At 45.8% G+C, this 136,956-nt stretch overlaps 3 protein-coding genes across 6 annotated transcripts; all 3 read right to left on the bottom strand.

The window, feature by feature from the left end:
- Positions 1 to 13,501: 13,501 nt before the first annotated feature.
- LOC141174262 (5-hydroxytryptamine receptor 3A-like) lies at positions 13,502 to 28,652 on the bottom strand. Of its 2 annotated transcripts, none has more exons than XM_073659103.1 (9): positions 28,348 to 28,652; positions 24,039 to 24,199; positions 22,303 to 22,347; positions 20,315 to 20,424; positions 19,649 to 19,815; positions 16,473 to 16,630; positions 16,120 to 16,327; positions 14,567 to 14,773; positions 13,502 to 14,169 (listed from the first exon to the last, which is right to left on the bottom strand). In XM_073659103.1, the coding sequence occupies exons 1-9, from the start codon at positions 28,427 to 28,429 to the stop codon at positions 13,895 to 13,897; spliced, it is 1,413 nt and encodes a 470-aa protein (XP_073515204.1). In that variant the 5' UTR covers positions 28,430 to 28,652; the 3' UTR covers positions 13,502 to 13,894. The 2 variants fall into 2 exon arrangements, with proteins under 2 accessions (XP_073515204.1, XP_073515205.1); XM_073659104.1 differs by lacking the exon at positions 28,348 to 28,652 and adding an exon at positions 26,400 to 26,538.
- Positions 28,653 to 39,659: 11,007 nt separating this feature from the next.
- On the bottom strand, positions 39,660 to 97,591 carry HSF4 (heat shock transcription factor 4). Its single transcript, XM_073659573.1, has 13 exons — positions 97,469 to 97,591; positions 83,484 to 83,592; positions 82,765 to 82,892; positions 75,607 to 75,731; positions 74,709 to 74,784; positions 69,750 to 69,814; positions 67,624 to 67,723; positions 61,271 to 61,395; positions 42,637 to 42,861; positions 42,126 to 42,231; positions 41,716 to 41,781; positions 40,373 to 40,460; positions 39,660 to 39,790 (listed from the first exon to the last, which is right to left on the bottom strand). The coding sequence occupies exons 1-13, from the start codon at positions 97,589 to 97,591 to the stop codon at positions 39,660 to 39,662; spliced, it is 1,467 nt and encodes a 488-aa protein (XP_073515674.1).
- Positions 97,592 to 120,467: 22,876 nt separating this feature from the next.
- On the bottom strand, positions 120,468 to 127,494 carry FBXL8 (F-box and leucine rich repeat protein 8). 3 transcript variants are annotated; one of them, XM_073659100.1, is made up of 3 exons: positions 127,422 to 127,494; positions 126,166 to 126,339; positions 120,468 to 123,891 (listed from the first exon to the last, which is right to left on the bottom strand). In XM_073659100.1, the coding sequence occupies exons 2-3, from the start codon at positions 126,315 to 126,317 to the stop codon at positions 122,892 to 122,894; spliced, it is 1,152 nt and encodes a 383-aa protein (XP_073515201.1). In that variant the 5' UTR covers positions 126,318 to 126,339; positions 127,422 to 127,494; the 3' UTR covers positions 120,468 to 122,891. The 3 variants fall into 3 exon arrangements, with proteins under 3 accessions (XP_073515201.1, XP_073515202.1, XP_073515203.1); XM_073659101.1 differs by having other exon boundaries at positions 127,407 to 127,448; XM_073659102.1 differs by having other exon boundaries at positions 127,323 to 127,435.
- Between the last annotated feature and the right edge of the window lie 9,462 nt (positions 127,495 to 136,956).

Below are 136,956 nucleotides of genomic sequence, written 5' to 3'. Positions count from 1 at the left end.
GTTTCTGCTTGTGTGAAGTGGATAGAGGAGGTCGACAGGATGGCGTATGTGACGCGCCCCTGGGCCTGTGTCGCGCTGCGTTGCGCACGCGGGAGCTTACCCGGAGCCGGATCTCTTTAGGGTTGTAGTCTCGTGGCGGTGATCCGGTCCGTGCCCAGGGAGTCAGACTAAGTGGCGGTCTATGGCAGTAGATGTTAACTTGATCGACTACGCCACCCGTTGAGTGCGGCTTTGAAGCCGCCGCTGCAGAACAGTCCACTGAGGCCAGGTGTATGAGGATGTGCAGCGTGGTGGTATAACCCCCAACGGGAGGGGTATGGCCCCAGGGCAGCAGGGATAGATGATGGGGGTGATGGTGATACACGAGCGCAACAAAGACAACTCGGAGTCTTGGTGGTGCAGTTCAGGGTCTTTACTCACGGTTACTCGGTTACTGCTCCAGGCCACCGCTGCAGAGGTGGCCGCCTGTGTCGCGCTGTGCTCACCAGGTGAGGGGCTCGGTTAACTCCCAGGTCTTTCTGGAGTGCTTTGCAGGACCCCCTTTATGTCCCCTGTCTCTGGTCTTCAACCCCACTAGTGACCACGCTTATGTCCAGCTGCCTCGGACCTTCTTGGTGGGCAAACGTTGGCCTGCGTTTCCCAGGTCCTATGTGGTGCCTTTCTAGCGGGTGTGGTGAGGGGCTGCTCCACATGTAATGTCGCAGCCTCCGGTTCTTAGTTGAGGGTAGTTTCTCTCCTCCACTAATTTGGGATCCGGTTCCCATCTTCTTGACCTGACCCCCCTACTCAGGTAGCAGCGGGCGTGTGGTGGCTACCAGCCAATCCACACCCCTGGGGTCCCCTCTGTCCTTCCTGGAGCCCAGTCTGCTCCTCTTCCTCCTTCTTCCCTCCTCCAGGCTCAGGCCTCCTGACAGGGCCTGCCTGTGGAGCAGAGCCCATAAAGCAGCTCTGCTCCCTGTCTTCTCCTCTCTCAACTCACTTTCCAAGATGGTGCCTCCCTTTATACTCCTGTACAGAGTACACCCAGGATCTACTTCCCCCTCGCACACACTACCGGGTTCCCTTCTCTAGGTGTTCCCTCCCCCCACTCCAGCCAGGGACATGCTCACTCGTGCCTGCATAACTAATGGGAGCACCGTCGAGCTGTCCCCCGGAAATGTGGTGTAGTGCATGTGGGTGTTAGGGTCCTGAGCCACACTCCATCCTTACCTGGAAGTGAGATATCGCACATCTGGGTGAGATGCAATACCTCTGTAGCAACCGAACCCTCGGGGTGCTACATTCCCCCCTGGCAAAACCCAGCACGTCCGCGGGCTGGAACTGAGCAAAAGACAGGGTATACATTAGAACATGCAAATTTTTCATAAACAACAAGTATAACAGGTATCAACATTCAGTTTCCCTTTATGGGAACGGCTCTCTCTTAAACGGTATAAGTGCATATGTACTGTTCTGGAACTCTTTTTCATAGTAACACATTCTAGCATATAAATTTTTCATATAAAACATTTCTAGCAGCAGTTCCACGAAGAAGTCTCTTTATAACAGGTCACAGTTTATTCTGCAACCAGGTGTCCATTTTCCTAAAACAGGGAGACGTAACCAGGTAGGGGTCTGTCCTGCCCCGAGTCCTTAACAGTCTTTTAGTCCATCCTGGGTTACGCTGCACTAACTGTACAAAGGATTCCCGGTAAATCCACCAAGGACTCCTATACATTACTAGAAACACATAATTATTTACAGGATATGGCCGCTCTCAGTCCTCGGCCAGGTAGGGGTGGCTGTTCTCAGTCCCCAGCCAGTTAAAGGGAAAAGGGGGTGGCTGTTCTCAGTCCCCAGCCAGGTAGGGGGTAAGGGAAACAGTTCTCTTTCTGTCCCAACGGGGACCACACTCTTAGTGGAAACAGTCCCACAACAGTCCTTATACCCGGTCGGGTAACTATTTACATCTCCTCTTTTACCGTTTACGATTAACGGTGTGCTCCACACGCTCCTTTCTCTTTCTCAGGTTCAGACCCGTCCGGGCCCTCTTGGTACTCGGGGTGCGACTTTGGGTCTGGGCGCGGGCTAGTGGTGGCAGTGCCCAGGTCTGGAGGGCTCGGCTGCAGGGCTTGTTGCGGGGTCTGGAGCAGGTCTGCGTCTGCAGCGCCCGGGATCGGCGGCTCCACCGGGTGGCCCGGGAGCAGGCTGACGCTGGCAGCGTCCGGGACAGGGAGACTCCTCTTACCTGCTCCCGCGACCGCTCCTGCGTCACGCGTCTTCTCCTGGTGCTGGTCGGGGCCCGCGACGGCTGGGGCGCTGCCGATGCTGGGCAGCTTAGTCTGCTGCCGGTCCGCCATCTTGCTGTCCGTTCCTGGTGTCCTCCTCCCCCCTGGTGGACCATGGCCTACCTGGCGATGATCCTCTTCCGTAGGCCATGGCTCCGCAGTTGATCATCAGGGTCAAGGACCTTCCGTCGCGCTCCAGTGACGTCGGCGTCTGCTGGGCTCCTTCCAGGACCTTACGCAACGTCCGGACGTGAGGCGGGGCTTCAGTTCTCGCGCGCTTTCGGAGTCCACGCCCCTCTTCTTCCCGCGCGGCGTCCTCAAGATGGCGCCCAATGGCGGGAAAACTCCACAGATGGCGGGAAGAAGGCTGAAGATGGCGGGAATCTTCACGGATGGCGGGAAGAAGGCTGAAGATAGCGCCGGATGGCGGGAAAACTTCACGGATGGTAAGTTTTAAAAGTCTCTTTTTCAGGCACGCAGTACCCGGTGGTTGCGGGCACGAAATCCTGCCGACTACGCCAAAAGTTGACGCGCCCCTGGGCCTGTGTCGCGCTGCGTTGCGCACGCGGGAGCTTACCCGGAGCCGGATCTCTTTAGGGTTGTAGTCTCGTGGCGGTGATCCGGTCCGTGCCCAGGGAGTCAGACTAAGTGGCGGTCTATGGCAGTAGATGTTAACTTGATCGACTACGCCACCCGTTGAGTGCGGCTTTGAAGCCGCCGCTGCAGAACAGTCCACTGAGGCCAGGTGTATGAGGATGTGCAGCGTGGTGGTATAACCCCCAACGGGAGGGGTATGGCCCCAGGGCAGCAGGGATAGATGATGGGGGTGATGGTGATACACGAGCGCAACAAAGACAACTCGGAGTCTTGGTGGTGCAGTTCAGGGTCTTTACTCACGGTTACTCGGTTACTGCTCCAGGCCACCGCTGCAGAGGTGGCCGCCTGTGTCGCGCTGTGCTCACCAGGTGAGGGGCTCGGTTAACTCCCAGGTCTTTCTGGAGTGCTTTGCAGGACCCCCTTTATGTCCCCTGTCTCTGGTCTTCAACCCCACTAGTGACCACGCTTATGTCCAGCTGCCTCGGACCTTCTTGGTGGGCAAACGTTGGCCTGCGTTTCCCAGGTCCTATGTGGTGCCTTTCTAGCGGGTGTGGTGAGGGGCTGCTCCACATGTAATGTCGCAGCCTCCGGTTCTTAGTTGAGGGTAGTTTCTCTCCTCCACTAATTTGGGATCCGGTTCCCATCTTCTTGACCTGACCCCCCTACTCAGGTAGCGGCGGGCGTGTGGTGGCTACCAGCCAGTCCACACCCCTGGGGTCCCCTCTGTCCTTCCTGGAGCCCAGTCTGCTCCTCTTCCTCCTTCTTCCCTCCTCCAGGCTCAGGCCTCCTGACAGGGCCTGCCTGTGGAGCAGAGCCCATAAAGCAGCTCTGCTCCCTGTCTTCTCCTCTCTCAACTCACTTTCCAAGATGGTGCCTCCCTTTATACTCCTGTACAGAGTGCACCCAGGATCTACTTCCCCCTCGCACACACTACCGGGTTCCCTTCTCTAGGTGTTCCCTCCCCCCACTCCAGCCAGGGACATGCTCACTCGTGCCTGCATAACTAATGGGAGCACCGTCGAGCTGTCCCCCGGAAATGTGGTGTAGTGCATGTGGGTGTTAGGGTCCTGAGCCACACTCCATCCTTACCTGGAAGTGAGATATCGCACATCTGGGTGAGATGCAATACCTCTGTAGCAACCGAACCCTCGGGGTGCTACATATGCACAGCTGCAAACCTCTGAAGGACCCTGCATCTTGTTGTTCGGGGGACGTTGGAGGCACCAGCAGCTTCAAAAACTTGTCTGCTGCTATGACAAGGCTTTCTTGCCGCTGCTCTTTTAACCTGACGTAATTGCCTGTAGGAAAGAGTCCTCAATTTGCCCTTATCAGCACGCACACGTGTGTACTGTGAATCAGCTACATACTTCTTGATTGCCAAGACACTTCATCCTGATCATCGCACAATGTTGATTGTAGTCATGCCTTGACCTAAACACTCCACAATTTGTTGCTTCTCAGCAGCCGACACATCCTTTTTCTTTCCCATTTTGGCAGAAAATGTAGGCTGCTTAATAATGTGAGAGAGCCTTCTTAAGTAGTCTTGCCTTTCATTGGACACACCTGCCAAACTAATTAGCACAGGTGTCTGCAATTGCTTACAGTGATATAAAGAGCCCTGACACACATCACCATCAATGAGTTTAACTGACAAACAAACAAATTCTTCCCTTATCACTCCTAAACACTTTTTGCATAATAATTTGGAACGCAGTGTACATGTGCTTTTCCACAAAACACCAGTGGTTCACGTAGTGAATCTTACAGTTCTAACTTGCCAACCGTGGTCTGTATGGAATTGTTCAATAAAGGGCCCAAAATTAAGATAACATAGATGGGAGAGGTCTCTATGAATAGGAATTCCTAAGTATTTGATACCCTGTGAGGGCCAGGCAAAGGGAAAGTTGGACTGGATGGAATCCTATATGGATTTAGGGAGGGAGACATCGAGGGCCTCAGACTTCGCTGCATTGATTTTAAAATTTTACCATGTAACAAAGTGATCTATTTCAGCCATAACAGCAGGGATGGATATATGTGATTGAGTGATATATACTAGGACATCATCAGCAAATAGAGAGCACTTGTACACGGTGCCTCCCACCTCAATCCACCTAATATTGGGGTTATGGCGAATTGATGAGAGCAGGTGCTCCGTCACTAGGATGTATAAGAGAGGGGACAGAGGACATCCCTGCCTTGTCCCATTGGTGATTGTGAAAGGTGATGAAAATGTTCTGACGCACCCCCTGGGCCTTGGGACACCCGGAGCCGGACCCTTTTTGGTGGATGCTGGTGGTTGTAGTCTTCGTGGCGGCGACCCGGTTCCGTGGCTCAGGGCGGTCAAACCAGTGGCGGAACTATTTATGTGGTTTTGATGTTTAAATGTCCGACTACGCCACCCGTGGATTGCGGTCAGAGTGAACCGCCGCTACGGGCAGACCGCTGAGGCTGGTGTTGTGGGTGCAGCAGAGCGTAGCATAACTCCCCACGGGAGGAGTATAGCCTCAGGGCAGTGCATGCGGAGGATGGGGGTGATGGTGCAGGGCAGCAGCAGTAACGACATGGAGTCAGTGATGCAGTCCAGGGCCTTTACTCACAGTTCTTATTATCCAGACCACGTCTGCAGGTAACCGCATGCTCACGTCGTACTGTGCTCACCAGGTGAGGGGCTCAGACAACTCCCAGATAACTTTGGAGCACTTCACAGGACCCCCTTTGTGTGTCCTTTGTCTGGCCTTTCTTACCAACACTTCTGTCCGGCTGCCTCGGGCCTCCTCTTGGTAAACTTGGCGCCAGTTTCCCTGACCCTATGTGGTGCCTTCCTAGCGGGTGTAGCGAGGGGCTGCGCCACATAAAATGTCAGAGCCTCCGGTTTCTAGCTGAGGGTCATTTCCTGCCTCCACTAGTTCGGGGACGGGTCTCCCCCTTTGGCCTGACCCCTCCACGCAGGTGGATTCGGGCGTGCGGTGGCGACTCGCCCATCCGCACCCCTGGGATCCCTTCATTCCTCGTTCCTGGAGCCTTCTCCGCTCCTCTTCCTTCCTTCTCCCTCTTCCAGGCCTGGGCCTCTGTTACTAGGCCCGCCTCCGGAGCAGAGCTCATGCAGAGCCCCTGCTCCCTGCCACTTCTGCTCAGACTTCTCTGCACTGAACTAAGATGGTGCCCACCTTTTATACTCCCTTCTCAATGCACCCAGGAACTGCTTCCTCCCTGCTCCTGCACTACAGGGTTCCCCTTCCTCAGTGTTCCCTCCCCCCACTCCAGCCAGGGACAGGGACTGTCGTGCCCATCTCAGGGGCATATTGGTCGCCCTGCCCCACGGCAATGTGGTGTAATGCATGCAGGTGTCGGGTCCTGATCCACACTCCATCCTTACCTGAGAGTGAGATATCACACCTCTGGGTGAGGTGCAATACGTCTGTAGCAACCGAGCCCTCAGGGTGCTACAGTTCCATTTATCTTCAGCCTAGGTGACGTATTGCGATACAGGGCCGTGATTTTGGCTATAAAAGGGTCCCCTAGACCCCTACCCCAAGCTTTTTAAGAGAATCATATATGGCGTGCCAGGAGACTCTATGGAATGCTTTCTCAGCATCCAACGAGAGTATCTAATTACAAATTTTTAACTGCATCTAGCCCAGGAAATACTTTGTGCCTAGTAGCAGTGTCTGCTAGTCAGCGGATTATCCCGGCTGTTAAGCAAGCTACACCACCTGTAGTTTAGACACTTAATTTTTTCAAAGGAAATGCTTCGGGACCATGGGATACTTAGTGAAGAGCATCAGGATGCACCCCAAGACATAGGGGCTGGGACTGGCAGTAGGATGCCTTGCGGTGGACAGCCGAGCTCGATCCTTATAAAAGCTTTTTAACTGCAGCAGCTTTAGTGGACGCTACTGGAGCTGGAATTACCGCGGCTGCTGGCATGAGACTTGCCCTCCAATAGATCCTTGTAAATGGATTTAAAGTGTATTCATTCAAATTAGAGAGACAATTTAAATTAAAAAGCTTAGAGCTGCCTCCACCACAGGGGGGCTCGCTCGACCCACCAGCGGACAGGCACCAGTATTGGGAGAGGGGGGCTGGCCGTCAGGGTTCACCGCGGCTCTGGCACAAACCCGGCGACACGGAGGTGGGACGGGCAGGAGCGGACTGGCCGTGTCGGCTTCTCACTTTTTGGATTTTAGAAGGGCATGACATGCCTATATCTGTGTCTCCCCCTCCTTTTACTCCTCCACCTCTTTTATTTTCGCATGACTATATGTACTTGTCACTTTTCCATGTGTTAGTTATGTCTTCTGAGCAGTTTGTCAGCTTTTGGACACCTTTGAAGGTGTTTTCTATGTGTTTCTATGTGTTTTTGTTTGCCTGCCATTGGTTTTAACGGTGTTCGAAGGTGTTCGACGAACAGTTCGACGAACAGTTCGGCGAACACACGGGTGTTCGACGAACCGAACCGAACTCGAACACTACGGGGGTGGCTCAACACTACTCTGGAGGTTCCTAGTGCACCTTGGACACATCTGGCTATGGACTTTATTACTGACCTTCCCCCCTCTGAAGGTTTCACGGTCATCTGGGTGGTCGTGGACCGTTTTAGCAAGATGTGTCACTTGGTTCCCTTCATCAAACTGCCTTGCGCTAAGACACTCGCTAAGGCCTTTGTCAAGGAAATTGTCAGACTACATGGTGTTCCTACTGACATTGTTTCTGATAGGGGACCTCAGTTCGTGGCTCGTTTTTAGCGTGCCTTTTGTGACAGGTTGGGAGTTCATTTGTCGTTTTCATCCGGATATCATCCTGAGTCTAATGGCCAGACAGAAAGGAAGAACCAGGATGATGAGCAGTTCTTGCGTTGTTTTGTGGCAGACAATCAAGAGGGGTGGTCTGAGTTTCTGCCACTTGCTGAATTTGCTCTTAACAACCATACATCCTCTTCTGCTGGGTGTTCGCCTTTTTTTTGTTGTTCTGGGAGACATCCGTCTTTTGGGTCATTCTCCAAATTGGTTTCGGCTGTGCCTGAGGAGGAGAGTTTTTCCGGTGATTTGGAGAGAGTTTAGACGGATGTGCGTGGTAATCTTCAGGAGGCTAACAAAAAATCTAAGAGGTACTTTGATAGGAAACGGCAAGAGGTTTTGTTTGCTGTTGGTGACATGGTTTGGTTGTCCTCTAAGAATCTGCGATTGAGGATTCCTTCTAAAAAATTGGGTCCCAAGTTCGTAGGGCCCTTTAAGGTGCTTCAGATAGTTAACCAATCTGCTGTTAGGTTGGAGGTTCCTACGTCCTGGAAGATTAACCCGGTGTTTCATGTTTCTCTGTTGAAAAAAGCTGATGTGTCGGATGGTGACGCCTTTGCCACTGTTCCTCCGGTGGTGGAGGACGGGGAATATGAAATTTCCCGCATCCTAAATTCTAGACGGTATAGAGGGAGTTTGCAGTATCTCGTCGCTTGGAAGGGTTTCGGACCTGAGGATAACTCATGGGTGAGGGCGGATGATGTTTCTGCTTCCAGACTTGTCAGAGCGTTTCACAGGAGGTTTCCTGGTAAGCCTGGGCCTAGGGGATCCGGAGGATCCTCTTAGAAGAGGGGGTACTGTTAGAACTCTCCTGTTAGGTTTTTTTTAGTTTGCTGGTCACATGACCATTTTTGCCTATTTCATCCGGCTCCGCCCTCCTGGCCTTGCTGGACTTCATTATATTTACTACTCTTGAGCTAGCTTGGTGCTCTGTTGCCATTCTCTGTTAGTTTTGCTAGGTCTTCTGACCTCTATACTTTTTGTTGTGTGTTTGTCTTTGACTGCTACTATTTCTGCTAGGAGGTGTCCAACTTATCCCAGTCCCTAGTTCTTGTAGGGATCCCTCCCTCACATCTATAGGTCTTCGTACAGACTAGCCGAGGACTTTAGCGGGTCTGATCGCAGGATCAGGTTCCCCGTTACATCGTAGGGATCTAGTTTAGTTCTATTGTAGGGACAGATCTCCTGTCTTTCCTTAGTCCCTGTAGCAGATCATAACATGTACTAGTTATCTTGACATCTTCAATTTCTTACTTTTCGATTATACTCCCCATCCAGGTGTCCTAAGAGTGTCATCCCATATCTACCAGCTGTGCCAGCTGCCGCCAAATACAGTATTGTAGAAATAATAGTGATATCTCCCCAAAAATAAGAGTGCCGTATACATAGTCACTGCGAAAAGAACTGTGAATAGACACTGGCTGAGAGATAATTCCAATTTCGAGGAAGCAGAAAAAGTCAACGTCAGCAATTGAGCTGTCAATTGAGATTGACAGGTAGCCAACCCAAGTCTTGTTTCATCTAGAATTTATGCTTTTCATATTTGTGTCCAATTACCCTCCACACATTGTAGATTGTAGCAATGACATCACCATTCTATGTAGACAGTTCTCATTTCAAACCAGATGAACCAGCTCATTGACTTACTGCAACACTTGGAAGTTCTCACGGCTGTTCTCACACTTTGCATACTCTTACGGTGACATCTTACATTCCATTCACAATATTGCTTCACAGTTGTACAGAGTCCATTATATATGTAACCTTTCCCATACCTCGGTGTATTGGACATATTTTTTTGTACTTGTCTAATGTGGCGCCCCTGCGGGTTCAGTCACCACAGAGGTACTGCATCTCACCCAGAGGTGTGGTATCTCACTCTCAGGTAAGGAAGAAGTACTGCCCGGGACCCAAACACCTGCATCCAACACTACACTACTCCAGACCAGCAGGAGGGGCAAGATGCGCTGCTCCTCTGCTGAGCCCTGTCCCTGGCTGGAGTGGGGGGAACCAAGAGAGGGGGGACCATGTAGTGGGTGTGGGTGGAGGAAGGAGTTTAGGGGAGCACTTCAGCAGGTGTATAAAAAGGGATTGAACCATCTAGAAGGGGTCCAGTCAGAAGAGGACAGGGAGTGGGAGCAGGAGCTCTGCAGGAGCTCTGCTCAGGAGGAGCAGGCCTAGTAAGAGGCCCAGGAGGTGAGACTGACTGAAGAGAGGAGAGGAGCAGGAAGGAAGGCTCCAGAAGGAAAGAGGGGATCCTAGGGGTACGGGAAGTGCTGGAGGCCACCCGTACGCCCGAATCTACCAGGACATGGAGGGATCAAGCCGCAGAGGGGACCGGCCCCTAACTAGTGAGAATTGCAACGTTCAGCTAGAAACCGGAGGCTTCTGTACTTTTAGGGTGCAGTTGCCACAGCCACAATTACATCACCGAAAAGGTGGCCACGGAGGGTCCAGGGGACTGCAGGTCACCCGACAAGATCCGAGGCTACTGGCTCGGGACACTGATTGTGAGGCGCAGGGCAGGAGGGTGAGAGCCAGCGCAGGAAGACGACTGAGAAAGGCACATAGAAGGGGGTCCCGTTATGTGCTCCTGAATTATCTGAGGGATTACTGAACCCCTTCCTTGGTGAACACAGGACGACGTGGGCGGTTATAATCCGGAAAGTGTAACCTGAGGAACTTAACAACTGTGAGTAAACCCTGAAGACTGCTCCCCACTGTCTCTGTGAATTATTGCTGCGCCATCAACCCCCTGCACCATACTGCACAGCAACATCTACCTCATACAACATCTACACTGCCCTGGAGCTAAGTTCTACCTGTGGAGAGCTAAACCAACTCTGCTGCATTAACAACAGCTCCAGAGGACCTGCTCCGCAGCGGCGGCTCCCTTTAGCCACATACCACAGGTGGCGTCACGAACATTAAACTATAAAAACTATAATCCCCTTTTCTTTAAAACCCCCCTTTTATTGACCGCCCTGGGTCACGGACCGGGTCACCGCCACTGTGACATCCCCCAGCACCGACTGGCCCAGCCACAGAGTACCCCACGGCCCAGGGGGTGCGTCACTTACATCATCACCTGCTCTGTACCTGTCTATTTTGAGGCCTGCTAGCACCTAGCGAGGTGAGATATTAGAGATAGAAACCATCCTGATTGGGTATACCTTGTCGTGGTGGGATAATTTTTAGGCTTTTTTGATTAAAAAATGTTTTTGTACTTGTCTTACATCATCTCCTGCTCTGTACCTGTCTATTTTGAGGCCTGCTTGCACCTAGCGAGGTGAGGTATTAGAGATAGAAACCATCCTGATTGGGTACACCTTGTCGTGGTGGGATAATTTTTAGGCTTTTTTGATTAAAAAATGTTTTTGTACTTGTCTTACATCATCTCCTGCTCTGTACCTGTCTATTGTGAGGCCTGCTGGCACCTAGCGAGGTGAGGTATTAGAGATAGAAACCATCCTGATTGGGTACACCTTGTCGTGGTGGGATAATTTTTAGGCTTTTTTGATTAAAAAATGTTTTTGTACTTGTCTTACATCATCTCCTGCTCTGTACCTGTCTATTTTGAGGCCTGCTGGCACCTAGCGAGGTGAGATATTAGAGATAGGGACCATGCTGATTGGGTACACCTTGTCGCGGTGGGATAATTTTTAGGCTTTTTTTTATTAAAAAATGCTAACTAAGTACCCTATGTTTTTAACATGTGCTACTGTTCATGTACTTCCTGCAGTGTGCCTATGCATTATGTTTATATTCTAGGTTATATTAATAAGACTTACCGACCTAGTGCAATTTTTCAGCATGTATTATGGCAAATCCAAATTATGTGAACCTCCCTTAATAACCTTTATGTCATCTTAGTGAATGGAGTAAAACAATCTGCTGCCCTAAATGGTACAAATTGAACCGAGGAAGGTACCGAAATTATGAGAAATGTCCGTGCCAGTTTATTCAAAATTACCACTACAATCACCGTAAAAACCTTGTAAAGTGAAATCTTCCAGGACTTCTTAAATACTGTAATAAATGTTATACCATGGAAGAATTATCCACTTTCCGCTTATATACATTAAACATTATATACCTTGTTACATAGTAACCATCCTGTTCTTCTCTTTCACCTTATAAAAGATCTACTTTGGTGGAAATGTGGATAATCTTCTATCAGTCATAAACATACTTGCCAACTTTTGTTCGTGCTCATCTTAGAGGAGTGCCACCAAAATGTTTTTGCATAACCATGCTGCCTATTTCAGGCTATGTCCTGCTTCTCGCCCCCGTGAATTTGCATTTCGATACCAGGCTCTTGCTGATGACAGCAATTTTCCAGTGTCATGAGCAATCGTTCCTTTCCGGGACAGCTTGAGAGACTTAATATGTCAGCAGGTTTTTGCTATGTAATCCGACATCAGCTCAATATACGGACAGAGGCCCTCATTCCAGCGATGTGTCGCTTACTGGACTGCTTTCTGTAGTTTGAATAGAATCCCTGTTTTCTGTGCTGACCTGTGTATAACCCCGCCCACATCCCTGATTGGTAGCTTCCTGTGTACATAGTCAACAAGCTGCCAATCAGTAGTGGGGGCGGGGTTACACATATTAGCCTGACTAGGAGACACATCAGACCTAGTCCTGCAGTGATAATCTCCTGCTGATAAAACACTGAATGTTTTGAAACTACAACACACAGCTTAATAAGTGACACATCCCTGGAATCAGGCTCTCTTGCTCTATATTATGCAGCTTTCAGATTAAATGCAAAATCCTGCTGACAGATTCCCTTTTTAGCTTTGCCTAGTCTTTCATGAGTCTGGGAAGCTTCTCCTTTTTCCGTGAACTTCCCGGATTTTTCAGCAGAATTGGCCAATATGGTCATAAAAGTTTCTATACCTGTCAACAAATAAACACAGCTCAAGTGTCAGGGAAGTATTGAGGAATATTGAAAGTGTTCTTCCATATTTCTCTGACCCAGATATTGACCATTCTCCCCCTTCTGCTCAGTACAAAAGCCCCAATTAACACAGTTATGAGGGAGGCCTTACACAAACAAATGCCAGCCATGAAGTGTTACAAGCTAACTAAAATGCAAATGTATTTCCTCTTAACACAGACCTGAGACAGATTGACACCATCTCCCAGGCCAGAGTTTGGAGGAAAGAGGAAATGGCTCGTTAAGTTCAAAGGCACTTACAAACAATTCCGGCCACCAGCCATAGCCAGTTCGACTCCGATATGAAATATGAAATATTGTGAGTTCCATGCATCCGGCAATAACGGGACCCATATTTTTAGAGGTAAAATCAGCGAGGGAATGATTGGGATATTTTTTCTGCTGCTGAAAACTGCTACATAGAGCTGTAGCGCAAAAACACCAGAATAGCAGACTGCAACTATGCGATGTGTGGTCTCTAACTGAAGATAAAATCATAAGTGAAAAAATGGCGTCATTTGCAAGCTTCTGCGATCAACGAGCGATGAGTTATATCGCAGAAGTTAGTGTTTTTAATAAAAATATACAGGCTGGAGACCAGCCCACATGATGTCACCACAAGGGGCGTGTGGGTAAATCTCCCTTTAGGTATAAGAGAACCCATGGACATTAGAGGAGCACTCATTGCCAGGGTGGTATAAGGATTATAAGCAACGGGTCCTGTTCGATAACAGCATAATCAAACTGTGGAGCTCCTCCTCCACCTATATTGAATCGTCTCCGCGATCGTATAGTGTAAGTCTTCTTTTATCCTGTTTATTTTATGTAACTGCTTATGTATTTTTATATCTCCTTTGTAACATCCTTGTATATATTTTTCCTAAACACTGCCTCCCTTTTGGATTAAATATAAAATTTAATAGTTCTGTTTCTTTTGTCCTGTAATCGTTCTCTTCCCCGAAGCCATATACGCTACCAAAACCCAGGTGTCTGGCCAGGCCTGTATTATATTTCAAACTCTGCCGGTGGTGGGAGAGAATAATAATAATTAGGCTATCGTGAAGCTAACAGTGACCGTACGGAGGGTGTAAACACGGATTCCATGCTTGGGAACCCAGAGGTGTGACGCCATACGCTCACTGGTCGCTTACTGATACCTACACAGCGAGTAGTCTGGATAGTGTGCTCGTGACTCCGGACGAAATACGGACAGCGTGACAGCAACGGCGAGATATTGCGTGATCTCCCCGGTGTCGTCCCTGTGTGGTGATCCCGGACATCAAGTTTTTTTAAATAGCCCAAACCAACACCACTATTACTACAATGATAATCACAATTAACAGATAGAGGATGAGAATGAACCTGTCCAAGATAAAAGCTACTAAGTGCCATTCTGACTTTGCCGTCTCTTCTTTTTTGGAGACAATGAGATGTCGGCGGACCATGAGCAGTTCCAATAGTAATCTCTTGAGTAGCTTAATCTCTGGACTGTCCTTGGAGTCCCTCGTTAGTTGTCTATTAGTTTCGGCTTCTGATTCTTGAACTGCTGGAGATTCGTCCATAGCTAGAAACAAAGGAATTCACATCAGGTCACTAACAATTATTCATCACGTTGACTGACAATCACTTGGATTACTGCAGATCCAGCTCCCGGATCAGCAGTGATCACTGGGGCAATTTCGGCCTGGCCATACATTTCACCTGCAGTGTTTCCATAAGGGGCGGACATATCATTGTGCAGCCACATTGGGGCCCAACCCAAGAGGTAAGGGAGTCCATTTCTATCTCCAAGCAGGTGGAATTGTGCATTATGATGAGCTATTGGCTTGCAAAGGGCCCCCATACTGTTCTTGCACAGGGGCCCTCTTCTGTCTGTGTCCTCCAGTGATCCCATGGGTTCACTCTCTCAAAAAAGGAAGGGTTCCTCTCTATTACGCCCAAGAAGAGATATATATCCATACCTTTATTGTTAACTCCATGACTCGTGGAATCTGATAAGTCTTGTTGGGTAGAAATTCGAAGGACAAATGCCAATCGCTTCAGTACCCAAAGCTTCAACCATTTGGGCACCTCCGGTCTGACAGCAGACAGGTACAGCATATAGGATATAAAGATGGAGTCGATGATGCTAACAATCATTATCAGTAGACATACCATACAGAAGACACCTGAATGTGGAAAGCACACAGTCAAGCAACAGACGAAAAATCATTTTTTAACTTCGAATATTGGAATTTTGGGATTTGACAGTAAAATTGCCTTAAATGGGAGATAAACTGCAGTATTGTACGTGACTACTGTGCTTTTATCTGGCCACAGCAGATATCAGTTATGTCTGCCATGCTTGTACAACTATGAAGCCCAGGCCATGGCTGGTTGATCAGTCATTTTATGATACACTGCAGCATTACAGCATTACAGTGTATTGTACTAGTGATGGCAGCTTTAAGTCCACTAAAAGGACTAATAAAAAATTTAAAAGAAGGCTAAACATTAAAAAATAAATGCATAATATATATATTTTTTTTTCTTAGTATATATTTACTGTATATACAGTATATATATAAAAAATATATACTATTTATTTTTTTATACTTTGCATTATATATTGTGACAAAGTCCCTGGCAAATTACTGGAGGGGAGATACGTATCACTGAGGTTGTTAGCTTCAGTGATATGAACCTAGGAAAATACTCCAGCATACTGAGAGCTGAGAGGGGTTAATCAGCCATGTTTATAGTTAGGTTGAGTGAACAGCTGTAGAGTGGATGGGAGGCTGTTCACCATATCCAGGATGGAGAGTCCAGAGGATAACTACACAGCGTTCTGGTCCTTTCAGAGTGGGTGGGCCTGGAGGTGCAAGCTCCATATCTGTGTTTTCATGATAAGGAAAGCTGAACCTTTTGTTGTTTGTTCCTGAGCGGGCGGATTCCCGCAGCAACACTGACTGTGCCATATGTTATGTTTTGTAGTTTTCCTGTTAGGCTAGAAAGGCCATATTTGTTTTGCTAACGCTGCACCGGTTTATGCAGTATCTCTAATAAACCAGTGGAAGATTTAAAGAGACAGCATTCCTGTGTCTATGTCTATGTGCAGCCGAGTGAGCCGATCTACCACAAAAAAAAAAATATATATATATTTTTTATTTAGTTTTTCTTAACATTTTTACATATATATTAAGTTCAAATAAACCCCCTTTTTCCTGGAGTGTAAATACAATCTAAAGAATAAAAAGAAGTACATGTTTGGTTTCGCCATGTGCTTAGCTGTACAAACTACTACTAAATGTCAGCATTACTGTTTTTTGGTGGCTTCACCTCCCCAAAAAAGTGAATAAAAAGAGATCAGAAAGTTGTACTGAGCCCAAAATGGTAATGATAAAAATTGCAGTCTGTAGCACCCTAATACAAATCTATCAACTGAAAAATTAAAAGGTTAACATTAAAATGCAGCGAGAAAACCCCTCTTTAATCGTGGTTGTTCTATATGAGCTATAACCGGCAATGCACATACCTAATATTGGGGGATTATCGGTATTAGGCAGAAAATCGTTTAAAATCAACAGCAGCACAGAGAATCCGAGCACGACTGTTATCTTAAATCCCAGGCGCTCGCCGCCCTCCATTGGGATGAACATACTGGCCACATCTACTAACACAAGCAGGCAAGCAGGGATAATGAGATTGATAACGTACAGAACAGGAGCTCTCCTGATCAGGATCTGCAAATGACATGAAAGAAACAATAGTAAAGTGAAAAAAACTACTTAAAGGAGTTCTCTACTTGTCTAGGGACTTCAGATTGTGACCCCTCTGGGCTTCGAAATTGATGATTTTCACGACTGTAATATATTAGGATTGAGTTACCTGATAAATGACTTTGCTCCAAACCTCTCCCGACTTGGAAACATTGACATGAAAAATGTTGATTTTTTTGAGATCCCATTCTGATTTTGCAAATTCTTGGATTGATAGTAATGTAACGAGCACGTCACTGGAGGATGGGAGCAGCAGAACATCGGACACTGGTGGAACGATTGCACATCATTAGTAGGTCCTACACCAGTCTGATTAGCCCGGATAACATTTTAGTTTGCCTATTAATTGCTAAAAACAGTAAAATCGCCAGTGTTGAAGATCCTGAGCAGTGCACATGCCCTAAACTTTTGACCAGGTGCCCGAGATTTTCAACGAGCGCCACTTTGAACTGTATCGGAGTCAACATGATGCTGATACAGTTGGATCATATGAGGGAGCATGGCTCCCTGCACCACCAATCTTCCTTATGTAAGCCACAAGCTGCCATAGGCTTATGACCTACAAGATGTCAGCGCCCCGGCAAAGGCAGGACAATGATATCACTTCACTGTGCCGCCTTCCTCTGCGTGCAGGTGTTACGATACTGGCGTAGCACTGCTGGAATCCAGCGGCCGAAGGAGCACAAGCAAGAACAGCAAGTGGTAGTAGATGTTCTTAGAGTTATCAGAGTAGAGTTGTAGGAAACAATCCATAGATAGGTAAGAACAGTCTGGGTAAGAACAGGGCCGGCGTCAGCACCCGGCGCACCCGGGCAAATGCCGGGGCCCTGAGCAGGCAGAGGGGCCCACTGGCGGTCGCGCACCCCGCTGGGCTATGGGCGGAGGAGAGCGGTGTCAGCGCCCGCCCTTCTCCGCCGCTTGCTCAGGGCCCCGGCAGCTGGATACTTACCTCTCCCCGTGCCTCCGCAGATCAGCTGTCTTCCTGCTCTGCGCTCCCTGTGACATCTCAGGTCAGAGGGCGCGGTGACGTCTTTACACTGCGCCCTCCCCTGAGCCGTCACAGGGAGCGCAGAGCGGGAAGATACCGGCGTCGCTGGAGTCCAGACCAGAGCAGCGGCAGCAGGTGAGGAGAAGGAAGGTGAGTATTTGATTTTTTTTTTTTAATGTATGGAGGCATGGGGCAGTATAAAGGGGAAGGGGGGGGGGGTGGCATCCTCCATGGAGCATTATAAAGAGAGGGGGGACTGGACATCCTGCATGGGGCATTATAAAGAAAGGGGGGGGGGGTGACATCCTGCATGGGGCATTATAAGGTGGGGAACAGCCTGCATGGGGCATTATAAAGGGGGGGGGCAGCCTGCATAGTGCATTATGTGGGGGGGGGGCAGCCTGCATGGAGCATTATAAGGGGGGGCAGCCTGTATGGGGCATTATGTGGGGGGGTAAGAGCCTGCATGGAGCATTAAAAGGGGGGGGGCTGTATGGGGCATTATGTTGGGGGTAACAGCCTGCATGGAGCATTATAAGGGGGGACAGCCTGTATGGGGCATTATGTGGGGGGTAACAGCCTGCATGCAGCATTATATGGGGGCCAGTATCCTGTATGCAGCGTTATAAGGGGACCGGTATCCTGTATGGAGAGTTATATGGGGGCCAGTATCCTGTATGGAGTTTTATAAGGGGACCAGTATTCTGTATGGAGAGTTATATGGGGGCCAGTATCCTGTATGGAGCGTTATATGGGGGCCAGTATTCTGTATGGAGCCTTATATGCGGGCCAGTATTCCGTATGGAGCCTTATATGGGGGCCAGTATTCCATATGGGGCCTTATATGGGGGCCAGTATTCCGTATGGAGCCTTATATGGGGGCCAGTATTCCGTATGGAGCCTTATATGGGGTCCAGTATTCCGTATGGAGCCTTATATGGGGGCCAGTATTCCATATGGAGCCTTATATGGGGGCCAGTATTCCGTATGGAGCCTTATAAGGGGACCAGTATTCCGTATAGAGCCTTATATGGGGGCCAGTATTCCGTATGAAGCATTATATGGGGGCCAGTATTCCGTATGGAGCCTTATATGGGGGCCAGTATTCTGTGTGGAGCCTTATATGGGGGCCAGTATTCCATATGGGGCCTTATATGGGGGCCAGTATTCCGTATGGAGCCTTATATGGGGGCCAGTATTCCGTATGGAGCCTTATATGGGGGCCAGTATTCCGTATGGAGCCTTATAAGGGGACCAGTATTCCGTATGGAGCCTTATATGGGGGCCAGTATTCCGTATGAAGCATTATATGGGGGCCAGTATTCCGTATGGGGCCTTATATAGGGGCCAGTCTTCTGTGTGGAGCGATTCACCGGTTTCTGAGCTATTGTGGAATTTACAATAGATATCACTCATGTAATGTAAGAAGTGAAATCTTTGCATTGTACTATATATATATATATATATATATATATTTCTCCCCCATATCTCTGCATCATGAATCGTGGTATGTGTTAAAGGGGCCCACTGAGACTCTTTTGCCCGGGGCCCAGAAAAACCTGAAGCCGGCCCTGGGTAAGAATATTCAAGAGCTGGAGACTGAACTAGGCTAACAGCTAGACACAATACTCGAGCAATGAGTGAGTGATCCATGTGGCTTTAAATAGGCCCAAACAGGAAACAAGATGGATTTACACAGGTTCAGAATCTGCCATCTTTGTAAAGGGCAATTGCAGAACACAGCAGCAGCCTCCAATGGTAAGCAGTGTAATTGCAGCACAATTATTAAAGGTAAACAATAACAGCCACTAGTGGTCAAACTGTAGAAGGACAACAGGAGAGAAGAGGACTTGGTCACATGAATTAGGCGAGTATAACCTTTATTTTTGGCGGAGTATGGCACAAAGGTTGCATTATTACTTTTTGAGGGAACAATAAGGGAACATCATTGCTTTTTAAGGAGGCAGTAAGGGAGCATTAATAATTTCTAATGGGAACTTTATTTGTTATAAAGGGCACTCTGGGGACATTGTTTGCTTTAAGGGTGTATTTAAGGGGCATGGCATTATTACTCGTTTAGGAGACCGAGCACATCTGTGAAAAACATGGACAACCCTTTGCTTCCAATAAGCCTTGTGTAATGCTTCCTCGTGGCAGCACTGTATATATTACACTTGACCTGATGGTGAAGTAGAAACTCTACACTATAATAATATTCACGTGTTAATAAATAACAGGTAAAACCGGACGGCCGCTAACCCTCTGTTTCTCCTCACCAGTCCTGTTCTTCTATTTACCTGTATTCATGCTCGTGCCAAATGTTAGATTGCACTTTTGTGTGTCAAAAGGGAACTTGTAGAGGTCAAGGGGACACGTGGTCACCACTTTCAGAGTTTTAGTCCTCCTTATGGTGCCGTTGTAATACAGCTGCATATACAGCACATCGAGAGAGTCATCCTCCGTCCTGTTAAAAGTAAAAAACTACAGTTTTTAAAGGGAAAATAATATTAAAATTATCCTTATTTGGAGAATTTTTGGAGAAGTTTTTCATTTTCTGAAGAGTTTTGTAAGAGTTTTTTTGCAGCTTGTTTGAGTAGACAATGCCTGGTTTGGAGATATTTAGATTTCCTTTAGGATCTGCTTCAAAGAAGCAACATGCACTTTCTTTGTTTCTACCAGACATTTCTCAAAACCTCTTCAGATAAAAAAATGTCCAAATTAATCTTCATTCTTACTATTCTGTGTTTAATGCAATCAGTGTTTTATCAGCAGGAGATTATCACTACAGAACTAGGTGTCTTGTGCCTCCTAGTCTAACCACGCCCCCACGACTGGCAGCTTTCTATCAATATACAATGTACACAGAAAAAGATTGTGTTAGTCATGTGTCGCTTTCCATCCATACTACATCAAGCCGTGGAGTTCACTTCAACAAGAATATACTCCTGTTTTTTTTTACTTACATTTCCGATATGTTGAGGTCAGGGACCCACACGGAGCCCTCCGGTATGAGAATACGGTTTATCCCACAAAAGTCCTCAGGATCCCAGAATATAAACTGATTTTCCCAGATCTGTTAAAAACCCAAGAAGATCAGTAATCAGAAGAGTAATAACCCTAACATTAGTATCAATGACCGATGCGTGCTCGGTTTGATAACTTTGGCTAAAACGTAATTGACTTTTGAAATAAAAATGTAGAAGAGATTGGAAGCCATGAACCTGGCTGACAGATGGAGAACCAAAGGGATGGAATAAGGAAGGCTATGATGAAGGTAGGTCCATTAGCATTGCCATATTGCTGTCACGGGTGTGTCAGGTGTGACAGACAGTCGCTTTGGATCCGGCTGTAGAAGGTCACTGCACTTGGCATTGCAGACACCTTCTTGATCCACTCATCTCTATAGTATACTCATATCCTTTTCCCTTTAGGACCCAGCAGCGACCTTCAACTTCTGCTGCTGATTGACACACCCTTGCTTGGTAGTTAAAAACTCTCAGTTTCTCCAGAGAGTCGCCGTTGATAGTTCTATGTTTCTCTGTCCAGGCTTGGAGTACTAGTAGTCGGCTAATTTCTTCTTTGGTGCCCTTGGAGGACAAGTGGCGTCCCTTTTGTTTGTTTACCTTGTTGTCTTTAGTTACAGTGGGGCCTGACTAGTGCTCACCCCATCCCCTCCCTACCAAGGGGCAAGCTCTAGGGATATTCATCTAGGGATTAGGTTCCTGCTCGGCGGTAGGTGCGGAACCCATATAGGGATGATAGGGTAGTCAGGGTGATATTAGATCTGCCTAGGGGTCTCCACTCGCACTTTCCCTAGTTGTTGGGCTCCCTTCCCCCTCTTCCCGTCATTGTACACTTGTTCCTTCCCTCACCTTGCGTAACAAGAGCCCATGATAGCATCATAGAGTGAATGACGTTCCCCAATTGTCCCAATAAGAGGTGCCAGTGGACTTGGCCTTGTAAAGATTGGCTCATTGCATAATGCTTGATCCCAAAATGTCAATATGGAGACTCTGAAAGATCAGCACCCCGTAGAAGTACAGAGGTCACAAGAGTTGAGAGTAATCTCTGAGGATATCAGTGATACCAGACTTGCAGGACAGTAGCCAAGTCATATAAAGAACACGAGGAGATGTCTGACAATAGGAAAAGGGATTTACTGTGTTTGAAATTAATAAACTAATATTATTACTTTTTCAAAACTTTGTGGTTCATCCTATCTCACAGATGAGTGGTCCCAGGCGTTAGGAACTTCTGCTGAAATGTGGTTTCCTTGTGTGTTGATGGCATGGGATGGCTTTCTGGTTCAGTTCGTTAGCTAAGCCTTTTCCATGTTGGCTGACATTGAGTTCCAGGTGGCTTACCTGATGAACTGAACTAACCAGCCACCCTTCTTCATCATATCATCAATAGACGGGGGGTGGAAGAATCTGTTTATCAAAGGTCACATCTCACCAGAAACTCAAAACTTCTGGGACTACAAGTTGGGCTCTGAAATAGGATAATCCAACCAACCGGCTTCATCATGTCTCCGACAAAGAGGGGAATGGAAGCTCTCTGCCGGTGTCGAAATGGCAGAGAAAGAGGACTTGAGCTTTAGTGTCACCTATGGGAAGTAGCAATCCTAGAAGTCAATATCGACCCTTCAAGGAGCCTTGTCAAATGACTTAAGATAAAAGCCAAAATAGAATCTCAATATGCAGACATGTGTTTCGGGGTGTTGCCCCTCCTTAGTGCACAACAAGAGATTTGATTTGGCTGTATGAGAGGCCTCTGGCTGGGGGATAAGTGGTCACATTTCTCCTTATGGAGAGTGACATGCCTGGCATCCCAGGGTAAGCAGAGAGATTGTACAATGTCATCAGATCCTGTGTATCTGTTGTGAACATGTCAGTCTTTTTCTGGAGGCTATTTACTTAGTGCAGTCGCATACCACTCACAAACGTCTTACCATTTCAAAATCCATCAAGGTTGTCATAATTTGTAGTTTTTCATCCTGCAAAAAAGAAAAATTGTTAAAAACTTTGTCTTTATCCTCTGAAGGTCTTCTCAAAGACCCTATTGTTGGTTTCATCAACATAATCTACAGCTATTAGTCTTGCCATGACTAGACGTAAACCTGCTGTCAAACCCGCCTCAGCCTTTTGACTGATGCCAGCTAATTGCTCATTCAGCCGCCAACAGCTATTCCTTCCATCACCCTCATAAACATACAAGATCAGCTTGGACAAGAATGCATGTGTTTTCAATGGGCAAAGGGGATAAGCCTCTGCTAGACTCCCCTGGTGGTGGATTATCTCCACTTAGATCAAAAGGATTGGGCATGTTGAAATCCAACATGCTCAACCTTTTTTTCTCCCGACATCTGCCAACAGGTACGTTTTTGCCAATGCGGGAGTGAGTAGCGGAATCTGGTGTCATATCTGCTTTAATTTGCAATATCAGGTTGTAAATTCAGTAAACTGTGACAAAGCCAAGGCAAGGCAAGTCAAGTGTAACATCAAAGTCTGTTCTCGCTCTTTCTGCTTCTATTGCTTGATGGCACCACACCTTTATTGCAGACGAAGTGGGGCGACGATGAAGCAGTTCTGTTGAATATTCTGGAACTTGTGGTGCCTTCCATGCAGGGAGTTTGGGGATTAGATACTGAACATGGTTTCTCTTTAACTACCTTCTGTGAGCCTCAGGAGAGACTACACACTTTTTAAACCTCTTGCTTCCTGCTTCCAGTTGCCAGTTATAAGTGCTACTTACTCTGGTTCACTTCCTGCCCAACTAATTTGATTCCTGTAACTGATCCTTGCTCATGTTTTGACTATTCTACAATCTGACGACGTTATTGCTCTCCTGACCTCCTGGTACTGATTCAGCTTTCTGACCATTCTCTGCAAACCCACTCCACCGGTCAGCAGCCACTTCATGGACTCAACTCAGGGGCAGCTACGTAAGTCCTGATCCCTGTGTATCAGTCAAAAATTGAAGGCCATGTTTCCCCTGGGACCTGCTAAACAGATTGGCCAACGCAAAGCCTGTCCTTGAAAGCCCTTTTAGGTTCTGCCAGCTTTTTACCGATAGTGCTCTGTGACATCCAGTCTCACATCTTTCTGACCATTCTCTGCTAACCCACTCCACCGGTTAGCAGCCACTTCGTGGAGTCAACTCAGGGACAGCTACGTGAGTCTTGATCACTGTATATTGGTCAAAAATTGAAGGCCTTGGTTCCCCTGGGACCTGCTAAACAGATTAGCTAAAGTAAAGTCTGAAAGTCGTTTTAGGTGCTGCCAGCCATTTACCGGTAGTGCTCTGTGACATCCAGTCTCACATCAATCAATCAACCCCTGTAAAATAGATTTCCTAGACCGATGAGTCTGGTGTACTTGCTTTGAAAATCCATGTCAGAATGAATGAACATTTTCCATTTTTAAAATAAGCATTTTCTGCCTGCAGGTCTAACTTGACTTATAAAATGTTAATTTGATAAAACTTTTAGCCGCCTGTTCACGGTCATACTCTGTCTCATTGTATTGCTGCTACAATGCATGCCATTCCCCGGTATTATGCTAAGTGTGTAAGTGCTGATGAGACACACCTTGTGACTATATAAGATGAAGCAACATAGGTGAAGTTCAGGTGAAGTATATCCTTTTATACATATATAAAATAGCACTATCTTTGTATATACTGTACCATTTCCAGGACTCCTCTGAAGGTCATATCCACTTTTACAATTGTAGGTTCACGCCAGTCTTTGACAGATCTGATATTCACCAACTGAGGAGACAGCCCGTCGTTGCTAATACTGTTCGTCACGTTGTAATAGCTGCATATGTCTTGGCCACAAGTCACAGCTGTAAGTCCATATACAATATTATCATCAGATACTACAAGTTGCAATCCTTATTAGCCAGCAAACTGATTGTTAATGATCAACCAACCAGCAGAAAACACAATAATCAAGCAAAACTAGTTATCAAATATGCTAAAAATCCCAATCAAAGTTCTCAAGAAGAAAGAAGATGGTTGCGTAGATTAATCTCACAAACTGCCTCAACTGAAGAGCACTGATACATATCTAGAACTCAATGTCTGGTCTTTAGAGAAGGGATTGTCTTATGAGACATCACTTTGAAATGCATACAGTGGTGTGAAAAAGTGTTTGCCCCCTTCCTGATTTCTTATTCTTTTGTCTGTTTGTCTCACTTAAATGTTTCAGATCACAAAACTAATTTAAATATTAGACAAAGATAACACAAGGAAACACAAAATGCATTTTTTAAATGAAGGTCTTTATTATTAAGGGAAAAAGAAATCCAAACCTACAGGGCCCTGTGTGACAAAGTGATTGCCCCCCCCCCCTTAAAAGATAAATTAACTGTGGTTTATCACATCTTTTGGAAGCGGAGTTCAATTTCCCTAGCCACACACAGGCCTGATTACTGCCACACATCTTGTAAATCAAGAAATCAGTTAAATAGGACCTGCCTGAGAAAGTGAAGTAGACCAGATCCTCAAAAGCTAGACATCATGCTGCAATCCAAAAAAATTCAGGAACAAATGAGAAACAAAGTAATTGAGATCTATCAGTCTGGAAAAAGTTATAAAGCCATTTCTAAAGATTTGGGACTCCAGTGAACCACAGTGAGAGCCATTATCCACAAATGGAGAAAACATGGAACAGTGGTGAACCTTCCCAGGAGTGGCCAGCCAACCAAAATTACCTCAAGAGCGTAGTCACGACTGATCCAAGAGGTAGCAAAAGACCCCAGAACAACATCCAAAGAACTGCAGGCCTCACTTTGCTATCTACCAAAAAATCCTGAAGGAGAATGTCCAGCCATCTGTTCGTGACCTCAAGCTGAAGCGCACTTGGGTTATGCAGCAGGACAATGATCCAAAACACACCAGCAAGTCCACCTCTGAATGGCTTAAGAAAAGCAAAATTAAGACTTTGGAGTGGCCTAGTCAAAGTTCTGACCTTAATCCGATTGAGATGCTGTGGCATGACCTTAAAAAGGCAGTTCATGCTCAGAAACCCTCCAAAGCCACAACAACATTTTAGTGGAAAAAATGGTAATTTTCCATTTACTCAGCCCATTAATGGATGGGAGCAAAGCTGGTTTTTAGACAGCAATGATAACAGGGGTCTCAATCCTGAGGATGGAGAGATTAGGAACTCTAAACCTAATAACTGGTCGGGCCTCCCTTAGTAGCAAAAACTGCAATCAAGCATTTGCAATAACTGGCAATGAGTTTTTGAAAAATTTTTGTAATTGAGCCACATTGGAGGGTTTCTGAGCATGAACCGTCTTTCTAAGGTCATTACACAGCATCTCAATCGGATTAAGCTCAGGACTTTGACTAGGCCACTCCAAAGTCTTAATTTTGTTATTGGTTTTGTTTGTAGGTTTGGTTTTCTTTTTCACTTTATAATAAAGCCCTTAATTTAAAAACTGCATTTTGTGATTACTTGTGTTATCTTTGTCTAATATTTAAATTTGTTTTGTGATCTGAAACATTTAAGTGTGACAAACATGCGAAAGAATAAGAAATCAGGAAGGGGGCAAACACTTTTCACATCACTGTATATAGCAATTCCATGATATAAATTTATCAGAGGAGATTTATAAATGGGAATGGTCAAATATGAAATCTTCAATATACTTTTCGCTCTGATACATTGTGAGTGTGGTGCAAACATAGGTACGATAACAATAATGTATGCTAAGGACTTGTGCAGACGACCGTAAAAATCGGATGAGTGCTATCTGTTATTTCATTGGATGGCATTTGTCCCCGTGCTATTCTATGTCCAATTTTTTCCTCTGCACCGGGTTGTCTAAGGAAAAAATCACAGCATCCGATATCAGATCGCACTCGGCAGGGCCGGCGTCAGCACCCGGCGCACCCGGGCAAGTGCTGGGGCCCTGGACAGCAGGGGGGGCCACACATCTTGATTGGCTGCTATGTGAGCGCTGGTGCTGCCCGCAGCGTCCTGGGTTACCGCCGGCCGGCAGATCCTCTTCTGGACAGCGGGGTGCCCGCACTCACCTTGGTTGCTATGTGAGCGCTCCCGCCGCGTCCTGCGTTACCGCCGGCCGGCAGAGCCGCAGATGCATCCTTAGCCTCCTGGTGCCGCAGAGCGCGTGCGCCGGCAGCGCACACATCCAGTCAGATGATGGCACCATCTATTTTCACCTGTCTACAGCGCATGCGCTGCCTTCAGCCTGGGTCCCTCCTCCGAGCTCGAGCTCCTGAGTATTTAAGCGCCAGCCACAGCCAGCAAACACGGACCGCCGGTAACTTTATCTGACTGACAGACACTGCATTTCTTATGTAATGTCTTTCTATATATAGATACAGTGACAGTCACATGCATCATCATGTACAGTATCTATATATATAGAAAGACATAGATATATTATATATAGTCAGCACAGCACTGTCTGCAGTCTGTTTGCAGCATCTTACAGGAAATCCTGGCCTGACCTGTCTGTCTGTGTGGAATGGCAGAGAAGGAAGTGGCAGGCAGGGGCAGGGATGATGGTGACAGTCTTCTCCGCTATATGAGGGCTATACTGTAATGGTATGTGACCCTTTCTCCTGGCACTGTCTGACCACCTTGTGCCCATCTCTCCACTATATGGGGTCACTGGGTGAGTTACTGCCATGGCTCCTATCAGGACTATGTGGGGCTCATTATAGTGTATGGAGGACTATGTGGGGCCCATTATAGTGTATGGAGGACTATGTGGGGCCCATTATAGTGTATGGAGGACTATGTGGGGCCCATTATAGTGTATGGAGGACTATGTGGGGCCCATTATAGTGTATGGAGGACTATGTGGGGCCCATTATAGTGTATGGAGGACTATGTGGGGCCCATTATAGTATATGGAGGACTATGTGGGGCCCATTATTCTGTATGGAGGACTATGTGGGGCCCATTATAGTGTATGGAGGACTATGTTGGGCCCATTATAGTGTATGGAGGACTATACTTCCCGTTCTGCATTGTGCGCTCCGTGGATTTGGTGGTTTCTGAGCTATTGTAGAATTTAGATATCACTCTTGTAATGTAAGAAGTGGAATCTTTGGCATTGATATATATATATATATATATATATATATATATATATATATATATATATATATATATATTTATTTGTATGCGGTATCTGTGCATCATGAATCATGGTATTTGTTAAAGGGGCCCACTGAGACTCTTTCGCCCGGGGCCCACGAAATCCTGGAGCCGACCCTGGCACTCGGCTATTCATGCCTATGAGTCCATGGAAAACATGGGACGGCACTCGGATATCACGGTCCAATTTTCACGGACAGACTGGATGGAGAAGGTGGAGAATTTTTTATTTCTCCAGCTCTGAAAAAATCGGACCAAACTCTGATCAGAGTGATTAGCAATTTTCTCGGATAAGAGATATTACGTTGGGGTGACCCGAGCCTAATACTCCCACTGAAATCATGTTACATACCAGTTCATGTATAGAAAGCACCACTGCATACATCATTTATCTAAAAAGCATTATTACAGCATATCAGAATATAAAAAATATGGAATCTAAAACTATCACAATATAAAATTCATCTTAATAGACTAATGATAGTCCCTGGTGACTTTTACAGATATGGAGCTTAGTCTTTATGCCCGGGAAGCGTGGGTTCGCAGGTCAACCTCATGCACTGAGACGCCCAATAATGGAGATGCAATTTACAAATTATTTCCAAAATATTAAGTTATCCCCTATCCATCTTAGATGGAGCAGAAGTGCATTTGATAGACCTCTGCTCCATCCAATTCCTATGGGACTGGTGGAGAAACCAGAGAACAGCCAAGTTATGGGTTCCAGAGCTCCGATCTCGCAAAAGTCTGGCCCCCAGCAATCAGTAAGTTAGGGGCTATCTTAATATTTTGGGAATAATCCTTTAAAACAATTACAACAGGTGTCACACGAAGCATTTATAAAGGGTAACTTACCACACAGAAGAAGCAGAAGACGAAGAGTCCTCTGCATTTCCAAAGCAGCTCTGAGCCCAAAAAGCCACCCTTCGAACCTCATTGTTAATTTTCTAAACCCTCCACATGCCAAAACCTAGTAGTTAAACTGGACAAGCAACTTATTTCAGAGAACATGATTTTCCACATGAAAAGGAATTCGGAGATGGAACCAGAAGAAGCGAACGCACAAAGTGGACTATATACTGAAGACGGCTCCAAAGCCACCACAGCATATTACATGGGAGTGGTAAAGAGGAGGGAGCAGAAAGGAGGGGAATGTGGAATCGAAAAACGAGGGCTAAGAGCATTGTTTGTGGCAAGAAAAGAGTTAAATAAGATGAAACAAAACAGAGTGATGAAGTTAGTGCATTGGACCATAACTGGCTCACTCACATAAAACTTTATGGTACCATTCACACCTGCATTTTTAATGCATTTTGACATCTCAATATTTGTAAGCTGATCATGAACAAGAGGACTCGGAATTTGGCTCCTGCTGAGATTTTATAAAAAGTGACACACTGCTGCAATACGGGTGTTAAGGCTCACCTATGCTAAGCCATAGGTAAACGAGAACAGCACTAACTAGAGGCATTGATGCCATGGAGCTGTCCAAACCAAGTGGCACATGGAACATCGAGGGTTAGTAGAGCTGGATATGCAGGACATCTCATGGATCAGCGAAGCTGGAAGTGCTAGATGCAGCAGAGTTTAGTGTAAGGGTAGCACCTAGGATCAGTTGAGACGAGTAGACAGGCAGGCATCTTGATACAGCAGAGTCGAGTGTGCGGACAAAACCTTGAATCTGCAGATGCGTTTGAAGACAAGTATCTCGATGCAGCAGAGTTGAGGGTGCAGACAGCACCTTGGATCAGCAGAGATGAGTAGGCTTGCAGATATCTTGATGCAGCAGAGTTGAGGGTGCATACAGCACCTTGGATCAGCAGAGATGAGTAGGCTTACAGATATCTTGATGCAGCAGAGTTGAGGGTGCATACAGCACCTTGGATCAGCAGAGATGAGTAGGCTTACAGATATCTTGATGCAGCAGAGTTGAGGGTGCAGACAGCACCTTGGATCAGCAGAGATGAGTAGGCTTGCAGATATCTTGATGCAGCAGAGTTGAGGGTGCATACAGCACCTTGGATCAGCAGAGATGAGTAGGCTTACAGATACCTTAGTACAGCAGAATTGAAAGTGGGGGCAGTACCTTGGAAAAGCACAGAGGAGCAATATGGCAGGTACCTTGATGCAGCAGAGTTGAGGCAGTAATATCACTTTGGATAAGAAGAGACAACCAGACTGCCAGATATCTTGATTCAGCAGAATTGAGAGTGCAGAAAGTACTTTGGATCAGCAGAGATGAGTCGGTTGGCAGATACCTTGATACAGCAGAGTTGAGAGGGTAACAGTTGATTAGCATAGACAGCATGCTTGCAGTTACCTTTATGAAGTGTATCAACAGCACTTTTGAATAGCAGAAGAGAGATGGAAGTGTGGATAGCACTCAGGAACAGCTAAGCAGAGTAGACAATCAGGTGCCTGGCTGTAGCAGTGACAGGTGCTTGGAGGACATTTCACCAAATGTTTCATGTTGAGTTGTGTTAACTTTTGTTAAGTTCAAGTGGGGGTTAGCAGATAGTTTTCACTGGGGGTGTGTACTTATCTCTCTGTATGGGTCCGTATCTGATAACTTCTTCTTTTTTTTTAAGTCCAAGTGGGTGTTAACGCATTAGGTGCCAATACTTTGCTATTATCTCCACAATGGAGAGGCGAAATAAAATATGAATAAATAAAAAAAAATTATTCCGCTCTGCAGCCACTATTATGTTGTGTCCAGTACAACAAGAAAAAATTGGCGAAAGGTCCAAAGGTTTATGTATATAACTAAATAAGTTTACCGTGGGAATAAGGTTAATTCGGTGGCCCTTAGATCGAAAAATAAAGTTGTGCACTGAATGGGTGACTGGCAGGTGATCTGTATTGGAGACAGAAGGTAAAGCCGCCGTCGTCCATGATTTTTCTTTTGTTTGCAGAGGCTATTTACTTGCATGTCCAGACAGCTGCATTACTACTGTCCACTCCCCTCGCTCGGGAACAGTAGATCCGGATGGTGCAATGAAAATAAAAATCTATCCTAGAACAAACTGTGACTCAGGCAAACACAGTGATAAAACAAGATTTATTGAATTTGGGCTGTTTGTAAAACTATACAAATTTACAGCATAGTGCAAATAGGTCTTATTAGTGCATCAGATTGAAGTACAGCTACAATGTACACGGCTAAGAGGAGAGAGGGCTACCAGCCACATCTATGGGGTATCTAACAAATATGAGGAAGTCTGCTACATTTCAATCACCACGTATTGTAGATAATGTTTTAATGGGTAAATATGCTATTGACAGTCACAGAATACACACATTGATCCAATACACTGAATATACAGCTGCCAGTCACATTCATATCCTTGTCAGATACATTGATGGTGGATATGGTTGTCAAGCACAATTATGTTCCATCCATATTTAGCTTGTATACAGCTCCAAAGTGAATCTGTCATCAGATTTCTCAATACAAACTGCTATCTTTACCAAAAAAATAGTTTAGACCTAGGCAGACTAGTGTACTTACTTTAGAAATCCATGTCAGAATATCTGTATAATCCTTTTTTGATAGTATACACTCAATCTCTTCCCAACTAACCTGATTGACAGCGCCTCATTGTCCCTCCTCTCTGCTGCTGCTAAATCTCCACCCACCTAGCCTGATTGACAGTCCTTATTGTCCCTCCTCCCCGCTGCTGCAGAATCTCCACCCACCTAGCCTGACTGAGCATGCCTGTGTGTCCCTGCTCCCTGCTGCTGTTGTTTAATCTCCACCCACCTAACCTCATTCACAGCTCCTCATTGTCCCTCCTTCCTGCTGCTGAATCTCCACCCATCTAGCCTGATTGACAGCTTCTCATTGTCTCTCCTCCCTGCTGCTGAATCTCCACCCATGTAGCCTGATTGACAGCTCCTCATTGTTCCTCCTCCTTGCTGCTGATAAATTTCCACCCACCTAGCATGACTGAGAGTGCCTGAGTGTCTCTCCTCCCTGCTGCTGCTGTTGAATCTCCACCCACCTAGCCTCATTGACAGCTCCTCATTGTCCCTCCTCCCTGCTGCTGAATCTCTACCCATCTAGCTTGATTGGCAGCTTCTCATTGTCCCTCCACCCTGCTGCAAAATCTCCACCCACCTAGCCTCATTGACAGCTCCTCATTGTCCCTCCTCCCTGCTGCTGAATCTCCACCCATCTAGCTTGATTGGCAGCTCCTCATTGTCCCTCTTCCCTGCTGCTGAATCTCCACCCATCTAGCCTGATTGACAGCTCCTCATTGTCCCTCCTCCCTGCTGTTGAATCTCCACCCATCTAGCCTGATTGACAGCTCCTCATTGTCCCTCCTCCCTGCTGCTTAATCTCCACCCATCTAGCCTGATTGACAGCTCCTCAGTGTCCCTCCTCCCTGCTGCTGCTGTTGAATCTCCACACACCTAGCCTGATTGACAGCTCCTCACTGTCCCTCCTCCCTGCTGCTGAATCTCCACCCACCTAGCCTGATTGACAGCTCCTCAGTGTCCCTCCTCACTGCTGCAGCTGAATTTCCAGCTTCCTAGCCTGATTGACAGTTCCTCCGTCTCCCTCCTCTGTGCTGCTGCTGAATCACTACCCACCAAGCCCATTGATAGTTCCTCCTCCCTGTTGCATGTCTGCCCATCTAGCCTGATTGACAGCTCCTCATTGTCCCTCCTCCCTGCTGCTTAATCTCCACCCATCTAGCCTGATTGACAGCTCCTCAGTGTCCCTTCTCCCTGCTGCTGCTGTTGAATCTCCACACACCTAGCCTGATTGACAGCTCCTCACTGTCCCTCCTCCCTGCTGCTGAATCTCCACCCACCTAGCCTGATTGACAGCTCCTCAGTGTCCCTCCTCACTGCTGCAGCTGAATCACTACCCACCAAGCCCATTGATAGTTCCTCCTCCCTGTTGCATGTCTGCCCACCTAGCCTGATTGACAGCATCTCAGTGTCCCTCCTCTCTGCTTCTGCTGAAATTTCACACAGCTTGGTACAAGCTGCACATGTCAGGATGGGTGCGCAGATATTGAATACAGTTGGACTCACAATATGCAGATATTCAAAGTAAGTACAACAGCTTCATCTGATTTAAGAGGTGTATATAAATATGTATACAGTTTGCATTGTGAAATTTAATGACAGATTTGTTTTAAGACACTAACAGAGCTCATCATTGATTGTCTGTATTAAAATAAATTAGGGGGCGAAAGGACTTTTTTTTAATTGAATTGATACCAATACATTTTAGTTTCTCCAGGGGACATATACAGTATTGCTTTATTGGTAATTGTGTGCCATATATAGATCTTTCATAGCAGCCACTTTGTTAGGATCTGTTCCCCAGGATGTAAAATCTTACTTGGGGTTCCATGATATATAGATCTTCAATCAGTGGACACCAGTGCTACTTTCATGGATCATAAAAACTATTATCAAGCCTATACCTTTATTGGCCGACTGTCATCTGCATAAATATATACTTTCTTAGCTAGAGGGAGGAAATGGCGGACTATGACTTCATGTTATGGATCATATTTTAGAGAAAGGATACAGGATCTCTAAAGATCTCCCCATTGTGGAACCCCTGGAAGATATACTTTTCGGTGATTGGAAGCCAATCGTAGCTTTCGCAAAATGTAATTTCACTTCTTGGCCAAAGGGTCAAGTGTAGGCTGGGGCTACTGGGGGCCTAGGTAAAATCTTTCGACTAACCTCCATGTTTCTTTACGGGGAACAAGGTCAGGGGAAACCTGGAGGTTGTATCGCGAGACCAAACGTTGCCATGTAGCCCTTGCCTAATTTCTTGGCCAACCTTCCTAAAGGTTTCACCCAAGCCTACAGGAACACAAAACGGTCATGGAGCTAATAATTTTTGTAAATTGTGTTAGGCAGATACATTAATATTTAAATTCCTAGCAACATAGTAAAAAAATATCTTGACCCTATGAAGGTGATATACCGTAATTAAGGCATTGGTTAATGCACCAGTCCCATTAAGAAGAACATAACTTATCTAAAGACCTCAAGCACTCAGCCCTTCAATGCACACCGAAAACTGCAATGCTTGCTTAGGAAATATCATACGAGCAAAAAAATATGAACACTACACCTCAAATCTTAACATACTTTGGTAGAAGTAGAATCGGCATGTATATGATAGAAAATGCGGATTTTCCAAGACGGTATCATTGATTGTTGGATTTCTAACAGCGGGGACATTTGTATGGGAAATACGGGATTTAGCTCTGGGACTAGTGCATTAGCCACCTTTAACCATACGGTGAATTGAGACCGACTACATAGTTATTTCTAATATCTGGATTTTAGAGTTCTTATATTTCAGACTGTAGTTTGACGCCGGCCAACATTGATCCTATTAAAAATTGTGTTATGGGCATGGCATACACCGGCATATCACCTTTTTACAGATTCACTTTTTCTATTGCGAGGAACTTAATTCTCATCCTTAGAATTTCCACCTATCCATTGGTTAGGTGATAACTTGCTGATCGGTGGTGGTCTAATCGCTGGGACCACGAATGGTCCTCTGTTCCAGTGGTCAGAGTCCCACCGATCAGCAAGTTATGACCTATCCCAAGGTAGGCAATAATTTCTATAGATGTGAATAACCCTTTGCCATAAACAAAGTGCAGCAAGTAACAGTTTGGTACGAACAGTCCAATATTTTTTGACCAATATCGTGGGACAATTCCCTTTAGGAAACCCTTTGTTCTCCCTGGTATTTCGGACTGAAGAAGCTACCAGCCTCGAACTTTCTAATATTACAGGCCAGCCTTAAATAGAACTGGTCTCTGCAGTGCTATTATGTAAGTGCCTCCCTTTCCGGAGAACAGTCGGGGGGTTCCTCATATACACTGAATAAAAGTAGTCCAAACCCGCCAATTTTGGTGGGGATTGGCCAATCATCTAGTCTGTAGGGGTCTACCAACCGATTATGTCGGGAGAGACAAAAATTGGCGGAAAAGGCAGAGATAGCTGTTGGCTGAACAGGAAGTAAGAAACGGTTCTCCAAGCTCCCGTCCAACGACCACAGATTACTGATGTGGCCCCTTAAGTGTTCACACACAGGGCCACACGGAGATAATAGACAAAAAGTAGAGATGCCAATCAGGTCTCCTCTTCGATTTGCTATCCTCCATTAGCAAATTGATAACTTGAACCTAATTGGTTGGTATGGGTATTGTTCAACTTTTTGCATACAATATGGCCTTAGACAACAACAACCAATCAGAGCCCATGTTTTATGTGTCCAGTGCACTTGGCAAAATAAAAGCTAAACTCTGATTGGTTAATAAAGTCTCCTACTCATTTTGGTAATCCCACAAAATTTGGAGTTCAAGTCAGTTTGGGACCATTGGAAATCCACACAACCCATATCCGTGGTGAAAAATAACCCGTCTAGGATGCCGTACGGCAGAGGAGTATACTGCAAAGCAGCAAATTAACCCTTAATAGTATAAAGAGTGCTCAGGTATTAAAGAGGTTAACATACAGAAAGCCATCAAATTACAATAAAAGCCAGAAATATATTAAAATAATAAGTTAAAGGGAACCTGGCAGCGAAAAATCGTGTATTGAAGTTCTGTATATGTTTGACTGGAAGTGCATTGGGCAGTGATGATGCACTTCCAGCTCCTCAGCCTTGCTCTATATTCCCTGCTTAGCGCCACCCTACCCTGGTTGATTGGCAGGTCGGTGGTGCTGATACACAGCAGATAATACAGCGTGAGGCTGAGGAGCTGGAAGTGCATCGTCACCTCCCAGTGCACTTCCAGATACATATCTACAGAACTTCAAACCCTGATTACTTGCTGATGGAACATCGCTTTGGGGGTCTTAAAAATATCAACTTGCCTATCTTTTAAAGGGTTACATAGACATATACGGTAAATGGTTCAGGGTGAGTAGAAGGTTCCCTTTAAAGCTCTCATATACCAAAACAAGCACGAGTATATATTATTTAACCTGGAGATATGTATATCTCCACATGAATATCTATATGTATATATATGTATATAGAACAAAGCTCAACTTTGTTAAAAAAAATTATCTTAAAAAAAAGAAAAATTACCAGCGCTTCCCAGAATCCTTAGCAGCTCACGGCAGGTAACTCATTACATTCAACAATACCCCATTAATTACCATACCCGGGCGCAAAGGGAAGGAACGGTGGGGTCTAATGGGATCAGTTTTAATCATGACAAATATATTTTATGTATATATATATATGTGTGTGTATATACAGTACAGACCAAAAGTTTGGACACACCTTCTCATTTAAAGATTTTTCTTTATTTTCATGACTATGAAAATTGTACATTCACACTGAAGGCATCAAAACTATGAATTAACACATGTGGAATTATATACTTAACAAAAAAGTGTGAAACAACTGAAAATATGTCTTATATTCTAGGTTCTTCAAAGTAGCCACCTTTTGCTTTGATGACTGCTTTGCACACTCTTGGCATTCTCTTGATGAGCTTCAAGAGGTAGTCACCGGAAATGGTTTTCACTTCACAGGTGTGCCCTGTCAGGTTTAATAAGTGGGATTTCTTGCCTTATAAATGGGGATGGGACCATCAGTTGTGTTGTGCAGAAGCCTGGTGGATACACAGCTGATAGTCCTACTGAATAGACTGTTAGAATTTGTATTATGGCAAGAAAAAAGCAGCTAAAAAAAGAAAAACGAGTGGCCATCACTACTTTAAGAAATGAAGGTCAGTCAGTGCGAAAAATTGGGAAAACTTTGAAAGTGTCCCCAAGTGCAGTAGCAAAAACTATCAAGCGCTACAAAGAAACTGGCTCACATGAGGACCGCCCCAGAAAAGGAAGACCAAGAGTCACCTCTGCTTCTGAGGATAAGTTTATCCGAGTCACCAGCCTCAGAAATCGCAGGTTAACAGCAGTTCAGATTAGAGACCAGATCAATGCCACACAGAGTTCTAGCAGCAGACACATCTCTTCAACAACTGTTAAGAGGAGACTTTGTGCAGCAGGCCTTCATGGTAAAATAGCTGCTAGGAAACCACTGCTAAAGACAGGCAACAAGCAGAAGAGACTTGTTTGGGCTAAAGAACACAAGGAATGGACATTAGACCAGTGGAAATCTGTGCTTTGGTCTGATGAGTCCAAATTTGAGATCTTTGGTTCCAACCACCGTATCTTTGTGCGACGCAGAAAAGGTGAACGGATGGACTCTACATGCCTGGTTCCCACCGTGAAGCATTGAGGAGGAGGTGTGATGGTGTGGGGGTGCTTTGCTGGTGACACTGTTGGAAATTTATTCAAAATTGAAGGCATACTGAACCAGCATGGCTACCACAGCATCTTGCAGCGGCATGCTATTCCATCCGGTTTGCGTTTAGTTGGACCATCATTTATTTTTCAACAGGACAATGACCTCAAACACACCTCCAGGCTGTGTAAGGGCTATTTGACCAAGATGGAGAGTGATGGGGTGCTACGCCAGATGACCTGGCCTCCACAGTCACCAGACCTGAACCCAATCGAGATTGTTTGGGGTGAGCTGGACCGCAGAGTGAAGGCAAAAGGGCCAACAAGTGCTAAGCATCTCTGGGAACTCCTTCAAGATTGTTGGAAGACAATTTCCAGTGACTACCTCTTGAAGCTCATCAAGAGAATGCCAAGAGTGTGCAAAGCAGTCATCAAAGCAAAAGGTGGCTACTTTGAAGAACCTAGAATATAAGACATATTTTCAGTTGTTTCACACTTTTTTGTTAAGCATATAATTCCACATGTGTTAATTCATAGTTTTGATGCCTTCAGTGTGAATGTACAATTTTCATAGTCATGAAAATACAGAAAAATCTTTAAATGAGAAGGTGTGTCCAAACTTTTGGTCTGTACTGTATATTAATATATATATATATATATATATGCATTAATATATATAAATATATATATATTAATATATATACACATTAATATATCAATATATACAGTGGGTAGGGAAAGTATTCAGACCCCTTTAAATTTTTCACTCTTTGTTTCATTGCAGCCATTTGGTAAATTCTAAAAAGTTCATTTTTTTCCTCATTAAAGTACACTCTGCACCCCATCTTGACTGAAAAAACACAGAAATGTAGAAATTTTTGCAAATTTATTAAAAAAGAAAAACTGAAATATCACATGGTCATAAGTATTCAGACCCTTTGCTCAGTATTGAGTAGAAGCATCCTTTTGAGCTAGTACAGCCATGAGTCTTCTTGGGAATGATGTAACAAGTTTTTCACACCTGGATTTCAGGATCCTCTGCCATTCTTCCTTGCAGATCCTCTCCAGTTCCGTCAGGTTGGATGGTGAATGTTGGTGAACAGTCACTTTCCGGTCTCTCCAGAGATGCTCAATTGGGTTTAGGTCAGGGCTCTGGCTGGGCCAGTCAAGAATGGTCACAGAGTTGTTCTGAAGCCACTCCTTTGTTATTTTAGCTGTGTGCTTAGGGTCATTGTCTTGTGGGAAGGTGAACCTTCGGCCAAGTCTGAGGTCCAGAGCACTCTGGAAGAGTTTTTCATCCAGGATATCTCTGTACGTGGCCGCATTCATGTTTCCTTCAATTGCAACCAGTCATCCTGTCCCTGCAGCTGAAAAAGACCCCCATAGCATGATGCTGCCACCACCATGTTTCACTGTTGGGATTGTATTGGGCAGGTGATGAGCAGTGCCTGGTTCTCTCCACACATACCGCTTAGAATTATCACCAAAAAGTTCTATCTGCGTCTCATCAGACCAGAGAATCTTATTTCTCATAATCTAGGAGTCCTTCATGTGTTTTTGAGCAAACTCTATGCAGGCTTTTATGTCTTGCACTGAGGAGAGGCTTTCGTTGGGCCACTCTGCCATAAAGGCCCGACTGGTAGAGGGCTGCAGTGATAGTTGACTTTGTGGAACTTTCTCCCATCTCACTACTGCATCTCTGGAGCTCAGCCACAGTGATCTTGGGGTTATTCTTTACCTCTCTCACCAAGGCTCTTCTCCCACGATTGCTCAGTTTGGCTGGATGGCCAGGTCTAGGAAGACTTCTGTTGGTCCCAAACTTCTTCCATTTAAGGATTATGGAGGCCACTGTGCTCTTAGGAACCTTGAGTAATGCAGAAATCCTTTTGTAACCTTGGCCATATCTGTGCCTTGCCACAATTCTGTCTCTGAGCTCCTTGGGCAGTTCCTTTGAGCTCATGATTCTCATTTGGTCTGACATGCGCTGTGAGCTGTGAGGTCCTATGTAGACAGGTGTGTGCCTTTCCAAATCAAGTCCTATCAGTTTAATTAAACACAGCTGGACTCCAATGAAGGAGTAGAAACATCTCAAGGAGGATCACAAGGAAATGGCAGCATGTGACTTAAATATGAGTGTCTGAGCAAAGGGTCTGAATACTTATGACCATGTGATATTTCAGTTTTTCTTATTTAATAAATTTGCAAAAATTTCTACATTTCTGGGTTTTTTTCAGTCAAGATGGAGTGCAGAGTGTACTTTAATGAGAAAAAATTAACTTTTTAGAATTTACCAAATGGCTACAATGAAACAAAGAGTGAAAAATTTAAAGGGGTCTGAATACTTTCCGTACCCACTGTGTATTGTTTCTTTTTTTATTATTATTATTATTATTTTATTATTATTATTACTACCCTTAAAAGCCAGGAGAAATGTACTATTCACGTGCAAAGCATTAATGACTCTGAAGAGGTTTTCCGCTTTGTTCCTGGATCCCGTTACTTTTCATACATTCAAGCCTGGGCGTGCTTTACACAAACACCCCAAATCCACCTCTCCCCCGCTGAAAACAAACCTTCTGCAATATACAGTATAGTAATAGGGCACCTAGTAAAACTGCAGATCTAAAGAACTGGAAGACATTAATATTCAATTTTTTTGAGGAATTAACAGAAGAAAATACATTCAATTTGACACTAAAGCCTATATCCTTCCATATTGTGTCCGTAGAGAATAAAGATAAAATAGTCGAACGGACGTTATATTTTCCGGGTTTTGGACCCTTGGATGGTGAAAATATCATATAGCTCCTAGTTCTAGGAGAAGATACTGTATACAGCGCAGAAGGTCCACTCTCAATCATTGTATGTACAGTGTTGCAGTAAAGTGCCACTCTATATATTGCTTGTATAGGTCACTCATTCCTCTCCTCCGGAGGCGACAGTCTGAGGGTAGCATCGCCTTGAAGGACCCCACTAGAGAGGTAAGACGCCACACTGTCATCTGCACCAAAGAGTGACGAGGATCCAGCCAGGTTCACCATGTCTTCCGTCAGGAAAGGCACTGCGTTCTCCAAATTTGGTTCTTTTCCTATAAAACATCAGAAATCTATTATATATCCTTAAAAAATGAGAGAAACATGTAATAATTGGAGAATAAACAGCTTTGACAGCTCCTCTTTTTGTGCAAAATTAAAAGTTCACTTTTTCCTTTCTGTAACCAGTTGTTTTTTTTTTGCGAAATTTTAGCACCAAAAGTTGCAAATCCTTTAAAATAAAAAGAATACGTAGAATATATTGATAGTTTTGCAGGTCAAGTTCCACAACGCGTCAATAGGATTTGGTAAAATGTCATCACCTTGCTCCAACTCTACTCTACAAATCCGGGTGGAAAATCTGCAGCGAATCCACCACATGTGAAACCCAAAATTCCAAGTGCTTTATAGAAAAAAGTAGGAAGTGACGGCCAATCCTTTACTTTGTACTTGAAACACAGGTACCATTACCCCCTTATCGTCTACCACTCGTCACAGAACCAGCAAGGGAGAGTTCAGAAACGTCTTCCGCCCCTTGGACCCAACAGCTTGACCACAACCTCCTCACTTCTCCTTCCAATCAGTAGCCTTACCTGAGCAAGGGGAGTTGAACTGTTGGGTCAGCACTTTAGGAGGCATTTCGGCCACATTCCTCTCCAGGTCCACTGAGAGCTGCTGTATCTGAGTATAAACCATAGTTAAATAGAATAAATACAAGGAAAGGGGAAACGTTTTGGACATGTCTTAATCATTGAATTCAGATTTTTCATTGAGTCCCATTGCCCCCAGTGTATAAAATCCGGCCCCTCGCCCCCTGGTGTATAACAATGGTCCCTCACCCCGGTGTATAAAATCCAGCCACATTGCCCCTTTTGTATAACATCTGGTCCCTCACCCCCCTGGTGTATAATAACCAGTCCCTCACCTCCCACTCCCCCTGGTCCCTCATCCCCGGTGTATAACATCTGTCCACATTGTCCCCAGTGTATAACATCTGGCCCCTCGCCCCCTGGTGTATAACAACTGGTCCCTCACCCCTGGTGTATAACATCCGGCCACATTGCCCCTTTTGTATAACATCCGGTCCCTCGCCCCCAGGTGTATAATAACCAGTCCCTCGCCTTCCACCCCCCCTGGTCCATCATCCCTGCCATATAACATCCATCCACATTGTCCCCAGTGAATAACATCCGGCCCCTCGCCCCCTGGTTTATAACAACCGGCTCCTCACCCCCGGTGTATAAAATCCAGCCACTCATCCCCAGTGTATAACCTCTGGCCCCTCGCCCCCAGTGAATAACATCCAGTCCCTCATCCCTGGTGTATAACATCTGGCCACATTGCTCCTGTTGTATAACATCCGGTCCCTCACCCCCCTGGTGTATAATAACCAGTCCCTCACCTCCCACTCCCCTTCCCGGTGTATAAAATCCAGCCCCTTATCCCCAATGTATGAAATCCACCCCATTGTCCCCAGTGTATAACATCCAGCCCCTCACCCTCTGGTGTATAACATCCAGCCCCTCACCCCCTGGTGTATAACATCCGGCCCCTCGCTACGAAGTGGAGACCCCGTAATGTTACAGGGTGGGGTCACTGAGTGCTGAGGAGCAGAGAGCAGAAAAGTCACCAACGCTCTGCTGGCCCCATAACTGCAGAGTCCAAACCTCTTCTGGTATTAACATCAGCACAAACACTGCTGCCCTGCCGGGAGCTTTATGGCCGAGCAGCTGCACTCAGCTTTACATCACCAAGCACAATGCCAAGCGTCGGATGGAGTGGTGTAAAGCCGCCACCACTGGACTCCAGAGGAAACGTGGTCTGTGCAGTGACAGATCACACGTCTCTATTTGGTGGAGAAGGGATAATGGTATGGGGATGTTTTTCAGGGGTCAGTCACGGCCCTTTAGCTCCATATTAATGTAAGTATTCTCACCGGTGACAGACTGGGATCCATGGCAGGAAGACTCCATTCACCTACACAGAGGCCAGCACTAAAAACCTGCAAAATGTATTAATATTATAAATTATAGATGGGAACATACTCAGTACATTACCATGGAGCACAGAGAAAGCTAAGAAATAAACCTCCCACGGGGTCGTGACAATTACTGATATACAATTTAGTTGCAGCCATATATTTAACATTAGGAACATCCAAAAAGTGGAATTCAAAGCATCAACATATTGCAGTAAATTGGCAGAAAAGTGTAGAAAAAATGCTCTTGTGCAAATTGGGAACCAATCATGCCATTCACACCTTGTTTCGCCAATGATGCCACAGCCAGGGATGTAACAGATCATTCTATAGATTCAATTCACACATTTTATGAAAAAAATGCTTACATCCAGAACAGCAGCAGAATCCAGACTATAATGCTGACTTCTGAGCAGTAGCTGTAGTCCTTCCAAACTGACGTCAGTACCGTCAAGAGAGTCTGGCAGCTCTTGTCTAGGAAAATAAATGGCTTCATTTTACTACTGAATTTCTTAGAATACATCTATATGTGTGAGAACTGACACTGATAGCTAAGGGTGATGTAAAGCAATGCACACAGGCTGTAATAATAGTATTTCGCCATATAAAATATATGGAATAAACTGAAGTAGGGCTTGGGTATTCTGGCTACACGTAAGCTGAGCAGCAGTGCTCAATGTCAGGCAGCAGCTGCAAAGGCAAAAAAAGATTTTAGGGTGTATAAAAAAAATCTTTAATCCTAGTGTAATATTACCCTTTTAGAAATCACTTGTAAAGCCCTAATGGATTTTAATTTAGCTCCAAGATATAGGAGAGAAACGAGGTTCAAAGGCAAGCAATGTCTAATAGAGTAGGTAATGAAAAGAAACATCAAATAACCTCTCCAAGGGATTCCTCCGTCCTCGTGCCTCCAGCTGCTGGGATCCTGAGGGCTGGGGTGGGCTACAACTTTCTTTTCCTTCCAGTATAGATTGAACCATTGCAACTGGCAACACCGGAGGGTCCGAACATGCAGTGCAGCCACTCAGAGAAACGTCAGCTTCTGAGGGTCCCTTTACTGCTGGACTGATCGGCTCTTCCTTAATCAGTAGGAGACACTTACCCCTACAAGTAAAAGCAAGCACAATGAATAAGGATGTGGAAATCTATCAAGCCCCATCTTAAGGCAGCCAGGATTTTATGTAAACCTCACATGTAATTCCACTTATATCAATTTAGGAGATCATGATGTCATCTTTGGATCACAGAAATATGACACAAATGAGACAATTAATTTCATGGCCAAAATAATCTGCCCTCCATAAATTAAGATCCCATACACATTAGACGAAAGCCCTCTAAACCCACTAACACCAGCCGACAAGGGAGAGTAGGGAGGTCCCCAAACACATTAGACTGATAGATGATGTCAGGGCAGAAAAGGATCTGGCCGGTTAGATGTCCCATGGCCAATCCTTTATTTCAACGGGAATTAAGCTGCTTCCAGAGAGGTCTGGCGGCATCTCTCTCATAGAAAACCCAGGAGAGCATGGCCAATTCGTCAGAGTCGAGGAAGATGACTGATCGGAGTCGGGGAAGATGACACTACCCGACGGTCACACATGCACACTACCCGGTGGTCACACATGCACATTACCCGGTGATCACATATGCACACTACCCGGTGATCGCACATGCACACTACCCGGTGATCGCACATGCACACTACCCGATGGTCACACATGCACACTACCCGATGGTCACACAAGCACACTACCCGATGGTCACACAAGCACACTACCCGGTGGTCACACATGCACACTACCTGGTGGTCACACATGCATACTACCTGGTGGTCACACATGCATACTACCTGGTGGTCACACATGCACACTACCTGGTGGTCACACATGCACACTAGCGGTAGTCACACATGTACACTACCCGGTGGTCACACATGCACACTACCCGGTGGTCACACATGCACACTACTCGGTGGTCACACATGCACACTACCCAGTGATCACACATCACACTACCCAGTGGTCACACATGCACATTACCCGGTGATCACACATGCACATTACTCGGTGGTCACACATGCACACTACCCGGTGATCACATATGCACACTACCTGGTGGTCACATATGCACACTACCTGGTGGTCACACATGCACACTTAATGGTGGTCACACATGCACACTACCTGGTGGCCACACATGCACACTACCCGGTTGACTCACCCAGGGGGATATGGGGGACTCGGTACCCGGGCCTTTACCTTCTTGGGATGTCACGGCAGTCGGCTCCAGGGCCCGTACCCTGGGGTCACTCTTTAAAAGGGGTTTGTTACTTGAAGGGATGAATAACAGTTTTTGTCTCATGATGCCACCTGTGGCTCCTGGTAATGGGTACCAGCGCTGCTGCAGACCTCCGGGGATGATGGGATGGCAACTGGGATGCTTCTGCTCCCCACAGGCGGAGCTGGCCCCCGGGGCAGGGTTGATGGAAGGGATGCAGGTGAGAGGTGGCTCGGTAGGGTCAGGGGGAATGACGGACACGCACACAGGGGATTCGCTTCAGTACCTTTACTGGTGTAAACGGCAGGTATGGTCCAGGGTACCTAGTAGGAAGGGTGCACTTCTGGACTCTCCCCAGTGAGCGGGTAGTAGGCCTCCTGGTCCGTTTCTTCCTCTCTCTAAAGCTCCTGGCCAGCCTGGAACTAGGCCTAGCTTCTGTACTGTTTCACTCTCTCACCTGTCTGCTTGGTAGTAGAACTTTTCTCTGGCTACCACGATCCCTGGATGCTGGGGCCTTCGTGGTTCCTAGTTCTGTAAATGATTATAGCTTCAGGTTGACCAGGGGTCTGGAATCCTCCTGGTATACCGGTTATCCCTATTGGGTGTAGAGGACCCTGTAGGCGCGGACCCGGTGTCCGGCTTGTGTTCTGGGGTGAGCTTAAGATGCTCCTCTGCCCTCTTAACTCCTCTCTCCTCTCCTTGCCTCCGGCCACACTCGAGGCCCTCAGCACAGCAGCTCAACAGGTGCTGCCTCTTCACTGATCTCAAGTGCCAGCACACTCTCCCTACCTAACTCCACCCTCCAGTATATATATCCCTAACAGGGCTCCCTCTGGTGGTATGAGGTGGAAGGGTGGAGGTGTCTGTGTGCAGTAAGGGCCTCTTGTGGAGAAGTCCATCCATGCACCCTTTTGGGTCCTGTGCTACCTGTGTGTAGCAGGGTGCCACACGGTGGTCACACATGCACACTACCCGGTGGTCACACATGCACACTACCCGGTGGTCACACATGCACACTACCCGGTGGTCACACATGCATACTACCCGGTGGTCACACATGCACACTACCCGGTTGTCACACATGCACACTACCTGGTGGTTACACATGCACACTACCTGGTGGTCACACATGCACACTATCCGGTGGTCACACATGCACATTGTTATGATCTGCAACATGACCTAAGGAAAGATAGAGGAAAGCTGTCCCTACAGTAAGACTAAGTTGAATCCCTACGATGTAGCGGGCTGCCTGTTCCTAGCGAACAGACCCGCCTTAGTCCTCGGCTAGTCTGAACGGAGACCTATAGCATAAAGGGAGGGGTCCCTAAAAGAACTAAGGATTGGGACAAAAATGGGACACCCCCTAAACAGAGAAGTTGTTGCAGAACACAAAAAGACAAACTGACAAAAATGTACTAGAGGTCCCAGAAGGACCAAGCGAACTGACAGAAAAAGGCACAGAAGCACCTGGCTAGAGAATCAGTCGAACACTGAAGTCCAGCACAGCCAAAAGGGTGGAGCAGGAATATAAAGGCAGATGGTCACATGACCGCAAAACACAAGATGGAAAAAACGAACAGGAGGTTTCTAACACACTACATGGTGGTCACACATGCACACTACCTGGTGGTCACACATGCACACTACCCAGTGGTCCCACATGCACACTACATGGTGGTCACACATGCACACTACCCGGTGGTCCCACATGCACACTTCCCGGTGGTCACACATGCACACTACCCGGTGGTCACACATGCACACTACCCGGTGGTCACACATGCACACTACCCGGTGGTCGCACATGCACACTACCCGGTGGTCGCACATGCACACTACCCGGTGGTCGCACATGCACACTACCCGGTGGTCACACATGCACACTACCTGGTGATTATACATGCACACTACCCGGTGGTCACACATGCACACTACCCGGTGGTCACACATGCACACTACCCATGGTCTCACATGCACACTACCCGGTGGTCACACATGCACAATACCTGGTGGTCACACATGCACACTACCCGGTGGTCACACATGCACACTATCCGGTGGTCACACATGCACACTACCTGCTGGTCACACATGCACACTACCCGGTGGTCACACATGCACACTACCCGGTGGTCACACATGCACAATACCTGGTGGTCACACATGCACACTACCCGGTGGTCACACATGCACACTACCTGGTGGTTACACATGCACACTACCTGGTGGTCACACATGCACACTACCCGGTTGTCACACATGCACACTACCTGGTGGTCACACATGCACACTACCCGGTTGTCACACATGCACACTACCCGGTGGTCACACATGCACAATACCTGGTGGTCACACATGCACACTACCCGGTGGTCACACATGCACACTACCCGGTGGTCACACATGCACACTACCCGGTGGTCACACATGCACACTACCTGGTGGTTACACATGCACACTACCTGGTGGTCACACATGCACACTACCCGGTTGTCACACATGCACACTACCTGGTGGTCACACATGCACACTACCCGGTTGTCACACATGCACACTACCTGGTGGTCACACATGCACATTGTTATGATCTGCAACATGACCTAAGGAAAGATAGAGGAAAGCTATCCCTACAGTAAGACTAAGTTGAATCCCTACGATGTAGCGGGCTGCCTGTTCCTACCGAACAGACCCGCCTTAGTCCTCGGCTAGTCTGAACGGAGACCTATAGAATTAAGGGAGGGGTCCCTAAAAGGACTAAGGACTGGGACAAAAATGGGACACCTCCTAAACAGAGAAGTTGTTGCAGAACACAAAAAGACAAACTGACAAAAGGTACTAGAGGTCCCAGAAGGACCAAGCGAACTGACAGAAAAAGGCACAGAAGCACCTGGCCAGAGAATCAATCGAACACTGAAGTCCAGCACAGCCACAAGGGCGGAGCTGGAATATAAAGGCAGATGGTAACGTGACCGCAAAACACAAGATGGAAAAAACGAACAGGAGGTTTCTAACACACACTACATGGTGGTCACACATGCACACTACCTGGTGGTCACACATGCACACTACCCGGTGGTCACACATGCACACTACCCGGTGGTCACACATGCACACTACCCGGTGGTCACACATGCACACTACCCGGTGGTCACACATGCACACTACCTGGTGATTATACATGCACACTACCCGGTGGTCACACATGCACACTACCCAGTGGTCTCACATGCACACTACCCGGTGGTCACACATGCACAATACGTGGTGGTCACACATGCACACTACCCGGTGGTCACACACATGCTCACTACCCGGTGGTCACACATGCACACTACCTGCTGGTCACACATGCAAACTACCCGGTAGTCACACATGCACACTACCCGGTGGTCACACATGCACACTACCTGGTGGTCACACATGCACACTACCCAGTGGTCACACATGCACACTACCTGCAGGTCACACATGCACACTACCTGGTGGTCACACATGCACACTACCCGGTGGTCACACATGCACACTACCCGGTGGTCACACATGCACACTACCTGGTGATTATACATGCACACTACCCGGTGGTCACACATGCACACTACCCAGTGGTCTCACATGCACACTACCCAGTGGTCTCACATGCACACTACCCAGTGGTCTCACATGCACACTACCCAGTGGTCACACATGCACAATATGTGGTGGTCACACATGCACAATACGTGGTGGTCACACATGCACACTACCCGGTGGTCACACACATGCTCACTACCCGGTGGTCACACATGCACACTACCTGCTGGTCACACATGCAAACTACCCGGTAGTCACACATGCACACTACCCGGTGGTCACACATGCACAATACCTGGTGGTCACACATGCACACTACCTGGTGGTCACACATGCACACTACCTGGTGGTCACACATGCACACTACCCGGTGGTCACACATGCACACTACCCGGTGGTCACACATGCACACTACCCGGTGGTCACACATGTACACTACCCGGTGGTCACACATGTACACTACCTGGTGGTCACACATGCACACTACCCGGTGGTTACACATGCACACTACCCGGTGGTCACACATGCACACTACCCGGTGGTCACACATGCACACTACCCGGTGGTCACACATGCACACTACCTGGTGGTCACATATGCACACTACCCGGTGGTCACACATGCACACTACCCGGTGGTCACACATGCATACTACCTGCTGGTTACACATGTACACTACCCGGTGGTCACACATGCACACTACCCGGTGGTCACACATGCACACTACCTGGTGGTCACACATGCACACTACCCGGTGGTCACACATGCACACTACCCGGTGATCACACATGCACACTACCCGGTGGTCACACATGCACACTACCCGGTGGTCACACATGCACACTACCCGGTGGTCACACATGCACACTACCCGGTGGTCACACATGCACACTACCTGGTGGTCACACATGCACACTACATGCTGGTTACACATGCACACTACCCGGTGGTCACACATGCACAATACCTGGTGGTCACACATGCACACTACCCGGTGGTCACACATGCACAATACCTGGTGGTCACACATGCACACTGCCTGGTGGTCACACATGCACACTACCTGCTGGTCACACATGCACACTACCCGGTGGTCACACATGAACACTACCCGGTAGTCACACATGCACACTACCCGGTGGTCACACATGCACACTACCTGGTGGTCACACATGCACACCACCCAGTGGTCACACATGCACACTACCTGCAGGTCACACATGCACACTACCTGGTGGTCACACATGCACACTACCCGGTGGTCACACATGCACACTACCCGGTGGTCACACATGCACACTACCTGGTGATTATACATGCACACTACCCGGTGGTCACACATGCACACTACCCAGTGGTCTCACATGCACACTACCCAGTGGTCTCACATGCACACTACCCATTGGTCTCACATGCACACTACCCGGTGGTCACACATGCACAATACCTGGTGGTCACACATGCACACTACCCGGTGGTCACACACATGCTCACTACCCGGTGGTCACACATGCACACTACCTGCTGGTCACACATGCAAACTACCCGGTAGTCACACATGCACACTACCCGGTGGTCACACATGCACAATACCTGGTGGTCACACATGCACACTACCTGGTGGTCACACATGCACACTACCTGCTGGTCACACATGCACACTACCCGGTGGTCACACATGCACACTACCCGGTGGTCACACATGCACACTACCCGGTGGTCACACATGCACACTACCCGGTGGTCACACATGCACACTACCCTGTGGTCACACATGTACACTACCCGGTGGTCACACATGCACACTACCCGGTGGTTACACATGCACACTACCCGGTGGTCACACATGCACACTACCCGGTGGTCACACATGCACACTACCTGGTGGTCACATATGCACACTACCCGGTGGTCACACATGCATACTACCTGCTGGTTACACATGCACACTACCCGGTGGTCACACATGCACACTACCCGGTGGTCACACATGCACACTACCTGGTGGTCACACATGCACACTACCCGGTGGTCACACATGCACACTACCCGGTGATCACACATGCACACTACCCGGTGGTCACACATGCACACTACCCGGTGGTCACACAAGCACACTACCCGGTGATCACACATGCACACTACCCGGTGGTCACACATGCACACTACCCGGTGGTCACACATGCACACTACCCGGTGGTCACACATGCACACTACCCGGTGGTCACACATGCACACTACCCGGTGGTCACACATGCACACTACCTGGTGGTCACACATGCACACTACATGCTGGTTACACATGCACACTACTGCTTCATTCACATAGAACTTGATGACCCTCTTCTAATTAATAATGGGGGTCCTAGTGGTTGATCACTCACCAATATACATTTATCATCTCTGCAGTGGATAGGAGATACATGTTGCTCATGTGAAAACCTATTAAATTCCCCAAATCACATAAATATGACTGATTTCTTCAGCCCAAAATATACATGCCTATAGACAATGAAACAATTTCTACTTCTCATTCTCCTGTGTAAGATGTGGTACATATTTAGATAGAAGGTAGTCAAATGCTTTACTCGCCCTAATCCTCAATCTCTTACCAAATCTCGCACGAATCCTTACCGTTCCCCATCAGCAGTAGGCTGTGCCGTCACCGAGTTGGTGGGTAGAGTCTCAGTCACGTCCGATATCACGGGCCCACACACATGCTCACTACCCGGTGATCATACATGCACACTACCTGCTGGTCACACATGCAAACTACCCGGTAGTCACACATGCACACTACCCGGTGGTCACACATGCACAATACCTGGTGGTCACACATGCACACTACCTGGTGGTCACACATGCACACTACCCGGTGGTCACACATGCACACTACCTGGTGGTCACACATGCACACTACCTGGTGGTCACACATGCACACTACCTGGTGGTCACACATGCACACTACCCGGTTGTCACACATGCACACTACCTGGTGGTCACACATGCACACTACCCGGTTGTCACACATGCACACTACCTGGTGGTCACACATGCACATTGTTATGATCTGCAACATGACCTAAGGAAAGATAGAGGAAAGCTGTCCCTACAGTAAGACTAAGTTGAATCCCTACGATGTAGCGGGCTGCCTGTTCCTACCGAACAGACCCGCCTTAGTCCTCGGCTAGTCTGAACGGAGACCTATAGAATTAAGGGAGGGGTCCCTAAAAGGACTAAGGACTGGGACAAAAATGGGACACCTCCTAAACAGAGAAGTTGTTGCAGAACACAAAAAGACAAACTGACAAAAGGTACTAGAGGTCCCAGAAGGACCAAGCGAACTGACAGAAAAAGGCACAGAAGCACCTGGCCAGAGAATCAATCGAACACTGAAGTCCAGCACAGCCACAAGGGCGGAGCTGGAATATAAAGGCAGATGGTAACGTGACCGCAAAACACAAGATGGAAAAAACGAACAGGAGGTTTCTAACACACACTACATGGTGGTCACACATGCACACTACCTGGTGGTCACACATGCACACTACCCGGTGGTCACACATGCACACTACCCGGTGGTCACACATGCACACTACCTGGTGGTCACACATGCACACTACCCGGTGGTCACACATGCACACTACCCGGTGGTCACACATGCACACTACCCGGTGGTCACACATGCACACTACCCGGTGGTCACACATGCACACTACCCGGTGGTCACACATGCACACTACCCGGTGGTCACACATGCACACTACCTGGTGGTCACACATGCACACTACATGCTGGTTACACATGCACACTACTGCTTCATTCACATAGAACTTGATGACCCTCTTCTAATTAATAATGGGGGTCCTAGTGGTTGATCACTCACCAATATACATTTATCATCTCTGCAGTGGATAGGAGATACATGTTGCTCATGTGAAAACCTATTAAATTCCCCAAATCACATAAATATGACTGATTTCTTCAGCCCAAAATATACATGCCTATAGACAATGAAACAATTTCTACTTCTCATTCTCCTGTGTAAGATGTGGTACATATTTAGATAGAAGGTAGTCAAATGCTTTACTCGCCCTAATCCTCAATCTCTTACTAAATCTCGCACGAATCCTTACCGTTCCCCATCAGCAGTAGGCTGTGCCGTCACCGAGTTGGTGGGTAGAGTCTCAGTCACGTCCGATATCACGGGCCCACACACATGCACACTACCTGCTGGTCACACATGCAAACTACCCGGTAGTCACACATGCACACTACCCGGTGGTCACACATGCAAAATACCTGGTGGTCACACATGCACACTGCCTGGTGGTCACACATGCACACTGCCTGGTGGTCACACATGCACACTACCTGCTGGTCACACATGCACACTACCTGGTGGTCACACATGAACACTACCCGGTAGTCACACATGCACACTACCCGGTGGTCACACATGCACACTACCTGGTGGTCACACATGCACACTACCCAGTGGTCACACATGCACACTACCTGCAGGTCACACATGCACACTACCTGGTGGTCACACATGCACACTACCCGGTGGTCACACATGCACACTACCCGGTGGTCACACATGCACACTACCTGGTGATTATACATGCACACTACCCGGTGGTCACACATGCACACTACCCAGTGGTCTCACATGCACACTACCCAGTGGTCTCACATGCACACTACCCATTGGTCTCACATGCACACTACCCGGTGGTCACACATGCACAATACCTGGTGGTCACACATGCACACTACCCGGTGGTCACACACATGCTCACTACCCGGTGGTCACACATGCACACTACCTGCTGGTCACACATGCAAACTACCCGGTAGTCACACATGCACACTACCCGGTGGTCACACATGCACAATACCTGGTGGTCACACATGCACACTACCTGGTGGTCACACATGCACACTACCTGCTGGTCACACATGCACACTACCCTGTGGTCACACATGTACACTACCCGGTGGTCACACATGCACACTACCCGGTGGTTACACATGCACACTACCCGGTGGTCACACATGCACACTACCCGGTGGTCACACATGCACACTACCTGGTGGTCACACATGCACACTACCTGGTGGTCACACATGCACACTACCTGCTGGTCACACATGCACACTACCCTGTGGTCACACATGTACACTACCCGGTGGTCACACATGCACACTACCCGGTGGTTACACATGCACACTACCCGGTGGTCACACATGCACACTACCCGGTGGTCACACATGCACACTACCTGGTGGTCACATATGCACACTACCCGGTGGTCACACATGCATACTACCTGCTGGTTACACATGCACACTACCCGGTGGTCACACATGCACACTACCCGGTGGTCACACATGCACACTACCTGGTGGTCACACATGCACACTACCCGGTGGTCACACATGCACACTACCCGGTGATCACACATGCACACTACCCGGTGGTCACACATGCACACTACCCGGTGGTCACACAAGCACACTACCCGGTGATCACACATGCACACTACCCGGTGGTCACACATGCACACTACCCGGTGGTCACACATGCACACTACCCGGTGGTCACACATGCACACTACCCGGTGGTCACACATGCACACTACCCGGTGGTCACACATGCACACTACCTGGTGGTCACACATGCACACTACATGCTGGTTACACATGCACACTACTGCTTCATTCACATAGAACTTGATGACCCTCTTCTAATTAATAATGGGGGTCCTAGTGGTTGATCACTCACCAATATACATTTATCATCTCTGCAGTGGATAGGAGATACATGTTGCTCATGTGAAAACCTATTAAATTCCCCAAATCACATAAATATGACTGATTTCTTCAGCCCAAAATATACATGCCTATAGACAATGAAACAATTTCTACTTCTCATTCTCCTGTGTAAGATGTGGTACATATTTAGATAGAAGGTAGTCAAATGCTTTACTCGCCCTAATCCTCAATCTCTTACCAAATCTCGCACGAATCCTTACCGTTCCCCATCAGCAGTAGGCTGTGCCGTCACCGAGTTGGTGGGTAGAGTCTCAGTCACGTCCGATATCACGGGCCCACACACATGCTCACTACCCGGTGATCATACATGCACACTACCTGCTGGTCACACATGCAAACTACCCTGTAGTCACACATGCACAATACCTGGTGGTCACACATGCACACTACCTGCTGGTCACACATGCACACTACCCGGTGGTCACACATGCACACTACCCGGTGGTCACACATGCACACTACCCGGTGGTCACACATGCACACTACCCGGTGGTCACACATGCACACTACCCGGTGGTCACACATGCACAGTACCCGGTGGTCACACATGCACACTACCCGGTGGTCACACATGCACACTACCCGGTGGTCACACATGCACACTACCCGGTTGTCACACATGCACAATACCCGGTGGTCACACATGCACACTACCTGCTGGTCACACATGCACACTACCCGGTGGTCACACATGCACACTACCCGGTGGTCACACATGCACACTACCCGGTGGTCACACATGCACACTACCCGGTGGTCACACATGCACACTACCCGGTGGTCACACATGCACACTACCCGGTGGTCACACATGCACACTACCCGGTGGTCACACATGCACACTACCCGGTGGTCACACATGCACACTACCCGGTGGTCACACATGCACACTACCCGGTGATCACACATGCACACTACCTGGTGGTCACACATGCACAATACCTGGTGGTCACACATGCACACTACCCGGTGGTCACACATGCACACTACCCGGTGGTCACACATGCACACTACCCGGTGATCACACATGCACACTACCCGGTGGTCACACATGCACAATACCTGGTGGTCACACATGCACACTACCCGGTGGTCACACATGCACACTACCTGGTGGTCACACATGCACACTACCCGGTGGTCACACATGCACACTACCTGGTGGTCACACATGCACACTACCCGGTGGTCACACATGCACACTACCCGGTGATCACACATGCACACTACCCGGTGGTCACACATGCACACTACCCGGTGGTCACACATGCACACTACCCGGTGGTCACACATGCACACTACCCGGTGGTCACACATGCACACTACCCGGTGGTCACACATGCACACTACCCGGTGGTCACACATGCACACTACATGCTGGTTACACATGCACACTACTGCTTCATTCACATAGAACTTGATGACCCTCTTCTAATTAATAATGGGGGTCCTAGTGGTTGATCACTCACCAATATACATTTATCATCTCTGCAGTGGATAGGAGATACATGTTGCTCATGTGAAAACCTATTAAATTCCCCAAATCACATAAATATGACTGATTTCTTCAGCCCAAAATATACATGCCTATAGACAATGAAACAATTTCTACTTCTCATTCTCCTGTGTAAGATGTGGTACATATTTAGATAGAAGGTAGTCAAATTCTTTACTCGCCCTAATCCTCAATCTCTTACCAAATCTCGCACGAATCCTTACCGTTCCCCATCAGCAGTAGGCTGTGCCGTCACCGAGTTGGTGGGTAGAGTCTCAGTCACGTCCGATATCACGGGCCCACACACATGCTCACTACCCGGTGATCATACATGCACACTACCTGCTGGTCACACATGCAAACTACCCGGTAGTCACACATGCACACTACCCGGTGGTCACACATGCACAATACCTGGTGGTCACACATGCACACTACCTGGTGGTCACACATGCACACTACCCGGTGGTCACACATGCACACTACCCGGTGGTCACACATGCACAATACCTGGTGGTCACACATGCACACTACCTGCTGGTCACACATGCACACTACCCGGTGGTCACACATGCACACTACCCGGTGGTCACACATGCACACTACCCGGTGGTCACACATGCACACTACCCGGTGGTCACACATGCACACTACCCGGTGGTCACACATGCACACTACCCGGTGGTCACACATGCACACTACCTGGTGGTCACACATGCACACTACCCGGTGGTCACACATGCACACTACCTGGTGGTCACACATGCACACTACCTGGTGGTCACACATGCACACTACCTGGTGGTCACACATGCACACTACCCGGTGGTCACACATGCACACTACCCGGTGGTCACACATGCACACTACCCGGTGATCACACATGCACACTACCTGGTGGTCACACATGCACAATACCTGGTGGTCACACATGCACACTACCCGGTGATCACACATGCACACTACCTGGTGGTCACACATGCACAATACCTGGTGGTCACACATGCACACTACCCGGTGGTCACACATGCACACTACCTGGTGGTCACACATGCACACTACCTGGTGGTCACACATGCACAATACCCGGTGGTCACACATGCACACTACCCGGTGGTCACACATGCACACTACCCGGTGGTCACACATGCACACTACCCGGTGATCACACATGCACACTACCTGGTGGTCACACATGCACAATACCTGGTGGTCACACATGCACACTACCCGGTGGTCACACATGCACACTACCTGCTGGTCACACATGCACACTACCCGGTGGTCACACATGCACACTACCTGGTGGTCACACATGCACACTACCCGGTGGTCACACATGCACACTACCCGGTGGTCACACATGCACACTACCCGGTGGTCACACATGCACACTACCCGGTGGTCACACATGCACACTACCCGGTGGTCACACATGCACACTACCCGGTGGTCACACACGCACACTACCTGGTGGTCACACATGCACACTACATGCTGGTTACACATGCACACTACTGCTTCATTCACATAGAACTTGATGACCCTCTTCTAATTAATAATGGGGGTCCTAGTGGTTGATCACTCACCAATATACATTTATCATCTCTGCAGTGGATAGGAGATACATGTTGCTCATGTGAAAACCTATTAAATTCCCCAAATCACATAAATATGACTGATTTCTTCAGCCCAAAATATACATGCCTATAGACAATGAAACAATTTCTACTTCTCATTCTCCTGTGTAAGATGTGGTACATATTTAGATAGAAGGTAGTCAAATGCTTTACTCGCCCTAATCCTCAATCTCTTACTAAATCTCGCACGAATCCTTACCGTTCCCCATCAGCAGTAGGCTGTGCCGTCACCGAGTTGGTGGGTAGAGTCTCAGTCACGTCCGATATCACGGGCCCACACACATGCTCACTACCCGGTGATCATACATGCACACTACCTGCTGGTCACACATGCAAACTACCCGGTAGTCACACATGCACACTACCCGGTGGTCACACATGCACAATACCTGGTGGTCACACATGCACACTACCTGGTGGTCACACATGCACACTACCCGGTGGTCACACATGCACACTACCCGGTGGTCACACATGCACAATACCTGGTGGTCACACATGCACACTACCTGCTGGTCACACATGCACACTACCCGGTGGTCACACATGCACACTACCCGGTGGTCACACATGCACACTACCCGGTGGTCACACATGCACACTACCCGGTGGTCACACATGCACACTACCCGGTGGTCACACATGCACACTACCCGGTGGTCACACATGCACACTACCCGGTGGTCACACATGTACACTACCCGGTGGTCACACATGCACACTACCCGGTGGTCACACATGCACACTACCCGGTGGTCACACATGCACACTACCCGGTGGTCACACATGCACACTACCCGGTGGTCACACATGCACACTACCCGGTGGTCACACATGCACACTACCCGGTGGTCACACATGCACACTACCCGGTGATCACACATGCACACTACCCGGTGGTCACACATGCACACTACCCGGTGGTCACACATGCACACTACCCGGTGGTCACACATGCACACTACCCGGTGATCACACATGCACACTACCTGGTGGTCACACATGCACAATACCTGGTGGTCACACATGCACACTACCCGGTGGTCACACATGCACACTACCTGGTGGTCACACATGCACACTACCTGGTGGTCACACATGCACACTACCTGGTGGTCACACATGCACACTACCCGGTGGTCACACATGCACACTACCTGGTGGTCACACATGCACACTACCCGGTGGTCACACATGCACACTACCCGGTGGTCACACATGCACACTACCCGGTGGTCACACATGCACACTACCCGGTGGTCACACATGCACACTACCCGGTGGTCACACATGCACACTACCCGGTGATCACACATGCACACTACCCGGTGGTCACACATGCACACTACCCGGTGGTCACACAAGCACACTACCCGGTGATCACACATGCACACTACCCGGTGGTCACACATGCACACTACCCGGTGGTCACACATGCACACTACCCGGTGGTCACACATGCACACTACCCGGTGGTCACACATGCACACTACCCGGTGGTCACACATGCACACTACCTGGTGGTCACACATGCACACTACATGCTGGTTACACATGCACACTACTGCTTCATTCACATAGAACTTGATGACCCTCTTCTAATTAATAATGGGGGTCCTAGTGGTTGATCACTCACCAATATACATTTATCATCTCTGCAGTGGATAGGAGATACATGTTGCTCATGTGAAAACCTATTAAATTCCCCAAATCACATAAATATGACTGATTTCTTCAGCCCAAAATATACATGCCTATAGACAATGAAACAATTTCTACTTCTCATTCTCCTGTGTAAGATGTGGTACATATTTAGATAGAAGGTAGTCAAATGCTTTACTCGCCCTAATCCTCAATCTCTTACCAAATCTCGCACGAATCCTTACCGTTCCCCATCAGCAGTAGGCTGTGCCGTCACCGAGTTGGTGGGTAGAGTCTCAGTCACGTCCGATATCATGGGCCCACACACATGCTCACTACCCGGTGATCATACATGCACACTACCTGCTGGTCACACATGCAAACTACCCTGTAGTCACACATGCACAATACCTGGTGGTCACACATGCACACTACCCGGTGGTCACACATGCACACTACCCGGTGGTCACACATGCACACTACCCGGTGGTCACACATGCACACTACCCGGTGGTCACACATGCACACTACCCGGTGGTCACACATGCACAGTACCCGGTGGTCACACATGCACACTACCCGGTGGTCACACATGCACACTACCCGGTGGTCACACATGCACACTACCCGGTTGTCACACATGCACAATACCTGGTGGTCACACATGCACACTACCTGCTGGTCACACATGCACACTACCCGGTGGTCACACATGCACACTACCCGGTGGTCACACATGCACACTACCCGGTGGTCACACATGCACACTACCCGGTGGTCACACATGCACACTACCCGGTGGTCACACATGCACACTACCCGGTGGTCACACATGCACACTACCCGGTGGTCACACATGCACACTACCCGGTGGTCACACATGCACACTACCCGGTGGTCACACATGCACACTACCCGGTGATCACACATGCACACTACCTGGTGGTCACACATGCACAATACCTGGTGGTCACACATGCACACTACCCGGTGGTCACACATGCACACTACCCGGTGGTCACACATGCACACTACCCGGTGATCACACATGCACACTACCCGGTGGTCACACATGCACAATACCTGGTGGTCACACATGCACACTACCCGGTGGTCACACATGCACACTACCTGGTGGTCACACATGCACACTACCCGGTGGTCACACATGCACACTACCTGGTGGTCACACATGCACACTACCTGGTGGTCACACATGCACACTACCCGGTGGTCACACATGCACACTACCTGGTGGTCACACATGCACACTACCCGGTGGTCACACATGCACACTACCCGGTGATCACACATGCACACTACCCGGTGGTCACACATGCACACTACCCGGTGGTCACACATGCACACTACCCGGTGGTCACACATGCACACTACCCGGTGGTCACACATGCACACTACCCGGTGGTCACACATGCACACTACCCGGTGGTCACACATGCACACTACATGCTGGTTACACATGCACACTACTGCTTCATTCACATAGAACTTGATGACCCTCTTCTAATTAATAATGGGGGTCCTAGTGGTTGATCACTCACCAATATACATTTATCATCTCTGCAGTGGATAGGAGATACATGTTGCTCATGTGAAAACCTATTAAATTCCCCAAATCACATAAATATGACTGATTTCTTCAGCCCAAAATATACATGCCTATAGACAATGAAACAATTTCTACTTCTCATTCTCCTGTGTAAGATGTGGTACATATTTAGATAGAAGGTAGTCAAATTCTTTACTCGCCCTAATCCTCAATCTCTTACCAAATCTCGCACGAATCCTTACCGTTCCCCATCAGCAGTAGGCTGTGCCGTCACCGAGTTGGTGGGTAGAGTCTCAGTCACGTCCGATATCACGGGCCCACACACATGCTCACTACCCGGTGATCATACATGCACACTACCTGCTGGTCACACATGCAAACTACCCGGTAGTCACACATGCACACTACCCGGTGGTCACACATGCACACTACCTGGTGGTCACACATGCACACTACCTGGTGGTCACACATGCACACTACCTGGTGGTCACACATGCACACTACCTGGTGGTCACACATGCACACTACCCGGTGATCACACATGCACACTACCTGGTGGTCACACATGCACAATACCTGGTGGTCACACATGCACACTACCCGGTGATCACACATGCACACTACCTGGTGGTCACACATGCACAATACCTGGTGGTCACACATGCACACTACCCGGTGGTCACACATGCACACTACCCGGTGGTCACACATGCACACTACCCGGTGGTCACACATGCACACTACCCGGTGGTCACACATGCACACTACCCGGTGATCACACATGCACACTACCCGGTGGTCACACATGCACAATACCCGGTGGTCACACATGCACACTACCCGGTGGTCACACATGCACACTACCCGGTGATCACACATGCACACTACCTGGTGGTCACACATGCACAATACCTGGTGGTCACACATGCACACTACCCGGTGGTCACACATGCACACTACCTGGTGGTCACACATGCACACTACCTGGTGGTCACACATGCACACTACCTGGTGGTCACACATGCACACTACCCGGTGGTCACACATGCACACTACCTGGTGGTCACACATGCACACTACCCGGTGGTCACACATGCACACTACCCGGTGGTCACACATGCACACTACATGCTGGTTACACATGCACACTACTGCTTCATTCACATAGAACTTGATGACCCTCTTCTAATTAATAATGGGGGTCCTAGTGGTTGATCACTCACCAATATACATTTATCATCTCTGCAGTGGATAGGAGATACATGTTGCTCATGTGAAAACCTATTAAATTCCCCAAATCACATAAATATGACTGATTTCTTCAGCCCAAAATATACATGCCTATAGACAATGAAACAATTTCTACTTCTCATTCTCCTGTGTAAGATGTGGTACATATTTAGATAGAAGGTAGTCAAATGCTTTACTCGCCCTAATCCTCAATCTCTTACTAAATCTCGCACGAATCCTTACCGTTCCCCATCAGCAGTAGGCTGTGCCGTCACCGAGTTGGTGGGTAGAGTCTCAGTCACGTCCGATATCACGGGCCCAGCACTGACAGCAGGGCTGTTTAATGAGGACGCTGGATCTGTAGGTGGCTACATAGAGAATTTAGTATGAGACCCTCCAAACCAAATATGACCATCACACAGGATAAAGCAGCACCGTTTTCATGCAGTCTGCCTCACTTGATCCTAGTTTCCATTGACATCTGGCATTGGTGAGATATTTGGGAATTCCCTATAAATATTTAGTTGTATAGAGTTGCCTGCATCAATTTATGTGTTCTGGCAATTTAAACTTAATGTCCACCACTAAACATAATTTTTCTTTATCTTAAAAGTTCCACATAAATGTGCTGATAATTTAGAAATCAAATTAGTTCTGATGATCCAGCTACAAATCTCCTGCATGACCAAAAAAATAAATGAAAGAATTAAGTGATTAAATTAAGTTGCCACTGGAGGGAGCTCCAGAGCTCACCTCATACAGGTAATACATACATGCTGTATGTGCTTAAACTCCCCCTAGTGGTGGTAGAATGTTATGATTTAAAGAGGTTGTTGCTATTGTTTTTTTTTACTTAAATGGATGTATTTGAGGCTAAAATTAAGTCTTGTAATTTTGTTTCATTACAACTTTTACACCGTTTGGCTTTTACAGGCTCTTTGTTTTCCTGTACATGTGGTCTATGTTCATAAAAAGATATAAAATATCTACAAACTCTTCTCTCAGATCATCAGGACAAGCTCACTGATGGATTCTCAGATAATAATCAAAGTGATATTCTCCCTCTCCCATACCCAGATCCTGGTCTACACTGGACGTTACATCCTAGTCCTGTCTTGACACCCCAGAAATGGCTGGATTTGACAATCACTGGCCACCGCAGTGACCCATCTCGGCCTATGATCATCGGAAAAGTCATTTCCATTCATTTCTGGGGTGTCGAGAAGAGACCTGGAAATCAAGGCCAGCATGGACTGGGTGAGTGCTGAAACAGGAGCTCCAGGGGATCGGTGACTTTCTAACCAGTCTGAACCTTTTTCAAAAAAAAAATTTTTTATCTCCTGGAAAACCCCTGAGGGTGTATTGTCTGCGATGAAACATTATGATTATCGCAACATCCCATTCCAAAAATGTTCTTTTTAAAGTCTTGTGTTAGTACTACAGAACAAAAGCGGTCAGGCCACCAAACGTATGCAACACTTTTTCCTAGTGACTCATCGCTGATCATCTGATTGAACAAGAGAGACTCATCGTAGTATTTACTTAGTTCATGCCCTCCGGGTTTGGCTTTGCTGAAAGGAACATATTTATTGCCATTTGCAGCACAAAACCGAATGATTGAAATGGAATACCAGCAAAACCGGATATGAATGCATCAAACAAAGGATATTTCATCTTTAAACACATCGGGTCCAATTCATTTTTGCATTTGCACCCTTATTTTTAAAATTTTTCACCTCTTTTTCATTTGCGCCTTATACTTCTTTTAAAGTCTCCCTTTTTTAAAGTCTATTTTGTAGATGTTCCCCTGTGGGTCTTTTTTATGTTCACCAATATGGGTGTGATATTTGCTATCCAAATTTTTCCGGCTGATTCATAAATTGCGACTTTTACAAAAAAAAAAAAAAAAAATCGCAAAATGTTTGCTTGTGTTTAGCTAAAAAATGTCAAACAATCAAAAATGTTCCAAACTCAACAATCTTCCCCTGGAGTGATGAATTCATTTACAACTGAAACATTTTGTGCAAAATTTGGAACGTTTTAGCTGAACATGCAACTAAAAAAGTCGCCAAAAAAAGTTAAAGACAAAATTAACGGGTCAGATTCATCACTTGACTTTTTGTAAGTCACTTTTCTTTTTATGTCTTGCGATATTCGTTGCCAATTTTGCACCAAATTATTCCGAATGGCGCATGCGGTTTATGAAATTTGGGTAAAATTAAAAATGTTCTTTATTTTTTGTCTTTAATGATTTTTCTAACTTTTTCAGCCCCCAAAAAATCGCATGTCTTGCTATAATGTTGGAAAAATTGGACCAAAATATCTGGCGTACATCAAATCACTCGCGGAGAAGAGGGTAACTTGAGTACATTTAAGCAAAAATTTGGTGACTTTTCGAAAAGTCACAAATGGTGAATCAGGTGCAAATATGTGGAAAGTCTAAACCACGACTACAATGACAAACTAAGAAAAAACAGACTAATTCATAAAAAGTGACTAGATGAAAAGATGAGTATGGCAGAAACGACAAACAGGCACAAAACTAGCCAAAAAAAAGGTGCAAAAGCAATGATAATTCAGCCTCTGAGCATTTTTTATTTTGCCCAGGACTCATGAACCACATGCGCCATTTTGAATAATTTTTTCGCAAAAAAATCAACAAACAACACAAGACAAAAAAAAGAAAAGTAACTTTAGAAACATGCCAATGCAGAATCAGACCCCTTATTTTTTCCCCTAGAAGTGTCACCACCATGGTGACCATGGATCATTTATTGGTGTAGATTTTACATTTCATGGTATCTCTCAACAATCTATCATCTATAAGATCGTATTTGTCTGCCCTTGCAGAAAACAAAATAAACCTCCAGATAAATTGTTCCAGGAATGCAATTCATTTAAATAAAACTTATTGCCTTTTTAAGAGAAAAGTCAGCGAAACCCACCAATTTTAGCTGAACTGGCCACCCATTTAATGTGTAGGGGAACGTCCAAACTGTTTCCAGACAGGTGATGTCAGAGAAGAAGGATTGGGAAATTTAAATTAAAACACCCAATCCTTTTGGACTATGACTGGCAGCGGCGTACTCAGCTTTCCCATTGAAAACATGTAAAATACACACTCGGTTCGAAACATGCATGTAAATCAAAGGCTTAGGAGAGATAGCTGTTGTATGAACAAGCACTCACTAGACATAAAGAGCAAAGCAGGAATTGCCACTGGAGGACCTAATACAACAACTGGCCAATGGCCGTTTCACGTCGCTCAGACGCTTTATCAAGGCCCTTGAGGAAGCATCTGAGGATGCGAAACGACTGTTGACTGCTTGCTGTACTAAGTCCTCCCATGGCAATTCTTGCTTTGCACTTTACTTCTAAATATGTTTATTTATTGTAATGAAATCAAATGTACAGAATTCTGTTGATTGCAGTGAATTTATCTTTATCGTTTGGATGTCACTGCTATTGAACTTGGGTACACTGAGCAACACCAAACGAGCATTTACTCAACTGCTGTCTAAAGTGCTGGCCATTCATATTAGATAGCTACTGAGCAAGTAAGCATTTTATCAGCTATTCCTCCTGATTTCCCGATATACATGTACGCTCAATTCGCCTGAACACGCATGTGTTTTCAATGTAGTGATTTGGGAAAGCTGCTAACAGACATCTCTGGTGCCAGCTTTTCTGCCTTGAGAAGGAAAGGATCTGGTATGTTGGAATGAAACTGTCTGATCCTTCTATGATTAAATTAATGCTCTGTTCAGACGATCAGATTGTTTATGTCGGCCTAAAAATCATCGTTATTGGCATCAAGTCACCGGGTGTAAGTGGGAAATGTGGGTCTGACAATAGGATGCTGTATGTGGAAAGATATCGTGTTAACGATTGTTCCGTTGCCATTATTTTTCCTTGTCTTCTTTGTATTCTTTGTTTCTCAACCCGGGAGCTTGAACTTTACTAAATATGGAATACTATTACAGCCATGTAATGGGTTTTGCTTATATATTATAGAGCCCAGATTAAAAAAAGTACAGGGCTGCTTGTAAAGAGTTGATCTACTAGAGGAGGACATACAGTGGTGGCCAAAAGTATTGGCACCCCTGCAATTCTGTCAGATAATACTCAGTTTCTTCCTGAAAATGATTGCAATCACAAATTCTTTGGTATTATTATCTTCATTTAATTTGCTTGCAAGGAAAAAACACAAAAGAGAATGAAGCAAAAATCAAATCATTGATCATTTCACACAAAACTCCAAAAATGGGCCAGACAAAAGTATTGGCACCCTCAGCCTAATACTTGGTTGTACAACCTTTAGCCAAAATAACTGCGAACAACCGCTTCCGGTAACCATCAATGAGTTTCTTACAATGCTCTGCTGGAATTGTAGACCATTCTTCTTTGGCAAACTGCTCCAGGTCCCTGATATTTGAAGGGTGCCTTCTCCAAACTGCCATTTTGAGATCTCTCCACAGGTGTTCTATGGGATTCAGGTCTGGACTCATTGCTGGACACCTTAGAAGTCTCCAGTGCTTTCTCTCAAACCATTTTATAGTGCTTTTGGAAGTGTGTTTTGGGTCATTGTCCTGCTGGAAGACCCATGACCTCTGAGGGAGACCCAGCTTTCTCACACTGGGCCCTACATTATGCTGCAAAATTTGTTGGTAGTCTTCAGACTTCATAATGCCATGCACGCGGTCAAGCAGTCCAGTGCCAGAGGCAGCAAAGCAACCCCAAAACATCAGGGAACCTCCGCCATGTTTGACTGTAGGGACCGTGTTCTTTTCTTTGAATGCCTCTTTTTTTTTCCCTGTACACTCTATGTTGATGCTTTTTCCCAAAAAGCTCTACTTTTGTCTCATCTGACCAGAGAACATTCTTCCAAAACGTTTTAGGCTTTCTCAGGTAAGTTTTGGCAAACTCCAGCCTGGCTTTTTTATGTCTCGGGGTAAGAAGTGGGGTCTTCCTGGGTATCCTACCATACAGTCCCTTTTCATTCAGACGCCGACGGATAGTACGGGTTGACACTGTTGTACCCTCGGACTGCAGGGCAGCTTGAACTTGTTTGGATGTTAGTTGAGGTTCTTTATCCACCATCCGCACAATCTTGCGTTGAAATCTCTCGTCAATCATTCTTTTCCGTCCACATCTAGGGAGGTTAGCCACAGTGCCATGGGCTTTAAACTTCTTGATGACACTGCACACGGAAGACACAGGAACATTCAGGTCTTTGGAGATTGACTTGTAGCCTTGAGATTGCTCATGCTTCCTCACAATTTGGTTTCTCAAGTCCTCAAACAGTTCTTTGGTCTTCTTTCTTTTCTCCATGCTCAATGTGGTACACACAAGGACACAGGACAGAGGTTGAGTCAACTTTAATCCATGTTAACTGGCTGCAAGTGTGATTTAGTTATTGCCAACACCTGTTAGGTGCCACAGGTAAGTTACAGGTGCTGTTAATTACACGAATTAGAGAAGCATCACATGATTTTTCAAAGGGTGCCAATACTTTTGTCCTCCCCCTTCTTTAGGTTTGGTGTGGAATTATATCCAATTTGGCTTTAGGACAATTCTTTTTGTGTTTTTTCATTGAAGACGAATTAAATGAAGATAATAATACCAAAGAATTTGTGATTGCAATCATTTTCAGGAAGAAACTGAGTATTATCTGACAGAATTGCAGGGGTGCCAATACATTTGGCCACCACTGTAGCTGCTTATAAAAGGATAATCGACTAGAGGACATAGTTGCTTGTAAAGGGTTGATCTGACTCTACCTTCTACATATACAGAGCACTTAGCAGCTACAATAAAGAGAAGACTAACATGACTTAATTCTGTGGCTGCTTCTTCTATTCTACTCCTCTTGATAGTATCTTTTACAATGTTTCAGCACAAAGGAAGTGATAGGTTCTCTTTTAAAAGACTGACCATCTTATGGAGTTGCTTTCATGGTTCTCAGTGAGATATATCATGTATTAAATGAGGCATAAAGAATAAAAAAAAGGCTTTTCTCTCCTCCAGACCTCATTTCTCAAATATCTTGGCTTGTTAATATTATGTCCATACTTGCCAATTTTCCCTGGAAAAAGGAGAGACCTCCACTTGCAGAAATGTTCCTGTATGTGATACCTGGATGATATATCTATAGTCAAAGTCGCAATATCTAAGTGAGCATTAAAGGGGCGGGGGCCAGAAGGCATGATAGAAAAAGGGGCAGAATTAGGGGTGAAATTCTTGTTAACTCGCTCAGTGCAACACTTTCATCCACCTCAAAGACACACTTTGGCAAAAATTGGCAAGTATGATAAGCTATGTCCTATGTAATCAGTGAACATATTCCATCACGATTTTATGACATGTAGGCTACAGACAAGAATAAAATCTGGTGGAAAAAAAAAAGATGCTTCATTGCTGGTCCAAGACTTTTCAAACAGCCGGTCAGCGGAGATGCCGAGAGTAGGCCCCCATCAATCTAATATTTGGATAGGCCATTAGTTTAAAGGGTCTTGATAACCCCTTTAATTATGTCCAGCTAAATGCTTTGCTACACAAAGGCATCCTACCAAGCAAGAAAATAATAGGAGACTCACCGACTGAATGTAATAGGGGTCATGCAGTGAATCTACAGGAAGAAGTCTACTAAATTTGGACACTGGTAGGGCAGAGTTTCCGTCATCCAACATAAGGGGTCTAAAATAGAAAAGGTATTATCAGAAAATCTATATCTAGGCAATAATCACAAATCTGATTGACATGAGGACAAAGGAAAATCAGCAACTGTTCTAAAAGTGCGACATATTCTAGATAAACTCTATATGTACCAAATGATTTTCGTGTCAAGGCTTCAACTTGTTTAACTGGTTTTCCACATTATACCCTGGATTACTACCTTTTGGCAATCCTAAAAGTTAAGCTACAGGTGTATATATGAGGAAGTAGCCCTTTGCACATGATAGGTATGTACAGTGTTCTATTTCTGCTCTTCCTCTAGCCCCTTCCAATCACGTACCATAGTCACACATTCATTGCATAGTTACATACCGAGACATAACTTGAAGTTCCTGAGCCCCGATGCAAAATCCTTAACATGGTCCAATTTTAATAATAGTGTTGTTTTAGGTTTCCCAAAAGACCCCTCAGGACCTGGTTATGACAGCTCCAACTACACTTGTGGGTGAAAAAAAATATATCCCATCCTTCTCAGGATCTTCCTTACTCCTGGGATAGGGGATAATTTACTGACCGCTGAGGGTGCAACCGTTGGGACATTGAGAACAGGGTTTGACCTCCGCTCCAGTCATTGTTTAAGGTACTGCGGAGAAAGCTCCTGAGCCCCTACGCAAAATCCTTAACATGGTCCAATTTTAATTCTAGTGTTATCTTAAATTTCCCAAGAGTCCCATTAGGCACCAGGACCTGGTTGTGACAGCTTCTACTATACCCCTGGTTGAACAAAGATATATACTTTTACGCCTAGGATCTTCTTTACTCCTGAGATAGGGGGTTACTTGTTGACTGCTGAGGATTCGATCATTGGGACCACCAGTGATCCTGGGAACAGGGCTTGACCTCCGTTCCAGTCATTGTTTATGGGACTGCGGAAAATACCAAGCATAACTCAAAGTTCCTCAGCCCCTGTGTAAAATCCTTAACATGGTCCAATTTTAATACTAGTGTTATCTTAGGCTTCCCAACAGACCCTCAGGCATCAGGACCTGGTTGTCACAGCTCCAGCTACACCCCTGGTTGAACAAAAATATATCCCTTCCTTCTCAGGATCTTCCCTACTCCTGGGACAGGAGATAATTTACTGACCACTGAGGATGCAACCATTGAGACTACCAGCGATCATGAGAACAGGGTTTGACCTCCGCTCCAGTCATTGTTTATGGGACTGCGGAGAAAGTTGAGCACAACTCGAAGCTCCTGAGAACTCCGCAAAATCCTTAACATGGTCCAATTTTAATTCTTGTGATATCTTAAATTTCCCAAGAGTCCCATTAGGCACCAGAATCTGGTTGTGACAGCTCCAAGTACACCCCTTGTTGAACAACGATATATCTCAGGATCTTGCCTACTCCTGGGATAAGGGATAACTTACTGTCCGCTGAGGGTGTGACCACTGGGACCCCCAGCGATCCTGAGAACAGGATTTGACCTCCTCTCCAGTCATTGTTTATGGGACTGGGGAAAAAGCACAGCGCTCAACTACTTCCAACAGTCCCATAGACAACGAATGGAGAAGAGGTTGAGCATGCGCCATTCAAGATGGGCCATGTTCTCAGGGTTTCAGAGCCCCATTCTTGGTATTGTTGGAATCCAAGCAGCGATCAAAAAGTTATTCCCTTTTTTATGGATAAGGGGATAACTTGCTATTTTGGGAAAACCCTTTAAGTTTTGCTGCATTTTACTAATGCTTTTGAAATCTTTCCATCTATTGTTATCGATATTGGGTTATTATGCTTATCTGCCTATTTTTGGATGCTTTTTCCTTTCTTTCTCTGCCCCCACAATAGTCCCAGGAGCTGAGAAGGCACTTTGCACACAGAATATTGAAAGCCAGTGGTCAGCAGATCTGACTCAGCAGGACCATTCAGCGCCCATCACTAGGGTAAGCGGGTCAGGTGACCTGCACCCGGGGCCTCGCTGAGCTTGTCATTTTGTTGGTGGGGAGTTTTGTGCGCTCGGGTGGGGGTGATCTCCTGCAGGCACTCACATCTTTCTCTTTATCCCAGCACTGGAGGGGCCAGGAGGCAGTTGTCCGAATAGAAACTGGATTAACTGTCATGAAAAAGCACAGAATCAGGTGTTAGTTACAGAAGTCATTGACCCTTCACCCTTTATATGCATCGATAACAACTACGGTAACTTTAGAAGACGACACTAATGCAAACTACAAAAAAGTGCCTTATAATTATACTACTGTATACAATATCATACTAATAATACTCTGCATTTGCACTTTTTGGGATACATATAACTCATTTGTGAACTTGAACTAGGGCTTTTCAAAAAAAATTTCATGCTCTTCAACGTGTAATTAAATTATCAAAGCGTCACACCCCCAATGTTCTGCTATGGATGACCTATCCTAAGGGTAAGCCATCAATATTCAATACCAAATAAGACCTTTACGTTTTATTCTTCATTTGCAGAAGTCTAATGTGCCACTAATGAAAAATCTGAGCCACATGCAATTCAGACTAGAAATGCACTGGGGAGAAGCAGGCCAAGTGCACTGACACACCCCCAGAGCACTTTCATCCTGATTTGCATATTGGTTTAACGCTAGATTTCTCATCACTGGCACATCAGTATGGCTCTAACATAACCATACCACTACTTACATATGTAAAAATGGGCTGACAGGTTCGCTTCAATGTACTTTTGCGGAATAAAAACAATTAAGGCAATTAAAATCCGCTGTACAGTTCAAGAGATTTGGGCCTTTTTATTTAGTGCAAACTTTTATGGTCTTTACAAGGAGGCATGTCTCAAAAGATTCTTTGGGGGCATGCCTTTAGGCCGCTCTGCATTATTACTTTGGGAGTAACGCTCTCTTGGTAATGGCCATACAAATTAGGACTAAATAAAATGGACAATATTTCTGAAACAGTATGGCAAATTTAAAAAAAGAAAATAAATAGTTAGGGGAGCAGCAAGAATAAGATAAGAGCAAGATCAGACTATGTTTGACGTGTTGACATGTCCTCTTTAGAGTCCATTATGTAGTTCCATATTGCCTTTTCTCAAATCTTCAACTGACTCTGATATGCAGTGCTGCCATGTTGATACATATGGCAGAGGATTATCTTCTGCCATATGCATCAACAGAGCAGCATTTACAGTTTCACATATATCTATATATATAATCGTCTTATCACGTCTGTCTGTCTGTCTGTCTGTCTGTCTGTCTGTCTGTCTGTCTGTCTGTCTGTCTGTCCAGGAAATCCCGCGTCGCTGATTGGTCCGGCCGTGGCCAATCAGCGACGCGGGATTTGAGAAAAAGATGGCGGCCGTTAGCGGCTCATCTGCAGGATGGAGGTCAGCGGCGATGCAGCCGGGAGATGAGGCGGTGCGAGGCGCTCATCTCCCGGCTGCTTGCACCAAAAGGACCCCAACCGGCGGCGCCGCTGACCTCCATGCGGCTACTGTCGGGAGATCAGCGGCTATGGCCCGCTGATCTCCCGACGGCAAGTGTGAACGGAGGACCGGGGAGCGGCGCTGCCGGTCGGGATACTTCTGCTGCGAGCAGCCGTTCATCTTCTGGCTTCTCACAGCGGAAGTAGCCGCACAGGCAGCGCCGCTGCCCGGTCCTCACTAATACGATTAGCTGACTGGTCGCGACCAATCAGCGAGATTGGCACCAAATTTAAACAACGCTCTGCTGATTGGTCGCGGCCGCCAGCCAAATTAGCGCCAAATTTAAACACCGCTCTGCTGATTGGTCGCGGCCGCCAGCCAAATTGGCACCAAATTTAAACACCGCTCTGCTGATTGGTCGCGGCCGCCAGCCGCGACCAATCAGCGAGATTGGCGCCAAATTTAAACAACGCTTTGCTGATTGGTCGCGGCCGCCGACCGCGACTAATCAGCATTATTGGCGCCAAATTTAAACACCGCTTAGCTGATTGGTCGCGGTCACCGGCCGCGACCAATCAGCATTATTGGCGCCAAATTTAAACAGCGCTCTGCTGATTGGTTGCGGCCGCCAGCCGCGACCAATCAGCGAGATTGGCGCCAAATTTAAACAACGCTCTGCTGATTGGTCGCGGCCGCCGACCGCGACTAATCATCATTATTGCCGCCAAATTTAAACACCGCTTAGCTGATTGGTCGCGGTCACCGGCCGCGACCAATCAGCATTATTGGCGCCAAATTTAAACAACGCTCTGCTGATTGGTCGCGGTCGCCGGCTGTGACCAATCAGCATTATTGGCGTCAAATTTAAACACCGCTCTGCTGATTGGTCGCCGGCCGCGACCGCTCTGCTGATTGGTCGCGGTCGCCGGCCGCGAACAATCAGCATTATTGGCGCCAAATTTAAACACCCCTCTGCTAATTGGTCGCGACCGCCGGCCACGACCAATCTGCATTATTGGCGCCAAATTTAAACACCGCTCTGCTGATTGGTCGCGACCGCCAGCAGCGAACAATCAGCGATATTGGCGCCAAATTTAAACACCACTCTGCTGATTGGTCGCGACCGCCGGCAGCGACCAATCAGCGACATTGGTGTCAAATTTAAACACTGCTCTGCTGATTGGTCGCGGTCGCCGGCCGCAACCAATCAGCATTATTGGCCCCAAATTTAAACCCCGTTCTGCTGATTGGTCGCGACCGCCGGCCGCGACCAATCAGCGATATTGGCGCCAAATTTAAACACCATTTTGCTGATAGGTCGCGGTCGCGACTAATCAGCGATTTTATCGACAAATTTAAACAAGCTCTCCGGTCTTCACTAACACAGTTCGCTGATTGGTCGCGGCCGCCACCCGCGACCAATCACCGATATTGCTGCCAAATTTAAACACCGTTTTGCTGATTGGTCGCAGTTGCCGGCCGCGAACAATCAGCGATTGCGGCGCCAAATTTAAACAACGTTCTGCTGATTGCGCCCGGTCGGCCGCATACATATTCTAGAATACCCGATGCGTTAGAATCGGGCCACCATCTAGTATTTATATATATTTATTGTGACCTTATTTTGTACCATGCTACAATATGCTGTTTAGGATTCTTAGAATCATCTTTTCCATGTCCAGGCTTATTATTCACTTGTGACTTCTATTTTGTCTTTCTTGGCCTTTATCACTATATTTCTCTAATACTACGTACTAAGATTTTGTAGTTGTTATTTTTATGCATATTGTTATATATATTATCTTTTGGACTATGATGCCATTTTATTAATTGGCTTAACTGTTTGTCTTATATACTTTTTTAATGATTTCTCAATAAAGATTAATTTCTTTTACAATTTCCTTTATTATGGTCAAAATTGCACATCTTTCTTGCGTGATCCCTTCAATATTTTGGGGCATTACCATATATACTAAAGTCCTATTAGCCAAGTACTTACAATTATAATAATAATTTGTTGATTTACTGACTCTTTATGTACTTAAGCAAACTGCCTAAATTTGATTGATTAATACTGTGGATACCAGGAGTGCTGAGGTAAGAAGAGGCTGCTCACACTGCTGTCCACCCTGTCTATCTAATATAATGCTGGAGCTACCAGGAGTGCTGAGATAATAAGAGACTGCTCACACTGCTGTCCACCCCGTCTATCTTTTCTAATACTGGAAATACCAGAAGTGCTGAGGTAAGAAGAGGTTGCTCACACTGCTTTCCACCCTGTCTATCTGATCTAATACTGAAGATATCAGGGGTAATGAGGTAAGAAGAGGCTGCTCACACTGCTGTCCACCCTGTCTGTCTGATCTAAGACCATGGCCTCAATATGAATATTTGGTCAGTATTCGGTTAGTATTTTTTCTCAGGAGTGGTAGCCAAAACCAGATGAGGAACAATCAGAGAAGAGGTATAATAGAAACAAGTGCACCAATTCTGCATTTATCACCCACTCCTGGTTTTGGATCCCACTCCTGAGAAAAAATACTGACCGAATAGTGACCAAATACTGATACTGGGACTGTGGCCTAATACTGGAGATAGCAGGGGTGCTGAGATAAGAAGAGGATGCTCACATTGCTGTCCATCCTGTCTATCTGATCTAATTCTGGAGATACCAGAAGTGCTGAGGTAAGAAGAGGCTGCTCACACTGCTGTCCAGCTTGTCTGTCTGATCTAATATTGGAGATATCAGGGGTGCTGAGATAGAAATTAGCTGCTCACACTGCTGTCCACCCTGTCTATCTGATCTAATACTGGAGATGTCAGGGGTAATGAGGTAAGAAGAGGCTGCTCACACTGCTGTCCACCCTGTCTATCTGATCTAATACTGGAGATACCAGGAGCGCTGAAGTAGGAAGAGGCTGCTCACTTTGCTGTCCACCCTGTCTATCTGATCTAATACTGGAAATACTAGGAGTGCTGAGGTAAGAAGAGACTACTCACACTGCTGTCCACCCTATCTGTCCGATCTAAGGCCACGGCCTCAATATCAGTATTTGGTCAGTATTTTTCTCAGGAGTGGGAGCCAAAACCAGGTAAGGAACAATCAGAGAAAAGGTATAATAGAAACAAGTGCCCCAATTCTGCATTTATCACCCACTTCTGGTTTTGGCTCCCACTTCCGAGAAAAAATACTGACCAAATACTGATATTAGGGTCGTGGCCTAATGCTGGAGATAGCAAGGGTGCTGAAATAAGTTAGGCTGCTCACACTGCTGTCCACTTTGTCTTTTAGAATGCTGCTGTGACCTGGAGTCAGCATAACATTATATGGTATATGGTAAGTTATCTGCAGGTCACAGCAGTGGAGCCTCCTACTGCACATGCTCACAGGTACCAGTCCTATTAACTAGGACAGGATACTGTCAGTGCAACAAGACAGTGATTACCTCCCTAGACAAAATGAGTGTGATTTGCTAATTAACGGTATTTAGTAATTTAGTTGTAATAAATTTACATTAGTTATTATTTTTTTTCTATTCCCCTCTAAGATCCAATATATTTGCATTCCAAGTATAAGGGTTTATACACTCACCTTGTTAATAATCTTTTGCTGCTGAGAATGGTTTTGTCTTAGAGAGACTACCTCTCGCCACAGGACTTCATTCTGCCTGGCAAAAGGAAAGGGATAGTGTTAGCAATAATCGTAAGATGGTGATCCGTAATAACCACTACTGGTCTTGTGATTAGACTGTGCATCTGAATATTGCCAGTATGAGCCAAATTTATCATTGCAGTGAATGAAGTGCACAATACTCCATCCTGGCCTTATTCTTGCTTTTCTCGCGTTTTTGTTTTAAAGGGAACCTGTCATCTGATTTATGAAGTTCAAACGGCCGACAGCACAAATCAGATCTTGACAGCACGATTGCAGCCAGATTTATTTTTCTCTGAAACTATAAGGTCTTTCCAGCTCTTCCCAGCGCTGCTGCAGGTGATTGACAGGTCTCTCCCTCATGTGCACATAGGGAGAGACCTGTCAATCACCAGCAGCAGCGCTGGGAAAAGCCAGCTGGATCTCTAAAGTCTACTTTCTCTGAAATGCCAGAGCGATTCTGATTCTGCCCTCCAGCTAGGTTCAAATTCATGCTGCCTGAGGTTTAGGCAACATTAATCAGATGACAGATTCCTTTTAACTGGTAAAAACAGTAAAGAACAATGAATGCATGGCTTTTACATAAAGTTGGGTGGTCAGAGAAGTTTTTAAAAGTTTTGCAACTTCTGATGCAAATGCAGGCATTATATTGGGTATGAACATGCAGCTTTTGCAACAGATTATAGGGTGCAATAGTGCAACTCTTTTGGCAATTAAGTAATCAGAGGTGAGAGAATATGTGTATTAATATGAGCTCAAATTTGCCAACGTAAATCAGAATCTGAGCAATCTCTGTCTTGTACATGTGTGTCACATCTTCCGGCGTTATAGGACTCACTGCTTCATATCTTGCATCTGGCACTCGGTGTTTTCTTGCTGACTCCGCAGGCTCTGCACCTCATACAGCAGTCTGCTCACGTCCTCATGTCGTAGTTTTGTCTCCTCGCTTTTCACAACAGACACCTGTGCAGAATGACACAATTTACTGCAGAGTCCACACCTCCTCTGATATTAACATCAGCACAAACACTGCGCCCCTGCCGGGAGCTTCATGGCATGCAGCCGTACATCACCAAGCTCAATGCCGAACGTCGGATGGAGTGGTATAAAGCAGTCACGACTGGTCTCTAGATCAGCAGAAAAGCATTCTATGAGTGACAGATCACCCCTCTTAATCTGGTAGTCTGAGGGACAACTAGTCAGAATTTTGTGAATGCCAAGGGAACGTTACTTCCCTAAGTGCATTGTGCCAACTACAAAGTTTGACGGAGAAGGGTAAATTCTAAGGGATTTAGATGATGCTTTTAATTTTGTGGGAACGGTTTGGGGAAGACCTTTTTCTGTCCGAGAATGACTGTGCCCTGTGCACAAAGTAAGGTCTATAAAGTTATGGTTGGGGAATTTAGTGTGAAAGAACATGACCGGCTGCACAGAGCCCCGACCCCAACCCCATCCAACACCTTTAAAAACCAGTTAAAGTAAGGAAGGAGTTAATGTCTTCAGACCTGCTAAATCTCACCATTAGGCCCTTTCACACCATATTTTTGACCTGAGAGTTATACATGAAAAAATTGAAAGCACTGTTATACAATAGTGCTGCGTGTATGAAGTTTTTTTTTTTTCATAAAGACCAAATGTCTGCATCAAAAAAATGCAGCATGCACTATTCTCTTCCGTATTTCAGATGAGACCTACCTATTTAAAAAAAATTGGATCCCATACGGATCATCCATATTGCATCTGATTTTTACAGATACAATGCAATTCATTAACAGAGGACTGTGTTTGGTCTTGTAAATTTTAATAACTGCTGATCTAAAAATGGATGCCATTCGGATGACAATACAGACGTAATTTTTTCTGGATAAAAATTAGATGATTTTTTTACTCCTGAGAATTTAGCCTTATGGTGTGTAAAGGAGATCCTGAGTTTGAATCTCAGCTGGGCCTCCAAAATTGTTAGACTAAAATCCACTCCAACTTAGAAGTTTCGGAGATTCAGTTTATGGCTGGTATGAATAAGAAATGCATAGCTTGTGATTTCCAACAATCTCCAGGGGCGTGTTCATATATTTTATACTCTTGATGAATATAGGCATTCTGTAGAATTCATAGCTGCATAATAAGTAAAAGCCACTTCATTTGTCCATTCAGGTTTGTCAAAGCTCCCATCAGTTTCTTTGTTCCAGTGTATTTTGGTGAGAGCATCCTCATCGTGACTGTGAGATCTGACAGGCGCGAAGACATTAGAGAGAACCTGTCACCTGATTTATTGAGCCCAAACCACAAGCAGAGCCTGGCCACACTATTGCTGTTTGAACCCTCCTGTTTGTTTTTTCCATTTTGTGTTTTGCGGTCACGTGACCATCTTCCTTTATATTGCAGCTCCGCCCTTTTGGCTGTGCTGGACTTCAGTGTTGTTTGACTGTTTTGCTAGCCAGGTGCTTCTGTGCCTATCTCTGTCAGTTCGCTTGGTCCTTCTGGGACCTCTAGTACCTTTTTGTCAGTTTATCTTTTTGTGTTCTGCAACAACTTTCTCTGTTCAGGAGGTGTCCAATTTTTGTTCCAGTCCCTAGTTCTTTTAGGGACCCCTTCCCTTTATGCTATAGGTCTTCGTTCAGACTAGCCGAGGACTTAGGCGGGTCTGTTCGCAAGGAACAGGCAGTCCGCTACATCGTAGGGATTCAGCTTAGTTTTACTGTAGGGATAGCTTTCCCCTTTCTTTCCTTAGTACTAGTTGCAGATCATAACAGTAAGTCCAGCCCAAAAAACTAAAAGGAAAGAAATTCGGGGATCAGTATGGCTTCAGTCCAGGATTTGGCTCAACGCTTGCAGGGATTGTCTCTGGAGGTGGCCGAGCTCCAGCAACATGTGAGTAGCTGTTCTGGAGCACATTTTGTGGAACCCAAGGTAGGACTGCCTGATGTTTTTTATGGTAACCAGCAAGATTTTTTTTCCTTTAAAAATGCTTGCTTGTTATATTTTTGTTTGAGACCAAGGTCCTCTGGGAATGAATCACAGCGCATTGGTTTTATTATGTCACTTTTGCGCAATAAACCACAAGGGTGGGCCTTTTCTCTCCAACCTAATGATCTATGCTTAAGGTCGGTAGAAGAATTTTTTTCTGCTATGGGTCTATTATATGACGATCCTGATCGAATCTCATCTGCTGAGGCAGAACTCAGGCGTTTGAATCAGGGGTCAGGTGATCTTGAAAATTATTGCACACACTTTAGAAGATGGGCTTTAGAAGTCAAATGGAATGATCCTGCTCTGTAATGTCTATTTCTTGCTGGTCTGAGTGAAAGGGTTAAGGATTTGCTAATTGCATTCCCCACACCTGAGACTCTGCAGAATGCCATGCAATTAGCTGTTCGTGTGGATAGGAGGCTGAGATCTAGGCAGAATGAAGTAAAGACTCCTGTAATGCCAGGTCCTAGTCCCCAGAAAATCTGCTCAGACGGCGAAGAACCAATGGAGGTTGGGGCGATGTCGCTCCGCTCTCAGGAAAGAGACCGGAGGTTCGCCGAGGGATTGTGTTTTTATTGTGGTAAAGCTGACCATTTGATTAAGTACTGTGAGCTACGTTTAAGTAAAGAAAAAAAAAAGGTCAGGTACGCGCTTATAGCTTGTTTACGCTCTGCAGGAGTATTTCTTTCAGGGAGTACTACTTTGCAGGAAAATTTGATTGAATTTCAGGTATTTGTGGATTGTGGTTCAACACTTAATGTGATTGATAAAGGGTTTTTGGAAAAACTTAAATTGAAATCCAAACCTTTGTCATCACCTATTTCTGTGATCCGAATATCAAGTTCCATCATCATCCTTCAGGAGCGCATATTGCTGGGAAAAAACATTTACAAACTATTTCTGTGATTGCAATTGATAACACTCCCTTGAAATGTATTACTCACAAGGTTGCTGCATTTCCCCTCACTATCAATGGTCTTCACCAAGAAATTTTGGAATTGGTTGTATTAAATAATTTACCCTCTCCGGTCGTTCTAGGATTGCCTTGGTTAAAACTGCACAATCCTTTGCTGGACTGGTCTACTAATATGATAAAGTCTTGGAGTCCGAAGTGCTATGATATATGTTGTAATGGTTGCACTGTGGCTGTGGAAAATGGGGAATTACCTGTACCTATTCAAGATTTTTGGAGTTTTTTTTCGGAGGAGGAGTCGCAAGTTTTACCTCCTCATAGGGATTATGATTGCGCCATTGAGTTTGTTCCGGGAGCTACTCTTCCCAATAGTCGCTGGTTAAATCTGACTATCCCTGAAAGAAAGGCCTTGGAGGAGTACATACAGACTAGCCTGGCTGCTGGTCACATTAGACCTTCTAAGTCGCCTATGGCCGTTGGATTTTTCTTTGTTAAAAAAAAGGATGGGGGTTTACGTCCATGTCTGGATTTTCGTGAAATTAATAAGATTACTGTACGCAATTCCTACCCATTGCCTTTAATTCCTGACTTGTTTAACCAGTTAGTGGGGGCCAAGTGGTTCTCTAAGATTGATCTCCGGGGGACATACAATTTGTTACGAGTGAAGGAGGGTGATGAATGGAAAACTGCTTAACTGCTTTTAACACTCCGGTAGGTCATTTTGAGAATCTGGTGATGCCTTTTGGTCTTGCCAATGCTCCTGCATTTTTTCAGAACCTTATTAATGACATCCTGAGACCTTTAATTGGTAAGAATGTGGTTGTGTATTTGGATGAAATTTTGATTTATTCACCAGATTTAGAGTCCCATTGCCAGAGTGTACGTGAAGTTTTGCAGTTATTGAGTGATAATTCACTCTTTGCTAAGCTGGAGAAATGTGAGTTCGCTGTGCAGAAAATTAGTTTTTTGGGCTACATTGTCTCCAGCGAGGGCTTTGAGATGGACCCTGTGAAGGTTCAGGCTGTGCAGGAATGGCCTAGGCCTATTGGTTTGAAATCTATACAGAGATTTTGGGGTTTTGCCAATTATTACAGGAAATTCATTAAGAATTTTTCTGTAATTATTAAGCCTCTAACCGATCTCACCAGGAAAGGTGCGAATACAGTCCAGTGGACTACTGAGGCCATTGAAGCGTTTGAGTATCTCAAAGAGAGGTTCAGTTCTGCCCCTATCCTTATGCAGCCTGATGAGATCAAGCCTTTTTTGATCGAAGTCGATGCTTCATCGGTGGGGGTCGGAGCAGTTTTGTCTCAGGAGAACAGGGATGGAGTACATCCTTGTGCCTTCTTTTTGAAAACATTTTCGGAAACCGAACTGAATTATGATGTTGGAAATCGGGAGTTGCTGGCTATTAAACTCGCGTTTGAACATTGGCGTCATTTTTTGGAAGGCGCTAGATTTCCTATTCAGGTTTTCACAGATCATAAGAATTTGATCTATCTGGATGCTGCCAAGGGTTTGAATGCCCGTCAAGCTAGGTGGGCACTTTTTTTTTCTCGGTTTCATTTTTCTGTTACCTATATCCCTGGTACTAAGAATGTTAAAGCCTATGCTTTATCTCGCAGCTTCTCTCCTACGGTCGGTGCCGAGGAGGAGGAGAGCATTTTACAGAAAGGAGTTGTGGTGGCGGCATTGGACTCCGTTTTGGAAAATGGGATTCTGAAAGCTCAAGATGATGCTCCATCTAACACTCCCCATGGGAGGTTGTTCGCGCCTAGAGCCTTTAGGAGAGATTTGTTTGTGGAGTGTCATGAGTCTCGGTTGGCAGGTCATCCAGGAATTTCTGAAACTAAGAGACTTATCAGTCGCAGTTTTTGGTGGCCTGGATGGTAGAAAGAAGCAATCAAGTGGGTGCGTCAATGTACGGTGTGTGCTAGGTCAAAGGCTTCACATACTCCTGCTGTGGGGTTGCTTTGCCCTCTGGAGGTTCCTAGTGCACCTTGGATGCATCTCACTATGGATTTTATTACTGATCTTCCTGTGTCCGAGGGTTTTACTTTCATCTGGGTGGTCGTGGACCGTTTTAGTAAGATGTGTCATTTGGTTCCATTCATTAAGTTGCCCTGCGCAAAGACACTCGCTAAGGCGTTTGTTAAGGAGATTGTCAAGCTCCATGGCGTTTCCACGGATATTGTTTCTGATAGAGGACCTTAGTTTGTGGCTCGCTTTTGGCGTGCTTTTTGTGACAGGTTGGGGAGTCCATTTGTCATTTTCGTCTGGGTATCATCCTGAGTCTAATGGACAGACTGAAAGAAAGAACCAGGATGTTGAACAGTTTTTGCGTTGTTTTGTGGCGGACAATCAAGAGGTGTGGTCTGAGTTTCTGCCTCTCGCAGAATTTGCTCTTAACAATCATACAATCTCCTCAGCTAGGTGTTTTCCTTTTTTTTGTTGTACTGGGAGACATCCGTCTTTTCGCTTGTTCTCCAAATTGGGGTCAGCGGTGCCGGAGGAGAATTTTTCCGGTGATTTTGAGAGAGTTTGGACTAATGTACGTTGCAACCTTCAAGAGGCTAACAAGAAGTCCAAGAAGTATTTTGACAGGAAACGTAAGGAGGTTTTGTTTACTGTGGGTGACATGGTTTGGTTGTCATCAAGGAACTTGCGGTTGAGGATTCGCTCTAAAAACCTGGGTCCTAAGTTTGTGGGTCCATTTAAAGTGCTTCAGGTTGTTAACCCGTCTGCGGTTAGGTTCGATGTCCGTACTTCCTGGAAGATTAATCCTGTGCTTCATGTTTCCTTGTTGAAAAAGGCTGATGTATCAGATAGGGACACCACTGTCACAGTTCCTCCTGTGGTGGAAGACGGAGAATATGAAATTTCTCGTATCTTGAATTCTAGATGGCATAAAGGGAGATTAGAGTATCTCGTCTCCTGGAAGGGTTTCGGTCAAGAAAATAACTTCTGGGTAAGGGCGGATGATGTCTCTGCTCCTAGGCTTGTTAGAGCTTTCCACAAGGGGTTTCCGGATAGGCCTGGGCCTGGAGGATCCGGAGGATCCTAATAAAAGAGTGGGCACTGTTAGAACCCTCCTGTTTGTTTTTTCCATTTTGTGTTTTGCGGTCATGTGACCATCTTCCTTTATATTCCAGCTCCGCCCTTTTGGCTGTGCTGGACTTCAGTGTTGTTTGACTATTTTGCTAGCCAGGTGCTTCTGTGCCTATCTCTGTCAGTTCGCTTGGTCCTTCTGGGACCTCTAGTACCTTTTTGTCAGTTTATCTTTTTGTGTTCTGCAACAACTTTCTCTGTTCAGGAGGTGTCCCATTTTTGTTCCAGTCCTTAGTTCTAGGGACCCCTTCCCTTTATTCTATAGGTCTTCGTTCAGACTAGCCGAGGACTTAGGCGGGTCTGTTCGCAAGGAACAGGCAGCCCGCTACATCGTAGGGATCCAGCTTCATTTTACTGTAGGGATAGCTTCCCCTTTCTTTCCTTAGTACTAGTTGCAGATCATAACAATTGCATCTAGGAATATTTTCTCTGAAACGTTCCGGAGTTTCTGAGAAAATGAACTTTAAAGATTCAAAAGGGGACCATAGCTAGAGAATAGACTAATCTGGCACCTCCATCGGCTTCTCCAAGCTCTGCTGCAGGTGATTGACAGGTCTTTCACTCTATGGGAGAGACCTGTCAATCACCTCTGGCAGCGCTGGGAAGGCAGAAAATATTTTTCGAAAATTATCTTTTAAAATTGGTAACATGATTTTTGAAGGTTTCATTTGTTAAGCTGGCCATACACATTAGATGGCTGTTGGCCAAACAATGCTTTGGTTAATTATTCAGTCATCAGCCTTCTCAGCTGACTCTCCCATACACAGGAGCACTCGTGTTTTTTTATGAGAGAGCCTCCGACATACACGTCGGCCGGCGCCTTATCTCAAGGAGAACAATGCGATTGGCAGTCCGAAATCGAACATGCGCAATCGATATCTCTCCTGACCATCAGTCAGCTGCCCCCCCCCCCATACACATTAGACCGACGGCCAAACCTGTCGATATCGGTGGGTTCAGCCAACATTAGCCTTTATTGTATACAAATGCAGAGTTGAGCCTCACCTTTCTCTTGATATGCTCCAGCAAATGTTCATGACCCTGCAGGAAGTACAGATGTTGAAACTCTGTGTCGTCCCTCTCTGGCTTCACCAGTCCTCCTTGTTCAATATTCACCACTTTTCTAAATCCATCTAAAAATAAAAATGTAATGGACTAAATATTAGGAATTCACAGGTCAGTTATTTTTCAGCCATGAAAAAAAACCAGGATGACTTTTATCAGATCCTGGATCCGATTTTCATACATTTTTGGCCTCTGTGCCCATTCTATCATCAGTGTGCCATCCCTTTTTTCTCATATAAGAAAAAACCCCTGAAGCTTATCATGAGGGCAGGTGCAGACGAGCATATTTTCGGCCCAAGTGCAATCCGAGAAAACATCGGATGGCACTCAGACCAATGTGACCTATCAGACCTATGGGGCCGTGCATATATCTGATTTTTTTTCCATGGATAGAGGTAAAAATTGCTGCATGTCCAAGTTTGATCTGATATTCGTATTGCACTCAGCCATACAAGTCAATGAGTGCGTGGGAAACATCAGACTGTACTTGGATGACAACTGAGTGCAGTCCTATTTCCTCGCACTCACAGAATGGAGAATTTGTGTGAACGTAACCTTGGTGAAAAATGGCAACCACCTGGATGCAACACAGAGTATGCGTTGACAGGTTTTTGCACTGACCATTTTGCTCGAATGGACGCGTTTGATGATATACTTACACATATTTAGCTGCCTGACAAAACTGGCCATGTTATTGTGCTTGAAGTACTTGGGCAGGACTTCCTTGGCAAACCTGCCTTGGTCGAAGACATGGAAACTGGTTCCATTCTAAAAAAAAAACAAAAAAGGAAGAACAAAGATTGAAAAGACCAACATTTACGACAAGTTACTGACTAACGGGAATCTGACATCACCAAAAACGCTATATAGGGTTAATCTGCAGGTAAATAGCGTTAAAACCCTGTGTAGCCGGCTGACAAACTGCGGCTACACAGAGAAAATGAAGCTTTAGTCATGGTTTAATCACCGTGTAACGGCTCTCTCCGAGTCACCCCGGCGGTGCGGGGGAGTGATTACGTCACTGCGCAGTATACTGGAAGCGCGGCTGTAATCACGCCCCGACACTTCGAATGTTAGCTCACTGTTCACACACACTTCCCTGTGTGATCAGACCTGTCAGGTTAATCTTTGCTACCAATGAGTGATGGGCGCCCATGTCCCTGTTGCCAATTTACCAGAATCATTTAATGGTTCAGTTTGATTCTACCACTTTATTATTCTTATGATCATCCTTGATTTATCAGAAACTTTACGTCTTGCACCGTCTCGCAGAGCCGCTGTGCTCAGTGATAGGCAGCAGCCTACACACAGTCACCGGAACATTTTCATCGTTCTGTCCCAGGCCATGGTAGAGCTTGGCATCACCAGCCACAGCTCCACCCATTAGCACCACTCAACATCCGAGCCAGAGCCTATTTATCAGTGCTAGAAAACCAAGCCCCTTTACGAACAGGCCACAGAAACTCTGTCTTAGGCCAAAGTGCCACTCAAATTTTCAACATGCCACTATGGAGTTACCAAATAATGTCAATTCAAAACAGAAGTTACCGCTCAACACATTGGCAGATGCAATAATCGTCAGACCGCCCAAATATTGTAAGGGTCATAAGAGCATGTCTTTATTTTAATACAGAGAAGATGGATTAGTAGCTTCTAAGGTTACTTCTCTTCTGTGGGAACAAGGGATCAGGCATGTTGTAATCCAGCATGCCCGTCCCTTCCTCACCAATAATGTCCACACATCTTGCATCAGACTTCAGAAGCCTCTTACGTCAGTTTTGATGGATAGCAAAACATAAAAACATACAGTCCAGGAGCCAAATCTAACACCCTGAGCTACTGTTAAAGGGATTGTCTCATGATGTAGCTTCAGGAGTGCACCGTTCCCCACCCTCAGCGTCCTGCTTTGCCGGAGGATCCAGCAATCCGCCTAGTTTCAGAAAAGCATGAATAGGCTGTAAAACATATATAAACCACTAGAAAATATCCACTCACCACTGAGATGAAAAATAGGTAAGATATATATAGTTGTGTACTTGGTGTACGGGAGATGTAGCAGGCCCGGATTCCCAAAGACAGCGGATAAAAAGAATCCAAACTCAAGTTTGGAAAAATCTTCCATCTTTATTTATTATCCATGATAGCACATGTAGAAAGAGATAAAAACATACAAAAATCAACGCATTTATGGTGGTTATACCACTCTTACTCATGATATAGGGCCATGAGTAAGAGTGGTCTAACCACCTGAAACGCTTTGATTTCTGTATGATTTTATTTTTTTCTACATGTGGTATCATGGATAATAATTTAAAAAATTAATGTTTTTACAAGCTCAAGTGCTGGATGAAGGTTTTTTTATATTTAAATCATAGAGCTTGCTTGCACCATTATCTAGGTAACCGGCCAAACTCTTCATAGGCAACGAACTGTACATTAGAAAATTAAAAATCTCTCTGTTCTTCAGAATGGAGGGGATTGTTAATAAAAGGTAAAGGGAAAGGTTTCTTGGTTTTCCAAGCACTTTGCAATTTTACCCCTTTAAGAAATAGAGACAACCCCTTTACTTCTGAAGGCTGTTTGCACGTTAATGACCAGGCCAATTTTTACAATTCTGACCACTGTCACTTTATGAGGTAATTACTCTGAAACGCTTCAACGGATCCCCCTGATTCTGAGACTGTTTTTTCGTGACATATAGTACTTCATGATTGTGGTAAAATGTATTCGATATCACTTGCGTTACTTTGTGAAAAAACGGAAATTTGTCGAAAATTTCGCACATTTCAAACTTTGAATTTTCATGCCCTTAAATCAGAGAGATATGTCACACAAAATAGTTCATAAATAACATTTCCCGCATGTCTACTTTACATCAGCACAATTTTGGAACCAAATTTTTTTTTTGCTAGGAAGTTAAAAGTTGACCAGCGATTTCTCATTTTTTCAACAAAATTTATGAAACCATTTTTTTAGGGACCACATCACATTTGAAGTCACTTTGAGGGAAAATACCCAAAAGTGACACCATTCTAAAAACTGCACCCCTCAAGGTGCTCAAAACCACATTCAAGAAATGTATTAACCCTGCAGGTGCTTCACTGGAATTTTTGGAATGTGGAAGAAAACAATGAACATTTAACTTTTTTTCACAAAAATTTTACTTTAGACCCAAATTTTTTTATTTTCGGAAGGGTAACAGGAAAAAATGGACCACAAAATTTGTTATGCAATTTCTCCTGAACATGCTGATACCCCATATGTGGGGGAAAACCACTGTTTGGGCACACGGCATAGCTCAGAAGGGAAGGAGCGTCATTTGACTTTTTGCATGTAAAATTTGCTTGAATAATTAGCGGACGCCATGTCGTGTTTGGGGAGCTCCTGATGCGCCTAACCAGTGGAAACCCCCCACAGGTGACACCATTTTTGAAACTAGACCCCTCAGGGAACTTATCTAAATGTGTGGTGAGCACCCTGAACCCCCAGGTGCTTCACAGAAGTTTATAACATTGAGCCGTAAAAATCAAATTTTCAAATTTTTACCACAAAAATGTTTTCAGCCCCAAATTCTGCATTTTCTTTAGGGTAAAAAGAGAAATTGCACCAAACCATTTGTTGTGCAATTTCTACTGAGTAAGCCGATACCCCTTATGTGGGGAAAAATCACTGTTTGGGCGCACGGCATGGTTCCGAAGGGAAGGAGCGCCATTTGATTTTTTGAATGTAAAATTTGCTTGAATAATTAGTGGATGCCATGTTACGTTTGGGGAGCCCCTGATGTACCTAAACAGTGGAAACCCCCAACAAGTGACCCCATTTTGGAAACTAGACCCCTCAGGGAACTTATCCAGATGTGTGGTGAGCACCTTGAACCCCCAGGTGCTTCACAGAAGTTAATAACATAGAGTCGTGAAAATAAAAAAATGATCTTTTAGCCCCTATTTTTTTATTTTCACAAGGGTAAGAGGAGAAAATTGACCCCAAAAATTGTTGTGCAATTTCTCCTGAGTACGCTGATACCCCATATGTGGAGAAAAAACACTGTTTGGGCGCATGGCAGGGTTCAGCAGGGAAAGAGCACTGTGTAACTTTTTGAAAGCAAAATTGGCTGGAATCGAGAGCGGATGCCATGTCCCGTCTGGAGAGCCACTGATGTGCCTAAACAGTGGAAACCCCCCACAAGTGACCCCATTTTGGAAACTGGACCCCTCAAGGATTTTATCAAGGGGTATAGTGAACATTTTGAACCCAGAGGTACAACACAGAATTTGATAACATTAGGTCATCATATTGAATAAGTTGTCATTAATCTTGAGCGCAAGTGCTCGCTACTTGAGTTTAATCGGGTACTTGGGTATGCACCATGTATTGTGAGTGCTCGAGTCACATGCTCGAGTCCCCGCCCCGCATGTTTCAAGGTTGTTAAACCCCCCCAAAAAATTGCTCGTATATGGCAGGCAATCCCCGCGTGTGTTTTTTTTTGCTGTATAACAGCTGCGAATCATATGGGGTGGAGACTCGAGCATGTCACTTAAGCACCCGCGATACTCAGTGCATACACGACCACCTGATGCAAACTCAAGTAGCGAGCACTTGCTCTCAACACTAGTCGCCATATAGTCGTCATTTTTTTTCTTTACTTCTGAAAAAATCCCAAACCCAACACAACCCTAACACAACCCTAACCCCAACCCTAACACAAACCTAACCCTAATCCTAAACATAATCCTAACACAACCCTAACCCTAAGACAACCCTAACCTTAACACAACCCTAACCCTAGCACAACCCTAACCCTAACACAACCCTAGAATTTATTTTTTAGGCTGTTCCTCGTGTGGTGTAAGTGATTAGATAACTTTATTCTTCGGGTTGGTGCGATTACAGCAATACCAGATTTATAGGGGGTTTCTATGTTTGGCTGCTGTCACACACTAAAAGACGCTAGATTTTGCATTGCCATATTTTGATAGCTATCATTTTTCCATATTTTGGCCGACAGAGTCATGTAAGGGTTTGTTTTTTGCGGGACGAGTTGACGTTTTTATTGGTACCATTTTCGGGCACATGACATTTTTTGGTCGCTTTCTATTCCGATTTTTGGGAGACAGAATAAACAAAAAATAACAATTCACAAATTGTTTTTTTTTTCTTTTTTATGCCGTTCCGCGTGTGGTAAAATTGATAAGGCAGCATTATTCTTCGGGTCAGTACGTTTATAGCGATACCACATATATATTGTGGTTTTTATGTTTTGCTGCTTTTACGCAATAAAAACTATTTAATAATAGAGAAAAGACATTTTTTTGCATCGCTTTATTCTGAGAGCAATAACTTTTTTATTTTTCAGCTGATGGAGCTTGTTTTTTGTGGGACAAGATGATGTTTTCAGCGGTACCATTTTTATTTACATTTGTCTTTTTGATCTCGTTTTATTCCATTTTTTGTTTGGCGGTATGATGATAAAGCACTGTTTTTTGCTTTGTTTTTTTTTTTTTTTTTTACAGTGTTCACTAAAGGGGTTAATTAGAGGGACATTTTTATAGGTCAGGTCGTTCCAGATGTGGCTATACCAAATATGTGTACTTTTATTGTTTATTTTATTTTTTTCCATGATAATATTTATTTATGGGTACAATATATTTCCTTTTTTATTTTATTTATTTATTTTTTTTACATATTTTTACTTTTTTTTTCACTTTTTTTCACTTTCTGACACTTTTAGGCTGTGTGCCCACGTAGCGTTTTACAAGCGTTTATGCTACGGAATTTCCGCAGCATAAACGCTTGGGAAACGCTTGGTAATCCGCCCCCCATGGTCCCCAATGACAAGCCGCACTTTCAATGCCCATGTTGCGGATTTTTCCGCAGCGTTTATGCTGCGCTCAAAAATCCGCAGCATGTCCATTAATTTTGCGGACACGGAGCGTAATCGCCGCTATTGACTTGCATTGAAACGCATAATATCCGTGTCAGTACATTTGTACACACGGATATTATGCATTTCTATGTGCGGATGGTACCCAAGTCTGGAGGAGAGGAGACTCTCATCCAGACCCGGGTACCATAGAAACTGTAAAAAATAGAATTTAAAATAAAAAAAAGAAGTTTATACTCACCTTCCGATGTCTTCCCGGTGTTTTGTCTGCTCCGTCCAGTGTCTTGCAATGTTCGCGTTGATGTGAAGGACCTGCCATGACGTCACTGAGTCATGTGACCCATCACATGGCTCAATGACGTCACCGCAGGTCCTTCACACCACCGCAAGCAGTGCAAGACACTGGACGGAGCAGACAAAACACCGGGAAGACATCGGAAGGTGAGTATAAACTTTTTTTTTTATTTTTCACCATTCTTATTCTTTTTTTTTAACTAACTTGGTCACACTACTATAAATCCATGCCGGTTGCCGGTTGCATGGATTTATATAGTGTGAACAAGTTGTCAAGCACTTTTCCAAGTGATGCTAAAATCGCTTGGAAAGCGCTTGATAACCCGCATGCAGAGATGCATGCAAAAACGCTTCACAAACGCTTCTACCTGGCAGGAAAAACGCATGTAAAATCCGCATGCGTTTTTCCTGCCAGGGAGAAGCGTAAAAAATATGCTTCATTTCCGCAACGTGGGCACATAGCCTTAAACTGGGACTTTCATTTTTTGCAGGCTGATCGCTTGTATAGCATAGGGATGCAGAAGCATCCCTATGCTATGCAAGCTGTCAGATCTGCATTGAGACAAATTAGATAGATCATGCACTGCGAATGATCTAACTAACTTTCTGATGCCTGGTGACTCGAATGTCGTCATGACAACATCGGGTCACCATGGCAACGATCGGGTGACAGCTGACAGCGCGGGGTCTCCGATCCAAGTTAAGAGGGGCTCTCTTACCTCTGCCTGCTCAGGAAATGCTGCGATCAGCTGACACCCGATGGCATCAGCTGACATCCGGTGGCAATCTAGCCAGGCCAAGGGCACAGGGACGTATTATTATGCCTCACGTGAGAAAGGGGTTAAGAAATGCAAACACTTGTATTTACTGAAAAACAGAGTAATTCACTGTCTATTGCAGGAGGAGGTAAAACTGCGGTGTGTTCTTGGTGGCATGTAATGCGTTGTGAAAATTATTCAACCCCCATCGCAAATTAGGCTGTATGCAAAATCTACAAATTTTCTACTGTTTTCAATAAATTAATGAAAAGAGAACAATTTAAATAGCTCACATAACTAGTATAACACAAATGACACTTTTAATAACTACTGCAGTCTCAGAATTATTCATCTCAGTGAATAGAATCCCCTATAAGACTGTGTTCACATGTTCCAGACGTTTGTCAAAAATGCATAGTTTTATCACAATGAGCCAAAATCTAAAAAATGTAAAAAAACAACCAACAAAATACAATGCGGCCGCAACAAGTGAACGCAGCCTGAAAGCACACATTTGCAAACCCTGTGTTGTCTCCAGCGCACCTGATGCAATGATCAAGGGTTGCCTCAGGTGTGCTGGAGACAAGGGTTCATTAGTTGCATCAGGTTTGCTTGAGATAAAACACATCTTGGAAATAAGAGGAGAATCCAAAAAGTTAAGGGTAGACACCATTGTCTTGCACAAACAAGGACAAGGATACACAAAAAGACAACAAAGGCACTGAATGTTCCTAGTGATTGCTGTGGAGGCAGGTAGTCAAAACCTTCCAGTGACTGCAGAAGACCAGCAGCAAGATTTGGTAGCAGCAGACATTGGGGTTTCAGTTTGCACAGAAAGGCACAAACTAAACACTGAAGGTCTTTCAAACTCTAAGACATAACCTCTACTGACCCAAAAGCACACGAAAGTCACCTTTAATATTCTCAAAACTATCAAATTAAGACACAGAAGTCCTTGGATTTTGCACCGCAGTGTGATGCAACAAAATTAGAACTTTTCATGTATATTGATCAGCGACATGTCTAGAAGAATGAAACATCCACTGAAAAAAACTGCCTATAGTGAAGCATGGCGGTTTCTCTCTTATACCTACAGTAAAGCATGGCATTGGCTCACTAATGCCTACAGTGAAGTATGGTGGTGGCTCTTTGATGCCTACAGTGAAGCATGGTGGTGGACCAGTGATCCCCATAGTGAAGCATGGCGTTGGCTCAGAAACACTTGAAAACTGCAGCGTGTGGAGAGCAAGATAAATTCAATTAAGTGACAGGAATTTATAAGACCTCCCAACAGCATGATGGTCGCAAGCATACCTCAAAATCCACCAAAGCTTAGTTTCAGAAGAAATTCAATACCGATAAGATTATATTCATGAACTAACAAACACTAGTTTCATAAGAAGTCCTGAAAGTTTCTGCAGTGGCCGTAACAGTCTCCTGATTTAAATATTTGGTGGGATTTGAAGAAGGTGCATGTAGCGAACCCAAAAATATTATTGACCTGGAGGCCATTGTCCATGAGGAATGGGCTAAGATTCCTCAGGAACGCTGCCAGAATCTGCTGTCTGGAAATGAACCACGTTACAGCAGGTTATAACAGCCAGAAAGGCTCTACTAAATACTAAAGATACTTGTCTTGAAGAGGTGAATCATTCAGTAAATGTGGCATTTTGTGATGAACTAGGAGAAGCACTTGTCATATTTGTTGTGTTTAGATATTTCCATTATTTTTGTTTGTTTCGTTTATTGGAAACAGCGGAAAGTTTGCATATTTTACTAATAAACCAAATATGGACAGGGTTGAATAATTTTGATTACAACTGTGTATTTTCTGAGGCTGTTATAATTCATGTTGTATGGCTGCAGGCTGTAATATAGTGCTGAGAAATTAAAGAACCTCATCCACAACTACCACAAAAGACTTCAAGCTGTCATTGATGTTAGAGGGGAAATACATGGTATTAAGAACTGGGGTATGTGAACATTTCATGAGGGTCATTTGGATGTTTTTGGTTGTCATTAAGATTTAAAAAGAGAAAACACAGTAGTTTGACAATAAATGGCTTCACCCAACCAATAACCATGAGTGGAGAAAAAGTTTTTTGTTATCATTCATATTCTCTGAAACAAGACCAAGAAAGGAAAAATTCTGGCGGGGTATGTAAACTTTTGAGCACAACTGTATGCCTGAGGCTGTTATTATACGTTTTATATTGCCTGAAGCTGTTGTAGTTCCTGCTGTGTTGCTGGAGGCTATGATAATATATTCTATATATACTTCCTTCACTTTGCATTTCAGACACTTTATAAACCTTAAAGTTATTTTCAGAAAATGCGTACTTCACCCTTCATGCTCCATTACAGTGCGCTCAGCAATTAATAAAAACTGGTTTTAACAAGCAGAAATGTCAGAAGTTTAGGCCACGTTCACATGCAGCGTGCACAGTGCAGTTTTTTCCGCTGCATTTTTTTGTGTGGAAAATCTGTTGTATTTAATCATCAGAACAAAGTAGATTGGCGTTCTCCAGCAATAATCAAGAGAAAATTGTTACTGTGTTTTTGGAACAGACAACTGCAGAAAACATGCAGATAAAAAACAGCAGAAAAAATGCAACATTTATTCTACATGTGAACACAGCTTTAGGGAATGTTTCCATATAGCGTAAATGTTGCTTTTTTTTCTGCTGAGTTTTTTTGTCTAGAAAATCCACTGTCCAAGCAATGTAAATGTAATTTCATGAAAACTCATATCCAACTTTCGTTTAAAGGCGCTGTTGAACGGTGCAATTTTTAGTGCGTTTTTTTTCTTGGAGGAGGCATTGGCATTGCTAGCTGCTAAGATGTACAGGTGTGCAGCTAGTATATATCGCTGTTTAGGGACTTTTGTTGCAGATTTTTTAAGAAATAATTTTAGGGTATTGTTTAAAGAGATTGTCCACTAGTGAGAGTGAATCGACCACTTATTGGCTGCAGGGCTTGCATGACATAGCAATGTCATGTGAGCCCTGGGAGAGTCAATGACATCACTGGCTGTTGTTATTTTATAATTGTTGTTATTTTATAAGGAGGACTATATCAATTGAGAAGGGGTAGTCCAAGTAGTGGACATCCCTTTAATGCATATTATATATATACATTTTTTTATGATGGGAAAATGCAATTTTAAGCAGTTTACCATAATTGAAATTAAGTCATTTTTATTCAATAAGATGATTTCTTAAAAAAACAAATCAGATTTTTTTTCTTTAAAGGGAACTTGAAAACTGATACATGCTGCCCGATTCACAGGCAGCATGTATTAGGCACTGGCTGTATGACTTCACTTATGTCTGTTTTGACTCTGAAATGCAGTTTCAGAGACAAAAACTTACTTTAAAAGTCCCCGGAGATTGAGTTGCACGGGTGACTAGGCAAAAAGGCAGGTCCTTGGCCAATTCTTGAATACCAGTCTGTTCCCTTTGAGTGACATGTTTCTCCCTGTGTACATGTGTAGGGAGAGACCTGTCAATCATTTGCAGAGGGCGGGGATAAAATCTTTGTTTTATTAAAATCCTTTGCTGAATTTTTATGATAATGATCTCTTCTGTGAGTGACCCTCCTCCGCCGCTCGAAATGCTCTAGCAACGTCATCGGGACCTGTCAGGAATGAAGTTGCATGAACAATAAGGTTCTGATGTTGTTACTAGAGCCATAGACCATCGATCTGCACATGCACACCCCCAGGGATGACGGCGCATGTGCGAGAACTTGGAGGTGGGAAGGTAGGTCATGGAACTCCATTCTGTGAAGGGACGTTATATTATATTGCCTTCTGTTGGGAAGTTTATGCCCCCATTATTTTCTTTGCATTGTTGTAAGAGATTATAGGCTATGGATGTTAGCCCCTCCCCCCGATATGATACTGTGATAGGTTAATTTTATTTTAATTAAACCTTAAACTTTACTTATTTTTACATATTTTTTTCTAGTCCCATAACTTTTAGATTTTTTTTTTAACTCCAATGTAATTTTATATGTGTACAGATGTATAGGGCATACCTAAGAAACATGGAGGAAATAATGCAAACTTGTCCAGCTTGATCCAATCAAGATAACAGGAATAAAATTGTCACTTTTAATTCAAACTTTTTAAAAATCTATATAGGGGCGGTGATAGAAATTGATTTATTAACGCATTTCAAACACTGTGTGTGTTCATAATCATGGTGAGGTACAGGTGAACGCAATAGTGGAGCAGGGAGCCATCAAATCCTTGCTCCACCATTTTGTCTAGGTAAAGAATAAGGACCTTTAGGTCTGGTGACTGACAGCAGAGAGCAGGAATATGAAAGGAAGCACAGACTAGTGGTGTGGGGATCACTACAGGGAATTCATTCTGTGGAAGCAGTATACTGCGTGGGGGCATTAGGGGTATAATAATGTTTGTGGGCGACTGATGGCATTATACAGTGTGCTGGGGAGCAATGTGAGAGCATTATATTCTATATGGGGGCATAGAACCGATCTAACTTTTAAAGTTGTGAGATATGCCAAAGTGATTGTCAATTTTTGCCTATCCTTCAAAGCCACTAGTCTCACTCTTCTCAATGACTTTGACTCAATGGCTTCCACAGTCTCTACCAGTTCTAAATGCCACCAGTCGGCAATATCCTGATGTCTGAATTTGGCCATAGTCACCGATGGCTGCTCTACTGAAAGATGCTACACCACTCCACTTAGGATCCCCATTTCTCTGCTTCTTCCCAAGCCCACCGGTGTCCCTCACACTGACTGCACTATGGTCTGCTTGCTCAACACACGCTGAGGAGGTCCCAGTAACACTGCACACAGCAACTTCATCAACTTAATCTAGGTGCCAAAGAAAAAACTTCCGTGCTAGTACGATCCTCATGTTGTACATTTATGCATTGAAGCTGTTGTCCTGGATTTTTAAAACTAATCATCAATGCCCCACCAATAGTCTGGTAATCACACGCCTTACATCAGTCAGACAATTACCAGCATCAGCGATTCATGTACCATACCGGTGAACATCAACGCTGAGGCCAGTGATTGGCTGCATCGATCAAGTGAATGATGTTCATGATGTCATTGCTGCATAACATGTACAGGCCACCATAGAGGCATTACTTAGGTAAGTAACAATTATTTTATTATTTGAATACATTTCCTACATTAGAGCATCAGTTTTACATCCCATTATACCCCGACGCCAATGCACTTCTTGTCCCCAATGTCATTGGTGGGATACAATGTGAGTACCATGTCATGGAACTGTGGCATCATGGAGTAAATCTCAAATCCCATGAATCTGATGTCTATACGACAGCTGTGCCAAAGACTTAGAAATAGAGTGATAGCGCATATACTTGGCCATGAATGAAAAAAAAAATTGACATTTCCTTACCAAAAATTCCCCCTAAGATTCCCCCAATCTTTCAACACTGAACATCTCAGGACCACAGATCTCAAGCCAATGACACGTTTTATTAAATAAAAGTGGTCAGACTCGATAGACCACTCAATCTTCAGCTACTGTCGAGAATCTATGACACTAGACAATTTTTTTTAAACCATCTTATTGCAAAAAGCAAGGGACAAGTGAAGTGTTGACTGTGATTGTCCAACTTCAGATCTTCTCAACTGGAATCAGGAGTTTGCGAGTCAGGTTTCCGCTGGCTGAGGAGTAGCTAAAGGGGTTTTCGGCTTGTGGAAAATCCATGTCCGCTGGCAAATAAACTGTTCTTTGCTCCTCATCCCTGGGTCAATCTGAGTCTCCCAGTTTCTGTTATTGTCTGCAGCGCTGATGTCTGACTACGACAGAGCTGCAGCCAATCAGTGAATTCAGGAGCTCTGCCCGAGTTAGTCACTGTTGACTTGATATTGGCACTGCGGAGACTCAACGCTGGACCTGGTGAGGGGTGAATAAAGCCGAGGTTTTTTTTATTTTTTTAAATAAACTGCAGCCGGGGGCAAAGGATTTTCAGAAACTTGGAAACCCCTTTTAAGCAATTCAGGGAATTTGTTAGGAAAATTTGTCAACCAAGATGGAGTATGGAACAGACAAGAAATTAAGAATTTCTTGGCCAAGATGTTAATGACAAGATGTTTATAACTAAGACTGTGCACTTCCCTGCAGAACAAAGGTTGAAACCATTGTCCAGTGTTCATTGTCAATTTTTTCTACAAGGGTAAGAGAAGTGTATTATTTTCTGTAAACATTTTCGGTCTTGTGATCTTCATCAGACAGTCCGATGGCCAAGCTTGCCGAATGTAGAACTACCATAGTCTGGAGCAGCACAGTGTATGGCGATGCAATCGTAGATGATAGAGTGAGTCCCATTTTTTATAAGCCAATTTTGGAGTGGCCACTCAAGACACAAAAAAACAGAAAGCTTGCCTGTCATAGAGGCATCTGTAACACTGCCAGAAGATAGTGTCTGGCTATGCATCACATTTCTAGCAGGTCATAACAGCCAGAAGGGCTGTACTAAGTAATAAAGACCCTTGTCATGAAGAAGAGAAGGGAGGTGAATAATTCTGAAACTGAGTTAGTTAGGAAAAAGTGGCATCTTGGGTTGAATTTAGAGAAACCACTTACGGTATTATAATTTGTTGTATTGAGCTATTTAATTTTATTCTATATTAATTTTAATATAGAAAAAAAATAATTTAATTTTATATATTATTGCTTCATTTTAATATAGAAAAAAATAATGTTCATTTAATTTTATATATTATTACTTAATTTTAATATAGAAAAAAATCATTTTATTTAATTTTATATATTTGTTACTTAATTTTAATATAGAAAAAAAATCCTTTTAATTTTATATATTATTGCTTAATTTTAATATAAAAACAAATAATTTTACTTTAATTTTATATATTATTACTTAAATTTTATATAGAACAAAATTTATTTAATTTTACATATTATTACTTACTTTTTATATAGAACAAAATGTATTGAATGTTAGATATTGCTTAATTTTAATATAGAGAAAATAATCATTTTAATTTAATTTTAGATATTATTGCTTCATTTTTATATAAAAAAAACAATTTGAATTTACTTTTTTTTTACTTAATTTTAATATAGAAAAAATAATAATTTTAATTTTAGATATTATTACTTCATTTTAATATAGAGAAAATAATCATTTTAATTTAATTTGATATATTATTACTAACTAATATATTAAAAACAATTTCTATATTTTTTACTTAATTTTAATATAGAAAAAAATGTAATTAAAAATAATTAGCTATTATTACTTACTTTTTTTATATAGAAAAAATATATTTTATTTTATATATTATTACTTTTTGGTAATAAGGCCAAATATGCAATGGAGTGGGGGGGGGTGAATAATTTTTCTTGCATCTGTATATTAGTCAGATGAACGTGTTCCTTCCGGCACATTTGGGACTTTCGCTAAGCTACCCCGATCTAAACGTTGTCATGACATTATCACACGTGACATATTTTTTTACATATTGGGTTTTTCTTCATTTTCAATAATTATTATCAAAGTTAGAAAATAATACATATTTAGATTGTGAGCCCCAATGGGGACAGTGATGATGATGTCTGTAAAGCGCTGTGGAATATGATGGCGCTATATAAGTAACATAATAAATACAGAACATTTTTCCTCTCTTCCGTAAATCAGTATATACCCCATAAAGCCCCTGATCCAGTACATACCACACTCCAGCAAATAAGATGGTTGGTTTCGGGGTCTTCCACCAGTGTCCACAGCTTGGTGAGGAAGGCTGGCACATTACTACAGTACCCGTCCATTGCCAGGGAGTTAGCAGATTCCTGCATGGTGACAGCTATGCGTTACTCCAACTCCATGCCCGTGAGATGGTCCAGCGATGGAGAAAGCCGAGAGGGACCCATGTACTGAGGTCACAGCGTCACAAAGCGAGGGGCTGCAGCTGATTCACACCACCGGTCACACTGATAGACACTCAGCACTAATTTGCTGGCACTGACCCCCTCCCCATCTGCAGGACAATGCCCAGTGATGCCGTATTCACACTCCGACCACAATGCTCTGAACAAACATGCCACATCATGTAAAGCGATCGCACAGAGCCCATTTAATGCCCCCTGAATCCCCGTACCTAGCGGGGGCACAGCACCATTCAGAGATTGGCACAGATTTCCAGTAAACTGCTCAGGTCATTTATCAACATATATTATTTTGATAAGACTCCATAAAAAAAGCTTCTAAAAAACTTTAGAAGAACCTGAAAAGCCTCAAAAGAGTACACGTGAAGTCAGTCTTACCAAGCAGTGCAGCTAAAGGTGATCTAAGGGTATGTTCACATGCTGCGTTTGTTTTTTCAGTGCGATTGATAGCACAAGCAAAATTGATGAGTTTTTAAGTCTCGTGCACACGCTGCTTTTTTTTTCCCCCTTGTGTATTTTAACCATCAATTCATTTTTTTCATGTCAATTCTATCAGCGCTTTTGCAGGTTTTTTTACCCATTCAAATGAATGCTCGTAAAAGGAGTATTCCCATCTCCAAGATCCATAGGTGTAATATAATAACAATAATATTAGCAAATACCTCCAATTAGAATTGTAGTATAGTTCTTCTGATTTGCTATGCCGCTTACCCCATGTGCAGGACATTGCTGTAGCTTAGTTATCCATGGTTATGAGCACTCATATAGCAACAGTTAGTTGCTAGTGGTCGTAACCATGGATACCTAAGCTACTGCAATGCCCTGCACATGGGGTAAGCGGCACAGGTTATCAGGAGAACTATACTACATTTCTAATTTGAGGTATTTGCTAATATTATTATTATTACACCTACTACATATTGGGATAGGATCTTGTAGATGGGAACACCGCTTTAACTGACCTTTTTTTTCTGAAAAAAAAAGTACTTAACAATTGAGCTGCCAAAAGCCTAACTAATTTGCAACATGTGATCTAGTCTAGGGGGGATTCTAAAGCTATGTTCACACTGAGGCTTTTGAAGCGTTATTTCTTCTGTGTGCTGCCTATGTTTAACATTGCAAAGGGTAAGAGAAGCTTTGTAATATATTTATCCATACGTGAGAAAAAATGATGACACACTGACCAAACACTGATGACACACTGACCAAACACTGATGACATATGACTCACCCCCTGGGCCGTGGGGCACTCGGAACCGGGCAATAGGGAGACGATGGGGGTAGTAGTGGCAACCCGGTCCGTGGCTCAGGGTGGTCAGACCAGTGGTAGTCCCTTTATAAGTTTTAAGTGATGTCCGACTATGCCACCCGTGGATTGCGGTCAGGGCTAACCGCCGCTGCAGTGCAGACCGCTGGGGCTGATATAAATGTGCAGCACTGAATTGTTCAAATGCCCACGGGAGGAGTATGGCCCCAGGGCAGAATATATAATGGATGATTCCGACTGCGATAGCCAGGAAATGGAGGCCTCTTAAACAGTTCAGGGTCTTTATTAGAACAGGTAATATGACCCAGAAACAGGCCCGGCTAGGAGGGGGCCTGGATGTCTGAGAACAAGTGGGAGGCTGGCCCTGGTCAGGGTGAGGGTGTAGGCCTACCATGCTCTCTGTGCTCCTTCTGGCTATTTCCCTCCTTGTAGTGTAACAGCCCACGTTCCCGAGCTCACCGTGTCCTCTCGCCCGTATGGCTTGCAACTTGGGTCCCTTTCTACTCCCGGCCTGGTACGGCTTTGCTGGTCCCTTCTGCTGTGGCGGAGCCTCCGGGCTTCTTAGGCCAAGGAACATACAGTCCCCTGCGGACTGGTTATCTGCTGTAGGACGTGGAATCCTCACAGCCTCAGACACCAAAGTCTGGTAGATTAGTCTCTTTGTCTGCCAGGACAGGCGCACTTCGCCTCTTGTCCCTGGCTCGTGGCTCTCCTACTGCCACACGTCCTCTTAGGGTGCAATACAGCTGTCCCTCTCTGCTCTGGGACACTTCTCTATCCAGAGACAGGTTGTCCAGTTCTCCCTAACCCTGCCCCCAGTTCCAGCTTTTATAGGGGCAGCCTGCTCCCCCTACTGGCCTGGGACAGGAGGTGCTGCATGCTAATGATCCTTGACTAGAGGACCTCCCCCTTGCTCTCAGACACAGCTTTATTATATTTGTGGCATCCAGGCCAGGGTGACACACATACGTACCATTTTTTTTTGCGAACCTTAATAACTTTGATGTCTGAATATGGCCTTAGGGGTATTTTCCCACAGATCTATATATATATATATATACACACCGTTTGAGAACCGGATCCCGACCATGACGTACATTACTGTCATAGATTGGGAATGTACTAGCGTTAATTCATCGCACTCTCTTAGTTGTGATAAAGTGTAATTTATTGATACAGCATAAATCAGATTAATCAGACCAGTGATGGGTGGCGACAATATATTGGGACTTTTCGGCCTAAATTGGCCTTATTCAATCCAGTCGCTACTGCAAAGAGAGGATAATTGTATGAGTACAACGTGAAAATGATAAACAATTAATCGTGAAATTACATAGGAAAATAACACATTAAACAATAATTAAGCAAATCATACAAAATCATAGAAAAAAATTCCAAGTTTGTTAGGTGGACATATAGAGCACAAGGAACTGGAAGAAGGGAGGAGAAGGGGAGAAACAAACTCGTACAAGTTGAAGGTAAGAAAATATTAAGTAGTCATGGTACAGAGTACATAGAGATACACCAGAAAACCTTACTTGCTGCTGGCTGATGTAGGGGTCGAGGATTTAGGCTATTCTTAAGACCAGGAGTGAGATCTCTGTAGGGATAGACTGAAAGAAAATAGGTGTTATGGTATAATAGGAGCTGGATCTGCTGCTGAAGGTTAGGTAATAGAAGGAGGGTACTGACGCGCCCCCTGGGCCGTGTGTGTGTGGGGATACCCGGAATCGGACCTTTTGTGGATGCTGGGGGTTGTAGTCCTTGCGTGGCAGGGACCCGGTCCCATGGCTCAGGGTGGTCAACCCAAATGGTGGTCTATTTATAGGGTTTTGTGATTAAATGTCCGACTACGCCACCCATGGATTGCGGTCAGAGTGAACCGCCGCTGCAGGGCTGACCGCTGAGGCTGGTGTTGTGGGTGCAGCAGAGGGTAGTATAACTCCCCACGGGAGGAGTATAGCCTCAGGGCTGTAAATAGGGATGTTGGTGGTGATGGTGCGCGGGAGCAGCAGTAACCACACGGAGTCTATCATGCAATTCAGGGTCTTTACTGTTGGCGGTATTAAGGGACCCTTCCGGAATACAGGTTAACAATGGAGGCCTGGTCAGTCTGAGAGCAACTGGGAAATCCCGCTGGTCAGTTTGTAGGCCTACTGTGCTGACTTCACTCTTTCTTAGCTATCCCGCGGTAATGTGGTGGTAGCCCACGTCTCTGAGTGTACCGTGTTGTTCTCGCCCGTATGACTGGTGACTCGGGCCTTCCGTACTTCTCACCCCTCCGGGGCAGTAGTGGTCGCTATCGTATGGCTGAGCCTCCGGGCTTCCTTGGGCCAGAGGACTTGAAGTCACCTGCGTGGTGGTTTTCTGCTGCTGGGCTTATAACCCTCACAGCCTCGGACTGCAGTGTCCGGCTTTTTAAGTCTCTAGCCAGGATGAGCTCTGCTAGCTCCCCTCCTGGCCTCGTGTCCCTCCTCTGCCTACAGGGACTCCTCAGCCTGCTGCTGACCTGTCCCTATCTGCAACTTCACTGGAACCTTGTCTGGAACTTGTCTCTAACTTGTCTCTCTAACCCCGCCTCATATCCAGTTTATAAAGGGCAGGTTTCTCCCCTCCCTGGACTGAGGCAGGAGGTGCTGCATGCTAATTGTCCCCAACCAAGGAACCTCCCACCGGCTCTCAGACATGACATTGCTGCCACTGTGGTGACCAGACCTGGGGTGCCACATTCCCCCCTAGTGAAATTTAGTACTCCGGGACTAAACACATTTTGCAAAAACACAACAGGTAACAACAATACAGTAACATATATACAAGAAGTTTAGTCTTTTTAGGTCACGGCGCTCCCGTAACCAGGTGTCCTTGTCACCCAAGATGCACTTTGAGGGACCCGTCCCAAACCCTCCACGTAGGCCCTGGGGTGGCTACAGGGTGTTGATGACCACGTCTTCAGCCACCTCCACGGGTTTTGTGTTCTGTGGTCGTCTTCAAAAGAGGGCACCTTACCAGGTGCAGCTATGTACAAGGTACAGTTCCGGTTATTCATTGTCCATAACCTGTTAGTCCATTGAACTAGAAAAACATAATTAGTAACCAGGTAACACAGACATTAAACATTTCCAACTTTTGCATCTATACAGGTAAATACGACATATTAGATTCTCCAGCGAGCGGGTACCTGGCCTTTAGTGCTCCTGTTGGACCTACGTAACCCACTGTCTGGTGGTACTCTATTTGTGTCCCCTGTTTCCACCCCCTGTGTACTGGGTGTGCTCGTGTCTGCACTAGAGGTGTTTGCAGATGTTACGGGTAGGTTGGGCAGCTTTCTGCGTACTCTTTGGCTCACCACGGGCATGGCAGGTTCACTACCAGCAGAGGGTTGATTCTCCTTAGCTGCTGGTATGTACTCTTCTGCTTCCGGGGCCACTTGCTCTTCCAACACTACTTGCTCTTCTGCAGGCCCTTGAGGGGCTGGCTGGAGAAAGGTAAGGACGGGTACCACTATAGCGTTGTTGATTTGTGTCCAGGACCGGGGAAATTCTCCGAGCACTGTACTGACCATTTCTTCCCTTTCCTCTGCGGGTTGAGGGCTATCTTGGTCTTCATCAGCGCTTTGCAGCTGCTCGGGACACTTCTTCAGGTGGTCTCTGGAGACAGTGGCTGTGGTCTCTCCTCCATCCTTACTGATAACACATACCTTTGGGTTTTCATGGCTTGAGGGCAGTACGGTGTACGGGTCTTTCTCCCACTGGTCATCCAACTTGTGGAGCCGTCTCTTCCTCTTCAAGACCTGCTCTCCAGGTGCCAGGGGAGCAGCTGGAGCATGCTGGTTGTAATTCCTCTCTTGCCTCTCTCTTGCTTGAGACAGACTTCGCTCCACACTCTCCTGTACTTTCCGGTACTGCTGCTGTCGTTCTGTGTCCCAGTCTGCTTCTGGTGAGGTGTCCTCGGGTGTCAGGACTCCCATCTCCAGGTCAATTGGCAGCTTACCAGGTCTTGCTCTCATTAGGTAAGCTGGGGTGCAGTTGGTAGAATTTACTGGGATATGGTTATACAAGTCCACCAGATCCGGCAGTTTCTCAGGCCACAGGCTGCTTTCCTCCAGGGGCAACGTCTTGAGCAGGTCTAGTACTACCAGGTTCATTTTCTCACACATCGCGTTGGTTTGGGGGTGGTATGGCGTTGTCCTTATCTTCTTGCAGCCATACAGGTTGCAGAATTCCTGGAAGACTTCAGCCTCGAAAGCTGAACCTTGATCAGTCAACACTTGCTCTGGATACCCGTGTGGACGGCAGAAATGCTGCTGAAAGGCTCTGGCGGCAGTCTGAGCTGTTAAGTCATTGACAGGGACCACCACTAGGAACCGGGAGTAGTGATCTACGATTGTGAGGGCGTAGACGTATCCCGATCTGCTTGGAGCCAGCTTTACGTGGTCCAGGGCCACCAGCTCAAGGGGCTGCTTTGTGATGATGGGCCGCAGGGGAGTCTTCTGACTGGCGCGGTCCTTCCTCCTTAGGTTACACGGGCCACAGTCTCTGCACCATCTCTCTATAGCCCCTCTCATGTCTACCCAGAAGAACCGCTCGCGCAACAGGAACTCCAGCTTTTTCCATCCAAAGTGCCCTGCTCCGTGATGGTATGCTTCTAGGACCATAGCCGCATCCTGCCTTGGGACCACTACCTGCCAGGTCAACTCATGTGTTCGAGAGTTGACGGTTCTGCGGCACAGCCTCCCCTCGTAGAGAAACAGCTTGCTCCTCTCCTTCCACAGCTGTTTGGCCTCTTCTGGAGCATCCGGATCAAGGTGGGCATCAGCCTGGGTAAGCATCTCTTTTACCTGGCGGACTGCGGGGTCACTATCCTGTGTCTCTGCCCAGCCGTGGTGGGGTAAGGGATTGAACGTAGCGGTGGCAGAGCACCTCTCCTTTACGCAGTGGGAACACTGGGTGATCCCATGACGGTGGAATGCAGGGAGTTGAATTTCTTCCAGTTCTTCTGGATCCTCTTCCCCGTCCTGCAAGTGAGGCATTCTGGACAATGCATCTGCATTGGCATTTGCGCGCCCTGTCTGGTATTTGATGGTAAATTCATAATTGGACAGCCGGGCCATCCATCTCTGCTCTAGGGCACCAAGTCTTGCTGTGTCCAGGTGTGTCAACGGGTTGTTGTCCGTGTACACAGTGAACTTAGAAGAAGCCAGGTAATGCTTGAAGCGTTCGGTGACCGCCCACACCACTGCCGGAACTCTAGCATGAAGGAGCTATAATTCTCAGGGTTTCTCTCTGTGGGTCTCAGCTTTCTGCTAGCATAAGCAATTACCCATTCTCTGCCCTGCTGGATCTGGGACAGTACGGCTCCTAGCCCCATGTTACTGGCGTCGGTGTGGAGGATAAAAGGCTGGCCGTAATCAGGGTAGGCCAGGATCTCATCCCCCGTGAGGGCCATCTTCAGCTGGCGGAAAGACTCCTCCTCCAGCTTGTCCCACTTAAAGGGCGGCTTCTGACTTTTAGTCTTTGACTGACCTAACAGGAGGTCCTGCATAGGGGCTGCCATTTTGGTGAACCCGGAGATGAATCTTCGGTAGTAGACTACCAACCCGAGGAACTGCCGCACTTCCTTTATGCTGGAGGGCCTTGGCTAGTCCTTAATCACCGTGATCTTGTCAGGGTCTGGGGCTACTCCGTCAGCACTCACCACGTGTCCCAGGTACTGTACTTTTGGCTTCAGTAGATGACACTTGGAGGGTTTCACCTTTAGGCCGAAGCCTGCCAGTGCATCGAACACCTCTGCCAGGTGCTTTAGATGGTCCTCATAGGTCTTGGAAGACATCGTCCAGGTAGAGTAGGACGTCTCAAAATTTCTGTGCCCCAGACAGCACTCCATCAGCCTCTGGAAGGTCCCTGGTGCATTGCAGAGTCTGAATGGCATACAGTTGAATTCACTGAGACCCATCGGGGTGGTGAAGGCGGTCTTCTCCTTGTCTGACTCTGCTACAGGAACCTGCCAGTACCCGCTAGTGAGATCCAAAGTAGAGAAGAAGTTAGCAGATTTTAATGCTGCCAAAGACTCCTCTATCCTAGGTAATGGGTACGCATCTTTGTGTGTTATTCTGTTGACCTTTCTATAATCTACACACATTCTCATCGTGCCATCTTTCTTTTTTACAAGAACTAGAGGAGCTGCCCAGGGGCTACAACTATCCCTGATCACCCCAGCCTCCTTCATTTCTCGTAACATACCCTTGGCATTCAGATAGTGTGCAGGGGGTACAGGCCGGTATCTCTCTTTTATGGGTGGATGGTCTCCTGTGGGGATTTGGTGTTCTACCCCCTTTACTTGCCCAAAGTCTAGCGGGTGTTTGCTAAAGACTCTTTCGTAATCCTGAACCACCCGGTAGACTCCCTGTTTTTGGTGTGAGGGAGTGGAGTCGGTGCCCACATGCAGTTTCTGACACCAGTCCTCCATTTGTTTCTTGGAGCCGTTACCCTCCTCTGGTTGAGATGGAGGCAAGGGTTCCACGGCCTTTACAGAGTTCTGGTTGACGGTAAACAATTTGGCTAGAGTGGCATACCGGGGCAAGCATACTTCTCTTTCCCCAATGTTTAGGATGCGGATGGGTACCCTCCCATGGCGTACATCGACCACCCCCCGTGCTGTCAAGATGGTGGGCCTACTGTCCGAGTAAACGGGTTCTACCATAGCTTGGTAGTCTCTACCTCTTAACCCGATTGCAGTCCGGCACCAGATCATCATTTCACTTTTTGGGGGCATGGCGATAGGGAACGGGTCATTCATCCTAATGCTACCAATCTCACCACCAGACAGTTCTACCTGTTGCCGCTTCATCAGGGCTCTGATCTCTTTTTGTAAGACACGCTGCTGGCTGGAGCTGGCATTCATTGCAACCTGCTGTAATATAGCAATTATCTCTGAAAGACAATTTTCAATAACGTTAGTACCCAAGGTTATTTTAGGGTGACTTTCATGATGGTCAATGTCCACAATAATCAGTCCTTGCGCCGGCAGTTCAACTTTACTAATTTTGATGGTCACCTCCTTGAACCCCACCTGCGGCACGGGCTGACCATTACTGGCGATGATACTCAAGGCATTATCTGGGTAGCGGGTAATATCCGTGTCATTCCAGTACCGCTAGAAAAGTACATAGGAAATGGTGGTTACCTGTGACCCGGTCTCCAACAGTGCACTCATGGGAATGCCATCCAGTACCACAGGCAAGACTGGTCGCCCCCCCACATACTTGTCACGCCAGTTTGACGGGCCTGATGATCTTACACCTGGGGGTTGGCCCTCTGCCCCAGGTTGGGATCGTTTAAATTACAGTACCTCGCAATATGTCCTGGCTGGCTGCAGCGGCGGCAGATGGGTTGTCCATCCTGGTCGTAGCAGTCCGTTGGCTTCCCTCTGGACGGTGGGATCCTCTTCTGTCAGCGCCACGGGACGTCCTCCGGACTAGTAGCCAGCTGGATCTTTCCTGGAGAGGATACCTGTAACGACTGCACAGTCCTGGTTAGTGCGGCAACGCTTTTGGTCAGTTCTTGGACCTGATGGTGCAGGTCTGTAGACGGGGTACTATTCATAGTCTGTGCATTGGCTCCTGCAGGTTCTGTAGACTAGGGCGCCGCCTCCTGGTAATAAGTGATAGCAGGGTGCCTGGAGGCCGCAACGCCACCGAGTGCGGGTTCTCGGAGTACCCGGATGGCTCTGTCCTTAAACTGTGCAAAGTCTAACTCAGGGTTCTGCAGGGCCATCAGGCGTAACTGGGTTCGGTGGGCGTTGGACAGCAGACCCTCAATGAATTGTTCAGTCAGCAGTTTATCTGCATTCCTCACACTGTCAGGGTCTGCCTGCTTAACGGCTCTCAGGGCCTCTTGCAAATTCAAAGCATAGTCTCTTATACTGTCTTGGGCCCGCTGCTTGCACCCATAAAATCTCATTTTGATCTCTGCTGAGGTGCGGGTATCAAAAGTGTCCTATAGACGGGCTAAAATCTCCTTCACGGTCCCCTTGTCCCTGACTGACCAGGACTTTACTTCTCATTGGGCCGCGCCGGTTAACTGGCCTATCAGTATGCTCACTTTTTGTTCCTCCGTCAAGGGGTATACTTTGAATAGGCTATACAGTCTCTTTTTAAAGTCGCTCAGGGTATGCGACTCCCCTGAGTACTGGTGCAACCAGGCCGCTCCGGGGATGTAAGGCATCGTGAACGACATTACTGCGGCGGCGGCCGCGCTGGTGGTGGCAGTTCCCTCCGCTTCCGACATCTTCTTCTCCCCTAGTCAACCGTGGCCTACCTTCCGTTGCTTTTCTTCTGTAGGCCGCGGCTCCGCAGGCGACCGTCGGGGTTGAGGACCTTGCGTCGCGTCCTTGTGACATCAGCGTCTGCTCGGCTCCTTTCAGGACCTTGCGCAGCGTCTGTGCGTAAGGCGGGGCTCCAGTTCTCGCGCGCTTTCGTCATCCACGCCCCTCTTCTTCCCGCGCGGCGTCCGAAAGATGGCAGTAGTGGTCCCTCTGGGGCAGTAGTGGTCCCTCTTGTGTGGCTGAGCCTCCGGGCTTCCTTGGGCCAGAGGACTTGAAGTCCCCTGCGTGGTGGTTTTCTGCTGCTGGGCTTATAACCCTCACAGCCTTGGACTCCAGTGTCCGGCTTTGTAAGTCTCTAGCCAGGATGAGCTCAGCTAGCTCCCCTCCTGGCCTCATGTTCCTCCTCTGCCTACAGGGACTCCTCAGCCTGCTGCTGACCTGTCCCTATCTGCAACTTCACTGAAACCTTGTCTGGAACTTGTCTCTAACTTGTCTCTCTAACCCCGCCCCAGATCCAGTTTATAAAGGGCAGGTTTCTCCCCTCCCTGGACTGAGGCAGGAGGTGCTGCATGCTAATTGTCCCCAACCAGGGAACCTCCCACCTGCTCTCAGACACGACATTGCTGCCACTGTGGCGACCAGACCTGGGGTGCCACAGTACCTCTTAGTGATCCAGGTAATGTTGGTTTCAGTAGTTCTAGAGAGGAAGGGGATGGTGGCATTACGTGTCACTCAAATTGCACTGTGCAGATGAAGTATAGTAAATCCTTCAAAAAGGTGTACTTACTAGTACAAGTCAGTGACTGGCCGACAGCAGGGCTGAGCTGGTAGTGGTGAGTAGCGACGCAGGCTGCGCCTTGCTTATGGGAGGCCGTGCTCAGGGACTGTGACGGGCGCCCTTCTTAAAGCCCGCAGTGTGATTGAATCAGAAGGGGTGGGGCCAGGACTTCAGCTTAGTAAAATAAATAAATAAAAATAAAATGTGTGCTGCGGCGCCTGTGTGGCGCCCCTGAGGGTTCAGTCACCACAGGGGTACTGCACCTCAGCTTGAGGTGTGGTATCTCCTCTTCCAGGTAAGGATGGAGCATTTCTCAGGACCACTTCACCACTCAACACTACACCACTCCTGTCCTGCAGGGGGCCTAAATGCACCAGGGTGCTGCCCCGGGCCGGGATATAGGAGATGGGGGGTAACCAAAGATAGGGGGAACCATGTAGTGGGTGAGGGTGGAGGAAACACTTACAGGAAGCACTTAATAATTCATATATAATCTACGGCCATCTTAAGTTCAAGGTCTTTGATTGTGGTCTTCTGTCAGGGTCCAGCAAGAGCCTGTAGCTGGCTGAAGATACACGGTCCTCGTACTCTGGCCTTGAGACGAGAAGCGGGTCAGAGTTAACCACTGTCTCTACCCGGTCAGGGTCCTGTCCTAAGAAGGCCTCGGAGGGGAGCAGAGGAGATAGGCTCCACAGGCAAAAGGATCCCAGGGGGATATGGACGGACGTCACTGTTGGAAAAGCCCGGCGGCTTAGGGGATCCCAGGGAGGAACACAAGCGGGAGGAGAAGGAGAAGGAGAGGAACACACTGACGGGGTCTTGACAGGTGCTCCTGATCTACCTGGAAAGTGCTGAACCCCCTTCCCGGTGGCCGCAGTACGCCGTGTGTAGCAGAGAGAAGCTTTGCGGCTGAAAGTTCATCTAAAGTGAGTAAAGACCCGGATGACTTCATTCACCGCCTCCGCTTGATTATTCCTGCGCGGCACTGCACACAGTTTCATAAACCACTGACCTGAGGCCTACTCCGCCTGTGGGGAGTAGTACCAACCGAGCTGCCCAAAACACCAGCCTCAGAGGACTGTAGCAGCGTTGGTGGCCTTCACCAGAAACCACAGGTGGCGTAGTCGAACAAACCACTCATCCTAAAAGAAGCCCAAATTTTAATGAGACAGCCCTGGGCACGGAACGGGTCTAGGCCACGACTGCATCCCCGCGACACCTACACTGACCCGGCTCCAAGTACCCCCACCGCTCAGGGAGGGCGCCTCACCTGCGCCGTGCGTGTAATAGCGCTAATAGATTGTCGCTTATGCAGGATGCTAGCAGGGGTGGTTGGGACCATGAAGTAAAGGGTGGGATGGCATGTCAGCACAGGGGTATACTGAGTGAAGGTACCAAAGTATGGCTTGGAGAGATGGTAACTAGTAGAGGGGGGCAAATGGTCAGAGGGCACTGTGCAGTACGAGTGGATGCCAAATCGGAAGGGGCGGGGTCAATGCTCCAGCTTCATGGGTTGTCATGGAGACCAACCAGACAATGTGTACTGCGGTGCCTGTGCAGTGTGTGTAATAGCGCTATCAGATGGGCGCTTATGCAGGATGCTTGCAGGGGTGGTTGGGCCAGAGAGAAAAGAGTGGGATGGCGTGTAGTTACAGGGGTATAATGGATGGAGGTACCAAAGATTTTTAGGTATGATTAAAGGGGTGGTACACAGTATAGGGGCGCATTAGTAAGGAGAGGGTTAGTGTTAGAAAAGGGTTAATGTTAGTAAAGGGACGGGGTAACCTCGGCTACTAACCCCGGGTGAGGACACGGATTAGTGTGTCTGAAAAGGAGAGATTCATATGATTAAACATTAATAGATCCAATCTATTTCCCTATTCAGACCTTCTGCGCTGAGAAGGCGTTGTGAGGCGGTGGTCTGGGAACTGCCTATGTCAGCCTTGATGATCTTGTCCCTGATGTTGGGGGGCTCTTCTAGTGCACATGAGGGCCGGGTTGGAGCACACATTTTATTTTATTTTTTTTTAATTTAATTTATTTATTTATTTTTACTAAGCTGAAGTCCTGGCCCCGCCCCTTCCAGCTGGCGACAGTGGCCCCGCCCCTTCCGGCTCAATCACACTGCGGGCTTTAAGAAGGGCGCCCGTCACAGTCCCTGAGCACGGCCCCCCATAAGCAAGGCGCAGCCCGCGCCGCTACTCACCACCACCAGCTCAGCCCTGCCGTCGGCCAGTCACTGACTTCTACTAGTAAGTACACCTTTTTGAAGGATTTACTATACTTCATCTGCACAGTGCAATTTGAGTGACACCTAATGCCACCATCCCCTTCCTCTCTAGAACTACTGAAACCAGCATTACCTGGATCACTAAGAGGTACCCTCCTCCATTACCTAACCTACAGCAGCAGATCCAGCTCCTATTATACCATAACACCTATATTCTTTCAGTCTATCCCTACAGAGATCTCACTGCTGGTCTTAAGAATAGCCTAAATCCTCGACCCCTACATCAGCCAGCAGCGAGTAAGGTTTTCTGGTGTATCTCTATGTACTCTGTACCATGACTACTTTAGATTTTCTTACCTTCACCTTGTAGGAGTTTGTTTCTCCCTTTCTCCTCCCTTCTTCCAGTTCCTTGTGCTCTATATGTCCACCTAACAAACTTGGATTTTTTTTCTATGATTTTGTATGATTTGCTTAATTATTGTTTAATGTGTTATTTTCCTATGTAATTTCACGATTAATTGTTTATCATTTTCACGTTGTACTCATACAATTATCCTCTCTTTGCAGTAGCGACTGGATTGAATAAGGCCAATTTAGGCCGAAACGTCCCAATATATTGTCGCCACCCATAACTGGTCTGATTAATCTGATTTATGCTGTATCAATAAATTACACTTTATCACAACTAAGAGTGCGATAAATTAACGCTAGTACATTGTCTTGGGCTCACCAGTCCATTGCATCTGCACCTCGCCTAATGACAGAGTGCACGCCAATTTATCTACTTATCTATAGATTGGGAATGGGCTGAAGGGTTGAATGGAAAACACAAAATGTATGACACCTTGTGGACAAAGGTGGAACTACCGGAGAAAGTTTGTAAAAACAATGGAAAATAATTCTGTAGTGTGAATTGAGCCGTATATCTTTTCCTAACGATCCCGCAAAATGGTAATGGGGCTGATCAAAGCTTGAATGGCAGTGCCCTCGATTCTATACTCATCTCTTTAATCTACTTCTATGCACAATTCATTGCGTAATCTGGTCTTTAGGGCACTCTGCCCTCAGTAAAAAGGGCTCACAAAGCATTATGTCCCAATAGCTCTACAGCTTGCACAATTCCCACGGACTAAGTAGTTTGGTACTAGAGAAGTGAGCGCTGCAGCCAATCAGTGGCCGCTGATAGGCAGCAGTGCTCACAACATAACAATGTCATTCGAGTGCCGGTAGACACAGTGCCAACATCTCTGAAATGGCACCGATCTGGGAGATGAGTATCAGTTTATATTCCACATGGGGCTGAACACTACTTGATTTGTTGTAAGTCATTAAAATTCCCATTTTGTGCAGTTTGTGACACAATGCTTCCACCTAGTGGTCACGTTAATGTACTACATACTTCTGTTCTCTAGTTTGAGCACCATTCTCCTCTACGTTTGTTTATAGCTTTTAATTGTTTACAATTGTATTTTTGTGCTTTTGTGTAACGGTATGTGCCCAATCCATCCTGGGGTATATTGCATAGGAAAATATAAAACAAATTCTGCTCAGGATGATTTATCATAAATGGTCTCATTTCTAGGGGGATATCAATCTTACTGGTACTTGGGTTCTGTAAAATCGTCATGTCACCAGAAAACCACACAGTGCTCCAAAAGAAAGTGAATGCCCTTCATTTCAGCAGTATATTACTATTATTATTATTAATTTATATAGCGCCATTGATTCCATGGCGCTGTACATAAGGAGGGGTTACATACCAATTATATATATCACTTACAGTAACAAACTAACAATAATAATAATAATCTTTATTTTTATATCGCACTAACATATTCCGCAGTGCTTTACATACATTATCGTCACTGTCCCCATCGGGGCTCACAATCTAGATTCCCTATCAGTATGTCTTTGGAGTGTGGGAGGAAACCGGAGAACCCGGAGGAAACCCATGCAAACATGGGGAGAACATACAAACTCCTTGCAGATGTTGTCCTTGGTGGGATTTGAACCCAGGACCCCAGCGCTGCAGTGCTAACCACTGAGCCACCATGCCGCCCGATGATAGACTGATACGGAGGGAAGAGGACCCTGCCCTTCTGGGCTTACATTATACAGGAATAGGGAAGGAGACAGTAGGTTGAGGGGTTGCAGTAGCTCCGGTGTTGTTGAGGTGGCAGCAAGCAAGGTCATGGCAGGCTGTAAGCTTGCTTGAAGAGATGGGTTTTCAGATTCCATCTGAAGGATCCAGGTGTGGTGCATAATCGGACGTGTTGAGGCACAGAATTCCAGAGGATGGGGGATATTCGGGAAAAATCTTGGAGGAGATTGCGTGAGGAACGACTAAGTGTGGAGGAGAGAAGGAGGTCTTGGGAGGACCAGAGATTACATGAGGGAATATATCGGGAGATTAGTTCAGAGATGTATGGAGGAGAGAGGTTATGGATGGCTTTTTAGGTCAGTGTTAGTAGTTTGAACTGGATAAGTTGGGGAAATGGGAGCCAGTGAAGGGATTTGCAAAAGGGGGGTAGCAGAGGAGTAGCGAGGCGAGAGATGAACCAGTCGTGCAGCAGAGTTAAGGATGGACTGGTGGGGTGCTAGCAGGTAGGCCACAGAGGAGGATGTGGCAGTAGTCGAGGCAGGAGATGATGAGGGCGTGCACAAGCAGTTTAGTAGATTGAGGGTTGAGGAAAGGATGGATTTTGGAAATATTTTTGAGCTGGAGGCAACAGGAGGTGGCGAGAGCTTAGGTGTGGGGTTTGAAGGACAGAGCAGAGTCAAGGTTTACTCCGAGGCAGCGGATTGTCAGTACAGCGGAAAGAGTGATGCCATTTATTGTGATAGAAAGATCAGGCGGGAAAGATATGCGAGATGGGGGAAAGATAATGAGTTCAGTTTTGTCCACATTGAGCTTGAGGTAGCAGGAGGAGAAGAAGGAGGATATGGCTGCTAGACATGCTGGGATTCTGGACAGCAGAGAGGTGACATCTGGGTGTCATCAGCGTACAGATGGTGCTGGAAGCCATGGGATTTTATGAGCTGTCCCAGGCCAAGGGTATAGATTGAGAAGAGTAGGGGTCCTAGGACAGAGTCTTGAGGGACTCCAACAGAGAGGGGGCGGGGTGAGGAGGTAGTGTGGGAGTGGGAGACGCTAAATGTGCGGTTAGAAAGGTATGAGGAGATCCAAGATAGGGAAAGGTCTTTGACGCCAAAGGAAGAGAGGATCTGTAGTAGGAGGCAATGGTCAACTGTATCGAAAGCAGAGGACAGGTCAAGAAGAAGGAGTACAGAGAATTGTCTGTTAGCTTTGGCTGTAAGTAAGTGACTGGTGATTTTGGTAAGGGCAGTTTTGGTGGAATGGTGGGGGCAGAAACCGGATTGTCAGTTGTCGAAGAGAGAGTTAGATGAGAAGTGGGAGGAAAGTTCAGTGTGAACATGTTGCTCAAGGAGTTTGGAGGCAAATGGGAGCAGCGATATGGGGCGATAGCTGGACAAGGCGGTTGGGTCGAGGGATGGCTTTTTGAGGATGGGTGTGATTGTGGCATGTTTGAAGGCAGCGGGGAAAGTACCAGAAGTTAGTGATAGGTTGAAGAGATGGGTTAGGGATGGGATGAGTGTGGGGGTGAGGTTGGGGAGGCGGTGGGATGGGGTCGAGTGCCGATGTGGTGAGGTGTGATTTGGAGAGGAGATGAGTAAGGTCTCTTTCCTTGATGTTGGGAAGGGAGGTTATGGGGGTAGGGCAATGGTGTGGAAAACAAAGGGGTTGTGGTGGTCGGACATTAAAGGCTTGCCTTGTTTGGTTGCTCTTATTTTTGAAGTGTGTGGCATACTCCTCAGCAGAGATGATGGAGGTTGGAGGGGGCAGTGGAGGGCAGAGGAGTTAAAAGTGTTGAATAGGGTTGTGAAGTAGGCCTGTTTAGCAGAGGTGAGTGCTGATTTAAATGGGAGTGTTGCTTGTTTGAATGCAGTGAAGTCATCTTGAGTATGTGTTTTCTTCCAAGGCCGCTCCGCAACCCTGGACGCTTGCCAAAGCTGTTTAGTGAGGTTGTTGTGCCAGGGTTGCCTGTTGACTCGTAGCGCTCTGCCATGCATAAGGGGGGCGACCGAGTCAATAGCTGATGCGAGAGTGGCATTGTAGAAAGCAGTGGCGCTGTCTGTGTCATGAAGTGAAGATATGGATGTCAGTGGCAGAACAGAGTCAGAGAGTGTGTGGGTGTCTAGATGTGCAAGGTTTCTGTGGGGGTGTGCATGTTGCTGGACATAGGTAGCAGGTGAGGAGGACAGGGATGAGAACGTGAGTAGATGGTGGTCAGATAGGGGTAGGGGGTAGATTGTGAGGTTAGATAGGGAGAAGAGTCAGGTGAAGATGAGGTCTAGTGTGTATCCATCTGTGTGGGTGGCTGGGGAGGACCACTGAGTAAGTCCAAAGGATGAAGTAAGCGACCGGAGTTTGGATGCTGCTAACTGGCGAGTGTCAGTGGGGATGTTGAAATCGCCCATGATGATTGTGGGAATGTCAGCAGACAGAAAGTAAAGAAGCCCGGAGGAGAGTTGGTCAATAAAGGCAGTGATCGGGCTCGGAGGTCGGTATGACAGCCACTTGGAGGTTGGAGGGAGAGTAAATGCGGACAGAGTGGACTTCAAAAGAAGGGAGAATAAGGAAGGGAAGAGGAGGAGTAGGGCCAAAGGTGCAGTTGTTAGAGAGGAGAAGACCCACTCCTCCACTATGTCTGTTACCAGGGAGGAGTGTGGGAGAAGTGGAGACCACCGTAACACAGTGCAGAAGGGGATGCAGTGTCAGAGGGTGTCAGCCATGTCTCTGTGATGCCCAGGAAGGAGAGATTGAGAGAGGTAAAGAGGTCATGGACAAAATGGAGCTTATTGCAGCCAGAGAGGGCATTCCAGAGTGCTCCAGAGAGAGGGAGCAGGGGGGGCGTCAGGGGGACCGGTTTTACGTAAGAGAGGTTGTGGTAGTTTGCAGTTGGTTTGATGTGATAGGTGGGGGAATTGGTGGAAGGTGCATGCTGTGGGGGTCCAGGATTGGGAGATATGTCACCAGCAGTGAGGAGAAGCAGAGAGAGGGAGAGCAGGTGGGAGAAGAAGACTGTCCTGCTTGTTTTATGTTTTGGTAGGATAGATCTGAAGTTGAAGAGCAGGTCTGTAGATGAGATTAGGTGGGGAGGTAAGAGGGAAGGAGAGATGATGATTTGGTTAGAGGGTGCTAGGGATTGGGGATAGCGAAGGAGAGTGAAGATTAGCGCGGCAAAAACAGTAAGGGCATATGTAAGCATAATGAATGTTAAGTGTGAATGAGAAAGAGAATCTAAGTACAAATAGTAAATAGTTATCCGTACCTTCTGGCCCATTTCTGGCATATTTCATTTTTAGCCCCTTAAAAAGCAACCCTTTAAAAGCCAGTTTATGTCAACAGATGAAGAAAAAATGCTGCTGTACTGTTGTATCCCCACTGATCAAGTAGTTATTGCACAGTCTCAGGTCACACACCCTGCACTCCTGCACACCCTCAGGTCCCACACACACTGCACTCCTGCACACCCTCAGGTCCCACACACACTGCACTCCTGCTCACTCTCAGGTCACACACACTGCACTCCTGCACACCCTCAGGTCCCACACACACTGCACTCCTGCTCACTCTCAGGTCACACACACTGCACTCCTGCGCACCCTCTGGTCACACACACACTGCACTCCTGCACACCCTCAGGTCCCACACACACTGCACTCCTGCTCACTCTCAGGTCACACACACTGCACTCCTGCACACCCTCAGGTCCCACACACACTGCACTCCTGCACACCCTCAGGTCCCACACACACTGCACTCCTGCACACCCTCAGGTCCCACACACTGCACTCCTGCACACCCTCAGGTCCCACACACACTGCACTCCTGCTCACTCTCAGGTCACACACACTGCACTCCTGCGCACCCTCAGGTCACACACACACTGCACTCCTGCGCACCCTCTGGTCACACACACACTGCACTCCTGCACACCCTCAGGTCCCACACACACTGCACTCCTGCTCACTCTCAGGTCACACACACTGCACTCCTGCGCACCCTCAGGTCACACACACACTGCACTCCTGCGCACCCTCTGGTCACACACACACTGCACTCCTGCACACCCTCAGGTCCCACACACATTGCACTCCTGCTCACTCTCAGGTCCCACACACTGCACTCCTGCTCACTCTCAGGTCCCACACACACTGCACTCCTGCTCACTCTCAGGTCACACACACTGCACTCCTGCGCACCCTCAGGTCACACACATACTGCACTCCTGCGCACCCTCTGGTCACACACACACTGCACTCCTGCACACCCTCAAGTCCCACACACACTGCACTCCTGCTCACTCTCAGGTCACACACACACTGCACTCCTGCTCACTCTCAGGTCACACACACACTGCACTCCTGCTCACTCTCAGGTCACACACACACTGCACTCCTGCACACTCTCAGGTCACACACCCTGCACTCCTGCGCGCCCTCTGGTCACACACACACTGCACTGCACTCCAAAGAAAGGTTCCCCTAGATTAATCCAGCATATCTCTTAATGCCATAATGCCGACCCGACTGTGCCACGTTTTGCAGGGTTAGAACATGTTAGATTGCCAAGGGAAGGAGGAGACCGCAAAAAATTACTATTGCAACATGAGGCTAGATGGATATTAAAATCTGAAGCCCAGGGCCCATTAGGGTTGAATGAGAAGGTAGATCTGTCAGTTTTCTTATGATACCGCTATTTATCTGTTTGCCTCATCTTATAATGCCTTTTCAGCTTAATGATGGAAAATGTTTTTATGCATATCATTATGTTTTAATTTATTCACACATGTGTTTGTATTGGTTTAAAAGGAAGTGTGTCACTTACTTTGGACCCGTTGAAGCGCCGGAAGGCAGCGAAACGGCCGTCGTCCTTTTATTTCCTCTCCCCTGCACACCCTTCGGGGTCTCAGTCCGATGCTGCACGCTGATATGCTCCGCACATAGAAAATAAAGGAACGTTTTAAGAAGACTTGGTGAGTGCTGCCTTTCTTTCTACTCTTGCCTGACTCTGCACTCCTGCTCACTCTCAGGTCACACACACCCTGCACTCCTGCGCACCCTCTGGTCACACACACACTGCACTCCTGCACACCCTCAGGTCACAGACACACTCTCTCAGTCAGAGAGAGAGCGTGCTGACGCTGAGAGCAGTGAAGACGCAGCGCGCCTGTTGCTGAGTTCTGAGGGCCTCGAGTGTGGCCGAAGGCAAGAGGAGAAAGGAGAGAGGAGTGGAAAGGGGGCAGAGGAGCATCATAGGCTCACCCCGATATACAAACCGGACACCGGGTCCGCGCCTACAGGGTCCCTTTATACCCAGTAGGGACCACTGGCATTCCAGGAGGACTACAAGTCCCTGGCAGACCTGAAGCTAGACCCATTACAGGACCAGGAACCACAAGGCCCCAGCGTCCAGGGAGAGTGGTTGCCAGCAGAAGGTCCTACTACCGAGCGACAGGTGAAGGAACAGCACGACACATAAGCTAGGCCCAGTTGCAGGCTGGCCAGGAGCATACAGAGAGGCAGACACGGACCAGGAGGCCTTATACCCGCTCACTGGGGAGAAGTCCTGAAGTGCACCCATCCTACTGAGTACCCTGGACCATACCTGATATCCGCACCAGTAAAGGTATTGAAGCGAATCCCCTGTCTCTGTCAGTTACTCCTGCTGCGCCATCCGCCTGCACTACCAGCCCCAGCATCACCACCCATCAAACTCCACAATGCCCCGGGGGGTCCACTCCACCTGTGGGGAGCAGAAATACCTCAGCTGCCATCCCATCACCCCCCCGGAGGTCTGCAGCAGCGCTGGTAAACCTTACCAGGTACCACAGGTGGCGTCACAAACTATTTACTTTATTTTTCTATCCAAGTTATAATCCCCTTTTTGGTTGACCGCCCTGGGCCACGGACCGGGCCAGCCATTGTGACATACACTCCTGCACACCCTCTAGTCATACAAACACTGCACTCCTGCGCACCCTTAGGTCACACACACACTGTACTCCTGCGCACCCTCAGGTCACACATACACTGCACTCCTGCGCACCCTCAGGTCACACACACCCTGCACTCCTGCGCACCCTCTGGTCACACACACCCTGCACTCCTGCGCACCCTCTGGTCACACACACACTGCACTCCTGCACACCCTCTGGTCACACACACACTGTACTCCTGCGCACCCTCAGGTCACACATACACTGCACTCCTGCTCACTCTCAGGTCACACACACCCTGCACTCCTGCGCACCCTCTGGTCACACACACACTGCACTCCTGCGCACCCTCTGGTCACACACACACTGCACTCCTGCGCACCCTCTGGTCACACACACACTGCACTCCTGCGCACCATCTGGCCACACACACACACACTGCACTGCACTCCTGCGCACCCTCTGGTCACACACACACTGCACTCCTGCGCACCCTCTGGCCACACACACACACACTGCACTCCTGCGCACCCTCTGGTCACACACACACTGCACTCCTGCGCACCCTCTGGCCACACACACACACTGCACTCCTGCGCACCCTCTGGCCACACACACACACTGCACTCCTGCGCACCCTCTGGTCACACACACACTGCACTCCTGCGCACCCTCTGGCCACACACACACACTGCACTCCTGCGCACCCTCTGGTCACACACACACTGCACTCCTGCGCACTCTCTGGTCACACACACACTGCACTCCTGCGCACTCTCTGGTCACACACACCCTGCACTCCTGCGCACCCTCTGGTCACACACACCCTGCACTCCTGCGCACTCTCTGGTCACACACACCCTGCACTCCTGCGCACCCTCTGGCCACACACACACTGCACTCCTGCGCACCCTCTGGCCACACACACACTGCACTCCTGCGCACCCTCTGGTCACACACACCCTGCACTCCTGCGCACCCTCTGGCCACACACACACTGCACTCCTGCGCACCCTCTGGTCACACACACCCTGCACTCCTGCGCACCCTCTGGTCACACACACACTGCACTCCTGCGCACCCTCTGGTCACACACACACTGCACTCCTGCGCACCCTCTGGTCACACACACACTGCATTCCTGTGCACGCTCAGGTCACACACACTGCACTCAGGCACACCCTCAGGCCTTTTTAGCCAGATAGCAGAAAAAATACCCATTTTTTTTGCGAGAGTCTGTGAATTTATGAAAGCCTTACCTCTGCAAGTTGCATTTTTTTTATAGCACCATTGAAAGAAATATTGCAACTCCACAGTTTTGGCTCTTTGTTTTAATGGTGTCCATCTTTGGGGACTTTTTTTTACTTTTATTTGTTTATGCTTTTTTTCTATTTAATTTTTGCTTTTGTTTTTCTTCATTTATTTTACACATTGTACCCCCAAGAAGATCTTAAAAGACCCATATGTGGCATTTTAACATATTAATACATGATTTTTATTGCCGATTTCCCCTGTAACTGAGGCTGGTATATTAGCCCTAATTACAGAGGAATTTCAAGTTCCTGTCTTTGTAGCAGAGTTGACTGCGTCTCCTTTGACCTAGAAGTTCTTGCTCCATTCCCACATCCAGCGATCACATGATCACTGGATCCAGAGGATAAAGCTTTGTCAGCGTTTGTTTAGTGTTGTGTACACAGCAATCAGGAAGGAAGAGATGGAAATAAACCGTATCTGTTTTCTTTATGGGGAGTCTGGCTGTGTCTGACAGGCAAATCCCCACTGCAGTAGCAGGATCGCAAGCAAGACTCATACTCTGTACTGACATTTTAGAACATCAGTGCAGAGTAAAGTGTGGCCTGCCCAGATGTTAAAAGTCTATAGGCTGTCCAAAACTGCTTTTTTTATTTTTTAATACTTTTTACATATATACTGTATACATATATATAATTTTTGTCATTTATTTTTTATTGCTGACAGGCATCCTAGGAGTGCCTGTGCCACTATGACGGCACTCCTGGGGTCCATCGTTAGGCTTTTGGCCTTCATAGCAAACCATCCTCACCCAACAATTGTGCTACAGAAAGAATAAGTCATTGAGTGATTTAGGAAGCACAGTTATTATCAAATGTGGCATGTAGGTTGTACTTTCAAAAAATATAATCATATTAATTCACATAAGATTTTATTTGACATATGTGAAAAGATTATACAGTAAGGCACGGAAACAATATGGCGTAGCTAACAAACTTAGATAAATGGTTATAAATATAGTGCAAAACTATTATCAGATCAAAAGTGGCCAGTTTTTGCTCTTATTTTATTCCCGCTGCTCCCCTGATTATGCATCTTTCTTTTTTTTTTAAATCCACCATATGAATCCAGAGATATGGGCCTTTTTATTTAGTGCAAATTATTTTGGTCTTTACCATGGCTCATAGGATCCTCTGGGGCATGTCTCTAGGCTGCTCTGCATTATTACCCTATGAGCCACACCCCGTTGTAAAATCCATAAAAATAATTAGCACTTAATAAAAAGGACCATATCTCTGGAATGATATGGCGGATTAATAAAAAAAAAGGCAGCATAATCAGGTGAGCAGTGAAAATAAAATAAGAGAAAATGGTCACTTTTGATCAGGTGACAGGTTCTCTTTAAGTAAATGTGCAAAGTGTGCGTTGATTTTATCGTTCTCTAGGAGTTAGAAAATAAGCAAAAGTGGCCTAAGTCATTACTCAGGGGTGTACATAGGATTTTGTTGAATTGTTCAAGGCTACGGATTCACACACCAATAGTGGCACTCAGTCAGTGCTCTCTTTAGAAAGTAAATAATTCCACTTTTCGTGGTGCCATACAGTACATATAAATAATGCCGCCATACTGTACAAATAAATAATGATATTATACAATACACTAATAACACCCATACAATTTCACTCAGATTGCCCGTTAACAGTACTTATAAGGCAATAAAGTCAGTATTGTGCCCCTTGTAAACAATTTTAGTGGAATGCCCCACTTATACCAGCCGGGGTATAGTGATATAACCTGTGGTGGTCTATGTGTATGAATCTTACATTATTATTGATCAGCACAGTCCATTTCCATTGATTTCTAACCTCATTAATAACGGTGACATTGAGTTTCGTACATTGGGTCTCCTTTATCAAAACAAATGTAGAAAAAATATGGCAACCGGTCGGATTACTGCTCTGGCTGCTGAAAAACAAAAGGCTACTGGTTTACATGGGCAGCAAATCTAACGATTGTGTACCCACGTTTCCAAACATGAGTTGGACGGAAAAGTGAAAGTGTGACCCCGTAGCCACTAATCAGGGCCTCTTTCTATGGAGACTCCCCTAATTTTGACCAATCTCTTAACAAAGAGCTCCTATGGGATGAAGCGAGTCACAAACCCCGCTCATCGGCGCCCCTGTCACATGATCGCCGGGCGCCAATGGGTTATAATGACATCCGTAGAAGACCCGCGTGCCTGTCATCGCGAACCTCCTGGGAAAGCCCGCCCGTGATTTTTGCTACACTTAGCAATGCTGAAGCTCTGATATATGTAGCACAAGCGATCAGACGATTGCAGCTTCAAGTTTCCTTACAAAACACAGTAAAAAGTAATAAAAAATACAAAGAAAATATAAAAAAAAAATTAAAAAGCGCAAAAGTTCAAGTCACCCCCCCTTTTGCCTCATTAAAAATAAAACAATGAAAAAAATATAAAAAGTACATGTGTTTGATATTACCGCGTTCAGAAACACCCGACCTATCAAAATATAAAATAAATTAATCAGATCGGTAAACGGCGTAAAGAGAAAAAAAATCAAAATGACAGAATTACGTTTTTTTGGTCACCGCAACATTGCAATAAAATGCAATAACGGGCGATCAAAACCTCGGATCTATCCCAATATGGTATCAATAAAAATGTCAGCTCAGGGTGCAAAAAATAAGCCCTCACCCGGCCCCAGGTGCCGAAAAAATGGAGACGCTACGGGTCTCGGAAAATAGCGACAAACACAAAAAATGTTTTTTCATACAAATTTATGAATTTTTTTTCACCACTTAAATAAAAAAGAACTTATGCATGTTTGGTATCTGCGTATTGAACTGACCTGGGGAATCATATTACTAAGTCAGTTTTACCACATAATGAACATGGTAAATAATAAACCCCAAAAAAACAATTGTGGAATTGCACTTTTTTTAACCGCACTTGGAAATTTTTTCTCATTTTCCAGTACACTATGTGGTAAAATCAATGGTGTCAATCAAAAGTACAACTCGTCTCGCAAAAAACAAGCCCTCGTATGGCCATACTGATGGAAAGATAAAAAAGTTATGGCTCTGGGAAGAAGAGGAGAAAACGAAAAACGGAAAATCGCCCAGGAGCTCCCGCCACAGGTAAAGTCCGGGACTTATAGAGTCATAGGATTGTGATCTATATTGGAGTACAGGGTAGGTCCAGTGGTGTGTGCTTTTGGAGTCCTTTCATCCTAAATATGCTTTTGTCGGTGAGATATTTGGTAGGCCTAAATATGTTTGGTGTCAGACTGTTGTGATGATCAAAGTCGGTTTTCCTCTAGTCCTTGGATGCATTTGAAGCAGGTTGGTGATATGTTGCCTTCCAAGGATTATTCTCTTTAACAATTTTAAGGGTATACTTCTTCAGGAGTGGACAGTTCTTGAGGAAAGCCTGGATAACATCAGGACCCACCACACAGTAGCAATGAATTTCCTCCAATTCAGTACATTTCTCAGCCACGTCAATAAGATTTGCGTTAAGAGCACTTGAAGAAGTTGTCTGTACGACAAGCTTCCTCAGAGTTCGAGTATAGTGAGTACTGACAAATCTCAGTTGATTCGTCATTTCGTTGTAAGTGTTGAGTTGTAAGTTGGCCATGGGCATATTTGGCATTAGGATTCTTGGAATTTTCCAGGCTGGAACGGTGTGGTCAAATTCTAGATCCACAGAGAAAGTAGGGTGACGCCGACACAGCTCTCCCCAAACCTCATCAGAAATGGCAACAGTGTACTTATCTAGATGTTTACACAAAATATCGAGTTGGCGAAAGGGTGGTCTTTCTGGCTTCTTCAGTTCTCTAAATATATCTTTAGAAAGACTAGCGTAGAAGACCCCTAAACAGGTCAGGTTAGGACACACTTGTAAAACTTGCATCAGAGTGTCAGGAGTTACTTTGCAAACTAACGTTCTATTGTTGATGTACAGACTACGAAGATTTGGACTCCCGGTGGCGATGAGTCGTGTAAAGCCATCACTGAGGGTAAAGGGCAATTTCCTTAAGTCAACGTGGTGGAGGTCTATTTGACTTTCTTTACGACACAGCTCCATGATACTATCCAAAATCTCAAGCCCAGAGTAGAAAAATGGGTTCTCCCCACAACATGTAATGTTCAAACTCTCTAGCTTTCTGCTCTGTTTGGCCAAACAGATTAGGATTTCTATCACATTTTTTCGTGTTGCTTCTTTGGCTTGGTCAAATACAATCTTCAGACTTCTTATCTGCCCAATAAAATCTTGTAGACCATCGATGGATTGAAGTTCTTCATCTGATACCCAGCTTGAAAAAAATGGAAACATATGTAGTTAGGAAGAATTAATATACGTTCCACCTCTTTTTAATGGATGATGTTTCGGGACCTCTAAGTACTCCAAGTATTACAATAACTTTGAAACAGAATACATATTACCCTAAATAGCCCTACATACCTATTTAGGTTCTTTCACTACACTATCAGAAACACAGGAGTAAAACTATAGGGGTTACAGAGATTGAAGTCACATACAGACTATGTGGTCTGAGAGGATCAAAAAAGTCCATCAGTCTTATACCAGTACTTCTAAAAACGTATGACGTGTTATAAAATGGTTGTCTCATGTTCTCAATCAGGAGCACATGGCTCCTCAGCCTCTTGGCTTGCTGCTTGCTGTGGGTGTGGCGCCCCTGCTGCGCATTGGTGCCACAGAACCCAGAAGGGTGCATGGATGGATTTCTCCATAAGAGGCCCTCACTACATGCAAACACCTCCACCTTCCACCTCATACCAGCAGAGGGAGCCCTGATAGGGATATATAAAGGGAAGGTGGAGCCAGGCCGTTCAGTTCTTCAGATAAGATTAGTTACAGTACAGTGTGCTCTGAAAAAGAGAGCATCACGCAGGCTGCTGTGTGAGGCAAGCTAGGCCTCCAGCAGCACTGAAGCCTAGTGAGGGCCCCGAGCGTGGCCGAAGGCGAGAGGAAGGAAGGAGTGATAAAAAGGGGGCAGAGGAGCATACCAGGCTCACCCCAGTATATATACCGGACACCGGGTCCGAGCCTACAGGGACCCTTTACACCCAGTAAGGATAACCGGAATCCCAGGAGGACTACAAGTCCCTGGCAAACCTGAAGCTAGACACATACAGGACCAGGAACCTCGAAGGCCCCGACGTCCAGGGAAAGTGGTTACCAACCGGAGGTCCTACTTCAGAGCAACAGGTGGAGTAAAAGCAGGACACATAAGCTAGGCCCAGTTGCAGGCTGGCCAGGAGCTTACACAGAGGCAGACACGGATCAGGAGGCCTTATACCCGCTCCCTGGGGAGAAGACCAAAAGTGCGCCCTTCACCTGGAATACCCTGGACCGTATCTAACAGCTGTACCAGTAAAGGTAACTAAGCAAAACCCCCTGTCTCTGTCCGTTACTCCGGCTGCACCAGCGTTCTTCCCCTGCACTACAACGCCAAGTGCACTTTCCACCATCTATCAATCTACACTGCCCTGAGGCCCGCTCCACCTGTGGGGAGCTGTACCATCTTTAGCTGCCTTGACACCTGCCTCAGAGGACTGTTGCAGCGCTGGTGACCATTTACCAGACACCACAGGTGGCGTCACGAATTCTCTGAACTGTTATTAGCATTTGATACCCCTTTGTGCACTGACCGCCCTGGGCCAGCCACCATGATATACTACCCCGAATAGTAAGGCCCCTGGGGGCGAGTCATGGGGGCCAGTGCAGTTCTGATTGACTGACAGTCCTAACCAGCTGCAGGGTTGTGCTGCTGTCCCAAAGTGTGTTCTCTGTGATCCTACAAGCAGAGGCAGATTTACCTCCACAGATTAAGGGGGGCAGATTCAAAAAGAGCTCGTTACCATTGCACTCCTTGCGTGGAGACTGGCCACTGCTGCAGTTTGTCTCTAATTAGTGGTCTCCTTACTTAGGATATTAATTTAGGTGGACGGCCATGTCTTGGTAGGTTTGCAGTTGTGCTGTACTCCTTTCATTTTTGGATGAAGGACTGAACAATGCTCTGTGAGATGTTCAGAGCTTGGGCTATTTCTTTTATAAGCTAACCCTGCTTTACTCTTCTCCACAACTTTATCCCTGACCTGTCTGGTGTGTTCCTTGGTTTTCATGATGCCGTTTGATCCCCAATGTTCTCAAATAAACCTCTGAGGCCTTCACAGAACAGCTGTAGTTATATTGAGAATAAATTAGACATAGGTGGACTCGATTTACTAATTATGTGACTTCTGAGGGCAAGTGATCACTGAGGATTTTATACAAATGCAGGTCACAATTTTTAATTTTTATTTTTAAAATAATTTAAAAAAATATATATAATTTCCTTTACACGTCACAAATACTTGCTACTTTGCGTTGGTATATCACATAAAATCCAAATAAAATACATTTACTTTTATGGATGTAACGTGAAGAAAATGTGGAAAAGTTCACAGGGTATGAATACTTATTCATGGCACTGTATCTTATACTGACTTATCACATTTTTACCAATTTTTTTTTTATACTCTAACAAATTAAAATAAAAACCTAAATTTACTCAAATGCCTACCTGATTTCCGTGTAGTGCCAGACCGAGCTGGATGCCACTGCCATCGACCAGGACTGGCACACCCCTGATACAGCCTTTCGATCTGTAAGGGGCAAGTAGTAAAATATTTGGGCCAGAATCTCCTGCGGCATGTAGTCCCATTGTTGCTCCATTGCGTCTCAGTTTCAGGTAAACCTTGGTATAAAAGTAGAAGTCAGGTAAGAAGTGCTCCTTGTACAGGATTTATAGCCCTTCCTCAGTCGTCTATGGGAGCATTGGTTGCAATGGTTTTAAGCTCTTTACAGCTCTCGCTCATAAACGACAGGTGTAAGACAAGACTTCTCTTAAGGAGTGGCTCCACATGACTTGCATTGCACAACCAAGGACAGGCTCACTGCGAGTAGGTGTATGATAACCTATAGGTACATGCCTATGTGTGCTATCAGACAGTCTGTCTGAAGTCCACATAAATAAATTGGTACTTCACCTTATAAGGGGACACTTAAATGCATGTTTTTGGGGGTAAAAATAATTTTTGCAATTTGGTTTCTTTAACAATTTTGCATTGTTTGGCTTTTACAGGGACTTTGTTTCCCTGCACATTCAACTTTGTGGTCATAAATCAGCTGGGAAGAGTTCAGAAAAAGACAAGAGTTACAATTACTTACTGATAGATTCTCAGTTAACTCATAAATCAAAAAGTCAAGTCTCCTCATCTTTGCCCAATTCCCCTTGCTTGACAGATCTCTCCTTATGTACACATGCAAGTAGAAACCAGGATAGCAGGACAGGGGGCCAAAATTGGACCAGTCATCCATGATGCATGTTCTGAAACACTGCAGCATTTCAGAATAAAACATACATGGCTGAAATGACAGAGCCATGTCTGATTCTTGTTGCACGTGGTTATGGCAGCATGGATCAGTTGTTGGGTTACCTTAAAATGAAACCTAATGAAAAAAGAAAAATACAAGGTGCTCCATAGAGTAGATGGATATCCCTATGAAATTAATCATAACGACAAAGCATAAAAAGGGGAGTAATCAATGGTCCGGCTGAACTTTTTTGGTCCAGCTCCTTTCTCAGTCCATGTTACAGTGATGTACAACAGAGGTTTATATACACAAAACAGCATACTTTACAGTAGATAAATGGTTAATATATAATAAGCAGATTACCGCAGGGTCGTGTAGTAATCAGACCTGCACACTATTCTATCAGATCAATAGCATTTTTCTTGCATTGCAGCCGTTGGTACACACCCTTGAAATACTCACCACCATGCGATTCTAAAAAAGCTTCCTGAAAGATGATTGAATCCCTCCCATCACCCGCCATTGGGGAATTACTGTCAGATGCCACAGGCAGCCAGTAATAAGAGACTTCCGAGAGAGCGAGCAGAAAGACTGTCCGAGACGGCTATGACTAATAACAAGAAGCGGCTTCTAATATTCCGTTCAGGGACATCTTTCGGCTATTATAGTCAAGAGATGTCAGAGGAAGATGAAAGTGGACATGACTGCTATTGTTTGCTGCATGGAATATACAGTACTGTGCAAAAGTTTTAGGCAGGTGTGAAAAACTGCGGCAAAGTGTGAATGCTTTAAAAAAGAGAAGTGTTAAAGGGGTTGTTCGCTACTATGACAACCCTTCTCAATTTGAATGTTTGGCCCCAATAAAATAAAAACATTTATTCTCAAAGGCGGTGCCGGCGCCATTCCAGTGGTTTTGGCACTCGCTCTCCCAAGGCTTACGTACAGTTGTTATGTCACGTGCCCAATTAGCGCTGGCGTCACTCTCCCCACCTTCAGTAACAGGAAGGGAGCGGCCAGCCATAGCTCTCATTTCCTGTTAAAGAAGCCCTCCTCCCATCAAAGTTTTTATCATCTCATTATATTGCAGTAATCATCTATATATATAATTGTCTTATCCCATCTGTCTGTCCAGGAAATCCCGCGTCGCTGATTGGTCAGGCCGCTGTCTGTCCAGGAAATCCCGCATCGCTCATTGGTCCGGCCGCGGCCAATCAGCGATGCGGGATTTCAGAAAAAAGATGGCGGGCGTTAGCGGCTCATCTACCGCACGGAGGTCAGCGGTGATGCAGCCAGGAGATGAGCGGCGCTAGCAGCAGAACTACCCCGACCGGCGGCGCCGCTGACCTCCATGCGGCTAACGTCGGGAGATCAGCGGCTTGGCCCGCTGATCTCCCGACGGCAAGTGTGAACGGAGGACCGGGCAGCGGCGCCGCCAGTCGGGATGCTTCAGCGAGCAGCCGCTCATCTCCCAGCTGCTCGCAGCAGAAGTACCCGCACAGGCAGCGCCGCTCCCTGGTCCTCACTAATATGACGCTGATTGGTCGCAGCCAGCGGCCGCGACAAATCAGCGATATTGGCGCCAAGTTTAAACACCGCTGTGCGGATTGGTCGCGGCCGCTGCCCGTGACCAATCAGCGATCTTAGCGCCAAATTTAAACACCGCTGTGCTGATTGGTCGCGGCCGCTGCCCGCGACCAATCAGCGATCTTGGCGCCAAATTTAAACACCGTTGTGCGGATTAGTCAGCAAAATTGGCGCCAAATTTAAAACCCCGCTTCTCTAATTGGTCGCGCCCAGCCGGCCGCGATCAATCAGCGACTGCCGCAGCACGGCCGCAAATTGGTGCCGGATTTTAAACACGCAGGCCACCGTCGGGAGATCAGCGGCACTAGCCGCTGATCTCCCGACGGTAGCCGCATGGAAGTCAGCAGTGATGTAGACGGGAGATGACCGGCGCTAGCCGTTCATCTCCCGTCTGCTCACACCGAAGGTACCCGCACATCAACACCACTCCCCATTCTCAGTAACACGGGTCGCTGATTGGCCGCAGCTGCCGGTGCCAACAGGTAATTATGCCATTTGATTTCTTTTTGATTTATCCCTTGACCACTTAGGAGTGCCCGTTCTGCCACACATGATTGAACTTGTAATTCCATGTCGCATACGACGTGGGGTGACACGCTTTTGTAAATACTGACATTGTACGGTCCTCCAGTGCTAGCAGGTTACCACTCCCACTCACTCCTTGATTTATTATGATTTATGGTTTGACCACTTGGGAGTGCCTGGTTCATCACCCATGTTTGGTCTAGTTGTGCTGTGCTACTCTTAACCAGGGTGACATAGCTTGGTCAAAATCAATGTTGTATTATGAGATATTAAAAATGATACATACTATACCTGTGGCTTAAGGGGGATTTATTGCTTTGGAACATTATTATTGTTCTTCCCCCTTGAACATTGTAATGCCTTGTCTGTTTTTAAATGTTTTTATTTTTTCTTGTGTAGTCAGTGTGTAGTCATGTAATAAAGATTTTTTCATTTTTCTAATATTGGGTGTGCACGGTTGTGTATATCCTGAGTCTTTTTTTCTTCTAAACTATATTATACAATTATATCAGGGTACTGTAGCACCCCATTACATTTACAATTCTATAGCAGTGCCCACCTTCTTGCAATGGACAATCACCATTATTGGCGCCAAATTTAAACATCGCTCTGCTGATTGGTCGCAACCGCAACCAATCAGCATTATTGGCGCAAAATTTAAACCCCGCTCTGCTGATTAGTCGCGACCGCCAGCCGTGACCAATCAGCGATTATAGGCGCTAAATTTAAACACCGCTTTGCTGATTGGTCGCGGTTACCGGCCGCGACCAATCAGCGATTATGGCGCCAAATTTAAACACGCTCTCCAGTCCTCACTAACACGGTTCGCTGATTGGTCGCGGCCGCCGCCTGCGACCAATCACCGATATTGCCGCCAAATTTAAACACCGCTTTGCTAATTGGTCACGGTTGCCGGCCGCGACCAATCAGCGATTTTGGCGCCAAATTTAAACACCGCTCTGCTGATTGCGCCCCCGTCGGCCGCATACATATTCTAGAATACCCGATGCGTTAGAATCGGGCCACCATCTAGTATTATATAGCACTGTGTACTTACAATTGCTCATTTTGTCTTTCTACCCAGCTAATTATTCTCTTTTCTCTGCTCTATGTAGAAAGAGGAAGTCTCTTGTCCCTGCATTTATCATTCCTTTCTTTAACTACTGACCTAGCAGCTCCCTCCTCCCCCCTGGATGGGACTTTTGCAGTGACCTATGACTCATACAGGGAAAATTGACCTCCTGTTGTTGCATAGAGCTTAGAAGGATTCAACTAGTCAGTTGTTAATCACGTGATGTCATAGCCCTAATGGAAAAGAGAATAATTAGCTGGGTAGAAAGGCAAAATAAGCAATTAGTACATAGTGCTATATATTATGATGACTGCAATATATTAAGAGGATAAAAACTTTGATGGGAGGAGGAGGAAGAGGAGGAGTGCTTCCTTAATTACGTATTCATCTGAAGGCAGGGAGAGTGACACCAGCACTGATTGGGCGCAAGGCTCACGTGACATAACAACTGTATGTCAGCCCCAGGAGAACCAGTGCCGACACCGCTGGAACGGCGCTGGCACGGGAGGTGAGTATAAGTGTTTTGATCTTATCAGGGCCAAACACTCAGATTGAGAAGGGGTTGTCCTAGTAGTGGACGACCCCTTTAACCCCCGAGGGTGGTTTGCACGTTAATGACCGGGCCAATTTTTACAATTCTGACCACTGTCACTTTATGAGGTAATTACTCTGGAACGCTTCAACGGATCCCCCTGATTCTGAGATTGTTTTTTTGTGACATATTGTACTTCATGATTGTGGAAAAATTTCTTCGATATCACTTGCGTTTATTTGTGAAAAAAACGGAAATTTGGCGAAAATTTTGAAAATTTTGCAATTTTCAAAATTTGAATTTTTAAGCCCTGAAATCAGAGAGATATGTCACACAAAAGAGTTAATAAATAACATTTCCCACATGTCTACTTTACATCAGCACAATTTTGGAACCAAACTTTTTTTTTGTTAGGGAGCTATAAGGGTTAAAAGTTGACCAGCGATTTCTCATTTTTCCAACAAAATTTACAAAACCATTTTTTTAGGGACCACATCACATTTGAAGTCACTTTGAGAGGTCTTTATGACAGAAAATACCCAAAAGTGACACCATTCTAAAAACTGCACCCCTCAAGGTGCTCAAAACCACATTCAAGAACTTTATTAACCCTTCAGGTGCTTCACAGGAATTTTTTGAATGTGGAAGAAAAAAAATGAACATTTAACTTTTTTCACAAAAATGTTACTTTAGACCCAATTTTTTTTATTTTCACAGGGGTAACAAGAAAAAATGGACCCCAAAATTTGTTGTGCAATTTCCCCTGGGCACGCAGATACCCAATATTTGGGGAAAAAACACTGTTTGGGCACACGGCAGGGCTCGGAAGGGAAGGAGCGCCATTTGACTTTTTGATTGTAAAATTTGCTTGAATAATTAGCGGACGCCATGTTGTGTTTGGAGAGCCCCTGTGTGCCCAAACTTTGGAGCTACCCCACAAGTGACCCCATTTTGGAAACTAGACCCCCCAAGGCACCTTTCTAGATGCATAGTGAGCACTTGGAACCCCCAGGTGCTTCACAAATTGATTCGTAAAAATGAAAAAGTGAAAAAAAAAACACTTTTTCATTTTTATGAATCAATTTGTGAAGCACCTGGGGTTCCAAGTGCTCACTATGCATCTAGATAGGTGCCTTGGGGGGTCTAGTTTCCAAAATGGGGTCACTTGTGGGGGATCTCCAATGTTTGGGCACACAGGGGCTCTCCAAACACATGGCGTCCGCTAACAATTTGAGCCGACAATTTGTTAGCGGATATCATGTTGCACCATGTACAGCGTGTGCTCGAGTGACATGCTCGAGTCCCTGCTCCGCATGTTTCACGGTTATTAGACACCCAAAAAAAAACATGCGGGGATCGCTCGTGCATGGCAGGCAATCCCCGTAAACTTTTTTTGGCCGCGAAGCATATGGGGCAGAGACTCGAGCACGTCACTCAAATACCCATGATACTCAATGCATACCAGAGCACCCGATGCAAACTCAAGTAGCGAGCACTTGCGCTCAACACTAGTCGCCATATCGTCATCTTTTTTTCTTACTTTTGAAAAAAATCCCAACCCCAGCCCTAACCATAGCACAACCCTAGCTCTAGCACAACCCTAGCCCCAGCACAACCCTAGCCCCAGCACAACCCTAGCCCCAGCACAACCCTAGCCCCAGCACAACCCTAGCCCCAGCACAATCCTAGCCCCAGCACAATCCTAGCCCCAAACCCAGCCCTAACCCTAGCCCAATCCTAACCCAAGAGTTTATTTTTGACGCCGTTCCTCGTGCGGTATAAGCGATTAGACGACTTTATTCTTCAGGTCGGTGTGATTACAGCAATGCCAGAATCATATGGGGTTTTTATGACTGACAGCTGTCACACACTAAAAGACGCATTTTTTGTAAAATCTAGTTTTTGCATCGCCATATTTTGAGAGCTATAATTTTTCCAGATTTTGGCAGACAGTCATGTGACGGCTCGTTTTTTGCGGGATGACTTGACATGGTTATTGGTGCCATTTTCAGGCACGTGACATTTTTTGATCGCTTTCTATTCCGATTTTTGGGAGGCAGAATAAACAAAAACCAACAATTCAGGAATTGTTTTTTTTTTTTATTCTGTTCCGTGTGTGGTAAAATTGATAAGGTAGCTTTATTCTTCGGGTCAGTACGTTTACAGCGGTACCACATTTGTATCATTTTTCTATGTTTTGGCGCTTATACACAATAAAAGCTATTTTATAGAAAAAAATATTTTTTAGCATCGCTTTATTCTGAGAGCTATAACTTTTTTATTTTTCGGCTGATTGAGCTGTATGGTGGCTTGTTTTTTGCGGGACGAGATGATGTTTTCAGCGGTACCATTTTTATTGATATGCGTCTTTTTGATCGCGTGTTATTCCACTTTTTGTTTGGCGGTATGGTGATAAAGAATTGTTTTTTGCTTCGTTTTTTTTTTTTTTTTTTTACCGTGTTCACTGAAGGGGTTAACTAGTGGGACAGTTTTATAGGTCAGGTTGTTCCGGACGCGGCGATACCAAATATGTGTACTTTTATTGTTTTTTTTTTTTATATAATAATATTTATTGATGGGTACATTATATTTTTATTTTTGGTGGATTATTTTTTTATTTTTTTTTAATATTTTTGCAATTTTTTTTTTTTTTTTTCCACTTTCAGACAGTTTATACACTTTATTACTTTGTACCACTCTGGGACTTTCACTTTTTTTTCTCTGATCGCCTGCATGGCACAGGAATGCAGCACCATCCCTATGCCATGCAGGCTATCAGCGGTGCACAGTGTGAAGATTGTTTGGAGATGCACTGCGCATGTCCAAACAATCTTCCTGCTGTCTGGTGACCCGGATGTTGTCATGACGACATCGGGTCGTCATGGCAACACCCGGGAAGCCTTTGCAGACTGCGCTGGAAGCCAGAAGAGGAGGTGAGTATCGGCGATCACCTCCCCTTGCCCCCGCAATGCCGCGATCGACTTCGATCGCAGCATCGCAGGGGTTAATGTGCTGGGAGCGGTGCAGGACCGCTCCCTGCACATAGTACCGGGTGTCAGCTGTGACAATCAGCTGACACCCGGCGGCGATCGCGCCCGCACAGCCTGTGTGCGTGCGCGATCGCGATGACGTACTAATACGGGTCTGGCTCTTAAGTCCCAGGGCACAGACGCGTATTAGTACGTCAGATGTTATTAAGGGGTTAATAGTTTATTTTTTATCAATTATCAAAGCGCAAAGAAAATGAACAACAGAAAAATCTAATATTAATCAATATTTAGCGACATTCTTTTGTCTTCAGAACAGCATCAATTCTTCTAGGTATACTTGATTTTGCAAGATTATAGTCAGGTGTATGAGCAACGAAACTAATGAACATCATTTTAATATATATACAGTTGGAACCAGAAGTTTACATACACTGTATAAATAGACACATCTGTATGTTTTTCTCAATATCTGACATGAAATCAGAATAAACCTTTCCCGTTTTAGGTCAATTAGGATTACCATAATTCTTAATATTTGCTAAATGCCAGAATAATGAGAGAGAGAGAGAATGTTTTAAGACATTTTTATTACTTACTGCAAAGTCAAAAGTTTACATACACTAAGATTACTATGCCTTTAAACAATTCTGGACTGCCCACATGGTGATGTCATGTGTTTGGGAGCTTCTGTTTTTTGGCAACATCTGAGCTAATTAGAGACACACCTGTGGATGTATTTTAATGCACACCTGAAACACACTGCTTCTTTGTTTAGCATCATGGCAGAGTCTAAAGAAATCAGCCAAGATATCTAGAAGAGAAGTTTGCCTGCATGAGATTAGCAGGCAAGGAGGACGAAGAGGGGGCTACAAAAGCCTGCGTGAGATTAGCAGGCAAGGAGGATGATGCGGGGGCTACAAAACCCTGTGTGAACCCCAACGGCAGGGAGTGGAGGGGAGTAGCTATAAAACCCTGTATGCGACTAGCAGGCTGGTGGAGTAAAAAGGGGGGCATGCTACCTCGCCCGTTGCCCAGTCCATCGCCATCTGCCGTGCTCCATTGCTCTTCCCAGGCCCTGGTTGATGGGCTAGGCCGCAGCTGCTCGCAGCTTTCCCCGCAGTCACGTGACCACAGGTCCTGCAGGTCGCACCCATCCAATTTCCTGAAGACTTTAGCCCAGTCGGGACCTTGATTATTCCTGTTAGAAACCTCCTGTTTGCTTTTTCCATCTTGTGTTTTGCGGTCACGTGCCCATCTGCCTTTATATTCCAGCTCCTCCCTTTCGGCTGTGCTGGACTTCAGTGTTGTTTGACTGTTTTGCTAGCCAAGTGCTTCTGTGCCTATCTCTGTCAGTTTGCTTGGTCCTTCTGGGACCTCTAGTACCTTTTTGTCAGTTTGTCTCTTTGTGTTCTGCAACAACTTTCTCTGTTCGGGAGGTGTCCCATTTTTGTTCCAGTCCTTAGTTCTTTTAGGGACCCCTCTCCTTATGCTATAGGTCTTCATTCAGACTAGCCGAGGACTAAGGTGGGTCTGTTCGCTAGGAACAGGCAGCCCGCTACATCGTAGGGATTCAGCTTAGTCTTACTGTAGGGACAGCTTTCCCCTTCCTTCCTTAGTACATGTTGCAGCTCATAACAATTCCTTGGCATCTGCCAAAAAGGAGAGAGGTGGTCCGCTCGTGTTAGGGTCCTTGAAGCTAAGAAGGGTCTGGCGATCCAATGACACAACTCCACTTACTCCCAGCCGCACACTTCCAGCTTGGGAGCACCAAGAACCCCTCGAAACGGGGGGGGGTTCAGAAACGGTTTGAAACCGCCACACCCAGGACATTCCTTTTACCGTGAGTCCCACAAATCACCAGACCTAAATACCAATTATAACCAAGGGATCCATGTCCTTTGGACACTCCCATAACAATTTATAACCAACTTCAAGGACCCTAAAGCAAAGACCCGATCACACCAGCTGCTACGACATGACGCTGCAAAAGGCATCCATATTAGACACGTATTGCTCTAAGTTTGTAGTTCGCTTGATGACATTTTTTCTTTAGCCGCTCACACTGGCTCCAGGGCACCGGGGATAGGCATATTGCCCCTTATGTTGATGCACTTGATTACTTTACCTTTGGTCGCTCCCACTGACTCAAGGGCACCCAGATTAGATACATTGCTGTTTGTGTTAATGCACTCCATTATTGCCTTGTTCCGATGAGAACCTTGAAAGAAACAGGAGTTGGTTAGTACAAACAGTTACAATCCTTACCTCAGAATTGTCAAGTCACATGTAAAACAGAGAGGGTCCTTGAAGCTACTGATTGTATTGGTAAACATGTCTACCTCTTTCTGTTCTCCCCTCCAGCCGCTGTTTCTGGCTCGTAGGACCCAATTTATTCTGTAGACATGCAAATTATGATTGTCCTGACCCCAGGGCCTTTACTAGGGGGCCATACCTGAGATGGTTACCCCTCCACACAAGGGGACCATACCTGAGATGGTTACCCCCTCCACACCAGGGGGCCATACTTGAGATGGTTACCCCTCCACACCAGGGGGCCATACCGGAGATGGATACCCCTCCACACCAGGGGGCCATACCTGAGATGGATACCCCTCCACACCAGGGGGCCATACTGGAGATGATTACCCCTCCACAACAGGGGACCATACCTGAGATGGTTACCCCTCCACACCAGGGGGCCATACCTGAGATGGTTACCCCTCCACACCAAGGGGCCATACCTGAGATGGTTACCCCTTCTGAGAATTGAAAATAAGGAAACTTTCTTTGGTAGCCGCCGAACGTTACTACTACGACCAAATTATAAGTAACCTCAAGGACCCACTAAACAGAAAACCAAATTTATTTATCTATCTATCTATCTATACATACACACACACACACACCCATATATATATATACATACACACATATATATATATATACATACACATACATACACATATATATACATATATACACATATATATACACACATATATACATATATATACATACATATATATACATATACACATATATATACATATACACACACATATATATATATATATATATATACACACATATATATACATATACACATATATATACATATACACACACATATATATATATATATATATATATATACACACACACATATACATACACATACATATATATACACATATACATATACACACATATATATATACATATACACATATATATATACATATATATATATACACACACATATATATATACACATATATATACACATATATATAC

The sequence above is a fragment of the Phyllobates terribilis genome, unplaced genomic scaffold (genome assembly GCF_046119375.1).
Source record: "Phyllobates terribilis strain yellow unplaced genomic scaffold, ASM4611937v1 Scaffold_13__5_contigs__length_258822181, whole genome shotgun sequence".
In the NCBI taxonomy this organism is placed as follows: domain Eukaryota; kingdom Metazoa; phylum Chordata; class Amphibia; order Anura; family Dendrobatidae; genus Phyllobates; species Phyllobates terribilis.
This window is presented reverse-complemented; position numbering and strand designations above follow the sequence as displayed.

What these genes read in the sequence shown, in the direction of transcription:
- LOC141174262 (XM_073659103.1), bottom strand. Translation starts at nt 28,429, where the DNA reads ATGAGGTTCGAAGGGTGGCTTTTTGGGCTCAGAGCTGCTTTGGAAATG. An exon ending in TCAGAGGAGTCCTGGAAATG is followed by an intron (nt 22,348 to 24,038) that starts GTACAGTATATA and finishes TCTTTTTTGCAG; the next exon opens with GATGAAAAACTACAAATTAT. An exon ending in CGATAATCCCCCAATATTAG is followed by an intron (nt 14,774 to 16,119) that starts GTATGTGCATTG and finishes TTCCACATTCAG; the next exon opens with GTGTCTTCTGTATGGTATGT.
- HSF4 (XM_073659573.1), bottom strand. Translation starts at nt 97,591, where the DNA reads ATGCAGGAATCTGCTAACTCCCTGGCAATGGACGGGTACTGTAGTAAT. An exon ending in TGGAGCATATCAAGAGAAAG is followed by an intron (nt 75,732 to 82,764) that starts GTGAGGCTCAAC and finishes CATTCTGCACAG; the next exon opens with GTGTCTGTTGTGAAAAGCGA. An exon ending in TGGATCCCAGTCTGTCACCG is followed by an intron (nt 40,461 to 41,715) that starts GTGAGAATACTT and finishes GTTTATACTCAG; the next exon opens with ATACAGCAGCTCTCAGTGGA.
- FBXL8 (XM_073659100.1), bottom strand. Translation starts at nt 126,317, where the DNA reads ATGGAGCAACAATGGGACTACATGCCGCAGGAGATTCTGGCCCAAATA. An exon ending in TGGCACTACACGGAAATCAG is followed by an intron (nt 123,892 to 126,165) that starts GTAGGCATTTGA and finishes ATTTTTTTCAAG; the next exon opens with CTGGGTATCAGATGAAGAAC.